The sequence below is a fragment of the Pseudorca crassidens genome, chromosome 9, assembly GCF_039906515.1.
Source record: "Pseudorca crassidens isolate mPseCra1 chromosome 9, mPseCra1.hap1, whole genome shotgun sequence".
NCBI lineage: Eukaryota > Metazoa > Chordata > Mammalia > Artiodactyla > Delphinidae > Pseudorca > Pseudorca crassidens.
The window spans coordinates 10113944-10220946 of NC_090304.1; the positions used below are offsets into that span (position 1 = coordinate 10113944).

Consider the following 107003-nt stretch of genomic DNA (forward strand, 5'->3'; position numbering starts at 1 on the left):
TCCAGCAGGAGAGAAGAGCCTTCAAATTCAAGAGAATGGTTCAAGGTTAGACATCTAGAAGAACTTCCCTGACAGGCGAAACATGGGAATGGGGCATGTCCCTGTTAAGGGTAAAGTAATGACAGTAAATGGCATTCAAAATCGATCAGGGATAAGTTCTGTGCTCCAAGTACAGAACTTGGTGGGGGGGGAGGGATGAACTAGCTGCTCTTCACTAGGGCAGGGAGAGAGGCAGCTGGGGGTACAAGCAAGAGCAAGGCGAGCCTGGGGACCCTGGAGTCCCAGCCTGTTGGCCTGGCTCTCTGGGGTTTGCCAAAAAGGGGTGTGTGGATAGTGCCTGAACTCTTGGCTACTCGTGGATGAGACTGGCTGCAGGGCGTGTGAAACATAATGGCCCTTGACCAGGGGATGAGGAGCTGAGATTTCTGGCCACTGAGGAATTATGGGCTAGAACCCACAGTTGACTTTTTCCCTTCCCTATTTAATTAGAACATTCAATCCAAGGAAATCTGTCCTCCACCGGAACAGTCTTCATGGAGGTTTGCTTGGGGGAATTTCCTTGTCTGTTTCTCAACCAGAAAAGCTGTGGGTGGAGGTGAATGTGTGTGTGTGTGCGTGTGTGTGTGTGTGTGTGTAAGAGGCTCCATGTGAGTTCAAGGTGATGGTTTGTGTATGTCAGTGTGTTGAGGGAGACTTGAGATGGAGGCTTGCCCCTGTGGAGGCTGTGGGAAGGTGGAGGTGTGGCTGGGTGTGAGCTGAGCAGTACAGAGTCTGCTTCTCGAGGTGACAGTAAGAACCCTTGACTCTGGAAAGCCTGGTTCACCTGTGAACTGCATTCTCAGTGGAGGGGAGGGGAGGATGCTGTGGCAGGCCCAGGGCTTTTGCCCCCCTGCTTATTCCCGTCAGTTCAGGGTAGGGGCATGCCCTGTATTGTGTGAGCCTTCAGCGTCCGTATCTCGTTGTGTAGGAGGTTTATTTGTGTACCTGTGTGTGTGTGTGTGTGTGAGGAGGGGGTGTACCTGAAACCACCAATGGTTCAGTTCCAGGCTTTTAAAAGCCCTGGGATACGGGCCCCTTCTCCTCCCTCCCCCAGAATCAAACAGTTCCAATTCTGTAGAGGAAGGAGAATTAGGGTTCACCTGATTTGGACTGTGCTGAGCTGACAGAGGGACAGAGAGGGCCAAGTGAGCCCCAGGGTTGGAAGGGGAAGGAGGCCTTTCTTTCTTACCCCCTGAAGTTCTGAGGTCAAGGAAAAGGAGGGGGGCACTGGAGGAGTGGAGCGCGAGAAGCAGGGGCAGAGGCTAAAAGGTCTGTTTTCTTCTATTGTGCGGCTGGGTTAAGTGGGGAGGGTCACTAGGCCTAGTCCCTCATAGAGGGTGGAGCTCCTAGACTCCAGCTGTGCGCAAGCTCTGGGGATGGCCAGAGTGGTGGACCCAGGCTCAGCGCTGGCAAAATTCCACTCCTGGTTTTTACACACGCCAGCTCCCCTTCCCGGGACGCCGCGCTGTCGAGTCCGGGGCTGACGCCCTGCAGCCGCCACCGAGCGGAAAACCCGGAGTGGATTTCCACGCCTTTTGGAACGGAGTCAAAGGGCACCTCGGAGGAGGTGGCCGGCTCCGCCGCCCTGCGGGGTTCGAAGCCGCTGCCATCAGGGGCGCACAGGCGGGGTGGGTCGATCAGTGCGGCGGGACCCGCAGGCCCAAAGAGCCTAGCCGGCGGGCTCCGTGCCCTCCCTGCGGGGGCTGCGGGCGGGGCGTGGGGCGGCGGTGGTGCCCTCGGGGCGGCGGCGGGCGCGGGCTGCAGTGCGGCGCGCGGCCAGCAGCGGGCAGCAGGCGGTGGCTGAGGCGCTCGACAGCGGGCGGGCGGCGCCGGCGGTGCCCAGGGCGCGCTCACACACGAGCTCACACACACATACACACGGCCTCGTACACACTCACACACGCTCCGGCGCGCACACGCGGCGCGCAGGCCGGAGGGAGGAGGCTCGGCGCGGCTCGGCGGCGGCTGCAGCGTGCTCGGCGGGCGGGCGGGAGGGCTGGCGGGCGGCCCCCGCTACCCGGCTCGGCGGCTCGGTGCAGCCCGCGCGGCCCCCGCCCTCGGACCCGCCCCCGGGGGTCGCCCGGCCCCATGTCCTGCAGCGGCGGCGGAGCAGCGCGCGGCCACGGGCGGCTCTGAAGAGCCCGGAGGGAGCCGGCGACGAGGGGACCATGTACCGGGACCCGGAGGCGGCCAGCCCAGGTAAGCGCGGCCCCGCGCGGGCTGGGGCGCCCCGAACCGGCGGGCAGGACGGCGGCAGCGCCGGGAGCCGTCTCGGAGCCCCAGCCCGGGGCTACTGTCCGCCGGAGCCGCACGGACTCCCCCCGCCCAGGGTCATCCCACACCGGGGGCGCGGGCTTGAGCGGCAGCAGCTCGGACCCCGGCCCCCCGCAGTTCGGGCACTGCCGAGCTTGATGCCGGGCGCCGGCTTTGCAGTGTCCCCACAAGGACCTCCCCCCCCACCCCCAGCAGCCCAAGGACAACGTGTGTGGCGGAGCGAGGAGCCGCTGCCCCCGCAGTGCCCTCAGAGGCACCCCCGGGTCCCCAGCCCCAGTGCCTCCCGGGTGCCAGTGCTAGGGGACCCCAGAACAAGGATCCCGGGCAGCTTTCAGCCAAGGTTGTGGGCACCGGGAAGCAGAGTGACATCGGCGGTGCCAACTGTGAATTGAGAGGGTGCCAGGGGGCAAGTGGGCATCTGGTGCAGCAGCAGGGGAGGGGGGCTTCTAGAGGGTGGTGAGCCACAGGAGCGTTGAGGAGGGAGGTGGGGGTACCTGAAGGGAAAGAGAGCACAGATTGATGAGAATAGGGGTACCAGGGGAATGTTCTCCTGGGCTTGGGGAGGGGGGAAGCAAAGAACCCCAAACTCACTCCCGTCCTGTCAGGGTTGGCAGGGGGAGGGGCCGTGCTCCCTTGCATTTCTCCTGAGCCCAAGCCAGGGAGTGGCCTGGGAGCCCACGTCTGCCTGGTATCCTGGAAGCCAGGCCAAGGAATCCTTCCACCTTCCCCGGGAAATTGCTCTGCCATTTCCTCCTTGGCTCCGGACGCCTCCTCACACAGCGCCCACCTGTAGGCAGGTCCCCTGCAGCTCCTGCCCAGTCTCAGGCTCAGCTCCCACCTGGGGTGCCCCACCCCTGACCCAACACCCGCAGTCTGCCAGTTCTGGTAGCAGGGTCTCCGCTTCTGGGTTTCTGTCTGATGCTGAAAGCACGACACCTCAGCCTGAGGACTTGCTCCCGGACGAAGAGCCTCTAGGCTTACTCCTGCTAACCTCTGGGGGTTGGCTGGGCGTCCTGGGGGAAGGGAGAGCTCTAAGGCCCTCCACAGAAGGGGCCTAGGGCCCCAAGGCTTTTGAGGGCAGTCCAGTGGGCGCCGGCTTTGTCCACTCTTGCCCCAGCCCCACATCTGCTCTTTCCCTCTAGGGGCAGCCTCAGCCTGTCCCTGCATCCATTCTTGCCCTCATCAAGCCATGGCAGCCCGAGCCCACTGAGGAGGACCTCCTGGGTGCTAGGCATTGCACTCATTCAGCGCTTGCGTATATGGGTGAAAGAGACTCAGTCTCCCTCTCTGGAACCTCATGCCCATCTATGAATGTCCTCTAGGTAATGGCAGAAGGGACATTGCCTTTGGAGACCCCTCCCTTCATCTCTCTGGACCCAGGTCACCTACCCTGGCATCTTTCCCCAAGACACTGCCAGCTTCCAGCACTTGGACCAAAGACAGAGGTGTTCTCTTGCTTGGATCACCCTCTCAGAATTAGTTCAGAGACCAGCTCCATGGTATGAAGATGGAAGGGGGGATGCAGTGAGGACACTCCCCTCCCCTGCCCTGCCAGGCTGGCAGCCTCCCCTTTCCTGTTGTCAGGCCAGTGGCCTGGGGCCCTGCCCTTGTCCCCTCTCCCTCCCTCCGTTTTCCTCCCACGCCTGGGCACCATGACATCACCACTCCTCCAAGCACCTCTGCCCTCTCCATGGAGGCCAACTTGATGTGCTTGGCATCTTCTGGGCAGAGGGCCTGGAACCCAGTGCTGCCACTGGTGTGCTGGCAGCCCCCAGACTTTGCCCTCTCCCCCTTGAATGGGCCTTGCTGTCTGGGCTGGAGACCTGTCTTGCCCACTCTGGTTGCAGGACCCACTAGTCCTGTGGCAGGGGCAATTCTGACCGGGAAGCAGACCAGCCTTACGTTTACTTCTCTCTTATGTGGACAGTGGGCTGGATGGGGTCAGACATAGGCTGGAGAGGGCAGAATTTGCTTTTAATCCTAGTCCCCTGGGGCTCTCTGAGGGGCCGGGGGGTTGGGGGCCTCAGTCTGGCCTCTGTGCCCTCTGACATCCCTGCCCACCTCCTATAATCCCTACAGCTTCAAGCCAGACTTCCCACCACCACCCCTCCACCCCAGCTCACCCCAGGCTCCCCAGACCCTGCTCCCCCAGGCAGGGTATGTGTCCCCCAAGGCAGGCACCAGGTGGGAGTAAGATATGCAAATTAATTCCCGTGTGATTCAGGCCCATCCATCTGGTCCCCCAAAGGCCAGTACCATTTACATCCTCATCCCCTCATCCCACTGCCTGGAACACCTGTGGCCCAGTCCTTTAAAAAAAATCTTAATCTCCTGTCCTCTTGTCCGAGGATGGTTCCAGAAGGTCCCTGTGTACCCCCTCCTTCAGCCCATGCACTCTGCAAGTCCCCATAGGGCTCAGTCTGCTGCTAAGACCCTTATCCTGACAGGGGACAGGAGCAGTTCCCTCCCCTTGTGGACCCCTAGCCTCCAGGCAATTCTCTTCCTGATCTTTTGTGGCTGAAGCAAGGGACTGTGGGGAAAAGCCACAGCCCAGTGAAGAACGAAGACCAGCCCCCCCCCCTCGCTTCTGCTCCAAACTCTGCCTCGCCTCCCCCCAGCCATGCCTGCAATCTCCCCTCTGTCCCCTCCAATAGACGTGCGGCCCTCTCCCGGCCCTCAGCCTCCATCCTCTGTCCATCCCAAAGCTGGCCTGGCCAGGCCTCCCTGTGTCCCTGTCCCCCGGCAGGGCAGGACCTCGGTAGGCCCGCAGGGGTCAGTGTTGCAGTGGGCAGGCAGGACGGCAGCAGGGAGAGAGGGAGGGAGAGGTGACCTTGCGGGTGAGCAAGGCCAGAGGGGCAAAGTCTGGGCTGGTGCAGCGGCTCTGGGAGAGGGTTCAGGTCCTGAGGACTGCCAGCCCTGCCCCCAGCCCTCTATGACCTTGTCCTTGGGGATAGCAGTGCTTGAAGTCTTCTCTGTCTGTCCCACCTGTTAGTGGGCTCTGCCCCCTACAGCAACTCTTCCAGGCAGGTCGTTCCTAGGGAGTGTGGGGGACCCTCTGCATGGGCCAGGGGGCCTTGGCACGTAGGGTCTTCTCTCTCAATGCAGGAGGATCCACACGATTGTCCAGGCCAACCCTCCACCCACTGGGCACAGGTTAGGGACAGAGGCTGTTGCGTGGCGTGTGGCGCAGGAATCGGGGCTGAAAGGGCAGACCAGCGGTGTACGCTGTGAGGGCCGTCAAGTTTAGGGACGGGACTGGGATGTGGGACTGTCCAAGGAGACCTGACTGACCATTTCACTGACAAACCCTGCCCCCACCCCCAGCTCCCCCACCTGCACGGGCCCAGACCTCCCTGGCCTGCCTCCTGGGCTTGGCTCACAGGCTGGGACTGAAGATCAAGTGACCTCCCAGCGGGCCATGGCTGTGAGGGGGACTTGGGAGAGAATAGGTCCAAACGCAGGGCTGGGCGTATGACTTCTGCCGGGTTTGGGTCAGGGTAGCCAGTGCCCCCAAGCTGTAGCGTTTCCAGGGAGACAGGACTTCCCCCTACCCCTTGGCCTCCGATCATGCTGTTCAGTGGCCTCGCGGGGACAACTTGACCGCTAGGCTGGGTGCTCAGGACTGGGGGATGGTGGAGAGGGAGAGAGCCTCAAAGCGCCTCCTGGTTGGGGAAGAGGGGCTAGAGCAGGCTGGACTGGGGTGGGAACCCACAGGCCAGCAGGTGACAGGTGAGGGACAGCTGGAAGGCAGAGGAACAGGTGGGTGTCAGGCGAACAAAGACAGGCCCCGGACAGCTGGGCCCTGCCCCTGGCTGACCCCAAGCTCAGGCCCAAGGGGCACTGCAGGTAACATCGAGTGACAGTGGAGGACTGTCCCCTTCTTACCCCCTCCAGCCCTGCCTGAGGGGCAGGCAGAGGAGGAGTGTGTGGGCCCCCCCTTCCCACTCCTCCGTTCCCCACCCGCACTCCCCGCCCACCCACCCCCATTCTCTCAGGGGCTTTGAATCTTTATTGAATCTGATGGACCGTTCTCAATAACTGCTTCCCGCAGGGGAGTGAGGCTGGGATCAGCAGGGAGAGGAGTGGTAAGGGGGGCCTCGTGGTGTGTGTGGGGGGGCTCGGGGTCGGGGGGGCGTGCGGGAGGCAGAATCCTGAGCAGAGGACTCTTGGCTGGACAGGCTCCGCGGAGGCACGGAGGCATCTCAGGTAGGTGCGGGCAGCCCTGCGTGGAGCCGGCGCCCTCTCCCCTGGGCAGTGCCGGGCAGGTGGTACATGCCGCCAGCAAGGTCAGTGCTCTCTGTTGGGGCTGTCACTGGTCTGGCCAGGTGCCAGAGCCAGCCTGTGCCAGGCCAGCCCGGGTGCCCACCTGCCTTGCCAGGGGACCCCAGCCAGTGGTGCCAGGTGGACCTTGCCAGTTCCACGGACGTGGATGTCCCTGACCTTCCGGGCAGCAGGGGCAGGCTTGCTGGGCCCTGTCCAACTTGTGTCTGGAGGGCAGGACTTCAGTCTCACCCAGCAGAATTCCCCAGGGGTTGGAATGGAGTTGGCAGGCAGCATGGGACCTGTGGAAGGGGCTGGACGGCGCCCAGAGCCTGTGCCTGGGACTCTGGGCCCGGTTGGTCAGAACGTGGGCTGGCATGTCGGGCCTGCCCTGGGGGGTTCTGCAGCTTCTGGTTGGAGGAGCCCCTTGGAAGAGGTGTGTCGCCTGTGAGGCTGGGCTGGGAGCCGACTACTATGGTGAGCTGGGACGTCTGGGGAGTTGACATGTCCGAGGGGTTGAGTGTGTGGGGCTGCAGCACCAGGGAGCGGGAGGGCGGGGCCGGTGCACAGAAGCGTTGCGCTGCGTGTGTACCTGTGCGTGTGCGCGGGTGGCAGCTGGACGGCCGTACTCGCTGTGCTCGTCTGAGCTCTGTGCCCGCTGTAAACAGCAGCTAATGAGTGGATTTGTAGCGAGGTGCGTCGAGGTGCCCAGGGAGCTGTGACGGAAAGCACTGGGGGAGGGCAGCTCCCCTGGCCCTGTACCCAGCCAGGCGGGGCCTGTGCCCTCCAGGGGCCCTGCCTGCCCCCTGCCACACCCTCCCACCTGCCAGCTTGGCCACCTCTGAGGGCTCCATCTGCTGGGAGCAGGGCCTCACCTGGCTGTGTGGCGTGCATGGGCATGGATGGGGGGTGGTGGTGGGGGGTGGAGCTTTGGCCTGTACAGATACAGGCATGTCCACAATAGCGTGTGGGTCTGTCCATGTGTGTGTGTGTGTGTGTGTGTGTGTGTGTGTGTGTGTGTGTGTGTGTACCCCTTCCCAGAGCCCTAAGAGAACTGCCCACCCAACCCCAATCTTGGTAGTGGCCCTGCTTCTTCGATGCCCTTCCTGGAGTGCAGGAAGTTGGAGTTCTCCAGCTGGCTCGGGGAGAAAAGGGGTGACCCTTTCTGCCCATCGGAGGAGGCAGGCGGGAGAGGTCTGAGCCCCAGCTGGGAGTTGCTGGTTGCATCAGAGAAAGGGGAGAACTTTGGGCCTAGAGAACCCCAAAACCCCAGCCCTGTGGTTCTAGGGCCCTCAGGAAGCCCCCAAAATGAGAGAGGTGGGGTGCCAGGGGGTCCGTCCTAGCAGGTCCGTCTCACAGTGCTAGCTGGCGAAGCGAGCACCCTGCTTCCAGCCAGGCGGGGTGGTGGGTGTGGGAGGCCCCGAGGGGTGGCTGCTTGAGTCCCTCCACGAGGGGAGCAGAGGACAGAGCTGTGTGGCTAATGTGTCCAATTAAATTACTTCAAACCCTGCCGTGGCAGATGCTCCCGGCGGGGCCCTGGGTACAAATTGGATCCGTCTCGTTACCACGGGGTGGTGTCAGTGGGGCCAGAGTGGTGTCCAGATCAACCAGTGGCGCGGCAGGCCCTCTCCTGCTCTGCCCAACCTGGGCCTGCCGTGAACCCCTCGCGCACTCACTCACTCCAGCCTCCCTCAGGTTCCTCAGGTCCGCCGGGTCCAGATATCGGGGCTCCCTGTACAAATCCTTGCCATCCCAACCCCAGTCCCTGGCAGCCCAAGGGTCCCTCTGAGCCCTCACTTTCTTTCTCCAGGAAAACGGGAGTCCCCTGCTTTATAGGGGGTTCAGCCTAAGGAAGCCCCTCTTAGGTCACCCAGCATACCCTGTTCCCTCCCCTGATAATAACGATAGGACAATAATAGCGCGTCCTTATTTGTGGAGCACGCAGTACGTGCTGCGCACTTTACCTCCGCGAAGCAGGGGCCGGCTTGCTTCAGCTAGGTCTCCGGGGTCAAAGAGCCTCTGGCAGAGACATTTGCGGCTGTGTCCCTGAAGCAAGTTACTCACCACCCTGGCCTCCGTTTCCTCCTCTGTTAAATGGGTATGAGGATGGTTCTTACCTCCCATGGGATTGGAGGATGAGATAAGGCAGAAAACATCTTTAGCAGAAAGCCCTGCACGTAGTAAACACTCAGCCAATGGCAGCTGTTATCAACATCGCCCTGCACCGAGCGATCGATGTGTGGGACGAGGGTTCCGGAAGCTCCGAGGAGGATAGGCCTGCCTCAGCCCTGGTGGAGGAGGCTTGGGGAGGGCTTCACCGAGGCAGGGTCTGTCAGTTACCATCAAAACCGCAAAGATGTGTGGCGCGTTCCACAGGTGCCACGACGTACGTTAGCTCGTCCATCCTCAGACCACCCTGGGATGGGGGCATTGGCGGGTAGAAGTTGATTTGGGATTCCAGCCACACCACCAGACCCAGGAGCGTGAGCGTTGGGTCCGGGGCTTTGGGTGTTGGAGGAAGAATAAGAGCTTGCCATGTGAGCAGGCCGGGAGGAGGCATTCTGCGTGGTGGGGACAGCACATGCAATGGCCCGGAGGTGTGACGGGTCTTGGCCAGTCGAGGCAGCAGTGAGTGTCTGAGCGTGGGGGGCTGGAAGGGAGTCCTTTGGGGGGCAATAGCAGGAGTTGAGGATTGGGAAAGGTGGGCTGGGCCAGATTATGAAGGTCCTGGCATTCTGAAATAGGAAGGCTGGGCTTTATTTATTTATTTTTTAAATTAGGGCAATGGTGGGCCGTGGATGGCTTTCAAGCATATCTCTATAAAGAACTTTAACTCGGTGGCGGTGTGGAGGGTGGAAGCCTGGAGACAGGCCCATATCTGGAGCTGGAGGCCCAGCCATTAACATATCTGTTCCCACCTCTGCCCAGACCCTCCTCAGTCCCTCACCTGCACAGGGCTGTGTCCCAAGCAACCATACCGGGTGGTCTGGGACCCTGGCCTTCGAAAGCTTGTGGTGGGTAATGGGCAGTCAAGGAGACAGCCTGGCGCAGGTGGGCACGGATTTCCCCTCCCCACCGGGGGCTTACCTAGGGGGCTGGGGTATCAGAGAAAGCCTCCCAGAGGTGGACAGGCCCAAGGCCCAGCGAACGCGGTTACGGTTCCAGAGAACCGCTCTGCACCCGCCGCCCCCACCGTGGGCATCAGGGTCCAGCCCTGGAGGAGCCGCACAGCTCAGGTTCCAGCTGCCAGGCCTGAGCTCCAGAGCCCCGCCAGAGCCAACCTGTCTCCACAGCAACTAGACAGGCCACCCCGCTCCCCGTGCCCACGGCCCCTGGCACAGGGGCCCATTCACAGCAGGGCCTGGGTACATCTTCCCACTTCCCTAGGGGGCCACCCCAGAGCAAACGCTCTCACACCCAGGCACTGGCAGCGTGCGAGCATGTTGGCGTTTGGGTCCGTGTGTACACGTGGTGTGTATGTGTGCCCCGCGGCAGGACGCGGCGGGGTGGGGATGGTCTACGTTTTCTAACCACCGTAGCTGGGGATTTATTCCCCTGCGGGAGAGGGTCCAGCAGGCGCCAAAGGGCCAGGCTGAACTGTGGGCTCCTGCCTCAGGGATCACGGCAAGGAGGCAGCCCGGAGAAGAGACAGTTAGGAGGATTTGCCGCTAAGGGAAAGCAGCGAAGGAGCCTCTCTTAGCAGTGCCTGGTGGGTCCACAGACCGTCTTGTTCTTTACCTACATCTTCCATTTAATCTTCACAGCAGTCCCTCGGGGAGATCTCATTACCACTGTTGTACAGATAAGGAAACTGAGGCCCGGAGAGGTGGAGTGTCTCACCACGTCACTCAGCAGAGCAGGGATGAGATTGCAAGTCAGCCTCACTCCCAAACCTAGGTCTTAACCACTGGGCGACACTGTCCAGTGCCTCCCTTATCCCACTAGGATCTGAGCCAGCCTGTCTCTCGGCCCATCCCTCGGAAGGGAGGGCTGGGAATCAGTATTGGCCCCAGCGCCTGCTTTAGCACTCCGTGTCCCCTAAAGCTTTGTTCTCAGGTCCCTGGAGTGGGGCGGAGCCTCCTTCCCATCCTGTCTCCTCTCCCTCTCTCCAGGCCCCATGGAAGGATCCTCTCACTCAAGGGGAGGCACCCCTTACTCCCTGCTTGGCACCTGCCAGCCCCGGAGGAGCCTGATGAATCGGCTGGGTGTGTACCCCCCGCACACAGAACCCCATTCCTCCCTCTCCAGCCCCCGCCTGGTTAGGGAGGTGTGAAGGGAGCGATTTCACAGCCTGTCAGCTGGGGCCTAAAAATACCCAGAGCTCTGAGATGCCTGGGCAGAGGGAGGAGAGAGCAGGGACCAGGATGGGGTTGCAGGGGTGCAGCGGCAACGTGGGCAGAGAAGCCCTCTCGGCACCACGGTCCTGCTCGGGAGCGATGGGCAGAGCCACCGTCCCCGGGTCCCCCGTCTGGCTCCGTGTCTGGCGATGCAGAGGGGAGCTGGCATCTCTAGGGTCTTGAGAGCTCAGCTCTGGCGCTCAGACCTAAGGGAGGGCTTAGTCTCAGACAGGAACCGTGAACCTCGGGCCCCCAGAGCCTCCGATCGATGCCTCTTTCTCCCTCTCCGCCCCCAGGTTGGCTGGCATCTTTGGGCTGTGGGAGCCAGGCTGGGCGTGTGCCTGCTTCCTTCCTGGAGAAGGTGCCCGCTTCTGTTAGGGGAGAGGTGTGAGGAAGGCATCGTGGATGGGGGTGCCGGCAGGTGCGGGATGTGACGTGCGAGCCACCCAGGCACCGGAGGGGGGCAGAGGAGAAGGGGCGTGGCGGCCCACATCGCGACCACGTGGCCATATGCTGCAGCCTGGCACACGGCTTCCACGAGTCAGCCCAGAAAAGGGGGCCGTCCGTGTGTATGCGTGCATGTGGGCCTGCCGGAGCTGGCCTGTTCTTGTGGACATGGATGGCCGTGTGTGGCTATTCCAGACAGAAACTGGGTGGAAGCACAGGAGCGGGCGTGGAAGCATGAGCAAACGCATGTCGTGTCATGCAGACACGTGATAGTGTGTGTGCTTCCCATGTGGAAATATGATGGCATGTGTGCCTGTGCAGAGGGACATAGGCAGATCTCTCTGGGGCACCAAGCAGGGGCTGAGAGAGTCCTTAGGGAAACAGTGCAGAGTAGCAGGCAGAGCAGGGGCTCTGTGTCAAAAGCAATGGGGTGCGAATCCCAGATCGGCCACGTATTGATTAGCTTTGTGGCCTCGGGCAAGTTACTTAACCTTTCGTTGCCTCATTTCCCCGTCTGTAAAATGGAGACAGTAATAGCTCCTGCTTCAGAGGGCTGCTGGGAGGTTCGCTGAGTTAATGTCCATACATTGCCTGGAACCGTGCCTGTCACAGAGTTAGCACAGTGCATACTAGCTCTTGTTATCTGGTCCTACCCTTTGATGATATAGGTGGGAGCACCAGGCCAGAGAGGGCAAATGACATGCCCAAGGTCACACAGTATGTTAGTGGCAGAGCCAGGACTAGAACCCAGACTCCAGCACCTTAAGACAGGGCTTGTTCAAGTCTGAGACCTCCTTTGGGCCACAAGAAGCCTCCACAACAGAGAACTGTAACCCCATTGGCATTTGGGGCCTAGATTCCGCCAGGGCTGGGCTGGGATCTTGGGAACTCTGGGATCTGAGCATCTTCAGATAGCGCTGGGGTAGAGAGGTCCTCAAAGCAGTGGCCAGCCGCCTGAGTTAGAACCAGGCCACTGGTTAGTCTGCGGACTTTGCCAATTACTCAACCCTGAGTCTCAGTTTCTTCCCTGTAATAGAATAATAGTAATACATACTCTATAGGGTTATCCTGGGGATTAAATGAGATCTGCATGTAATGTCTTAAGTGGGGGGAACACTGTACCTAGTAAGTGCAATAATGTTAGCTGCAGTTGTAACCCTTGCAGAACCCTCCCACCCAGTGCTCTATAAATGGTGACTTCCTTTGCTTCCCTTCCAGCCCCTGGCAACCCTCACTCCCTTCTGCCTGCCACCCCACACTCCACAGAGCTTAGACTGATCAGGGGCTGACTTGCTGGTGACCAAGACCTGTGTTGTCTCCTGTTATTGGCTTTGCCTAGGAGGGAACAGGACCCACCACTGCAGCTTAGCCCCTGATCCCTTTTCACCTGGCCTTACCACTCACTTGCTCTGTGACCTTGGACAAGCAGTCTTTCCTCTCTGGACCTTGATCCTGCCTCTGTAAAGGGGAGGGGCTAGACCACACGGCCCCAGAGCCCCTTGGCCATGCTGTTTTGTGACACCCAGGAGGGTCCTGGCTTAGCCTGCTGGAGGGGGTGGCAGGTTGGCAGGAAGGGAAGTCGGCTAGCTGCCTTGGGCGAGTGGAGCATCTGGGGCCTGAGCCGGCTGGTGGCCTGCCATCATGCCCGCCCACACCTGTGGCTGCGTAGGAGGGCGTGCAGGCCCGACTGGCTGGGCACTGACATTGGGGGAGGCTCAAGGACAATGATGTAGAGAGAGCCCTTCTTGGGGCCCTGGGAGCTGCCACTCCAGCTGTCCTCCCCCCCCCCCTTCTCCCCAGGGATTTCCTTTAGCAATTCCTCCTTCCTGTCTCCTTCCCCTTTCTGGAGTCTCCCAGTATCTCCCTGCCTCTACCTCTTCCACTTCTGTAATCTTGACCATTTTCCGGGGTGCCTTCTTTCCTCCCTCTGCAGAAGGGAGATCTCTCCCTCCTCTTCTGTCTTCCTGCTTCCTGAGATGCCTCCTTTTTCCTCCCTATGATGTGTCCCCATTTCTCTGGATCCTCCCGGCTCCCCCTGTTGCCCCTGAGCCTAGGTCTCTCTCTTACTCTGCATGGCACGTCCAGGCTCCTTCCAGCTTCTTGTCCCCTGGCTCTCTTCCACTTCAGAGTCCCTCCCCCCTCAGCATCCCCACCTCCCTTCTTCCCATTCCTTGGAGCCTCTTACTCCACCACCAGTCCCCCTGCCCTCAGAAGTTTCCTGGCCTCCTTCCAATGATGGGGCCGATGCAGGCAGTTCCTGTGGCTGCTGCTGCTACCCAGTCTCTCAAGAACCCCCCACCCCTGTGAGTTGAGTAAAGGGGTCAGCCCAGGGCCCAGGGACTGTCAATCTTGCCTCCTAATTAGCAGGAAGTAATTGCCTGGAAAAAAATTTCATTTAGAATGAGACTTGGAGACTCCAAGTTAGAGCTGAGCCAACTGATGCTCCCCTAGGGAGCAGGAGAAGGGAAGCGGCTCAGGTCAGGGCCTCAGGAAGCCTGACCGGAGACGAAAGCCCTTAAGACCCACTTCCGGCTTGCCTGCAGGACCTCAGCCTTGAAGAAGTGGCGAGAGAGAGCTCTGGGCTGGGAGTCCCACCATCTTCATCTGACTTGTGGCTCCACTGCTCATCGTGTGACTTGGGACAAAACTTACTCCTTTGAGCCTTAGTTTTTTCTCTCCTGTAAAATCAAAGGAGGGCCTCCGCGCCATGAGGGCTGATTTGGACGGTGGCTATGAAAGCAATTTGCAGGCTGCAAAGTGTTGTGGGAGTGTGAGGTGCTACTGTCTTCCTCCATGTGGCTCTCAGCTGAGACGTGAGGATCGTGGAGTGGTGGGGTAGCCCTGGAAACACGTAAGTGGCCCTGAGGTTTCCCGAAGAACATGGAGGGATGGTGAGGTAGACCCAGCTGAGCTGCAAGATTAAGGGCAGACGGATGTGGTTTCCCATGCCAGTCTCAATACTTGCACCACCCTGAGTGGTCACCTCACCTCTCTGAGCTCCACTTTCCTGATCTGTAGGATGCGGATCCTGATGCTTTCCTGGGAGAGGGAGGTTGGTAAGGCTAAATGTGATAATGTTCGCAGAGCTCTTAGCACAGTGCTTGGCCTACAGTACGTGCTCAGCATTTGATATTAGCTATATCTACTGTAATTAAAGGATATTATCTTTACTCCATGCCTGGATCCAGAGAAGCTGATTTGGGGTGTTGTCTTCAGGTGGTTTTGTTTTGCTGTTTGTTCTTGGAAGAGGGGAATTTCTACACCCAGTGAGGCTAACCAAGCAGATCTTCTCAAAGTGCCCCTACCCGTGGGGTGCGAGGAGAGGAGTGGGCTGCAGCTGTGGGCTTCTCCCCCAACGCACACTACTTCCTAGGCAAGAGCCGTGGGCAAGTTTCTTATGTGGGTGGGTGTGAGGTAGAGAGCCTCTGCCCTGGTGGAGGGGCATTACAGGTCTGTGTGTTCATCTCGTTAGGACTGGCCCAGCAGCGGGAGAAAAGGTTGTGTTTGTTTAAACAGGTCTACCCCACCCACCTTGGAGGAGGGAACAGGAAGTTCCACCTGGTAGGGTCCAGCAACGTGGGTTGAGTCTTTGCTGTGAATGAGGCAGCATGGCACCCCAGGGTGGCTGGAAAACAGTCAGACAGCCTGGAGCTTTTGGGTGTTGGGCAGCACTGCAAGCTCAGAGCTCCAGATTGCCCCGGGAGGGGTGAGGGGGCGGCGAGGGCCCGGCGGTCTGCCGCTCCTTCCCCACACGCCCAGCGCCACCGCTGGGGACCTTCTGTGTTCCTGATCTGAGCGCAGTACCCGCGCCAGCCGCCAGGAGGCAGTGCGGCGGGGTCCCCTGAGGGAATGGGATGCGGCATTTACATTAGAGGGGGAATTCTTTTTGTCTGGAGTAGGGCTGCTGACTGGAGTTCTTGGTATCTGCGGACCTCATCCAAGAAAGGGGGTTCTTGAGGTCGGGCTGCTCACTGCTGTGGCTTCAACTTCGGACTTATCACGGAGTGATTAGCAGAGTAAGGTAGGACCGCTACGCTGCAGTCCTGAAAAAGCTTCTGGTTTCCTGAATTCCGCTCGCCCGGGGCAATGCACGGGGTGGCCTGGAGGAGGGGGCAGTCTCGGGACTGAGTTTCTGTTTCAGAACCAAGGACAGAGGCCGTGGGCCGATCGTTGTTTCAGCACCGCGGACAGAGTTCAGAGCAGCGGGCTCTGTGGATCCATCCAAATATTTGCGGTGCAAACGATACCCCCAGAATATGGAAGAATGGCACCTCCAAGAGGGAGTCTCGGATACCTTATATTCCAACGAGGAGACTTGGGGCCAGGCAGTTGACTTAGTTGACTAAGGTCACACAGCCAGTGACAGTGGGTGGCAGAACTGGGTTCAGATCCACAGTGGTCTCTCTCCACCCACCTCTCCCACACCTGGATTCCCACTGGTTATATTCCTCCTTCCTGACCATCTCTGAGAGCAGCTTCACAGTATGTTGCGTCCCCGAGAGCCCTTGAGCTGGTGAAGATTAAGTGGACCCTCCCCCCCACCACCACCACCAAAAGCTCAAGAATCTGAATCCCAGGAGAGAAGATTCCTAGACCCTGTGGCTTTCATGGCTCCAAGCTGCAGGTGGGAGGGCGTCAGGGCAGGACAGGTGCCCCGTCCTGTAAGGAAGCCTGTGACTTGGGGAGGTAGTGTTGAGTCATCAGCATGAGGAACTCTTAAGTGCTCTGAGATCCTCAGATAAAATGCCGCACACCATTCCAACCCCGGCTTCTTTGCAGCCGTGTATTATTAATAACAGTAAGACGCTGATTTAGGCCAAGACACAACAATGCATTATTCATAAGAGTAACTAGTGGTCAAGGCCTGCGCTTAATCATCGCACGTCCCTGATCCTGCCGCCGCTCCACAATCCTGGTGGAGAGACCCTCCAGCTGAGCTCCTCCTTTTCCTGGGGTCCTGCTGCCCTGATGGACATGATCATTTTCATGGCGGCCCAGGCAGCTCATCAACTTTGGGATCAGGGTGGGTGGCATGTTCCGGGCTAACTTCTGGCTGGACACCCTTCAGTCTGGGCTCCCTGCTCAGAGCTGGCACCTGGCCCTGTCTGTCCTGAATGACTTTGACCCTGATGACTTCCATACTCAGCAGCTCTCTGGGGTCTACAGATGGCCTGTTACCCCGCACCCCCTCTTTTGAGGCTGAAGACTGAAGGCAGATGCACCAGGCTTTCCTAAGCCAGGAATTGTGGGAGTTTTTGGGGGGGTTGGCTGTGGTGAGAGGAGGGGCTCACCGGGTAGAAGATACCCCCACCACCTCCATTAAATATGACGATGGATTTAAAACCCTCGGTAGACTCTGGAGTACTTTGTAAACTGTTGTGCACTGAACAAGCCTGAGCCATTATTACCAAGGCCACACTCTCTGCTGGAAGAGAGAGCAGAGGTAGAGAAGGTGTGGGTGAGACCCTCGTAGCTCACCAGGCCCCGCTCCCTGGTGAGAAGTCGGAGTGCTTGTGGATCCTGACATGTCCCCGGCCAATGTCTTGCTGGAACGGCTCCTGGCCCCTCCGGATAATCCTTCATTCGCTGTTTACTCACTTGGCATCTCCTCTGAATTCTAAACCGTATGCATCCAGGCGGCCTCTGCGGCCCCTGCCAGCACACTCTCCCTAGCTCACTCACACATTATCTGTTTTTGTTACAGTCAAGGTTGAGGAGGCTTGCTCTCCCTAAGCCCCTATTTTCAGCTACTTGTAACTTTCCGAAACAGTTCCCCGCAGGCCTCCTCTTTTGCCAGCCTTGTTCCCGCCCCAGGTGAGGCCGACATTGCTTTCGAGGCCTGGAGCTTTGCCTAGCTGTCTGGGGTTCAGAGTTTAGCTCATTGGTTTTCTGTTGCTTTCTCCCACACGCTGCCTTTTTCTGGCTTTCTTGTGTGTGTCAGGTTGAGAAGAGGAAGGGAGGTGGGATAGGCACCAGAAATGTTCCCTTCCGGTGCCCAAATAGCCCTGGGGCTGGTAGGCTCTGCCCTTGCCCTCCCACCTTCCCCCATTTCCATCTGCTCTCCGTGCACGTGGAGGGGTGCTTCCTGTGGAAACCTGTGACTCCAGCTTTCGCTGTTTTCCACCTCGAACGTCATCCCGCAGCCACCGGAGGATGGTGGGGGGAGGCGCTGGGGCATGATGCACTGTCGTGCGGAATCAAGTGGGAGGAGGCAGGACAAGGATGGGAATGTGATCCGCAGCAACACTGCTTTATCTCTGGAGTAGTGGTTGCACCCTAGTCCGTACCAGAGACACGGCCCTGGGAAAGTCCTCAGGTACCCCACCAGCCTCTTCTTCCTGCTCCTGCCCGGCCCCAGGCACCCAACCCCCAACCCGTTCTGAGACTTTGAGAACATCTGAGCATCTGTCTAATGAGGCTGCTTTACTGAGGCCAAGGGCTGGGGCAGTGGAGGTGGGAAGGAGCCGTGGCAAAGGTGTGTGGGTAAGAGGGGTCGTTGAAGTGCTTGGGGGAGTTCGTGGGGAAGTGGAAGCCCTTTCCCCGGCTGCTCTTTGTTTTGTGTTCACTCCATTTCTTTCTTCCCTTCCGTCTATACTCGGGAGCAACTTGTTTTAAGGCTTAGTGCCCGTGGGGCACAGAGTTGAGGTCTTCCAGACTCCAGGCTCAATCCAGGCTTTGTCTCTCTTCTGCTGTGTGGGCAAGTGCTGACCCCTTCTGAGCCTCAGTTTCCTTCTTTGTAAAATGAGAATAAGAGGATTTACCTTCAGAGGGTGCTAAGGACTGTGAACATGATTCAGTTCTGAGCATACATTAGTTACTATGGCTAAAGGCACTTGGTGAGGAAAGCAAGGGCCTGGGATCTGAGGATGACTCCAGGACGTTAGGAGGGTGTGGGGGTGATGGGACAACTTTGGACTGGCTAGATGTGGGGAGTGTGTGTGTCACCATCTGAGAGTGCCAGAGCAAGTGAATTCTGGGGAAAAGAGCCTATGTGCTCAGATCTCCAGCATGTCCGATGGCTCCTCTATATCGTGTCCTGGACTATGGGCTGTCGGAGACACCGAGCAATGAGGAGAGCCTCTTAGCCCTGCTTGGAGGACAGGCCTACTCCCAAGAAAAGGAGGCTGGACAGAAGGCAGTTCATTCAAGTTTGGAGACTGCTGTGAACGCTTGTCATCAGGGAGGGCTTCCTGGAGGAGGAAGGCTCACATGGACCTTGAATAATTTCATGCATTTGTTTAGCACATATTTATCCAGCCTCTCCAGTGTACCAGACCTTGGGCTACAGAGATGAGTGATCTGGGGGGTCTCAGCCCTCCAAGTGTTCCCAGTGGGGGAAAGACATACAAAATGCTAATTATTAACCCACAGTGATGAATTGTCATAGTTACGGGGGCAACAGAAAGGAATGTGTGAGGGAATGAAGACCATCTTTGTCTAGGGATCTTGAGAATAGAAAGAAGAGAATAGAAGGGAGGGCATTCCAGGCAGAGGGAAGAGCTTATGTGAAGTCTCAAGTGTGAAAGAGGTTGGCCTTCTTGAAGGAAGGAGGGAAGTGGGGTGTGGCTGGGTCACGCAGTGTAGCATGTTACAGAGTGCTGTCACGTGCTTCACCTCAGAGGGGGACAGCCATAGCAGGGTCAAGGAAAAGTTCAAGTTGCCTTAATTCCCCACACCTGTTTTTTCCTCTGCGAAATGGGAATAATAATTTTAAAGGTTGCAGAGAGCACACGAGATGGTGCCTATAGACTTCCTGGCACGGTGTCTACCACAAAAGGCACGTGCTCAATGAATGGTAGCTATTATTTGATCCTGACAACACCCCAGCAGGGCAGGTCAGGGGTTCTTATCATCATTTGAAGGTAAAACACTGAGGCCCAGAATGGGACTCGCCCTGGGTCACTGGCTGGGAGCAGAGGTGGGACTTGAACCCAAGTCATTTGCAAGTCTACTGCCTGTCCCACTGCTCTGCTCCAGAGGACAGATATGCATGGGGGGAGAATTCCAGGCCAGAGGAAGTGCATGAACATTTAAACCTCGTGGACAGCAGAGTGGTCTAGGCATCTGTTCGTGACCGTGACCATGACCGTGACCGTGGGTGTGTGTGCGTGTTTGTGTGTGAGTGTGAGCATGGGTGTCCATTCAAGGAGTGAGTCAGCATGGCTTGTGTGTGTGTGTGTGCGCGCACACGCGTGTGTTTATACGCAGGAGGCGGGCACAGGCGTCTGTGCCGAGGGTGAGTCTCCGTGGCTCGTGTATGTGGGCCATGGGTGTCCACGGCTCTGGCCTGTAGGTGCGCACCTGCTCCCCCTCCCCTCCTGTTCCACCCTGGGCAGCTGGTGAGCTTGCCCTCAGAAGTCCGTTCCCTCTCTGGCAGCTCCTCAGGGCATCTCAGCAGCCAGCGGCCCTGTTTGATTCTGTTCATCTATAAGTCATGGCTTGCTGAGGAGATGAGAAGGAGTTGGGAGTGGGAGCAGAGCCCTGGCAAGGGACGGGGTCATTTCTGCAGTTCACACCTGAAGCCCAGCCTGGCTTCCAGCTGTTGCCCACCCTCACCCCCCAGCCCCATGCCTCAACCCTCCCCATTCCTTGCCATAGGTGTTCACTGATACTTGCTCTTGGTTAAGCCCTGGGCCAGGTCCTGGGGCAGGGATCAGGGGTGCACGAGATCGAATAAGACGTGACCCCTGGCTTCCACTGTCCTGTGGGGAAAACTGAATGTGTATTCAGTATTTCATACAACACACTGAGGGCCAACTCCCTGCCTCAGATGTCTCTAATGCAGGGTTCGACGTGGTAATGCTACGATAATAGCTAGCATTTACTGCCTACTTATTCCGTGTCAGGCACTGTGCTAAGTGCATTCTTTGTGCTAATTCCTTTAAACCTCACAGTAGTGCTACGGGACCTGTACTATCCCTGTTTACAGATGGGGAAACCAAGGCACACAGAGATGAGGTCACACAGCTTGGAAGAATAAGAATCCGAATTGCCTGACAGTCTGGCTCCAGAGCCCTGGCACTTAGTCACTGCACCTTAAAAGAAGGGTGCAGGCACAGTGTGATGGGAGCTCTGTGAAATTAATTCCCACTGGGGAGATTATGGAAGGCTTCCTGGAGGAGGTGCTTTTCATCTGGGTCTAGAAAAATCAGGACTTGTCAGTCAAAGATGGGCATGGGGGAAGACCAGAAGGGATCCTGGTGTGTGTGTGTGTGTGTGTGTGTGTGTGTGTGTGTGTGTGTGTGTGTGTGTTTAAAAGAGAGAGCCTCTCAAACTCTGTCACTGCAGCCCGTCCCATCTCTTCTATCCCGTCTTGTTTGGGTGACAAGTGAGATAACGTATGCAAGCACTGGACATGCAACAAATATTTACTGAGCACCTCCTGTGGGTTTGCCTGTCACAGAGGTTATCAGAATGAACAAAGCAGGTACAGCCCCTACCTTCATAGTCTGGTACACAGTAGGCACTTAATAAATGGTAGCCTCTATTACTATCATTCCTAGAGGCTTGGGATTCCTCCTCATTCATTCAACAAGCATTTATTGGACACCTACTATATGCCTGGCTCTGTCCTTGGTGCTGGGAAGACAGCAGTGAACACGAGATTGAGCCCTGCCCTCATGGAGTTGATGTTCTAGAAGGGAAGGCTGTGTGTGGGCATCTTGTCCACTTTCAAAATGGGTCCACCTCCTCAGGCACACAGGTTTTATTTACCCTGAGAGCTCCCGGTGGGGTGGCATGGTCAGAACCATGGGCTATGCCGACAGCACCTGGCAAAGCCTACAGGACTCTACTGGATTGTCATTAATCCTGGGCTCTAATTGGTTGGCATGGCCACCAAAGGCCTGGGCAGAGGGTCAGGGACATGCCTGAGTTTACATCTCACATCCTGGCACTCTTGGGACTGGATCCCAGAGGCCTAGCTCTCCTTGTTCCTGGCTCACCCAGCCTCCCAAGTCTCCCGATGTCATCTGTCTGCCCTTGTCTGTGTCTCGTCCCTGGGACCCAGATGTCTCCTCTGCCCACGGATAGGTCGTGGAACTCAGCTCTGTCAAAAGGCTGACTAGGGCTGCAATATTTTCTTTCCCCAAATGTTAATATGCTGACGCTAAGGGGACTTGAAACCATGTATGTCATCGGAGGAAGGGTTAGAAGGGCTGGGGCAGCTTTGCCTGGAGAAGACTGGAAGGGGACATGAGAGCTGTCAGCAGGGATTTGGGGGCCTGTCATGTGGCAGTGGGAGCTGGTTTGTTCCCGGCAGCTCCAGAGGACAAGCTTAGGACCTTGGGGGGAAGTTCCAGGGAGACAGATTGAGCTCAGCTCAAGGCACAGCAGCCCTAGCTACCAACGCCCATTTGTGGAGGGTCTGCATCCTGCAGAAGCAGCTTCCTGCCCCTGACAGGGCTGCCCAGGGCGTTCGTTCATTGATGAGGCCTGACTTCCAAGGTCCCTTGCAGCCCGAGACATAGTGACTCCGTGTTCTGGGAATGGTTTCGCCCTGGCTGGCAGGCAAGAACAGGCTTGCCCCCCTTGATGGCAATGTCGCGTGCAGGCCGAGGACATCGTGTCACTTTTGTTCACAGCATCGATGCAATTTGCACTGGCAAGGATTTGTTTTACCGTGGATTCAAGGGCTGTCCAAGGGTTGCTTGGGGTGGGGGGCAGGGAATCTTTGGGGGAGGGGTCAGCTGCCTGGAAGATGACAGCATCCGTTCATGCTGCAGGGGTTCCTAGGGTCACTGATCCAGGAGGGTTCAACTTTCCTTAGTAACACATCCCTTTCCTCAAATGGAACTTTCTGTGGAAGCCCAAGATGTGGAACAGGGAAACCATGCTGCTTTCGTTGAACAGGGCTTGAGGGGACACAGCCCCATCTACTCAGCATCCATCTCTGTGGCCCCTGAGAAATTCCTGGGAACCCTAAGTGTTCCAAAGAACACACCTGGAAAACCACTGGCCACTCGCCTCTGTAGTGGGTGTGATGTCGAGACAAAGAATGTAGACTGTGAGTCAGACTGCCTGGGTTCGAACCCTGGCTCCACCGCCTACTAGCTGAATGACCTTGGGCAAAGTACTTGGCCCCTCCGTACCTCAGTTTCCCCATCTGTAAGATGGGGACAGTCTTAATGCTCACCTCGGTTATTGCTGTGAAGACGAATTTGTTGCTGCATGTGGAACACCTAGAACCCCTGCTTCTCATCAGAGTGAGGAAGGATCAGCTCTCCACACGTGAAGGCACCGATTCCAAGAGGTCGCCTTGCTCGTGGCCACACAGCTGGTTAGTGGCCAGAATAAGGCCTCAGCCTCATTCTCCTAGACTCCAATTAGCCCAGTGCTAATTCTCCATGCCCACAGAATACTCATGGCTTAAGATGGGCATTCCCTGGGTCTCTGGGGACCACTGGCTTTTGGGATTGACAGCCTCTGTCCTCAGGGGCTCTCCAGCCTAGAGCAGGGCTTGAAGAGCAGTTTTTGATAAGGACCTTGTTTGGCAAAGAGAGGAAGAGGCTCCAGGGAGGTAATCCCTTGGAGAATTGCCCCATGGCCAGAGATATGTGGGGGAGGTGCATGCAGAAAGGGCACAGGGGCAGAGGAATCACCTGGACTCTGACCTCCTGCCACAGCTCCCAGCTTGTGAGCTCGCTGACTCGCCCTCTTACCCTGACCCTCCCCTGCTCAAAAACCTTCCATGGCTCCTACGGCCTACTAACACAGGAAGCCCCTCGGCCTGGAAGACAAAGCCCCTCGCCATCGGGCCCTACTCTCATTCCCAGCCTGGATCGCCACTTCACTCCCCATAACCTAGTCCAGCTCCTCAAGCAACACGCCTGACCCTTCTTCCCCTCTCATGCCTTTGCTCTCGCCGTTCCCTCTGCCCAGATTGTCCTACCCTCACCTCACATCCCTCTCCCAGACCACACCAAATACCGCCTCCTCAGGAAAGCCTTCCCAGATAGCTCCCTAGTCCAGCAACCACTTCTTCATCTGTGTTTCCAGAGCTCTCTGTACACCTGAGTGGGAACTAACCCAACAACCTTAATAATAATCCGTATCTACTGAGTACTACCACGGGGTGAGTGCCATTATTATCTTCACTTTGTTTCTTTTAATGTAGGGTTTGTTTGTTTTTTATAAATTTATGTATATTTTATTTATTTATTTTTGGCTGCGTTGAGTCTCTGTTGCTGCGTGGGGGCTTCCTCTAGCTGCGGTGAGTGGGGGGTCGGGGGTGGGGGGCTACTCTTTGTTGCGGTGCGCGGGCTTCTCACTGCGGTGGCTTCTCTTGTTGCGGAGCACAGGCTCTAGGCACGCGGGCTTCAGTAGTTGTGGCTCTCGGGCTCTAGAGCGCAGGCTCAGTAGTTGTGGCGCACGGGTTTAGGTGCTCCGTGGCATGTGGGATCTTCCCAGACCAGGGATCGATAGCGCTCTGCCCCCCAGACCCTCCCCGTGGGGCAGGGGCAGCTTCCATGAAGAGAGTTAGAAAAAGCGCCGGCCTCATTCTCGGAAGGTGTGTTCGCACACCTCTTTACCACAGGCCTGGGTCTGGGGGCCCTGGTGGTGTGCCCTGTGGTGTTATGCACCCCCCCACCCCCAGAAGCCTGGAGGTTAAAGATGGAGGCCTCCCATTTGGCCTGAGAACTGTGACAAATGTGGCCCCTTCAGCCTTGCAGAGCTGCGCTCCTCCACCCGAGGGAGGGAAAGGCAGGACCAGTTCCTCCGTGTCTGTGGACTGTCCGGATCAGAGCTTCCTGGTGCTGTGGGCCCTGAGGTTGACAGTGAACTGGTGCAGTGGCTTCCTGGGGACCGAGGCTGTGGACCTGGGATGGGAGGAAGCTTAGTTGGCCTGGCAGGTGGACAGGAGGCGCCCAGCAAGGGTGGCTTTTTCCCACAGCTCTGCGGCTCCGGAGGTTGGGGAGGGAGGGGTGGGGCCCAATCAGGATTCTGGGGAGAGCGGGCAGCAGACTGGCTGCCCAGGGCACTGGAGTGGTGGTGGGAGGTGGCCCGAGGGCCCTGAGAACAGGGAATGACCGCCTGGCCCTCCTTCATGAGGCCCCGCAGCAAAGCATGAGACACCGGACGCCAGAAGCTAAAACCGAAGGAACCGGGACCAGACAGATCTTGTCAACTCTTAATTACCACCATCGCTGAAACCGAAAGCCTAAGCAGGCTCCTCTGTAAATAAACAGCATCCCCTTGACTTTAAGACGCGTCCCCGCCGTACACGTATTTACAGAGCACGAGTGATCTGTGCCGGTCTCTGTCGACTCGCTCCCCCACAGGACGATTTCTGGTCAAGTTTCGCCTTCCTTACGTTTGCTTTGGGCTCGTGTTTACAGCCACCTGTGAGGAGGGAAGGAGGAGGTTTAATCCGCATTTACCGGGGGGGGGGGGGGGGGAGAAAACTGAGCTGTTAGGTGACTAAAGCCACACAGCTAGCAAGTGGTGGGATTTACACAGAAACCCGGGGTTTTGCTCCCAGGGCAAGTCCATCAGGGTTTCCACTCCGAAAGCATAGGACCCCTGAGCTGTTAGAATGGAAGCTGTGGGGCAGCCCCTGGGGAACATTCAGGACATTGCCAGCCAACAAAGGGGGGGCTGAGCCAATGGGGTGGGAGGACTGGAGGCGAGCTCAGGGGCTAGGGCATGGGAGGACAGGGTGTGCAGAGGCCAGCTGGGTAGACTTGCAGCCCAAAAAAAGCTGAGCCAAAGGGGATGAGGACGGGTCAGAGTGGTCCAGAGATTCCCTCTTTGACTATACATGTAGCTGTTGAGTCTTGGGCAACAATTAAGAGCGTCTGTCAGTGCCTGTGGGGCAGATGTTGTCAGAGGGACTACGGGAACTAACGCTTTGGGCAAATTGGGCTGGAGTTGTGGCTCCGGGTATGGGGGGGGGCGGGCGGGGATGGAATCATGCCACACAGAAGCGGTGGCTCTTTTAGAGGCATTTGAAAGCCCGGTGGGTGAGGCCTGGCCAGGCCAAGGGCACACTTGGCCTCTCCCTTCAAGGGTGCGAAGTTTGGGGGATGGTGCGGACCCCACGCAGGGCTCGTGCCGTGAGGGACTGGGAGAGACCTGCCCGGAGACTCCCATTTTACAGATGAGGAAAGTGAGATGCAGAGAGAGGAAGAGACTTCCCAAGGTCAGCCAGCAAGGCAGAGCTGGGAGTAGAACTTGGGGCACAGAGCTCCCAGTGGGGCTAGGGTGGTTGTTCCGGGGGGCTCTGGGCTGAGGGAGGGTAGCTGGCCCTGGCCGGTGAGGGTCTGACCTGTGTGTGTCCTCTGCAGGGGCGCCCACCCGCGATGTCCTGCTGGTCTCTGCCATCATCACCGTCAGCCTTAGCGTCACTGTCGTCCTCTGCGGCCTCTGCCACTGGTGTCAGCGCAAACTGGTGAGGCTCCCAAGGGCCCCGGGGACGGGGCCTGGCCCTGCCCCCACCCCCACTCAATTACAGGCTCGTGAACGCTCTCAAGGGCGCGTGCAGATGACCCACTTGCCCACATAGGCACACTTCCGTGGAAACTCACACCACACGCACGCACGCGCAGACTGAGAATCGAGGCCCCCTCCCACACAGCTCTGAGCGCCCCGTGCCCTCCGCCCACGGCCCCCAGCACAGGGCTGGGCGTGGCCGAGCTGGGCCTCCTGTCCAATGAGGAGGCTCCGCCTGACCCGGCCCGCCCCCCCGCCCCCCTGGGCGCCTGCACATCCATCCTGGTTCTGGGGGTTTGTACAAGCACAAACGGCTTCTTTTCATTTTTAACGAGGGCTGGGAAATTAACGAGCAGGATTAGGCCATCAGTAAGTAACGAGACCATCAGGAGGGACATTCATCACCGGAGGGCGCCGGGAGGAGGAGGAGCCGGGCTGAGCCGCCCTCCCTGCGCCGCGGCCGCTCCCAGAGTGGGGCTGAGCCTCGAGAACCCTACTCATCCCCCCGTCCTACTGCCCCAGCTTAGAAGTGCGATGGGGACTTTGGGGACTGCAGGGGCGACCCCCGAAGGTGGGCCCAGAGGTGTCCCAGGTGTGGGGCCTTTCCAGGCTTAGGTGAAGAAGGGTCCCTGGCAGGCACCTTCCATGCCCCAGATTGAGAACGGTGGGAGTGAGGGCAGGGTGCCGCATCTGGGAGCCCCATTCTCTCCCTGCCCGCCACAGAGGGGCGGGGGGCACGGTGGGGGGAAGGGCTGTGGCCACGGGTGCTGTGTGGGCGGGGGCTCAATGCCTTGGTCCTAAAGAAGAGAAGGGGCAGGTGCTCCTGGGGAGGGCCCAAGAGGCCCATAACCCAACGTGCTTCCTTCAGGAAAGGCGAACCCGGGAGATGGGAGTGTCATTCTTCATCCCGGGATGTTCAGCTTCAGGAAGCTCCTTTCCCTGGAGAGGAGCCAGGGAGAAGGCCAGCCCTGCCCCACGTGTGAGTGTGTGCGAGTGTGTGTGTGACTCGGGCCCACTCCTTGCAGGCAGGTGCCAGACTGGCTGCCCTGCATTGTTCCTGGATTTCCTGTCTCTCTGTCTGTCTCAGAATTTCAGGGGAGGTGGAGGAGGGGCTTGGCCACGTGCTCGTGTGTGCGAACGTCCTCAGAGGCTGGGGAGTGGCTCGCACGCACTGCAGCCCTGTGCGCCTCGCTGCAGGGCCCGTCCGGCTGTCTGTCTGTCTGTATTTGAAGGCAGGGCAGGGTTGTATGAACAGGCGCTGCTGGTGACCTTGAGCGGGGGTCTTTTGTGCTAAGGGTGTCGACTTTGAGGGCATTGGTACAGTGTGTGTGTGTGTTTGTGTGTGTGTGTGTGTGTGTGTGTGTGTGTGTATTTCTCTGTGTTCGTTGAGAGCCCTACCCCCACTCACCTGGAGACAGGAGTTCAGAGATGACAGCTTTTGTAGCAGGTGGGGGCCTGTCAGTGCAGTAAGTGCCTTGGGAAGCTGAGAGCTGTGGAACCTTCCCTGGCCCAGCCCCTCCTCCCAGCCTCCAGCCAGAGCTTCCTCAGGGGTCTCAGGGGTCCGGACCGCAGTGTGTCCCTCTTGACTTGTCCCTCTGAGCTGCTAATAGAACGTTCCTTCGCCTAGGACCCCCCAATCCTGCCACCCCCTTCGAACCCCTGGTCTCAGAAGCCAGGGAGCTTTTTGTCCAGGCTGTCTCCATGCTCCATGGAAGGGGCTTTAAAATGCTCCCCCTGCACAGTTGCTGGGCTCTCCTTGCCTGCCTGTCCCCTCAGCAGCAGTGACGTGATACCTGACAGCCCAGATCCCATTTCCAAACATTAATAACTTCCTTAATCTCCAACTGGCTTTTTCCGGATCAGCCTGGCCAACCCCCTCCCTGATAAGCAGGCTTGGGGGATTGGGCTTCTTTGGAGCTGTTTTATGTCTCCTGTACCCACCTGGGGTTCCTATCGTTGCCCCATTAACTTCCCCTGACTCCCAAGGCAAGTCCTGCCCTGGTTTCTGTCCCCCATGTGCGGCAGCTCCTCTGCAAAAGGGTCCTTGCAGCTGGAGGGGAAGCCTCTCTGAGCTGTGGAAGGAAGAGGGACAGGCAGAAGCTCCCAGAGTGCCTTGGGTGAACCAGGTGCCGGGCCTTGGGGAAGGGGCAACGGACCAGCCTTCGAAGAGGGTGCGGACCAGAGCAAGTTCCCTGAAGACTAGGAAGAAAGAGGAGAAGGGGTGAGGGGTGGGACAGGGGGGCTCTCGGCAGGGTGCTGCCTGCCCCACGATGCCGCAACTGCTGGAGAACGGGGGGCGGGGCTCCTGCCTGAGGGTCCTGCCCAAGAAGGGCCCTTGGCCACCAGGGCGGGGCTCCAGGCTCCTGATCTGCCCAGTTGGAACTAGGAATTGTTTGGGATTTGAACTTCTGGGTAATGATGGGAGGGACCAGAGTTGAGCTGAGAGAGGGCAGCTTTTGTGGACCCAGGGGATCCAGCAGCTCTGTTTTTTAACTCTTAAAGTTCTGGCTCAGAGGCAACGGCCTGAGGCTTGGACCCCTGGGGGGGTGGGGCTTCCAGTTAATGGATTTGGGGAACTGCCGGGTACCAGGTTCCACACCAAGTACCAGAGCCCATACAGTCCCTGCCACTGGGGACTACGTTCCCTGGGGTGGGAGCTGAAGTAGGTAAGCAGAGTAATAATAATAATAATAATAATAATATCTGTGATGAGAAGCTTGAAGGGTGAGGGACCCAGGGCTGATCCAGTGACATCACACCATTTCAGACAGGAGGGGAAAGGGGGGCTGGAGAGGGCACGGGACGTGAGCAGGGTGACATGGAGAATGTGGGGCACTGCTGGGACAGGACCCTGGCACCCCTGAGGCACAGGGGTACTGGAGGTGGCATGAGGGCCCTCCCCCCACCTCCACCCCCTTGCTGGGAGCTCCACTGTTGTTCTCCCGAAGCAGGCGGCTCCAGTCCCCGGAAGGGGCTGCAGCTGGTGGGAGCGTCGGGGAACGCGGCCGTGTGGCTTTTATTTTGCTTCAGGGAGGATGCAGTAATTGACTGATGTGGCTGTGGTCTTGGCTCACATGACGGGATGTTGGAGGAATGTGTGCCTGCGTGTGTGTGTGCGTGTGCGTGTGTGTGTGCATGTGAGTGTCCCCGACCCCACTCGGCTGGGCAGGGGCAGGCCAGTGCCCAGTGGGAGACAGCCCCGGCCCCTGCACAGCCCCCTCCCCCGCCCAGGCCCGTGGCCCCTGGGTGTGCGTGAGGACATTTGGTGGCAGCCAGGAATGTTAATGGTGCCAGGCTCTGTGTGAGCTAAATTTAGAAACGCAAACCAAAGAGGTGAACGGTGCTCACCTTCCTGGCAGCAGGCCCTGTCACCGCTGCAGCCCTTCCTCTAGCCAGGGGACCTGGCACGCCCACCCCGTCATCCTGCCCTGCCCCTCCCTCCACCCGTGCTGGCTGAGGAAGAGCCAGGCTGCCCCCGGCCCCAGCGTCAGTGGGCAGCCTCACTTCCCAAGGCTGCCTTCCTGTGAAGGAGGGTGCTCAGGCCCTGCCCTGCCTCACGGGCCCGGGGCAGGAGGGACCCCCAGGGAGCCCCCAGACAGTGACGGACATGGCCCCGGCAGGACTGGGCACGGGCCCTCTCCCTGCCCCTGCCACTCACGTCACTGGCCACTGCCAACCTTGCCCTGCAGGATGCCACCCCACCATCTGGGGGCAGTGACGTGGCCAGTGGGACGTGGCCAGGCGCCTGAGAGCCGTCTGTCCACGGCAGAGGGAGATATGCTTCTGGGAGCCAAGCCAGAGCCCCAGGAGACAGGCAGATGGGAGGGACCTCATCCCTAGGGGTCAGGGATGGGGTGCAGGTCAAGGGGGCGGGCCAAGTCCTAGAGCCCGATGGGGCCCAGGAGTTGCCCACCAGGGATCAGGGATTGGTAGAGCTGGCACCCCAAGGTGGTGACACCCTCACACGTTGGCCCCAGACCTTGTTGTCGAGGCTGGGCTCCAGTGTACTCCCCTCCCCCCAGGGCCCCGTTCTGGGGAGGCAGGGAGAGTCCAGCCCTGTCTCCCAGGAGTGACCCTGGTGCTGTCTCCACAGGGCAAACGCTACAAGAACTCCTTGGAGACGGTGGGCACGCCAGACTCAGGGCGTGGGCGCAGTGAGAAGAAGGCCATCAAGTAGGTGCCAGGCTTCGAGTTTGGGGTGGGGCACGCAGGCAGCCCAAGTGGGAGGACCACCCCCCCAGATCTGGCCACACACACATTCAGTTTCCCCCCTCACAACCTGGTGCCTTGCTCTCTCCCCAGCCCAGTCCCATACACCCACTCCCAGCACCTCAGGGTGGCCCGGGGCTCCGCCTTTCCTGCCTGTGCTTCCCAGACCCTCAGTGTTCCAGGGCCCCCAGCCCCGTGTTCTGGCTGGTCTCCCTCCCAGCACTGTCCGCCTCTTCCCTCGACCCCGGGCGCTGCTTCCTCCTTCCAACCCTCACGTCACACTCACGCTGTCCCCAAGCCCTGCCTAACTCCCCTGCACCTCCAAGCTCCTCCCCCAGCCCTGGGGCTGGGGAGCCCCTCTCTGGGGGTGGGTGGTGGCGGCTCAGACTCTTTCCTCAGACCCCACCAATGTTCTGAGGGTAACCTGGAAGAAGGACGGACAAAAACCCTGGGGACCCCAGCAGGACCCAGTGTTGGTCTGCTCAGGGAAAGCAGAGCGATGGGGAGAGACTCTCCCCTCCCCCATCACGCCCGGTCCCCACTGCACATCTTGCTGCCTCTGGCTCACCCCAGTTTCCGCATTTGGCTCTGAGATCAGTCTTCAAGTCGGCAGGTCTGCCGTGCACTGCAGACCCTCTGCAGACCCCTGCTGAGGGTCACTGGGAGACGCTGGGAGAAGGTTCTCACCTGGTTGGGGGCTCTGGGAACAGGGCAGTAGGGGTGGGGCTCTCCCTAGAGGGCTCTGTACCCTTTGGCCAGTGCCTGGCCCTTTCCTCTCTGCTTCTTGGCCTAGGCCTTCACGGGGAGGCTGCGGGACGCCCCTCCATCTTAGCCTGCCAGCCAAGGGCTCCGCCTGGAAGCGGGGCCTCCCCCAGCCCTTCCTGCCCCACCCTGCCTCCTTCAACTCAAGGCCCCAGCCGCGCCTGCCCATGCCTTCCCTCCTGCCCTTCCCCTGGTCTATCTTCCTGTCTTCCTACTTCCCTCCTTCCTCTCCCCTTCTCCTGAGGGCTCCCTCCCTGCCCCTCGTCGGCCCCCCTCCTCTTTTTGCATCTCTTGCTCTGACCCTGTTTGGGGCCTTCGCAGAAGCTGTGGGTGTGTGTCTGTTGGGGGGCGGGTAAGTGAAGGGGTGGGCCAGGCCGAGGCTGGGCTTGGGAGGAGGCCGCGGGGAGCCTTTGAAGCTGGGTTTGGTTGCATGCTCTCCAGTCTTCAAAGCCGAGAGCTGGCAGAGCCCAGGCCCCAGGCTTTCTGAAGAGGGGAGGGACCACATGGCGGGAGCACGGGGCCAGCCCGGCACCTGCCACCTCCAGGCCAGGCCTCTAACCGAGTTTGCAGCCACGGTCTGGGCCAGAGAGCTTGTCTCTGCCAGCTGACCATCAGCTTCCTGGGTAAGGCTGTGTGTGTACTAGATAGACCTAAAAAGGGCCCACAAGAGAAGCAGAGAGGGGGCAGTGGGGCGGGGAGCAGGCTCTGCGGGCTCTCTAAGGCAAAGTGAGCGCAACAGTGGGTCGTCCCCTGCCTCTCTGTGGCCCTGCAGACCCTGCCCCCTCCCACCCGGCTGAGCTTTCAGACCCTCTGCCCCAGGGGGAGGAAGCCACCTTTCTTGTCTACATGCCCCCAGGTTCCTAGGCCTTTGCCTCTTCCCTGGGCCCAAAGCCAGTCGAGTGGCAGGAAGCAGGGTTTACCTGCTGCACAATCTCCCCCTGGGCTTAGGACCTCCTCCAAAAGGATCGTGTTATCAAGGATTCTGGGAAGCTGCATTCTTTAATACTGTTTCTCAAACTGTGTTCCTCAGAGCGCTTGTGCCCCATAAAAGATTAATAGTGATCCCATGAATCAAGGGTTCCATGACCAACTAAGTTTGGGAAACAGTGATATTCATTGGCACATTAAAGGCTCTGAGAAGTCCTGCAGTACAGGAATCAGTGTTTCATAAACTTCTTTAATTAAAGATCCTCTTTTCTGGTACCACAGCGTACAACCCAAGGGGCCCTGGAGCTCCTTGGAGCACAACCAGCCTGGCAGTGATGACCCTGGGTGGATCTCTCTCCAGGACCTAGGGTTGGATGGCCCTCGATTTTGGAGATCTGGAGGGGGCAGGGGGAGAGAGGCCTTCCAACTGCTCCATCTCTCTGTTACACTAGGGGAGGGGCCCAAAGGATGTCTCTGGTGGGAATAGGGAATAGGCTCTTCTGTGGAGGGAGCCTCCCCAGGGAGACTCCCCCCCCCCCCCGCCGGTCGGGTTCCATCCCAGTGGACTGTTCTGCCTCTCCCACCTCTGGCACCCACTGCCCCTGTGAGCTGGCTCAGGACTTTGGCCTTGGACCCTGTGCACAGAGTCTCCTGTGGGATGTTTCCAAGGTGTTCTCTGGACTGGCAGAGACTGACCACACCAGGGAGGCCCAAGGGGGCCCTGCCCACCCTCAGCCCAGGGCCACTGTCTCCTCCTGGCCTGTGGGGACAGCTCAGCTTCTCTCCCTCTTTCTCTCCTTTGTTCCCGAGGCTAAGGTTGAGAACCAAGGTTGAGGTCAAACTCTGGGGGTGGTGTGGGGGAGAAACAGGTCCCCCAAGAACACGTCTCCTCCATCCTCAGGGGGTGTGCCTCCCGACAGTGCCCTCCCCGCAGCGGGGCTCTCACCTCGGCCTTGAGCAGTGGCGTGGCCTCAGCACACGCCAGGCCCACCCCTGACTCTCCTCCCCGAGCCCCTTCCCGTAGACACATTCCTGAGGGCTCAGGCGTGGCTCCTTTCCGGAATGTTCCTTTGGCCTGGGAGTTGCCCTCCTTTCCCTGTGCTCCCAGTTCTGCTCTTTGGGGTCCCAGGAGCCTGACGAGCTGGTGAAGCCCCTGGTCCTCCTGGGGTTTCCGGGCCATGCCTTCTGCTGAGGCTTCTGTTGCCCTCCTCCAGGGGAGGTCCCTGCCTTCTCTGTGCTTCTAGCATATCTGCTTCTTCGGTAGGACATGTCACAGCACAGGAGCGGGTGGGGAGACTGGGGTACACGTTCCTTCCAGACCCAGGAGCTCCAGTTTGGAAAAGGACAGGGGCAGGCCAGGTACATGCCAAGGGCTGGAGGCTGAGTCTGCCCATCTGTCCCCCCACAGAAGGGCAGGCTTCCTCCGCACAGGCCCAGGCCTCCACGTGAAGGGCCCCCCCGTGACCTGCAGACAACCACCATGTCAGAGGCCTGGAGACGCTTCCCTTTGCTGGGGTGACCCAGCCACCACTTTTGCAATGAGCAGAGAATGCCTCCCGTTCAGCTGAGATCTGGCCGGTCTCCTGTGAAGCCTGCATCCCAGGCTTTCCCGAGGCTGGGAGAGAACAGAGGAGGCCAGGGGGACCTCAGGCCAGTGGGAGGAGGAGAGACTGGCAGGGAGCTGGGCCTGTCCCAAGAGTGGCTCCGTTAGGTAGCTGGAAGGGGGGAGAACTTCCGGTCTTCCAGAACTGGGGCCTCAAGCCCGGCATGGGAGAGCGGATGGCTCAGCGGTTACAGCCAGCCTTAGGGTTCGACAGGCAGGGAGACTGAGGCCCAGCACGTGGGCAGCAGGGTTTGATCTGCCTTTCAGCAATCTCCAGCCAGAAGCCAGCACCCTGTCCTCCGCCCACTCCCCACGCCATCGCCATCCCAGCCCAGGCCGTGTGCCCGGCCCCCCCCCCCCCCTCCCCTTCCCCTCCCCCTCCCCTCCTCTCTCACCATCTTTCTCTCTCCCACCAGCTTCCCGGGTGTGAGGCTCCAGTCTGCCCGCCTGCGGCTCGCCTCCTTGCACGCGGCTTCTCCCGCCCTGGAGCGTATGCGGGTGTGTGTGTGCGCGTGCGCCCGTGCGTGTGCCACCCGCCTCTCTTCCCCTCACAGGAGCCGACCCCGGCCCGCCCCACCCTCCCCCTCTGCCCGCCGCACAGGACTTGCAGTTCTTGTTTCTTCTTGTATCTCCCTGTTTTCTCCCCTCTCTCTCTGCCCCTCCAGTGATCTAGACAGAGACTTTTGGAATAACAATGAGAGCACAGTGCAGCAGAAATGGAGCTCCTACCCTCCCAAGGAGTTTATTCTAAACATTTCACCCTACGCCCCTTATGGCGACCCACGACTGTCCCTCAAGTGAGTGACTTTACCTGGTTTGATCATATGTACCGAGTATCCGAGTATCCGCGCACGCCCTCCTTCCCCCCGTCCCCCCCGGCCCCTCACTTCTGCTCCTGCCCCCTCCCCACCCGCGCACCCCATGGGCAGGCTGACCATGGAGACGAGCAACCCCTCCTGACCCCCCGGCCTGCCTGCCCCTCCCCGTCCCCTCCCCCAGGGCTAGCCCCCAGCTGGTCCCCGCGGCCCCGGCCCCCTCTGTGCAGTCAGGATGGGGTTGCCCGTTTTTGGTCCCTCCCTCTCGGTGTGGCTGCTTCCTCCTCCCTGCTGTGTGCCGCTGCCCTGGCTGCTCTGGCGGTGGTCGGTGGTCGGTGGTCGTGGCGGTGGTGGCGGTGATGGTGGTGGTGCTGATGAACTCTGACTAACACGGCTTTCTCTCTCTCCCTGCCTTGGGGCCTCCTGGCCTGGACAGCCCGCTCTTCCTCCGTCGTTAACCCTTCGTTGTCCTGTGGGATAGACTTGGAGGTGGCTGTCCTCCCCCCACCCCCGCCGCCCCAGCCCCAGGCGGTGGGGAGGGGCCCCCCTCCACTGTCGTGGTGCGTTGTTCTCCGACCCAGCCCGCCCGGTCCCCTCTCTCCTCTCTGCAGGCTCCGCTGGTGACCCATCTGCAGTGCTGATGTCTCTCTCTCTCTCTCTCCCTCTCTCTCTCTCTCTGTCGTCTCTTGTCCGTCTGTCTCTCTCCTCCTCCTCTCTCACTGTCTCTTTCTTCCTTTTATCTGTCGTTGTTTTTCCCCCTCTTACCACCCCATCCCCACCCCCACGTGTGGCCTGCCCTCTGTCCCCCCACCGCCACCCCCGGTGCCCCTCTGGACCGGCTGCCTCCTGGTGCCTCCAGTGGCACCCTCCTGGCTGGCGCCAAAGTGGCCGCCGCTGCGGGGCTGGCAGTGGAGCGGGAAGGCCGGCTGGGGGAGAAGCCGGCGCCGGTGCCGCCACCCGGAGAGGACGCCTTGAGAAGCGGCGGCGCTGCCCCCAGCGAGCCGGGCAGCGGCGGCAAGGCGGGGAGAGGCCGCTGGCGGACGGTGCAGAGCCACCTGGCCGCCGGGAAGCTCAACTTGTCCAAGTGAGTGATGGCCCCACGGCCGCCGGAGCCGTGAGCTCAGGCCTGCCCCCGCCAGTGTGGACAGCAGGACCCCTGGCATGCCCGCTGCTGCCCCCAGAGGTGCCGTCCTCGGCCCCTGGCTCATCCCATCCCTTCACGAGACCCCCATCATCCTTGCCATCGGGCACGACTAACTCAGCCATGCACTGTGCATCTCAGCCTCCGGCTGCTGCCCCATCAGTTTCTTTCTTTGCCGGTGACCAGGTCATTCCATTTTCTGCCCCCGGGGCAGCTTCATTTCAGTCCTTGGGTCATCCCATCCTCTTTGATTGGCCGCTCCATCTCAGCCTCCATGGGCATCAGGCTGCAGCTGTTAGCCATTGGACCATCCATCCCTGGGGAGCTGGCCCGCTCTCAGCCTGTTTCCTGCCACTCATCTGCCACCGGGCTTTCCCTCTTGCAGCCAGCAGGTGGCTCTAGACCCGGGGGTTAAGCCATTTCATTCTGACTCTCAGGCGACTCCATTGGCTTGTCCCAGTCTTGCTTGCACTGTGACACCATCTGTTTCACAGGCCAGCCCTGAGCAGCCGGGACGCCCCCACTGGCTCATCCTCATCTCGGCCATCCCCATCGGCTGTCCCAGTCTTGGTCAGTGCGCGGTCCCACTCTCAGCTGTTGGGATTGTGTGTTCTTGGAGGTTGGGTTGTTGAGCCCTAGCTAACTTCTCTTTTCTGACGAAGGTGGTCTGGACATCAGACAGAAGAGCTGTTTCCTTTTTAATAACTGTCTGAGCCGGCCAGTCAGTCCCTCCCTGGGAGCAGCAGACATAGGGCTAGCTCCTGTTCTCAGCAGACAGTATGTTCTCCCCTCCCACCATGGGGCAACCTTATTCTCATCTTGGCTCTTAGAACCTTCCATTTCCCCATAGCTGAGCCTTCCGGGCTCTAAATCCTTTGAACTACGACCGTTCTCACCCATTGGGATATAGGTTCCATTTTCAGCTTTTAGAACTGCCTCGTTGCCAGCTAATGGAGCAGCCTCTCACTTAGAAGGCCAACAGCCCTGACCCCTTCTTAGCGGCTGGGCTGGTTCTCTTAGAAAGCCTGTGGTTCCCGCCATTGGGACCACGGAGGGCCACCACGCTGAGACCCCATTTGCTCGTTGGCCTGAGGGAGCACGAGCGGATTTCTCCCCGACACTGAGCCTCCGGAGAACCCCAGAGGGAAGCCCCACACCCCCTCAGAGAGCCAGGCCCAGTGCCCCACCCACGCCAGGACACCCCCTCAGAGAGCCAGGCCCAGTGCCCCACCCACGCCAGGACACCCCCTCAGAGAGCCAGGCCCAGTGCCCCACCCATGCCAGGTTGCTTTGGCCACAGACTCCAGGCTGGCTGAGGCCTCTGAGCCATCCACTGGCTCCAGGCCTGGAGGAACCGATTTTACTTTCCTGTGACTGAGAGGTTGTAAGTTGGACTAATTTGGGCTGTGACAGAAAACCAAAATGAGGTCAAACACGGAGGAGGAGGCGGCTGCCCGGGTGCCGTCCACCCGCTTCCTCGGCCTGCCCCCCGGGAGCTGTGGGCCTCCCTGGCCAGCCAGGCCTGCACCTGCCTCTGGTGGTCACCCTGATTCCAGGCCTGAGCCAGGCAAGGCTGCCGCTCCTTCCAAGACCCCAGCTAAAGCCCTGTTTTGCTTTTCTCTCTTTCTTCCTTCCTTCCTTCTTTCCTTTTCTTTTCTTTCCTTCTTTCTTTCTTTCCTTCTTTCTTCCTTCCTTCCTTCCTGTCTTTCTCTCTCTCTCTCTCTCTCTTTCTTTCTCTCTCTCTCTTTCTTTCTGTCTTTCTTTCTTTCTTTTTCTCTTTACTATTCTCTGACTTTCTCTCCCTCTTTTGCTCTCACTCTTCTTGTCTCTTTCTCTCTCTCAGCGCACAGGGGCAGCCTAACTGTTGTCCTTTTGATTCCCAGGATAGGCTCAGGGGGTGAGCCAGGCTGAGGTCTGGTTGCAGTGGTGAAAGTGGCTCCAAGGGCCCTGGGGCCTCCCTCGGGCAGCTCGGGGGTACCACGGCTACCCTGTGGCTCTAGTCCAGGAGGTGGCAAGCTATCTCTATAAGAGGCCTGATAGGGAAGAGGCTTTGCGAGTCACATACTCTCTTTTATGACTACACAACCCCCAGCCTTGTAGCCCCAAAGCGGCCACAGACAGGATGTAAATTAATGACAATGGCTGTATTCCAGTAAAACTTTATTTACAAAAACAAGTGGCGGGCCAGATTTGGCCCACAGGCCATAGCTTGCCAACCCCTGCCCTAGACAACTGGAATGGAAGATGGAGGGAAGGAACAGAAGAAGTGGAGGTTGGGCCCTCTGAGGCTGTGGCCCTGCATGCGCTGAAATCTCTGGCCAGGAGACAAAGCAGACAGGTTGCCTGGGGAGGCCAGGGGTCTCTGACTCCTGTCTCCACCTCCTAAGACATCTGCAGCTTCCACTGTCAAGGGAGCATGCTTCCCTGGGCCTGACCTCATTGGTCCCCATGGCAACCGCGTGACGGAGGCAACTCAGGAATTTTTACCCCGTTTTACAGAAGAGGAAAGAAACTGAGAGGTGGACTCCCTTTTCCAAAGTCCCACAGTTAAGAAGCGGCAGAGATGGGCTTTGAACGCTGGGTCTCTCTGACCCCAGACCACCTCTGATGAGCCGTGTCCTGTCTCCTGTCTGTCCTTGCCCTGTTCCCAGCGTGTTTCAGAGATGCTGGTGGCCCATGAGGCAGGTACCATCTTACAGGTGCACAGAGGACAGGATAATTACCCTGTTCTTCGTCAGAACTGTGGTAAAGTGGCCAGCCAAGTGGTTTCCTGCGTCCCGTCCTCTGACTGGGCGTCATTCCCAAGATCCCGGGAATTGACCCTGAGCCTCAGAAACAAGGAACCCCAGAAGGGGGGCAAAGATCTGCGCCAGAGCCTGAACCTGAGTCAGCGCCAGCCACAGGGCAGAGGTCCGGGAGCCCGAGGACGCGGCCCAGCGTCCGAGGACAACGCACGAGAACCCTTGGCTTCCGCTGACTCACCACGCATTACTTCCTCGCGTCTCCAAACGCCAGTAGTACTTAGAATGCAGAGGCAGACTTTCCCGGGGTCCCCCAGTGAGACGACGGGAGGGGGTGGCCCAGCTCCCTCCACCCTGTCCCAGGCCAACATGACAGGCAGCCACAGGGCCCTGGGACCTGCCTTCACCACGCAGCCTCCGCAGCTCCCGCGGCCCCACCCAGACCATCAGACAGGAGGTATCGGGCACTAGCTGAGCCAGGGCCAGGGCGGGGGGGCTGCTGGGCGGGGCCGGCCTGGGGGCCTCAGGGTGGGCGCGGGGCTCAGCGGCCGCCTGGCTGAGGGGGTGGCAGCGACGACGGCAGTGGCGACAACTCCGATGGAGGCCCGGCGAGGGCCGGCAGAGCGCGCCCCTTACTGGGGCCTCCTCGTCCTGGCCCTAGGCTTCTTTCTCCTCCACTGTGATCCCTTCACCTGCTTCTCCTTTCTCTCCTCTCCTCCACCCGCCCCAAGTTTCGAGGACTCCACCCTGTCCACGACCACTACCCTTGAGTCTATCCCCAGCTCCACGGGAGAGCCGAAATGCCAGCGACCCTGCACTCTGATGCGGCAGCAGAGCCTGCAGCAGCCGCTGAGCCAGCACCAGCGGGGCCGGCAGACCAGCCAGCCCACCACCAGCCAGAGCCTGGGCCAGCTGCAGGCCCACGCGGCCTCCGTGCCGGGCCCCAACTCTCGGGCCTACGGCCGGGGCCAGGCTCGGCAGGGCTCCTCGGCCGGCTCCAAGTACCGGCCTGCCGGCGGCCGCAGCCGCTCCAACCCAGGCAGCTGGGACCACGTGGTGGGGCAGATTCGAAACCGAGGCTTGGACATGAAATCCTTCCTGTAAGTCCCCCCCTTGAGTGGCCCGGCCCGCCCCCCTCCCCGACCCAGCCTCTTTCCTCCCTGTCTCCTTGGGAGTGGCTGGCCCAGAATGATCTTAGCCCTCCATCTACGAGGCAGGGGGCCCAGCAGACTCCGCTGCCCCCTCCCCAGCCTCCTGTGGCTTGCGGCTCGTGCCTAAAGCCCCCCGTGGAAGGACTCGTATCTGAGCCACCCCTCTGAGGACTCCAGCCCCGCTCGGTGCCCCCAGGGCTTGGAGAAGTTCCTCCCTGAAAGTCAGTGGAGACACTAGGGGATGTTGCTGGGGTCCCCGCATCTGTCTCTCCCCTTCCCAGCCAGTCCCAGGCTCTCCTGGCCTCCCTCCCCTCCCTGCTCTCCTGTGACCTCTCTCCTCCCCTCCCAAACCTGGCCTCCCTCACTCCATGGGTCAGGCCTCGCCTCCTCCCCTCCAGTTTCCTTCTCCCTGTAACCCAACTCTGCTCACCTTCCTGCTGCCACTTCCTCCCTCCCTCCCACTTCCCCTGTCCCTGCTCTGCCTCTCTGACCTTCTGTAGCCACCTGCCCTCCAGCTCTCTCCCTGGCTCCCGCCACGACCCATTCCCTGAGGACAAACCTCCGATGTTCCCTCTTTCACGTGTACAGGTCAGAGAAGTAACAAGACACCATCGGTGTCCGGCCTTAGCCGTTCCCCTCTGCTGTGTGTGTCCCCCCAGCCCCCCACCGTGTGCCCCCCTGGCCCCGCCCTCACTGGTAGAGCCCTGCCCGGGGTGCCCTCTGCCTCGTGTCCCTCTGAGCATCTATACTCACTCTCAGAGCCCAGGGCAGGCCTGGGCTTCAGTCCCTGACGTCACCTCCTTCCTCTGGCCTAACGTGACCTTCCTTCCAGGCTCTGGGGATTATTCTCATCACCCAGGTCTTTCCTGGGAGCACTTTTCATGGAGCAGGAGACCAGCGCACTAAGCCTGGGAGAGGAGAAAGGGAGGAGGAAGGGGAAGGCCAAGGTGAAGGCCCAGCTCATTGGCACGATGTGGGGATTCTGAAGGCGAACAAGTCCTCAGAGCATCCTGCCTCTCTGGCTGAGACCCCAGCCCGAAAGGGCGGTCGGGAGTGCTGCCCCTGGAAGGAGCACCCCCATGGAAGACACCCCACCACGCCAGCTTCCCATACCCATGCAAGTGGCCTGTGGCCCTGGCCAGGCAGGACACGCTGCCTGTGACGCTACTTGGCAAGACCGGGCGGCGCATCTGTTGGGGCTTCCCCCCACCCAAGGACCCTTGGGAATCCAGCTGGATGCCTGCGTGAGACAAGATGCCCAGCAGAGCCTCCTGGCCTCCAGGAGGCGGTGTGTCCTGGGACGGACGCCGTGGCCCCAGTGGATTAGGAAAGTGGTGGGAATTGAACAGCGCCGAGAACCAGCCAGAAGCCGGCAGCCCTCTGCCCCTCCTGACCGCAGGCTGCTCTCTGCACAGCCCTCTGCCCCTCCTGACTGCAGGCTGCTCTCTGCACAGCCACCCCCTGCCTTGCATTCTAGCGGCCATCACAGGGGGACACGGGCTACGCCTGGGCTCTGGGAAGAAAACCCGCGGCAGAAAGCCCCCAGGGTGCCCGCTCTTCCCCGCCTCTGTAGCTGGCGAAGATTTGATGAGCATCACTCAGCACCTTTGTCTGCGCTGCTTCTGCCCACCGCAGCTTTCGTGCCCCTCACCTGCCGGCCACCCCCAGAGCCCTCCTCATCCCCCCGCCTCTTCCACTTGTCGTCCCTCACAGCAGGGGTCAGCAGACTTTTTCTGTAAAGGACCAGATTATAAACCATTTAGGCTCTGAGGGACACGTGTGGTCTCGATCACATTTTTTTTTTAAACAATCCTTTAAAAATGTACAAACCATTCTTAGCCTGTGGGCTGTATAAAAACAGGCCACCAGCTGTAGTTTGCCGGCCCCCGACCCCTGCCTTACAGCTTCGCTGGCGTGCTTCTGACGCCCTTCTCTTGCCCCAAATGCTGGTGGCCCAGGTAGAGTCGGGGCGAGAAGGCTAACCGGGCGCCCCCGGCATCCCACCCCCCTTTGCAGGGAGAAGGCATTCCTCCTGCTTCGTGGATGTGGCGCCTCCCAACCCCACTAGCTTCTCCCCCAAATCTCCAACTCTCGCCCTTCATTCTCGCCCCTGCGCCCCGTGATGCCACGGAGAACGACAGATCGGGGACTTACGCAGAGGAGCCGTTTTGTCTTTAAAAAGAGCACAAGGAATATCCGGAAAATGAATTAACCAGGGGAAAACCTGCTGCTTCCGTCGGGTTTGCCTTCCCCCAGCACAACCAGCTCCCGAGGAGCCAGATGGAATTTTACCAAATCTGAAACAGTACCGGTGGGCAGGGAACAAAGAAAATGAGGATTCGTCCTGAGGGAAGGGGGGAGTTGTTTCCCGAAAGTTAGATGCGGCTGCAAGTGTCAGCCTGGAGCAACCGTGCCCAGGAGAAAGATGCAAAGACGGGGCAGCGTCCACCTAGCTTCGGCCCCTCCTCGGCCCCCACGGCCATCTCCCATTTTCCAAGACCCCCGGACCTCCGCCCCTCCCCTCGCTTGTCACTTCTCAAGGTAGAGTTCCCTTTTTGACAACTTCTCTGGAAAACAGCCGTAGCCAGCGGTTCCTCTCTGAACCTCGCCCTCTTGGATGGTGGTTGAAGTCGTAGACTTCCTAACCCAGGATCTCCCACCTTCCAGAACCTTCCATCAGGCTTACCATCTCTCCCTTGGCCCTTCCTGAGACATGCTTTCATGTCTGCCCCATCCAAGAATCCCCTCTCCCCTTATTCAGATGAGAGCTCAACACTGGAGGAGCTCAGCAAAGCACCCAGAAAACACCCACCAACTCAGATGGTTTTGAGAGGCAGAGGGTCACTTTTCACCCCCGGAAAGTGCAGGCAGCCCTGCAGTTGCCCAGCGGTTCTCCGACAGAGCCTCACACTAGAGACGTCTCACCTTGACCTCCGGCCGCACACTGCTGCCCACATGGCGACTCCACGTCCACCTGGACTGAGCCTCCCTCAGAGCAGGATCCCTCCAGCCTCCTCCAGACTGTCCTCACCGCAGACACAGGCTACCTCGAGTCCTCCCGGGACGTCTCCAGACCTTGCCAGCCTTCTGCACTTTCTCTCTCTCCGCCTTTGCCTTTTTTTTTTTGGCGGTACGCGGGCCTCTCACTGTTGCAGCCTCTCCCGTTGTGGAGCACAGGCTCCGGACGCGCAGGTTCAGCGGCCATGGCTCACGGGCCCAGCCGCTCCACGGCATGTGGGATCTTCCCGGACCGGGGCACGAACCCGCGTCCCCTGCATCGGCAGGCGGACTCTCAACCACTGCGCCACCAGGGAAGCCCCCACCTTTGCCTTTTGATGACTTCTCTAAGGAGAGGCCCCTGAACTGGCCCCAAAAGCCTCGGTGGTTACTCCCCGGATCTCCAGGAAGGGGGACGCAGGAGACCCGCGACGGCCAGCACGCCATACGCCGGAAGAGACTCGCATTCTCCTCCAACGGGCCATGTGTCCAGGGACCTGGGGGAGGGAGCTCCTGAGACCCCCCTCCTGGCATCAAGCACGCTGGCTGACCAAAGGACCCAGAGATGTCTTTATGAGGGGCTTAACTGGGTGCAGTGCCCATTGGATTTCCAAACCTTCTGAGAACCTCCCGCCTGGGAGCCCAAACCTCCCGCCTGGGAGCCCAAACCTTCCCGCGCGGTCCCCAAGCAAGATGGCAGCACAGCCCTCCCTCTTCTCCCAGGGGCCCAGATGGTCTGAGCGAGTAGCCCCTGGCCTTTGTTCAGCCAGAGGTGAACCAACCTTGGAAAGGGACCATGTCCCAGGGCCTGGGCCCCACTCCCCGCAGCCTTCCCCGTGTGTTTCCTGGGGACGTCCCGGTCGCGGGCCACCTCGCAGGCCTCTGCCCAGCCCCTTCCCCGCGGCTAGCTGGGTCTCAGGCCGTGGACACCTCCCCTCACCCCTGCTGCCTCCTGCTCTGCTCTACAACTGTTGACAGTGCTGAAGTTTGGTTTCTCTTCTGCAGGGCCAGTTTCTTACACTTGTTTCTTCTCTCTCTTTGTCTCTGTCTCTGTCTCTGTCTCTCTCTCCTTCCCCTCCCCGCCTCCGCCCCTGGGGCCTCCTCCTTTCACCCTGGCTGGTGGGCTGCCCACCCCTGGCAGGGAAGGCCGGATGGTGGTGCTATCCTTGGTCTTAGGGCTTTCGGAACAGGATGACTTTGCCAATATCCCTGACCTGCAAAACCCAGGAACCCAGCAGAACCAGAACGCTCAGGGGGACAAGAGGTACGAGCACAGGCGAGGGCCTGCGGCGGCGGCAGCAGAGAAGGAGGCGTGGAGAGGCCACCAGCCTCGACCGCCGGTTGCTGGACGAGGCGGCGGCGCCTTCAGCGGATGCTGGAGCAGGACAGCCCCCTCCCCAGCCGGTGCCCTCACACAGGCCACCCTGGTGGTGTCCCTCAGGTCTGAGGCCCGTGTGGCTGTCCTGGGGCCATTCTGGATCAAGCCTGCTCCCCGGGCATGCCTGCCCTCGCCCGGAGCAAGCCAGCCTTTCTGCCCCATCTTCCCGCTTGGCTCCCCTCTGCTGCACCCTCATCTTTCATCTCTGCCCCACCCCGACCCAGAAATCCCAGTTTCTCCGGTGGTTGGTGGGCGGCGGGGATGTTAGGGAAGGGGCGCCAGCCTGTTCTCCCTCATCCCCGCCACCTCAACCTCCCTCTTGCCTGGAGGTCCCGCTGGGGTGATGGTCACACACACACACACACACACACACACACACACGCACACACCTGCAGAGATGTGATACGGCTGCTCTCGGCTGATGGAAGAGGAGCCCCTGGTGGGAAGGGTCTGGGGCCTGGGAGAGGCCTGGTGACCAGAAAGGCAGCCCCTGAGCCCAAGGTACCAGGAGGAGGAAATGGGATAGGGGGTGGGGGGGTGAGAGCAGCCGGCAGGTGCTGGTCAGGCCCTCTGTCACCGGGAACCCTGCTGCTGGCCCTCAGGGGTAGCCTGTGTGACCACAGCACAGGCTGAGCCGAGGCCTGGGCATCCAACCATCATGGCCCCGGCCACCAGGAATGCAGGGCGGCATCTTCGGAGGCCCCCGTTAGAAGCGCTCTCACGGAGAAGGGGACGGGGAAAGATCAGAGGTCCCAGGGTTCAGGCAGCATCACTAAGGTGGGATGATCCTGCACCTGGTCTGGCCGCTTTCTCCCACCTGGCCTTGGGCTGGGCCAGCCACACACCTGTGATCGTGGGAGGAGGCCTCATCACCTTGGCCAGGTGTGCTTTTCATCAGAAAAGGCCCACAGGAGAGTGTGGCCTGGCAGCCAGGTTGCCTCCTCGTTGCTCTGCTACCAGAGCCTCGTTCTGCAACTTTGGGCAAGTCACAGCCCTTCTCTGGGCCTCTGTTTCCTCACCTGTCCAATGAAGGATTGGACAGGGTGACCCCTTCGAGCTTGGACATGCTAAGCCTCTAATGAGGGAGCAGACCCTCGGACTGGGGCGCTTGTCAGAGCCTGTCAGCCAGGCAGAGACCCTGACGCCTGCTTATTAAGAGTCCTGAAGGTGCAGGAAGGGACTGTCCCGGGCTGCTGCCAGGGGCCTGTGTGTTAGGGGAGGACAGGCCAAGTTAGCTGACTTGCCTGTCCGTCTGGTGGCTTCTGGAAGCCAACTCTCTTATTTTCTTCCCATCCCGAGTTCCCAGTTGCATGTCTATGGTGGACAAAGCCAGAAGTCCCCAGAGAGTGGGAGGGGAGAGTGGGACCAGCTCTTTCACTCGGTGGTACAGATGGTGTCACACCCTGAGCCCAAGTCCTGGGGTGCGGGAGGAACGGAGTCTGTCACCTCCAACCCCCTGGAGCCACCGGGGTCCTGGCTTCCTGAGCTCAGGGCTCAGAGCTGGGCTGCAGGCGGGCCAGAGGGCCAGGGGCCATGGGCCAGAGGCTGCAGGAGCAGGGCTGCAGCCCTCTGAAAACCTGCTAAGGACCCCCTTGTCGAGAAGGGTGTGAAGCGTGAGGGAGCAGATGCAGGCTGGAAACGAGATTTCATGTCACCCATGTGTTAACCCATGAACTGGCTCCATTTTCACCCACAGCCTGTTTTTACCTCCTCGCCACTTAGGTCTCACTCCATGTAGCACACTCACCCCTTCTGATCATTACATCAGTCGTCCCCTGCCTCCCTGGGAAAGGTGGGTGTGGAGCTGGAGGCCCTGGGCCCACGCCCCAACCCAGCCCGACTTTCCCAGTGGACACAGGCCATTCCCACCCAGTCACGCCCTCCCCATCCTGGAAGCTCATTTCTCGAGGCTCTTGGGGGGTTTCCCAGGTGATTGGCCACTGCAAGGGTGCTTCCTGCCCGGCACTCTCCCATCCCCAAGCTTGGTGTTAGCACCACCCACAAGGCGCTTTAGGGCTCCACCCCTCTGGGTTCCTGGCTGCATGAATCTTGGAATGGTGGGCCTGGGCCAGCTGTCCCTTCCTCCTCAGCTTCTGCCTCCAGACCCAGGGTCTGCCCTTCGGCCCCAGTGCCCCCTTCTCCACCCAGCTGACCCCTTGGCCGGATGTCACCGGGGTAACGGGTGGGTGGCCCTTGGCTGTTGTGTTGGGGAGGACATTCTGCCCCCGAGGTCTGTTAGCAGCAGGCTCCTGGGAGACAGGAGGGCCCTGGGAGGAGGAGTGGCCACTCCAGGTCCCAAGCAAGGTGGGGTGCATCTAGCAAGTCGCTGCCCCCCCACTCCCAGGGTCCTTGGTGGCCCTGAAGCCCCGCATCCAGGATCCCCCAAGCCCCTGGGCCTCAGCGCCGGGGCCCCAATAACTTCGGAATGCTGCTGGGCCCAGGAGGGAGGGAAGGAGGCCAAGGCCGCCCCTGGCTCCCACGCCCTGCTGTGCCCGCTCCACCTCGCCTATGCTGTCCTGCACCCATGCGCACCTCATGCTCTCAGCCACCCGCTCACCCTTGCTTCTTGGGATCCGAATGATTTCCCCCGTGGCCCCACCCCCACCGGAGTCGGGGGCGGGGCCGGGCGGGACCTGGCCACCCCCACGCTGCCCTCGCTCCGAAGCCACCATGTTTCTTCTGTCCTGGTGTGTGTCCCCCGCCTCCTCTCTGCCTCTACTCTCCTCCTTGTCCCCTCGTCGCCCCGCAGCCTCTTCACTCGCCTCCGACTAACCTTTCTCGGCCTCTTTCTCTCCCCCTCCCTCCCGGTCTCCTTCCTCCCATCTGCTCCTCACAGGGATGTCCCTGGGCCAGTGACGGGCCCTCCGCCTCTCCCTCTGCCTCTGTGCTCCTGTCTCTCTGTCCCTTTCTGTCCTGTGACCTCCGATAGCTTCAGTGGCGCTGACCATCTCTTCCCAGGCTGCTTTGCAGCTGTGCTGACGCTGTGGTGTGGCCAAAATAACTCCGACTTTCTCATACCTTCAGCAGTCAATCTCGGCTCTCTCCTCCTCTCCCACTCTATTTTTAACCTGACTTTACCTCTCCAGCTATTTCAGTCTCCTCCTCCCCGTGCCTGTCTGTGTGAGCACGTGTCCGTGTGTGTATATGTGCGTGTGCTCTGCTCTGGCCGCACCTCTGGGAGGGCGCCCCGCGCCTCCCGGGTGGGGTGGGGCGTTTCCGTGTCGTCCGGGCAAGGCCAGGCCCTCACAGCAGGTGCGCCGTGCCTCTGATTCTCAGAGCGTCTGTCCCCGAAACCGCTCCCTGCTTTTTTGTTTCAGCGTTTCCCAATTCACATGCGCACCTTGGCATGCTGGGGCCTCCCTGAATGTGTGTCCTCTCAGGATCTAAGTGTGCACATCGCTGTATGTCTGTCATCTTGCTGCTCTGGTTGACCTGCCTGGTTGCCCCTGCCATTCTCTCCGTGTTGCCCTGGGTGTCTGTCAGGCTTGTGTGCGCTCGTGTGTGTGTGTGTGTGTGTGTGTGTGTGTGTGTGTGTGTGTGTGTGAGCGTGTGCACACCCTGCTGTTGGGTCCTGGTGTCTCTCCTCCAGGGCCTGGCATATCCTGTGCATGTCTGTCTGCCTGTCGTAGTCAACCGTGTGCTGGCGGCTGGTCCATTCCGAGGGCCACGGCTTGTGTCCAGCCTGTGTGTGTGTCTGAGTCTGTGGCTCTGGTACTCTCGAAGCTGTTCTATTGTAGCCCATCTCGAGCCCTGTGCTCCCATCACCCCGTCTTCCTCGCTGCCTGCCCCCATCTCTCCTCCTCATGGGGTGTTCCAGCCTGGTCCCTGGGCAGGCTTTTAATGCCCCCTTCCTGAACCCCAGCTAGACGGAGACTGGGCTCACCACCCAGCCTCTGGACCAGAGAGCCCAGCTTGCCGGGGGCAGTGTGGAGCCGGGGTGCACACAAGGCCTGGAGTGGAGCCGTCAGATCTGGGGTTTTTCGGTGGGACCCTGTCTTTCTCTGACCCTGGGCGAGAGCCTTATCAAACGTGTAGCCCTCGGAGTGGGAGAAGGGTCGGGTTTGGGCAAGGGGGTGTAGATTTGCCCTGTCCAATAGGTGACTATTTAAATCTAAATTAGTTTAAGTTAAACAATCGTGAAAATTCAGTTCTCAGTCATACTGGCCACATTTCAAATGCTCAATAACCATGGGTGGACATAGAAAGTTCTATTGGACAGAGCTGTGCGGACAGTGGTCCTGAGCTCACCTGGTCAGTCTCGTGTCTAAAGGGCACCTGTGTTCCCGCTGAGCCTGAGCAAACAGGTGGGGCCTCCAGGAGACAGGTGCTCTGGGCGTGTTTGCCTAGGGTAATGACACGGAGAGAGGACACGCCGTCTTGGGAACCTCCCAGGCTGGGGCAAGCAGGGATGGATGGAGCCTCTGGGGAGGGAGGATGCTCAGAGACCGCCATGCAAGCAGGGGCTGAAGGGTAGGGGATTTTCTGGGAAACAGCAGGAGTGGGAACACTGGCCGAAAAGGCACCTGCCGGGGAAGTCAAAGCCGGATCGCGCTGGGGCAGAGGCGAGGGGGACGGCCCTGCCCCCATGGACAAAAGCGTAGCTCCTGCTGGCCCGCAGGAGGTGGCAGCGACTTGGGTCTCAGGAGGGTCTGCTGCCACCCAGACCCGTGGCGCCCAGCCCAGCCCCCCTCTAGGTCCATGCTCATTCGGATTCCTCCCACCCCCAGGTTGCCTACCGGAGGGAAGGCAGTGAACACAGCCCCAGTGCCGGGCCAGACGCCCCACGATGAGTCTGACCGCCGGACCGAGCCTCACTCCTCCGTCTCAGATCTCGTCAACTCCCTCACCAGTGAGATGCTCATGGTGAGACGGGCAGGAGGCCCAGGGCCGGGGGAGGGGCAGGCGTGGAGATCGGTGACAGTGTGGGAGTCACGCAGGGGAACCAGCATGGTCCTCTGTCAAGAGAGACTAAGAATCCCCACCCTCCTCCAGTCTCTGGATTGAGCTGGGGCCCAAGAAACCTGCTATGTGATCCTAGAAGGAGAGGCTAGTGGAGCGAGGGCTTGGAGGCGGAAGGTGTCCCCTCTCTTGGGGTGGCATCCCACTGAGTAGCGGTCTCTGGTGGCGCTCCCCGTGGAGCGGGTCTCATATCCCCATCCCAGGGACCATCCCCAATCCCCATGGCTGGGGAGCCAGCTGAGGCCCAAAGAGAACAGGAGAGCAGAACCCCTCTGGTCCTAGTTCCTATGAGGGAACAGCTGTGCTGGGGTTCTCCTGTCCACACCCCAGCCTCCCGGGATCCCTGTCTTATGGATCTGGGGTGTTTTCACCACGGGAGAGGTTGTGGCTTCACATGGCGCCCCCTGGTGGCAGCAGTGAGTCACAGCCGTTTGCCTCATCTGTACTTTCCAAAGAGCTCCTGGAGGGACCAAGGCCCCAGGGCGATAGAGCACACTGTGATCTGGCAGCTGGAGATTTCAGGCGGGAGTCAGTCACAGGCCTGGCAGCCCAGAGTTTCCAGGAAGGCTGGGCGAGGACGTGAGGGTGGGAACCCGGTGCCTGCTAGGTTCCTACTGGGACCTGGGCCCCGCTTCCTCTTCCCCCTTCCCTCCTCCCTGTCTCCCCCCTTCCTCCCAAAGAGGGAGGGAAGGGGGCTCGGTGGGCTCTCAGGCCCTCGCCAGACCTGACGTCATTCAGTTCAGAGGCCCCTTGCCCACTGCTCTGACACCGCAGCCCCCAGCCTCCCCGGGGCCCCCGGAGCCCCCAGGCCCCACCCTCCTGCCATTCAGGGCTCGGCGGGCTCTAACCATCCATCCACACTCTTCTTTTCTAGCCCAGCGCCTCTCAAATTGTGATAGGCACACGAATCACTGGGGGATCTGTTAAAATTCAGATTCCCAGTCAGCAAGCCTGCTACGGGCCCCCAAATCTGCGTTTCTCTCCGATGCAGATTAGAGCATCAGATTTTCCACGTTCCAGATCTGGTCTCCCTTGGGCCTCCCCACCTCTCCCCTCTCCCTGCCCCCTGGGCCCTGAGTGCCTGGTCCTGCACCGCCTCCTCTCTGTCTTCCCCCATCCATGTAGATCAGCCCAGCCATCCTCTCCTCTGGACGGGCCATCGCCACAGTCCATCCTGCCTCTCTGTGCAGCCTCTTAATTGGCTACAGCTTCCCGGTAGCCAGGTTCCCAGAAGGGACGGCCCTTTCCCAGCCAGCTTGCCTACCCCTTGCTGCCCCCGGTTGGGGGCGGGGGGGGGGGGAAGAGCCGCAGGCAGAAGGAGGAAGTGCAGGCCCCAGCGCCCTCTCACGTGCTCAGCAGATGCTCAGAGGTGGGCAGGCAGGGTCTAATTGCCTAGCCCTAGGCCAAAGCCGGGTCACTGGCATTAATAGTGATGATGAAGATGAACAGGGCAGAAGTAAACCATTGGCTGAACTCCCTGCCCCAGGCATGGAGAAACAGGAGTCGGGCACCCGCAGCCTTACAGACAAAGGGACCAAGGGGACAGGGTCAGAGAGGAGTCTGGGCCGCATCCCCATCTGAGTTACTCCTGCCCTGCTTACTTCTGCCAGAGCTGGGGCTCAGGCAGCACCTCCTCCAGCCCTTGGTGGGGGGGGTGGGGGTGGCTAGCCTGGTTGCCATGGAAACAGATCGAGGCCCCGCCCCAGCTGGTTAATTAAGACTCAGGGCTGTGGTTTGGGAAGGCTGGGCGTGGGCACAGAGCCACTGCCCACTTCTGAGGTGAAGTCCACTGGCCCAGCTTGGGCCTCTCATCCAAGACTACCTTGTTTGGGAACCAAGATCCAAGTGACCAGCCTCAGGTGAGGCTGGGGCCACCTGGGCTCCAGTCACCAGGGTCTCCACCCCAACTTTAGAAGGAATGTGGAGGGGCAAGTGGTCGTGGCAGGGGCTGCATGCCCAGGCTCTCAGTCCATGGCCAGCAGTGGCAGGCGCCGGGCCACAGAACAGGACCACGAAAGTGATGTAAACCCCCCCTTAACCTTCCCTGGAACCCCGTAACATAGGTGTGTCTCATGGTCCCATTCTACAGATGCAAAAACTGAGGTTCAAAGGGAGTGGGACTGGTAGGAGGAGAAGGAAGGAGCGCCAGGGGAAAACTGGATCTGGGTCGGGAAGCCAGATTCTCAGCGGGCCTGGGTGGAGCTTGCAGGGCTGCCTGGATCCCGCCAAGGGGCAGGGCTTGAGGGACCCGCTTCCACTGTGAGAACAGCAAGGGAGGCAGCTCGGCCCCCCTTCCACCTCCAGGCAGGACCCGGGGTGTGGCTAATGAAGCCTCAGATCTGAGTGTGAGAGTGAGGGCAGCTGGAAGGGCACTCATGGTGGCTGGGCGCTGACTTGGGTTCGAACTCCGGGCTCATCTCTTAGTCACAGGCGACTTGAGGCAGTAATCTCTCTGTGCCCCCAACCAAGTTGGAGCATGGTAGTGCCTGCCTCATCAGGATGCTGTAGGGAGTAGAGGAGGGCAAAGCATACAGTACAAGGAGCAGGGTAGTTACTATCGTTAGTGTGATTTGCGTACTCCTCGCCTAGGGCAGTTGAGTCCTCACTGGCTTGCAGGAGGAAGTCTCAGAATGTCTTGGGATGTGGGCCTGTTTTGGTGGAAAGAGTGGACTTTCAAGTCAGAGAGAGTCCATATTGCTGTGCAATCTTGGACGTGTGACTTAACCTCTCTGAGCCAGTCTCCTCAGCTAGAGAGCGGTGATAGCTGCCTCTCCCGGCTGTTGTCAGGATTCAGTAAGAAGAGGTGATGTAAGAGTCTTCCGCAACGGTTGGTGGGCACTATACACATTCTTATCATCTGTATTAATTAGTATTTCAGAGCCTGGGGTCACCTCTCCACGATGAAGGGGGAGGGCACAGAGAAGTCTCCTGCAGGGGAAGGAGAGAAAGCAAACCGGTACCAGCAGTTTTGTCATAAACGTGGTACCCTGAGTCCTACCCTGGCTCTTACCCAATCACCTCAGGAGCGTTTTTTGTTTTTTTACTGGAGTATAGTTGAGTTACAGTGTTGTGTTAGTTTCAGGTGTACAGCAAAGTGAATCAGTTGTACGTATACATATCTCCACTCTTTTTTAGCTTCTTTTCCCATATAGGTCATTACAGAGTACTGAGTAGAGTTCCCTGTGCTATACGGTAGGTCCTTATTAGGTATCTATTAACCACCAGGTGGCTGGGGGATGGGCAAGATTCTAAAACCTAACCAGGTGTCCCCAACGAGCAACCACAACTGGAAACACTTGGCTGGGAGACCCTCCCCCCAATTACTTCCTAGTTTTTCAACATCCTCCTGGGAATGGGACACCATGCCACCCCCCACATGTCTGTCGGTTGCTGGGTCGGCTCCAGTGCCACCCCTGGGGGATGAGGGCTGAATGCAGGTGTAGCCTCCGTTCCAGTGGTCCTCAGCCTTGGTTTGCAGTACTGTCGTCTGAGGCTCCTATTACACAATTCTGCCGCCCAGGGCCACCCCAGCCCCATCAAATGAGGCTCCCCAGGGATGGGGCCTGGGAATCTGTACTTTTAGTGTCCCTGCCTTACACAAACAGACGTTGCTTCTGAAAACTCGCCTCTCTCATTTTGTAAATCACATCATCCTCAGAACCCCAGAGTCGCTTTCTAAAGAAATACCGTGGTAAACTCTTTCGAGATGAGAACAATCTCCCTCGTCTGTTTTGTAGCCCAGGTTTTTGTGTCGGTGTATTTCGCAGGGGACCCTGCAGGGCTGTTGGAAGAGTGGAAAGATGGAGGAGGGGGCTGGGTGGGGGGCGGGTCCCAGGGTGCACCAGGGGAGGCGAAGCAGACCCGGGGCTCTGAGAGGCTGGGAAGTGGGGTGCACGCTGCTCTGGGGTTCAGGGGCTGTCCCGGCTCTGCCCCTCCCTCCCTGTGTGACCCTGGTCAGGGCACCTGCCCTCCACCTCAGCATCCTCACCCAGATCTGAATGTGGGCTGTACCACCACCAGCCCCGCGTGGTGACCAGGGGGAGGAGGCGGCTGGACCGGCCTTGGGCACAGCGAGGCCTCCCAACCCTGCTGGGCTGCAGAGGGGGCTTCAGGGAAGCAGAATCCTCCCCAGCGCTGCCTGCCTCTCCCCCGCCCCCAGCTCTCCCCAGGCTCTGAGGAGGATGAGGTCCACGAGGGCTGCAGCCGAGAGAACCTGGGCCGGATCCAGTTCAGTGTCGGCTACAACTTCCAGGAGTCCACGCTCACCGTGAAGATCATGAAGGCCCAGGAGCTGCCGGCCAAGGACTTCAGCGGCACCAGCGACCCCTTCGTCAAGATCTACCTGCTGCCAGACAAGAAGCACAAGCTGGAGACCAAGGTGAAGCGGAAGAACCTGAATCCCCACTGGAACGAGACCTTCCTCTTTGAAGGTGAGGCTGCACTGCCCCTGCCCCCAGAGTCCCCCTCTTCCCCTCCTCCACCCCCCGCCCAACCCTCCCCCCTCCACGTGACCACATGCACAAACGCACACGCACCGGTGAGCGCACACGCGCGTCCCGACACACACGGGCAAGTAACTCGGCCCGGTTAACCTGCTGCGTACCGTGTCCAGCTGGGATGAGGTTACAGGGCTGAGTGGAACCAGCATCACAGCCAGAGGCCGAGGAGGAAAGCTGGGCCCCTGCCCGGACACAGGACCCATCCTCAGGCGTGCAGGGAGGAAAGAAGGCAGCCGCAGGGTCCAGAGGTGGGGCACCTGCAGTGACCGTAGTGTAGTGGGTAAGAGCCCAGGCTCTTACCATGGCCCAGGCTGCCTGAGTTTGAATCTCAGCTCTGCCACTTGCTAGCTGTGTGACCAGAGGCAAGTTCCTGAACCTCTCTGTGCCATGGTTTCCCCATCTGTAAAATAAAGATACTAGTGAGGGTTAAACAACTCAGTGCATTGTAAAAGCACTTACAACACCCAGAAAACACTTTATACCAGTTTGTTAAACACACTCCATCGGCTCCCCTTCTCTGACCCCTCCCCCTATTCGGGACAGGCTCCCCCCAGATGCACAGGAACAAGAGCTCTGAACCATGCCCCAGGGTCCTAGAGGCAAATATCCTTCCTCTCTCCTGCAGGCCCACCTTTATCTCTTGTCTCTGAGGAGTCAAGGTAACCAGGAAACTGGGTGCGTGATCAGGGAGTGATTTCTGTCCCAGGCCCTTTGGGTGCCTGGACCCCACTTAGAGAAACCATTACCCTTTCTTGACAGCTGTGTTCAACCAGTGAGAATAAATCCCTACAACACCAACTGCCGACTGCCTGGTGCCCTGGCTCTTCAGAACCTACAGTGTGTGCCCCAGGGAATCAGGAATCTTCCCCATCTGGTGTACCAGCCACTTGATATCTCACCCCTTCAGCTGGCACAGTGACAGCCAGCTCACCCACTAAATAAATCATTGAGGGTGAGCTAGTGAGTGCTTGCTCGTTTCTTCCCTCCTCAGTCCTGCATGGGAACAGGTTTAGAGATGGCACGACCAGTGAGAGGCTTGGCTGTCTGTCTGCAGGTGTATGTAGCCAGCTGGTGGGGTGAAATTTATGGGCAGAGCCCCAATCCACTGATCCCTTCTGCAGACATTTACCCAGCATCTAGTATGGGCTGGGCACTGTCCTGGGTACTTGGGGTACAGAAAAGAATGAGACACCATTGTGACCCTCAAGGCATTCCTTGGAGGACACAGATGTGTAGATAATTAAGCCATACATTGCATGACAGATGCTGCGAGAACCCAATATAAACTCCCCTTGGTGGCGCTGAAAAACGTTTCCCAGAAGAGAGGCCATTCATGATGGGTTCTGATGGATGAATAGGAGTTTGCCAGATAGGAGACTGCCTCCTCTGGTGTTGAAGAGAGCTGACTCAGGCGCAGGGACCTCTTGAAGCCTTCAACCTTTCCAGAACACTTGTCCTCATGCATTTTACCTGAATGGATGCCAAAGGACCCGGGTTCAATCCCTGGTCAGGGAACTAAGATCCCACAAGCCATGCAGCGTGGCAAAAAAAAAAAAAAGTCACCTGGACAGGTCCCTGGGGTACTCCAAGGTGAGCAAGACACGGCCCATAGCCCCCCTCAATATAAGGAAGAGGCCCTGAAGGAATTCAGAGTCTGGGGGCTGAAGGAACATAGGATTTCCTCTTCCAGTGCACCTGCCCTGGTGAGAGGTAACTCTGTGCTTCTAGCGTCTTTGGCAAAAGGTGCGAGAATCCTCCAGAACCCTTCCTCCCCCTTCATCTTCTCCACCAGTTGAGCTAAGGTAGTAAGGATCCTCTCTTCTTCCTGCACACACCCTGGTTCAGGATCTCAGCACCTCAGGCCTCTAGGCTGGCCTGCACCCACTGCCCGCCCCAGGCCGGCCTCTCCTCTGACTAAGCCTCCCAAGGCTGTGACTCCAGCTTCAGACCTGCCCTGGCTCCCTTGTACCTACCGTCCCATCCAAGCTCCTTCCCCTGGCTCTCCGCTCTGGCCTCATCTCCTGCTCCAGCCCAGCACACTCCATGCCCTTTCGTGGGCATTTATTCATTTGTTCAATTATTGATTCACTTAACAAATATTTAATCGAGTGCCTACTGTGTGCCAGAAACAGTGTTAGATGCTGGGATCCGGTGGCTGAGGACAGAGATGCCTTCCTGGAAATGCTGGCCCAGTGGGAGAGTCAGACTCATGGAAACATAAACCTCTAGTACAGCCTGAGATAAGTGCTGCGAAAGGAAAGTGCTAGTGTATAAAACAGGGGATCTGACCCCATCTGGCACGTCAGGAAAGAAAGCTGAGACCTGATGGAAGAGGATAGGCCAGGACAGGGCATGGTGGGGCTGGGGCAGGAAAAGCCAGGGTGGCTGGAGCTCCGTCATTGAGTGAAGAGCGGTCACAAGATGAGCAAGGAGAGGACAGTGGGCCAAGTTGTGGAAGGCCCTGAAGCCAGGGCAAGGCGCACGGCTTTTATTCTAAGTGCACTGGGAGCCTCTGAAAGGCTTTCGGCGGGAGAGCATCATAATGTGATTTCTATTTTTAAAAGATCACTCTGGCTGCCGTGTTGCAAAGGAGCTGTAAGAGAAAGTACACAAGCGGGGAGGGCTGTTTGGAAACTCTTGCAACTATCTAGGCAAGAGGTGCCGGCGGCTTGGATGGGGAGGTGGCCGTGGAGACGGGGGCAGCTGCCGGTCTGATGAGGAAGGACAGGAGGACTGGCTGGTGCATCGGCAGGAGGAGGAAGGGGAAGCGCAGAGTCCTAGGACAGGCGTCTACTGCTTTTTCTTTGCCTTTGCCATTTCCCTCTGCCCTGAGTCCTCCTGGGGCTTGCTTTCTGCCAGCTGTGGCCATCTCAGGCAGGGCCACTTGCCTAGGCTTGTCTCAGGATGATTGGCAGTGGCAGGGCTACCCAGAGAGCAAGGTGGCCACTGCCCAGTCGCCGAGATGGACCCGTGATGAACCAGTGAATGAATTGTCCCAGTCTGCTCTTGATTAGCTGTGGGACTTTTTTGGGCAGGTAAGTTAAGCCATCGGAGCGTCAGTCTCCTCCTCCGTAAAATGGACAAGACACCGTCCACCTCGCAGAACTGTCAAGGGAGACAGATGAGACCACGACAGTCCTTGCTAACATTTCAGGAGGGTCTGAATGTGGGTGTTGCCGGCTGCACCCAGGTGGGGTGGCAGCAGGAAGACACAGGGCCAGCCCTCCCCTTCCTCCCGGGGCCTTCCTGCCCAGGAGCGTTGCCCTGCCCCGGCCCCGTGTGGCCACTCTGTCCTGCTCTTCCCCTGTGCTGTCTGTCTCCCAGGTTTCCCCTACGAGAAGGTGGTGCAGAGGATCCTCTACCTCCAGGTCCTGGACTACGACCGCTTCAGCCGCAATGACCCCATCGGGGAGGTGTCCATCCCCCTCAACAAGGTGGACCTGACCCAGATGCAGACCTTCTGGAAGGATCTGAAGCCATGCAGCGATGGGAGTGTAAGGCCCCACCTGCGGGTCCTGGCTGGGAGGCTGGCAGATCCTGGCCCGGTCCTAGTCCCCTCACAAGCTCAGGGAATTGGGAAGGTTATGGGTGGGGCAGGGCAGGTGGGCGGGCCTGACAGAGCAGTTCCCACCCACAATCTCAGGGGAGGCTGGGCTGTGATAAAGAACCTGGGGAGCAGGGCCCAGACCTGCCAGATGAGGGGAGACCAGGTGTGCATCCGTGACAGACAGAGGGGGCGGGTAAGCACCCAGGTCCAAGTGGAGGGGTCCTGGGGCGGGGAGGGGGGCGGGGGGGGCGGGCTCCCCTTGTCCCCACAGCCCTCTTGTTCTCCCTCCCAGGGGAGCTGAGAGGAGTGGCCCAGCCTCACCCCTCCACTTGTCCCTCCCAGGGGAGCCGAGGGGAGCTGCTCCTGTCTCTCTGCTACAACCCCTCTGCCAACTCCATCATCGTGAACATCATCAAAGCCCGGAACCTCAAAGCCATGGACATCGGGGGCACGTCAGGTGCTGGCGGTTCTCGCAGCAGAGGGCAGACGGGCCGGGGAGCTTCTGGCGCACGGGAGTCTCACTGCATGTGGACATCAGGGTCCTGGCTGTGGCCCTCACCCTTGTCCCCCGTGCCCCACCTCCAGTCCCAGCTCCGTTGCCCTAGAGCCCTGGCGCTGTCTCCGGAGCACCCTCAGAGTCAGCGCCATCTTGGATACTGTCCTTCCCAGAATCAGGAGGAAAGCGAACATGACGGTGGGGAGGCCTGGGTTCTAGTCCCAGCTCCGACACCACTTGTCCGTGACCTCGGGTGAGACCTGGCCTCTCAGTCTTCTCCTTCGCGTTCACGGAAGGGCGCTAGGTGATGGCTGAGGCCCCTTGCGGCCCCTCCATCTGCTGACCCCCCCGATCCCCCCTCCTCCTTCCTTAGGGCGTTCCTCACCCTCTGGGGAAATCACGCAGCCCCAGCTTCCCCCCGCTGCTCCTCTGACCCTTCCCCCACCTGTCCCCCAGACCCTTACGTGAAGGTGTGGCTGATGTACAAGGACAAGCGGGTGGAGAAGAAGAAGACGGTGACGATGAAGAGGAACCTGAACCCCATCTTCAACGAGTCCTTTGCCTTCGACATCCCTACGGAGAAGCTGAGGGAGACAACCATCGTCATCACCGTCATGGACAAGGACAAGCTCAGCCGCAACGACGTCATTGGCAAGGTAGGGGGCCCCCGGCAAGGGTCTGTTCTCCAGAGAAGCAGCCGGGGTAGTGGACGAGCACAGGGCTGGACAGCAGGAGAGAGAGCGTCAGTCCCTGCCCCTGTCAGGGCCTCCGTTTCATCTCAAAATGAGAGGATTGGACGAGATGCTCCCTAAGTGTCCTACTGTGGGTCCACCGCTTCAGGACAGACCGCTGGAAGAGCAGGGAAAGAAGGAGGTGGTAGGAAAAAGTGCCCTGGATCCCCAGAAGAGGGTTTTCTGGACAGGACCCTCTGACAGGGTAAGGACATCGGAGCAACGTCATCCAGCGTCCCGTCTGTAGAGGGTGAGCTGCGTGAGGCAAGTATTGAGAGCTGTAGTCAGGCTCCAAAGACCTGGCTTTGGTTCCCACCTCATCTTGGTTCCCCAAGGTCAGTTGCCCAAGCGACCTTGGGCCAGTCACTTGCCTCTGTGGGCTCCAGCGTTCTCATTTGTAAATGGAGCTGCTAATACCAACCCTACAGCACCTCACAGGGTGGCGTAAGAATTGCCTGAGATACGTGGACATTCTCCTTGTGGAAAGTGACCTCTCCTCCTCCTATTTTAACCCCAAATCCATGCCTGGCCTTGAGTTTCTGCAGGATGCGATTCTGTGACATGAGCGCATCCACGTCTGTTCCTGTGTTTGTTTGTGGCTTAGTGTTGAGAGTACGCTCCTGATAGTCATCCTACCTGGATCCAGGTGCCAGGTCCACCTCTTAACAGCCATAACCTTTATGAGTCTCATTTCCTCCTCTTGAAATGAGAGCAAGACGATCCTAACCTCACAGTGTGCTGGGAGGATTAGATAACACAGGCGAGAGGCTTAGCACAGAACTTGGGATGTATATGTTAGCTACTATCATAATGAAAGTTGTTTTTGAAGAGTTCTTAGTAAGGGCATGTGTGTCCATTTAGGCTTGGAAGTTTGACCAGGAACAGTGCAGGAAGCCAGTGATCAGGGCAGGAGGAGGGGAGGGGTAGATGCCAGGAGCAAGTGAGGGGAGACCGTGGATCACCCAGGGCACAGCCCTGTATGAGGGAAGTGGGAAGGGGCGACCTGGGCGCCCACAGGGAAGGGGGCCGAGGTGGAGACACCTCTCAGACAGATAGGAATGGAGAACCTAGCTGCTGGGGGTGGAAGAGAAGCAGCTGGCCCCAAAGAGGAGAGCTGGCCCTGCCTGCCATCTAGCAAGGCCCAGGGAGTATGACTTGCCGACCTGTGGTCACAAGTGGGACAGGACTCCAGGACAGCATCACCTCCACCCCAGCGGGACTATGTGTTCTTAGCAGGACCTGCTGAGCCCTTCCTTGGCGAGCTCAGGCCAAGTAACCATACCTATTTCTAAGCGCTTCTGAAGCTCAGCCTTTTGGAGTTGGGTATTCTCTGGATACCACTTATAGCTCCCTTTGAAACAGTGCTACCTTCTGTTGTCTGAACCAAGGTGGAGGTGGGTTTGTTCTCACTTTGGTCTGGGTGGCTTAGAGAGCCCTATGCTGTTAGCTAATCGTCAGTCACAAGGCTGGTGTCAGCCCGGGGATCATGCACACAGCCCTCCGAGGCTGTGAGGCCCCTAACACAGAGGCAGGTGGGCTTGGGCCGATAGGATAGAGCCCAAAAGACCTAGATTCAAATCCCTCTGCACCACTCATAAATCCTGTGACTATGGGTCAGTCTCTCTGTACCTTAGTTTCTCCATCTGTAAAATGGGGATAATAACATACCTGCCTCACAGGTAAGGATTTGATGATCTATGTATATAAAGTCCCTAGCTCAGTGTCTGGTGTGTAGTAAGTGCCCAGGACGTGGGAGTGATTGTCAGTAAGGAGAGATAGGCCGTGCCCAACAGGTGGGGAAGGGAAGGATGTGGGAGAGAACTGCCTCCATCCCCATCAATCCCAAACCACAGAAGAGTCTGGGAGTCCAATTCGGAAGGGCCAGGCATGCCCAGGCTCCCGAGGGGAGGCACAACAAGGAAAAGAGGGGGGCCTCTGTGGGGTAGGTTGTCACTGCAGGCAGAAGCCCCTTGGTCCCCATGATCACAGGCCATTGTGGAAACGGAGTGTCACCACCATTGACACTCCGTTTCCACAATGACACAGGGGTGACGCCCCAGAGAGTGCCACTAATGTCGTCCTCTTCCCTTTCTCCCCAGATCTACCTGTCCTGGAAGAGTGGGCCCGGGGAGGTGAAACACTGGAAGGACATGATTGCGCGTCCCCGGCAGCCTGTGGCTCAGTGGCACCAGCTGAAGGCCTGAATGGGGCCACGGGAGGCCCAGGGGGCCAAGGGCCTGGGTCCCCATCATGCCCTCACCACTTTATGCACAATGCCTGGCCTGGCCCCCCTGCCATGGGTGAGGGAAGGATCCTGAGGGCTGGGCCAGGGAGGGGTCCCAGGAATCCAGCCCCATTTCTCGGGAGAACCAGCCCCATTCCCCACCGGTCCAGCTCTGGTGGAGGGGCTCTGGGGGCCATTTTCCTGCTTTGCCCCTTTCTTTCCTGACTTGCCGATACTAAAGAAGTGGGGGGCGGAGCACAAGAGCCAGACGGGCAGACGAGCAGATCCCTCCAGAGGCCCGCCAGGTGGGCACGGTCCCCCGTTTTCTTTAAGGCAGTGCCTGGAGTGGAGAAAGGCCACCCCCTCTCCAGGCCGCAACGTGGGCCCAGGAGAGGGGAGGTCGAGGCGTTTGGCTCCGGCCCGACCAAGAGAGGCGTGTTCCAGGGCAGTTTCAGGTGCCGGCTGGGCCCTGATTACCGAGGATCGTATATAGCCCGCTCCGGGGTCCTGGAGCCGCAGCCCTGTGTACTTGTGTTGTGTCCACCGTGTGTGTGTACGTGTGCGTGCGTGCGTGCGTGTGTGCGGGTGGGGGAACTCGCTCCCTGTTCCCCTGGGGCCCGCAGTGCTGAAGACGATGCAGAGAGGGTTTCGTGAAGTGAGGTAGGGCTGGACGCTGAGAAGTCAATGCGCAGAGCCGGGGGCGGGGGGAGGGGAGGCAGGGATGGAGGAAGCGGGGGTGGGGAAGAGGGGGCAGACAGGAGCTGGGCTGAGAGCTGGGCTGCCTCCTCCTCCCCGACCCCGCCTCCCCAAAACTCCACTAGCTCCTTCCCCAGCAATTTCGCCTCTTGAACATTAGGCACCCCCTGTGTGTATCACATTCCACCAGGACTCCCCTGCTCCCTTCTGTCTCAGGGGTCCCAAGCCCCCACTAGCTCTCTTCCCTGACACCCTCATCCAAAGGCACCCTCAGCCTTCCCAGATGTTGTATCCCAGCCGCGCTGGCAACGTTTGCCACGCCTTCCAGCTTCCTTCCCTTTCCTCGTCTCTGTGCAGACCTCCCCAGCCACGCGCCTCCACCCCTCCATCCCCTGTGCCCATAGACCTTCCCTTTCATTCCGTCGTGGTCTCTGATCTGCCATCACCTGACCTTCCCCAGGGCTTTCCTTTCACCTTCCCCACCGATCCTGGTCCCTCAGAGCAGCTCCTTCTGCCCCTCTCAGTTCCGGCAGAGGAAGCAGGGAACATTCCAGGCTTCTGTGAGTTCTGGGGTTGCCCCCACACAAAGAAGCTGTGGTTCCTCTGCCTCAGCTCCTGCAGAGACGAGAACTGGCATCCCCTTGGAGACAGCAGATTTCGGGATGATCCCTGCTTAAGCCCACTCACCCCCACGCCGGTCCCGGTATTGATGCAAGACAGCCGGTGACAGCCTCAAATCCAGGGGTCCGCGAGCCTGGGCCTGACATTCCTGGCACACACCGCGAGGTGGCGCCCTGACACTACAGTCTGTGGACGAGGTCTGGGAGCACAGTTCAACCCCAGATGGGTCTGACACCCCAGGAAGGAGACTCTGGAAAGGGTCTCCCACTTAGCACGGCAAAAGCATAGGCAGTCGGGAACCATCTTCCTTAAGTAGACTTCCCTTTGAGATGAGCGTTCTGCTCTGTGCGGTAGACGCTCACAGCTCTGCCCGTATCAAAAGTTTCTTACCTAGAATCTCACTCCCCCCACCCCGCCCCTACTCTCTAACCTCACGAATCTAGAGGAATATCATACGAAGTAGGTGAATCATTTCGTAGAGTGAAGAGTGCTAACGTAAAGCAAATAGTCACCCACATTCCTTGTAAATCCCAATTTTTCCATATTGTAGCTTTGCTTAAAATGGGGGTCTGCCCCAACGGCACGGTCCTTATCGGACAGGCTGGGGAACCAGCCCCCAGCGGGGACGGGAGGGCAGCGACCCCGGAGACAGTGGAAGCGAAGAAAGGGTGTTGTTGGAAGCTTTGAGAAGCGGAGGGGATCTGCCATCCTCCATCCCTCGCTGGAATCCTGTGCCCCTCCGCGCCGGAGGCCGGTGGGAGAGCGAGCCTAGTCCCAGGCCCCGGTGTCTGCTACAGAGCGCTCGGGGACTGAACCAACTTGCATTGAGTGGGCGGGGCAACTGCATCCCCGTTTTCCGAGCCCGGTCCCGAAGCTCTTAGCCAATCACACACAGAGAGCGTCTCCAGGCCGTGCCTGTTCCAAATCTGACCCCACCCAGGCACGTCGATGAACCGGGCCTGGGGTTCTCCAACCGCGACGGGCACCCTGAGCTCTGGGACGCGGGGGAGGGGTGGCAAGTGGTGGGCCAAGGGCAGGGTGGGCTAGCAAGGGAAGCAGCGGGTGGTATGGGGTGAGGGCGGGGGCGGTCTAAGGCTATAGAAGAATAAGGAAAGGGGGAACTTGAGGGTGGGGGGAGGGCCCTCGTGCCCTGTCACCATCCTAGGACCTTGGACAAATCACCCACACTTCCGGGGCCTCAGTTTCCCCATCTGTAAAATGATGGTAATAATACTTCACCTACCTCATAGGGGAGGTTGTAAGGCCGCTGTCACCTGACCTGGGGGTGGAGGCAGGAGGATTCTGAAGGTGCTACCCGCGAGTAAAGTATTATTACCGTAGCCTGAAGGCAAGGCCCGCCTTCCCCTCCCCCCACAGAGCCTCCAGGGATAGCTGAGGCCTGCCTGGGCCCATCTATCCCTTCTCCACTGTGTCCCCGGTCCCTTCCTGAGCGGTCATCTGCCATCTTTGTGGGCGCCCTAGACTTAGTCGTTATCTTATTCAGGTATCCTTTCTTGTGACCATCTCCCCACATAACTGCTGTACAAATTCCACCTACTCCAGGGCCCCGCACCTGCCCACCGGCGCCAGACACCAGGGAAGGGACAAGGAAAACAGCCACAAAAAAAGCCAGGGGGAGCCCCAGAGTCCCCAGCCCCTCTGGGGTCCCAAGGGTGGGGATTGGTGGTCGCTGTTTGTACTGTGTTTGAGTCCTTGAGTGCAAGCGTTTTATAAAAACAACAACAACAACAAAAACCCACTATCACAAAAAAATGTGCAGCGAAGAGAAATGAAGGAAAACTGAAGAAAAAAAAAGGAAAAAAAGAATCATACAAAATTTTTCCACCACACGCACCCTCTAAGCCAGCAAGATTTCCTCTTTGCAAAATCATATTTTTGTGGGAATGGGCCCTGCTTTTTGTGGCAAGGCCTGTTCTGATTAATAAAGGATCGTGAAAAAGTAGGGCCTTGGCTGTTTCCTCCGTGGGTCTAGCTCTCCCTCTCCTTCCAGGGGAAGAAGCAGTGGGGTGAGGGGATGGGGAGCCTGGGGCTGCATCTCCCCTCACCTGTCACCTTTGAGATTTGGCTTCACGGGTGACGAGACCCTTCCAGCCCCTCCTCAGGTTGAGCGTATGAGCCCACCAGCTACCCAGAAATCAGAGGAGCAGCCGTACCCCCTGGATCAGGCCTAAAGCAACGCTTATTGGGAGTGGAGTCTCCTCGGGGCCTGAGGGGGGCCCCTCTAGCTCACCCAGCCCGACATCCCCTTCCTCAGTTCCCAGGGGAACCACCCTCCAAGGCAGGTCAGACAAATCAAAGGGAGACCCTCCACCTTCCCCACCACCACCTGAACTCTGGCTGGGCCACTGTGGTTTCAGGCCAGCTCGTCCTCCTCCTTCTGTTCCCTGCGAAGCTCTGGGTCTGTTGGCTGGACCCGTGGCTTCTCTCCATCCTTTTCTGGTTTCATCCTTTAGGATTGCAAAAGTCCCTCCAACTCGAAAACGCCCAAGGCCGGTCCTAACCTGAGGACCTGGGAAGCTGGACCCCAGTGTCTTCCTTCTCCAGACACAGTGGCCCCGGGCAAGCTAGTTCCTTCCTCCTGGTGTCAGTTCACTCCGTCCACAGAAGAGCAATAATCATCCCAGCCCTTTCCCCTTCCCTCCCACACATAGCCCAGGAGAAGCCGAGGCCTGGCAGCTCTCGGGGTGCTTCAGAAGGAAGGTGCTACATCTGTTGCAGGCACACCGGAAATGAGTGCCCTCTGTTGTCGTGTGTCCCCTGCCCACTCCGAGTGAAGGGGCCACGGTGCCTCCTGCACTAAGTACCCCCACCTGAAGCTGCCCGCCCTCTCCCCTTCTGCCCCATGAACTTCCGACAGCCTGGTTTAACTGTCCCGTTAAAAGGTTCTGATCTCTGGCTCAGAGATTGGAGGGAGCCCTAGGGTCTGGGAGGCAGCCTCACGATCACTCCTTGCCAGGACTTCTGTTCAGCCTCGCTCTGGAAAATCTAGGTTTGAAAGCAGGACAGCTCGGCCTGGCAGAGGCGGTAGCCCCATGCCACGGGCTCCAGGCCTCCTCCTGGCCTTTTTTAATCTCCTCCTGCCTTCACTTCGTGGGGTCTCTCTTCATCCATGCCTGCAGAGACTCCCCATCCCTCCCTGTGCCTGGGGCCAGGGGCCTCTGGTGTTCTTTCTCCTGCAAGTCCCTCCCGGATTCCGCTGCTTTCTGGAAGGCCCTCTCAGGCCGCGTCCTGCTCTCCTCTCCCTCCCCGACAAAGACAACAAGAAGGACAACGCTTGAACACGCCCCATATGCCCCAGCCCGCGTCTCCCCAACCATCTGTGTCCCTTGCCCCGCTCTCTGTGTCTGTGTCCCGTGTGTCTGTGTGGTGTCACCTTTAGATTGTGAGCCCCCCTGGGCAGGGACCCCTGTCTGAATACATGTTCTGTGCAGCACACTCGGGTGTGCTAATAAACGTCCATCCTCAGAACGGGAGTGCCCAGGTGACTTAAGGAAGCTCTGGGGCGACGGCTGAGCAAGCCGATGTGGTGGCATTGGATGCGACGGAGGGGCTTCTGGGCAGGGCCCCCAGGTCCCGAGCACCTTGTCCTCCTGCTTTCCGAAGGCCCTGAGTGTGGGTGGGAAGAGGGGGATGGCGGTAATGAAGCCAGGAGAGGATCCAATCTCTGCTGCTCCGCCGGCCAGCAGAGGGCTGTTGGGAGGCCCCGGGAGGAAGACAGGCTACGATTCCCACTTATTCCACACCCAGACCTGACCACCAGCCATGGAGGTCCAGAGAGGATCTCCCGTGGCGCGGATCGAGCATTGGGTTAGGAGCCCTAACACCCATTTATGGGCAAGTCACTTAGCTCCCCAGGCCTGTCCCCTGCCCCATCGCTGCCTCTGCTCTGGTCTCATCACAGTCCTCGCAGCCTGCCTTCCTGGTCTGATCTGCCACCTCCCCTGGCCTCTGTCCTGCTCCCCCATGGCCCACCCACCCCTGACTGTCCCCCCAACAACGTGCGGAACTGTCGATGCGGCCACTGTTAACAAGTGCCCCTAGGAAAGTCATCTCCCTTTCTCCCTGCTGCCCCCAGGCCAAGTGAGAACTCCCCAACAGGCCCTGCTCTCTCCATCACCAAGGAGAGCTGCGACGCCCAGCTTCCCTGGCAACAGCTCCTTTCCTATCCTAGTCTCCCCCATTTCTACATAGACACAGAGACCCTCAAGAGCGCTCTCGAACCAGGCATCAGCGCCCACTTTAACCCAACCCTCTAACTTCCCGAGAGAAAGCGGCTCCTGATGTGAAGAGCAAGCAGGCAGCAGAGCTGGTTCCCGGCCCGTAACACACTTCCCTCCTCTTTCCCTGCGGAGAAACTCAGCCTCAGCAGCCCTGCTTGGCTGGCGAGCGGCTGTGGCTAAGGGTGCCGTCCTTGACGATGCAAAAAGGCACAGCCCTGTGTGCCTCAGGAGGGCCCAGGGGGACTTATCACAGGGCCTTTGCCCGGACCTAGAGTCCTCGGGGGAGTGCAACGGGGGAAGAGGCACAGGGAAACAGACCAGAGAGAGGAAGGGAATCTGGGCTGGCAGTGATTTCAGGATAACTGTGGCTCCCCTGCACCCCCTCCCCTACCTCTAGGATTTGCATAAAGGGAAGGCGGAAAAGCACCAGTTTGCATGGAGTGCCGAGCTGCAGCATCAGCTCTGAATAAACGCAGCTCCTTGTGTGCAGATGGATAAACTGAGGCCTGGGGGGCAGGGAGGGGCATGACTTGCTTAAGATCTCTCGGTCAATAGTAGAACTAGGACTGAAATCCATGCTTTCTTTTTTTTTTTTAATTAATTTTTATTTATTTATTTTTGGCTGTGTTGGGTCTTCGTTTCTGCGCACAGACTTTCTCTAGTTGCGGAAAGCAAGGGCTTCTCATTGCGGTGGTTTCTCTTATTGCGCAGCACGGGATCTAGGTGCGCGGGCTTCAGTAGTTGTGGCACGCAGGCTCAGTAGTTGTGGCTCTTGTGGCGCACGGGCTTAGTTACTCCGCGGCATGTGGGATCTTCCCGGACCAGAAATCAAACCCATGTCCCCTGCACTGGCAGGAAGATTCCTAACCACTGTGCCACCAGGGAAGTCCCAGGACTGAAATCCATGCCTTCTGATTCTAGGCCCAGGGGAATATGCCATCATAGGAATCACGGGGCAAGAGGACAGTCTGGATGGCTGACACTCCTACCCCACCTGAGTGACTGAGAACTCAAGTTCCTTCCTGCAAGTTCCAAGACCACAGGAGGGACCACTGGCCCTGATGGAACCTCAACAGGGGGAGCATGGGCACCTGAGGAGCCCTGGGAGGGACAAGGTCTGCAGCCAACCCCCGCACTCCTCTTCCTCCTTGCGAAGGAGGCAGCCTCCAATCTTTCCCACCCTAAGAGCACTTTCTGTCCATTGGAGGCCTTCACTCTCCCAAGCTGCCTCCTTCAGATCTATCCCCAGCCTCCTCCTAACCCCCAGGTCCAGCCCAGTGGCCAGCAGAGCTGCTGGGCCAGGCCTGACCTTTGGGCCTTGAATGACATCATCCCTGTTGCCATGGTGATGGTGGCCTGGCAGCATCTTCTCAAGGGAGATGGGCCTCTAGGCTTGAGGTATTACAATTTTCTCTCTTTCTTTAAATATTTATACTTTCTTTTTTTTCTGAACAGTGAGGGGAGAAAGTAATGACTGAGTTAAAAAAAAAAAAAAAGACTAAGAGGGAGAGACAGAGAGAGGAAAATGGAGCCAGGGAGATGGAAGGAGGGAAGAATAGACTCAGACAGGGAGGATGGGGGTCAGTGCCAGTGAAAGAATAGAGAAAGGTCAGCCAAGCTTGAGATTCAGAAACATATTAAGAGTCAGGAACTTGAGGATTAAGCTGGAGAAGACCAAGGAAGGGGGACTGGGGGTGAGGGGCGGTGGCCAGGTGGCAGAGAGTAAGATACAGCCAGATGAGAGCACAGCCAAAGCCATTTGTGACTGAAGACAAGCTCTTGTTCCCCAGACAGGATACAACAGTTGGCCAGGGCCACTGTGACACAGAGCTGGAGCACATGGACAGAGGGCAGTGCCAGAGGGAGCCCACGGTCCCCACAGCAACGGGACCCAGTGCTCCCAGGGCTTATAAATAAACAGGCATGTGGGAAACGCACATTCTTTCTCCGAGAAATATAATTTATGTTTACAGCCAGTTTTTTTTTTTCTTCCTAAAGAAAACGCTACCATGGAGGGGGCCCTGCCCCCGACAGTGTCCCTGAGCGGCCCTGGCCCTGGGCCCTCCTCCCATTATTGCTTGGATGGGAAAGGTCTGGCCCTGGGAATTGCAGAGCGAGGCCTCACTCCTCACCCCCGGAGGCTGTCCTGGTGATGGAGTGGAGGCACACAGTGCTCGTCCCATGCCCCACGCCATGCCAGCCACCCCGATGGTGCCCATTTAAGGGAATGGAGAGTACAGGCAGTGGCTACACTGGAGCAGCCGCCCAGAGTAGAGAGCCTCTCTCTCCAGTGCAGGAGGCCCTAGAGGCACAGTGGCTTCTTTTCAAACTTGACAGCTGGAAGGCTCAGGCTGTGGGGAAGGGAGGGAATGTTCTCTTTCCCAGCAAGATTCCAGGCACAGGCTGGAAGAACAGAACAGAGTAAAAGGCAAGGGCAGAGACCTTGCCTTCTGAGTCCCCCCTTCCCCACACAAAATTTAGGGGACCTGGGGAGGGAGGTATGTACCATGATCCCCGGTGGAGGAACAAGGGCAGCTATGGTTAGGGCCCCAATCCCGGTTTCCCACACCTGTCTGTCCCGGGCACCAGCCCCAACTCCAAGCCCCTGCCCCTGGGCCAGGCCTTCTTCTGGGGGCAGTTCTTCCTCAAGCAGGCTTGTGGTCCACACCAGAGGTAGCGGCTCCTGCGCCAGAAAGGGTGGACCTAGAAGACCCAGACTCCAGGAGGAGGGAGGTTGCTGGGTGCCCTGAGCCTCCAGACTCTGCCAAGGGGATGATTCCATGGTCAGTGTGACCCTGGTTCCAGGAAGAAGCTGGTGCCTTTACTACTGTGTTGTCAGTGACTCTATCAGGGACCAGAAGGAGCTATAAGAACTGGACGGAACCGGGACTTGTTGGCCTGAAGACCGCCCAGAGACCAGCCAGTAGGCAGTCTTTTCACTACCCTGGAATGTCTGAAGATGACCCCCAGGCCTGCCTGTCCCCGGCAGCTTGCCCAAAGAGACCCCTTCCCTGCCTCAAGTAGGGACCCACCGTTCCCACAAACCTTCCCAGAGGCCCTCCTCTCAGAGTGGCCGAGGCCCAAACACCTAGAGCACAGGCTCAGGTGCCCAGTCCTGGAGCTGCTTCCAGGGCGCAGAGGCTGTCCACGGGGGGCCCCAGAGCCCGGGAGCTCCCACCCCCTATGAGCAGGTCTTCTTCCTCCTCATCCTCAAAGACCCGCGCTGGGCGCCTGGGCGGCGGCCGGGGCGTGGGTTCGTCGCGCTCGGCCATGCGCTCGACGGCGCCCTCGCCCACAAGGAAGACCGTGTCGGCGACGCGGGGGGGCCCAGTGACCGGGTTGTGGTCGTAGGAGAAGACGCGCAGGGCGCGTAGCGGGTGCAGGTCGGGGAAGCCGCCCAGGCGGTTGCGGTCTAGGTCGAGGATGTGCAGGCGGCCCATGCGCAGCAATGCGGGCGGGAACTCCTCGAAACGGTTGCCGTAGAGCCAGAGGCCGCGCAGGCCCGTCATGCGCGGCAGCTCCGCGGGCAGCGCACGCAACCGGTTGTCGCCCATCTGCAGCGACTGCAGCGCCACCAAGCGCAGAAGCGGCCGCGGGAAACGCCGCAGGAAGTTGCCCTCGATCCAGAGGCAGCGCAGGCTCTGCAGCTGCGCGAAGTCGTTGGGCAGTGCCGGCAGCCGGTTGCTGCCCAGGTAGAGGCGCGTGAGGCGCGGCAGGCGACACAGACCGTCGGGCAGGCGCTCGAGTTTGTTGAAGTCGAGAGCCAGGATGCGCAGCTCGCGCAGCTCCTCGATCTCCTCGGGCAGCTCGCGCAGCCCCGTGCCGCTCACGTACAGCTTCTGCAGGCGGCTCAGAGCGCACACGGCGCTGGGCAGCCGCCGCAGCCGCCTCCCGCTCAGCTCCAACTGCTCCTCGCCATTGCGCAGTTGCTCCTCCGCGTCCGATGGCAGCTCGTCCGGCATGGACTCGGCTATGCCCATGGTCACGGGCCCCGGCCGGGGCCGCCGCCGCCGCCCGGCATCGCCCCGCCCTCGCGAACCTCCGGTCTCCTCGACGGGGCCAAGGCCGCGCCGGCTCCGGGGCCCCCCGCCCCGGCCTGCCCCTGCGCCGGGAGGGGGGCCGTGCCTGGCCGGGAGGAGGCGCCCTCCTGGGGCCCAGCCGCCGCGCGCCACGGGCCGCGCTCCGCCGTCCGCCGTCCGGCCTCCCCTGCTCCCTCCGCCGGAGGCCGACTGGCTCAGGTTAGCACTGACTCGCAACTCTGAGACCTGTTGCCCTGGCAACCCCCGACGCGCGTGCGGCTGCCAATCAGGCGGAGGGAGGGAGGGGCGGGGCCAAGGTGCCACCAGAGCGGGGTCCCGGCGCCGGGGCTCGCGCCCCGCGTTCCCCCCCGACCAGCCCCGGAGCCAGCGCTCGCCGAGGGAACCCAAGATCCGCTGTCCGCAAGCCTGGCACCGTGCCAGCACAGACCCGACGACAGACGCTGTCTACGCTTCCAGCCACAGCGAGCCGTTCGGTGTGCGGTTGTGTGCGTCCAGAGCTGCAAGTCCAAGAAGAAGGAACCAAGGACCGAGGAAACGCCGGCGCGCGACCCAGGACTCTGGACAAGTGGCTCTCGAGGAGGGACTGAGGGGCGCGGTCATTGCCGGCCGTTCATGTACAGCGGCGTGCGCCCAGTCTTCCCGCTGGGGTCACTTTAAGATAGTAACTCAGACCATTGTTCCTTTCTGGGCTTTTTCAGACTGGGTCACAGCTGAGGATCTGCGGGGACCCAAGCTTGGCTCCGCCCCCCTCCCCGCCCAGTGCACCCGCAGTGCACAGCAGGTTCCTGGTTCGTGCACTCACACCCCCCTCTCCTGCCGAGTCCCTCCAGCTATGCTCAAGTTCGGTGTGTGGCTGCGGTGGACGGAGGACTGGCGCACTCAAGCGCCTTTGAGCACCACCAGTGATGACCACGCTCGTTCTGGAACTGTTCCTCTTGCACACGCTCCCACCAACAGCTTTTTGCCCATGACTTCTCCCCTCCTGCTCCGATCCCTCCTGCCAGAGCTGCCAGCAGAAACACTCCCTCTGGTTTATTGCCAGCCTGCCATGTGCCCAGCACTATGCTAAAAGCATTGCGCTGAGTCCTTGCCACAGTCTATGAGGTAGGTACCCTCGTTGCCCCAATTTTAAAGATGGAGAAACTGAGGCTCTGAGAGGTTTGATGTGAGGTGGGTGACTTGCCCAAGGTCACCCTGCTGGCTGGTGGCTGGGATATGAAACCAGGCAGTCTGACTCTCCAACTTTTGCTCCTAACCAAGTACCACTGCAATAAATGGAAACAATGACTCCACCTCTGTCCACGAATATTCTCACAGCAGAGCCTCAGTCTAACTCCTATGACAAAGGCATTATTAATCCCATAAGAAAGATGAGGCAAGTGGCCCCAGAGGGATTAGGCAGGCAACTTGCTGAAGATCACACAGTGAGTAGAGTGTACAGCCAGGAAGTCAAGTCTGCAGGCTCCAGGCCTCCTCCATCCTGCCTTCCCACCTTGGTGGGTGTGACCATGTAACTGACTGCAGGGACAGACCTCTAGACAGCATCTTGCCCTCTGACCCACCCCCACTCCCATCTCCACTACAATCTGGGAAGGAGGCCAGCCCAAGGGCAGACAGCAGGGGCCAGTGCAAGGAGAGGATGAAAACTACAACTGCTGAAATGTAAGCTGCCTGGGGCAGGTAAGCTTGTCTCCTTCCCTGCTGGCACAGGGTCTGGCCCAGAGTAGTCGTTCCATGAAAATTATCAACATTTTAAAAGATGGAGGCAAACTTTACATCGAGTGAAATGCATAGATCGTAAGTATACAGTCTGGTGAGTTTTTGTTTGTTTTGTTTTTTCAGTCTGGTGAGTTTTGACTAATGTAAACACCCGTGTAATATTTCCGTCACTCAGAGTTCCCTCACACCTGCCTCTTCCAGTCAGTCCCAGAGGCAACCATAACCTTGACCTCTATCATCACGGATCAGCTTTGCCTGCTCTCGGATTTCATATAAATGGAATTATTCAGTGTGTACCTTTTTATGCTCCTGGCAGCTTTTTCTCAGATACTCGCTATCTATGTGTTGGATAAATAAACGAAAGAGCAGAGCCGTAGTAGTTGTAATCAGGCAAGAGGTGTCATGGGGTGAACACAGAGACGGGTACTGCTCTGAGCCAGGAACTAGCCTTGGACCCCTGTCCTGGAACGAAGACTGATGAGGTGCAAGCTGAGGTAGAAGCCCCCGGGCAGAGAATAAGTGCGGCCCAGACACCAGATCTGGGATGTAGGAGAATCCTGAGCCCCAGCCAGAGGGACTTCAAGCTCCTTCCAGACCCCACCTAAGCCCCAATCCAACCTTCTCCCTTCTACTCATTCGGGAGAACTGGGAAAAGGTGTCACCTCAGACACCAGAAAGCTGAGGAAAACCCAGCCAGGCAGCCGGGATAAGGATGAGCACCTCCCCCCACCCTCCTGCCCACCTTCCCCCCAGCAGTTTCCCCAAGGGAACATTTGCTGTGGAGGAGGAAGCCCAGCCAGCCCCCCTCACCACGTGCTCGGAGCTGGCGCTCCAGCACCAGGCAGCCCTCTTGGGCTCTGCCAGCACGGGCAGGAGCTGCATGAGCCCCTGCAACGCCAGCACCAGGCTTGACGGCGCTTCCTGGGTTCAAGGGTACAGGGTACCAGCTCTCTTCTTTCTCCGAGTCTTTTTCTTGCTCCGGGTAGATGCTGTACCTTCGCCTCCCACCAGGCCCTGCTCAGTGAGTAAAGGTAACGTGTACTGCCGTTCCGGGCCCACGCAGGCTGGCAGCGGGGCAATCGTGTCGGTGAATCACGCTGTCACCGCGGGCGCCCAGTCCTTGACAAGGCGTCACTAATGAATTAGCTTCACCCCCAGCACGGGGCCTCTCAGCCTTTCCCCACTCCCCAGCAAGGCAGGAAACTGAAACCCGGGAGCAGGGAGGGGCGCTGACAGCTCCAGGAACGGGCCCAGATCCTGGCCAGCCCCTCTGCCCACATGCACTGGAAAAAATGTCCAAAGAACAGGCCCCTCGGCCCCCCAAAACGGCCTCTCCGTTCCTAATCATGAGCTATAACTGTCCTGCCCACCTCCAAATCTGTATTTTTAAAATAAATTTTTGAAATATAGAAAAAGTACAAAGCTCTCTGTGATAAACACCCCTGTGCCCAGAAGCCAGCGCTGACAATTGCTCACATTTTGTCATACTTGCTTTAAATCTATTTTCTTCTAAATAAAAGGAAGAAAACAGCACGTGTAATGTAGAAGTCTCCTTTGTCGCCCCTCCCGTGCCCCCACAGGCACCCCAGCCGCCTGACCCACTGACCCTGCCGAGGCCCCTCTGGTTCCCCACCCCCGCCCACGCCCCCCTACTGATCTTTGGAGCCACTGTGGCAGCTGAGACTTGAATAAGATCACGGAATGCTGGCCTCGTAGGTTCTTAGAAAGCAAGGATTTGCAAGTATTAGAGCCAACAAGGAAATGTCAGAGCTGGGAGGGTGCTTAGCTCCTCTGGGAGATCACAGGCTCTGTTAAATGTCTGTAAGAAGCCGGTGACCCTAATCCCAGAAAAGCGCATGGAGGCTGGAACTCGCTCAGTGATGCGCACAATTCCCATGGTTCGTGATCTCCTGAGGGTCTAGTCCAACTCCCTCATTTGGCCAAAAAGGAAAGGGACAATATCCTTCGTGCCATGGCCCACTCCCCTTACCTGCACCAGCCAGAACTTGAGTCCTCACCATCATTCAGGTATTCATTCAACAAACGTTAAGCCCCTACTTGTATGCCCAGGCACTGGGGATGGCTATGAATGTGAACATCATAGACAACCCTGCCTTTGTGCAACTTGCATTCCTGTGAGTGGAGGTAATCAAGAAAACACATTTCGGTGTGTCAGGCGATGATCAGGCTATGGAGGAGATAAAGCAAGGAAGAGACGAGGAGGAATGAGGACCCCGTTTAAAACAGAGCGGCCAGGGAGACCTCACCAACAGGATGGCATCTGAGCAAAGACGGGAAGAAGAGGGAACAAACCAAGCAGGCGGACATCTGGGGAAGATGCATTCCAGGCAGAGGGGGTGGCGACACCGAGACCCCAGGGCAGGGGTGTGCCTGGGCGTTCTGGCGCCACAGAAAGCCCGGGAGAAAGGGGAGCTTGGCAGCAGACAAGGCCAGAGAGAGAAAGGAGGGGGCAGAGCACGGAAGGCCTGTGGCCTCTGTGAAGGCTTTGGCTTTGACTTTGGGTGAGAGATCACTGGGGGACTGAGCAAAGGAGTGACATGATTTGACACACATTTTAATAGGATCCCTTTGGCTGCAGCTGCAAGAACGATGTGTGCGCGTGTGTGTGTGTGCGTGTGTGTCTGTCTGTCTGTGTCTCGGGGTTTGTGCGGCTCCCACCCCTCCCATCTTGGTTCTCTTCCAAGAGGTGATGATGTTTATCATTTACTGAGCACCTACTGGTTATCTAATTTACCTTTCTCCACAGCTTTGCCAGGCAGGTACTAAATCCCCCTGCTCTACAGGTGAGGAAACAGATTCAGAGAAGTTAAGTAACTTTATCAAGGTCACACAGCTGGTCAGGGGCAAAGGCAGGATTCCAACCCAGTCCATCTTATTGAAGAGCCAGGCCTCTTCCTACTATGTCTCCTTGCCTCTCAGCTAGGGAAAATCAGAGAAACCACCTAGGATGCCGAAATGCTTGCCCGCATCCTGCAAACAGCACAAAGATTTCCAGGATGGCCCTACTTGGAGATCTTGATCCCAGGCCCTGGGGTTCAGCGTTTGCCCAACTGGGGGTGTCCTAGAACCCACAAGGCAAGCCTAGGAACCCCAAAACAGGCTGGGGAGGACAGAGCAAAGAGGTCCCCTAGGGGCTGTGATCTGGGCTCAGGGGTTTCCTATTAGCAAATCCCAGGCAGTCTCTGGCCCCCCGTTGGCCCAGAGCCCTTCATTAGACAGCCAGACTCACAAGGCTAACCCAGCCTCTGCGCATCTGCTCCCCAGACTCCCTAGAAACTGGAGCCTAGACGTACCTTGGGGATCACTGTCCCCTGAAACCAGAGCTCTGAGACTGACCTGCTTGGTCTGTTGAAAGCTGAGAGTGTCATTTTCCATTCAGTCCCCCCCACCCCCCGCCAACCCCCTTCATCTCTTCCAAGGACACTGGAGCTGGAGCAACAAGGCCAAGGGAGTGAGGCTGACTCGATGATCTGGGCCACGCCTCCACGCTGTGCATGGGAACCTGACCATCTTAATGGTTCTGGTAGGTTCCACGTTCCAGAATGGCTTCTGAGCGTGATGGCTCCTTCCTTCTGGAAGAGGCCATGGTGGTCACGGCTGGCAGCTGCCCATATGTTAATACCTTCCCAGATCTGTGGCCGAGTGCAAGTCCAGTCTTGCTCCAAGACTACAGACACAGGTCCCAATCGTGACCACCAAGGACTTGCCTGGCCTCCTCCCCCTCCCTGTGGCAGGGGCTGCTAAGGGTCACCAGCATCTGTCCCCCCACCCACCACTTCTTCCTGAGCTCTCAGGCTGATGGGGTGGGGCCCTGGAATGAGCACTGGGCCAATGGATGTGAGCAGAAGTGACGCATGCCACATCCCACACAATCCTCCACTCTCTTTTATTTTCTGCAGTGTTAAAGGTGGAAAGGAACTGGATCCCTGAGTCACCACTTGGAGATGAGCTATCTGACCCACATTAGACTGTGAAGCAAATGAGAAATAAATTTTTAATATGTTTAACCACTTAGACTTAAGGGCTGTTTGTTACAGAATTGGCCTGGTCTAACACACTTTCTCTCAGTTTCTCAAATGCACCAGCTTCTTTCTACCCCAGGACCTTTGCATATGCTAGTCCCTCTTTTTCCCATTCTACTTGGCTCACAACCTACCTCTCTCGGAGAATCCTTCCAGATCCCCCAGAGCACATGGGAGTCAAGCCCCTGTGTTACAGATTCTTGAATTCCCACATTTCTTCTTCAAATCACTTATTCCGATTATAATTAAATAAATAATTAACCATGAATTAGTTGAAGTCTGTTTCCTCTGTACCAAGATATAATCTCCATGAGAACAAGGAAAATAAAGGGAACAGTGAACAGGCTAGAGAAAAAACATAACCTGGCCTGAAAGAGTGAGTCAATCCTAGTTTTATTTTAATTGTTACTAATCTGTAGTGTCTTGTAACTAGATTTGTACTTCACAAAGCGAACCTATCACTCTTTAACACTATGTGAATTACATCCTGCACTCCCTTGTAGCAAATCACCCCTTGTTGTATTTGCATGTCACATAGAAGGTCGCAGACGATAACCCAGAGACAGACGGACCCAATTACCAGGCTGCCTGACGCCAGATGTGACTGTTTTGAAATAATGCAGGAGGAAGAAGAATGCAAGACCTTCACTACTTTGATCTTTATCATATACCCCAGACTGCAAGCCCCACATATAAAATCTCTGATTCCCTGAGGAGGGGGGGGCACAGTTCTTGAGAGGCTAGCCTGCTGTGTCTTCCCTTCTGCCTGGCAGAAAAATAAAGCCATCTCTCTCTTCCTCCAAAATCTCTGTTTCCATATTTCTGTTTGGCATCGGTACACAGAGAAGCCAAGATTTCGGCAACAGCAGGGACCTTGTTCACTGATGTTCCGTGGTTCTCAGCCCTGTGCTTGCTGCACTGTACCTACTCAAGGAATATGTGTTGAATGAATGAATGGGAAGTCTCTCTCCCACAGGTTCCCTGGGGCCATCTGTCCCGCTTGAGCTACTCACTCTCTCAGAACCTCAATTCTCAAATCTGGAAAAAGTCCCAAATAGTGGTGAAGTGGGGCTGGGGTGAGGGGGGAAGCGGGGGTGGGGGGTGCGGAGGGCGGCTAGGGTGAGGTGAGTGAGGCACTTGCCCCGGGCACAAAATTTAAGGAGGGACCAAAAAGCTCCGTAGTAATCAAGAGAAATAACAGGTGAATGCAATATAGGCAGGATTGGTACCAGTGCTGTGATCCATTTGGAGCCTGCAGCAAAAGGAAAGGTCAGTAGTACGAATCCTGTCTTTATTCTAAATTTTGATATTTTGTTCATCATGAGTTTTTTGCATTAATTTTGATTTTTTTAATTATTGCATTCAGGACTTCCCTGGTGGTCCAGTGGTTCAGACTCCTCTTTCCACTGCAGGGGGCACGGGTTCCATCCCTGGTCGGGGAACTAAGATCCCACAGGCTGCACAGTGCGGCCAAAACAAAAAAAGTAAAAAACAAAACAAACAAACAAAAACCCACCGATGCCTGCATGGAACTACTACTGATCTACATCCCTCAGCTGGGGAGCGCTTCCTTACAGTTTGTGCCCAGGGAAACGCCTCACTCACCTCATGCTAGTCCCAGCCCTGGAATGGTTTGCGATCACCCTCTCCTCGAAGGATTATCGTGTCAGTGAGATAACACGGGAGCTGGGTATTATCATTTTGAGATATTAACTGCTGCTCCTCGGGAGGCAGTTTCCTTATATCCCTTCCCCTCCATTCAGACGCTAAATTAGCCTTTCATATTCCGCTCTCCAAAGGAAACTCAGAACAGAGACTCAATTCCTCGGCTTTGAGTTGCAAAAGAGGTTTTGAAACACAGAGCCCGTTTTAAGAGAGAAATATTTTTTGGAAGTCAAAAAACTTGGCTTTGAACTTGGAGAGCAGGGAACTGATGCTGTAAGCCCTGGAGTGGGGAAGCACGTGCCGCCACAGAAGCCAAGATTCCACCCGAAAGGAGATAAAGTTTCAACAGGCAGGTGGGAGAGAAGGGGCAGAGCAGTACTCCTAAACCTGGATGCTGGCCCTCAAAGGGGTCCCTGGCCACCTGCTCTGGGCTGAGTTTGAGGGTGCCATGAAAAGGTCCCAAGTACATTTGGGGGACACCGGGGCAGAGGGGACCTACACTTCCTTTACCAGGTATGTCCTGAGGAGGCAACAGTCTTCCCACAATGCCCTGCCCCCCTCCACGGTATGGAGAAGCCTCAGTAGAAATGGAGGAGAACTGGCCCCTCCCCAGAATCCTCTATACACCCCTGTATCATGAGGGGGAGTATCCAGAAGTTTATGCACCTCCAGTGCGGACCTGGTGTGTCTGAGAGCAAGCCGACGGACCTGGAGGAGATGCGTGTGTGGTCCAGGTAAGGCAGCTGAGGGATTGATTGCGTGACCCTGGCAACCAGAGATCAGAGTGTCACAGTTGCTTCTGGGCTGGTACGAAACCGCTAGGTGGAGTTTTGGGGGGCTCTGAGGAGCTCCGGTTCTTTACGTCTCGGTGCAGAAAGAACTCAGCGAGAGGCAAAGTGATAGCTAAGAAGTGATTTATTAGAATGGGACGCTTGTGAGGCTCACAAGTGGGCAGGCGAGACGATGCCTCGCCCCGAGGACTTAGTGGGCTACAGTTTTATAATCAAAGGAAAAGTGGCGAGGGGGAAAAGACCACCTTCTTCCTCACTCTTGAGTAGACGTCATGCTTCCATCATCAGCTCCTCTTCCATGTCAGGTGGGGGAGTTTTCTTATCCCTACATGGTCAAGCCAGGAATGTCATGGCACAATGGAAATGAGCAAAAAGGTGGTAACATATGCTAAAAATGGCATTTCAGGTTTCCTTATATATATATTTTTTTATTTTTGTTTTTAATGCGCCCAGAGGAGCATGTCCTAGGAATCATTAACTTACTGAGCTCACTGGGCAGGAAGTGGGTCTCATGCCATAACTGTTTTAGTGTTTGGGGGAGTGTCTCATGCTTCTGTTGCATGGTTTTGTTGCTAAGCAAGCCTGCTTGGTTTTGTGGTTAAGCAAACCTGCTTTCTCGAGTGATCATTAACTTACAGGGGTCTCCCATACTTTTTTCTTTATTTACAATCCCCTAGTAGGATTAACTATTTAATTACCTACTTTGTCCCTTTACTCTGTCCCTATCAGGTATGGGGAGGACAGGTGTGGATGACCAAAGCCCACTGAGTTCCCACATCTCAGGGGGAGTCAACATGGATGGGTGCTTCTCCCCCGCAGCGAGCTCCGTGTATACACCCTCCTGGAGAAGGAGATGAAGGGGAGGGGGCGGATCCTGACCTGATTGGATTTGAGTCCTGAATGGACAGTTTTGTCAGCTACCAATTGGCACTTGCCATCTACCTCCACAAGGATGAAATCATGAGTCACTGCAGCTGCTGACTTTCAACACCCCCTGAAAGAGTTTGGGGTGGAGATCAGGAATAAGGCGCTCTGTGCTCTGGGAGAAACTGGCAGAACAGGTGTTCACATAGTTAGATATTTTCAGAAGATTTTATGAGCCCACTTCTTGCATCTCCTTGTGTCTAGAAAAGCACTAAAATCCTTCATGGTGACGTCTGCTCCTCGGGACAAGCAGTAACCTTCACAAGACTCGCAGCAACGTTCTGCAAAAAATATGCATGTACTCCCCCTTCACCAAAATCACATATATACTGACTCCCCCCCGACCTCTTCGGAGCAGTTGCTCAGAGCTATCCGAAATGCTGCCTCTTGGGCTGTAGTCCTCATTTAGCCCCAAATAAAACTTAACTCGTAACTCTCACGCTGTGCATTTTTTTTCAGTCGACAGTTTCAATTCGAAGAGGACTAAGTTGAACTGGAAGCAAAGAGATGGATGCCAGTTACAGAGAGACCAAGGTACGTTTCTGAGCTCCTGAGTATATGCCTGTGAAATCCACACCTGCCGTGCACAGAGCTGAACAGGGGGTGCCCCGCACGCGGGAACCAGGTCCAAGGGGCTCCGTTTGCATCAGGAACCTCATAGATTGGTATACCATTAGGGCAAGAGAGGAAGGGTCTGTTTTCCCATGTCTCACGATAAGTCCTTAAGGGCCAGCAGCATCCCGGCCAGGTGTGTAAGGCATCCGGCTCACAGGAGGCGCTCCGCAAATTCTTATTTCCTTCTTCTTGACGGTAACCCACATGTGAAGGACATCTGAACTCTTCGGGCCTCCCAGCGTTCTCCTAGGTTGCAGAACCCCAACTGCTTTACAAGGCGGAACCCACACGTCCTATTACGGAAGCTGAAAACTCTGGGAATTCCCAGCTTCCTTTGCAGGTTGGAAGCAGGCGTGTGACCTGGGAGCCACCCAGCAGAAGCACCCACCCCAGGTTTTGAATTGGAAATGAGAGCAGAGCAGAAGGGACTGTGTAGCATCCCCTCTGAGGACAGGTGGGGACGGCGGCTGCGGGAGGACCAGCATCTCGTGCCCCTGCAGCAAGATTGTCCTACCACAGGGACTCGAGGGGACCAGAGGGGCCACACGTCACTGGGCCCAGAGCCTCCCAAAGTCTTTCCTGAGCACAGCTTCTTCAGGATCTCGCCCAATCTCTCTCTTAGGATGCCTTTCTTAGATACCTTTCCGGCCTGTCTCTTTAACTGGGGACCTCTGACACACACACACACACACACACACACACACCCCTCTCCTTCAGCAAATGAAAATAAAGCCCCATGCTTTTCACCAGCTGCACACTTGAGACCCCCGTGCAGTGATGTGATGGGAAAGGCCCTGCGTTCCTAACAGAGACCCAAGCGTGCTCTCACTAAGCCGCGAGCCTTGGGGAACCGGCCGCCTCTCTCTGGCTCAGGCTGACCTGGTTTTTACAAAGGTCCTTCCAGGGGTGAAGTTTTATGACTCAAAGATCTTTCTTGGCAAACCCTGTCTGTAGCAGCATCTTGAGAAGCAAGGAGTGTCAGGGCGCCTGGAAGACCCCAGCAGGCCCTCCTCTGACCTTGAATAGAGGCCCCAGGTAGGGATTTCCTGCGTCTGTCTTCTAAAATACTTGCCGTTCAGGGAACATTTCCGTGGGCATGGGTGGCCCTCCAGATGGTCAGAGAGGAAATTGGGGATGGGGTTCCGACTTTCAGGCCCTCCATCTGTCTGTGGGTAACAGACCCACTGTCCTGCAGCCTCCCCACTCAGGGCCTCCCTCCACCCCCCAGGCCTCCCGTTCCCATGAACAGATGCCTTTTCCCAGCGGACCAGTTGTCAAGCCCATGAGCTGGTGGAGCTTCAGGTCGCCACGTGACTCAGGCCAGATGGTGCCCGTCAGCATCAGCTGTCACAGCGCCACGACGGGCCTCAGCCTCACACACGTCCGCGTGCGTCACAAGTGGGCACCCAGCATCTGTCCCCATCCTGCCATCCCATCAGCCCTCTGGGCTCCGCACCCCACCCCAATGCCGTCAGCGCAGCACCCACCTGTGTCCCCAGACTTCCCCCAGAGGGAGGCCCTCCTGCGTTCCTGCTGAAACGATGGATGCCCACGGAATGTTCCCAGCCCCCGGCAGGCTGTGAGGGCTTAATAAAGGGTAATCATCATCACTGTACACCTCAGAGCTGTTTCTAAAATATCGGGGGGCGGGGCAGGCAGGAAGCTTTTGGGAACAGATTCAATAGGCACCCGCTGAAAGGAGAGACTCGCTGGTTACAGCTGAGCGGAGCAGCTTCCTGGAGGGCCTGGAAGAATTGGCCTCAGAGACAGGGCCCCCGCGGGACTTCCCTGGTGGTCCAGCGGTTAGGACTCTGCGCTCCCAACGCAGGGGGCCCAGGTTCAATCCCTGGTCAGGGAACTGGATCCCACATGCCGCAACTAAAGAGGCGGCGCAGCCAAATAAATAAATATTAAAAAAAAAAAAAAAGGAGAGAGAGACAGGGCCCCCTCACGGGGCTTCCAGGTTAGGCGGTAAGGCTGTACAGGTGGATCGCCCACCCAAACTCTCCCAGAGAAGTGGAGGCCTGCTCCCAGAGAAGGGTCCTCAGGGGCCTGTCCAGGGCCAAGCAGGAGTGACAACGTCAAGTCCCCACTCCTATCTGGGACTCGGGTTTCCTCTGCTCCAGCATCACTGCAGCAGCTCTTCTAGCCCACAGGGCGGGCACGGCTCCTAGCTGTAGCTCAGAGGGTCAGCTGGAGGCAGGAGGCAGCCGCAGGGTGTGGGGAGCCGGAATTTGGACTCAAGCAGTCTGACTCCGGAGCTCAGGCCTGGACAGCTACCCGCTGCAGACAGCCTGGGCCCAGGCGAGGAAAGGGGGCCAGACTGATGCTGGTCGGGGCCAGACTGGAAGCTCAAATCTCAGGCGTGAGCGGACGGACCCCTGAAAATGAAGCCACATGTCCCGCTCTCCACCTGACAGCACAAAGGAGAGGGATGTGGCAAAGGCCAGTCCCTCCCACAGGGTTTCAGTAACACAAGTGGCCACAGGGTGAGACGTGCCCACCGCTCCTGCCCTGGTGACGCACAGAGGACTGCTTGGCACTGATCCGGCCGTGGTCGTGGGACCTGCTGGGGGTCAGGGTTGGAATGCAGGGCCCTCAGGCCACTGTGGGGAAGCGTGGTTGGGCTTGGTCAGAGGCTGGGCCAGAGGGGAGAGCAACAGCGCACACGCAGAGGGAGAAGGGACGGCCTGGAGGGCAAAGCACAGGGGTCCCGGGGGCCACAGCCACGGCATCCGGGCGAGGGGTCGGGGCCACAACAGAGTCTCAGCCGCTGGGCTGCACTGATGCAGGGAGCCTGGGTGACTGACATCCTGGCACAGCGCAGGTGGCACCTAGAACCCACATCTGGTGCCCCCACTGGCAGGCAGAGTTCATTCGTTCATGTGTTCGTTCATTCATTCCATTATTTAATATTTACTGAGCACCTGCAAAGGTGCCAGCCACCACCCTGGGCTTTAGAAGTCCAGTGTGAACAAGACAGACACGTCTGTGCCCTTTCGGAGCCTCATAACGGAGGAGGGGGACAGAGAAGGGCCCCGTAATAAGGTCAGCGACACCCCTGGAACCTGCCCAACCTGCCTCCTCCACGGGGATGCCCGCCTCTCAGCCTCACTTGCTCCCACCCCCGTGGCAGAGCCTTGGGCTGGGCCCCTCCACGGGGTCCTTGCCCCCAGCCTTGCCTCCTTCGGTGCCCACTACTGGCCACTCTGCCCATTTAAGTTGAGTTCCCTCACCGAGGGGTCCTGCCCTGAGTGACTCGGTGGGAAGAGCAAAAGTCAGGAAGCCCGGAATGACTTGGAGTCCACTCACGGCCCCACCAGGAGACTTCCTTACTGGCTGTGTGACCGGTGGCGAGTCGCTCTACCTGTGTCAGCCTCCTCTCCTAGAGACAAGGAAATCTGTGTCCTGCACCAGGCAGGGGCTCTAGAACCACCTAGGTTTGATCTGGGTCCCTCCTGTACCCCCTTCCTGCCACCCCACGCCCTGGGTCACCCCGTCTTCAAATGACCCCTTGGGCTGGAGCCCAGGACCCAGACAGGGAGGCCAGGATGGTCTGCCTGGGAGAGAAGCTGCAGGGGGAGAAGGCAGGGGCTAAGGGGAGCTCAGGGGTGGGGTCCACAGCTCCAGCTCAGGAAACATCCCGGGGTGGCCCCAGGTCACCTGGCCTGGAAATTGGGTGCAGGACGATGGGGGAGGGCGGGGGAGAGATGGTGTCATCTGGCACCAGTGTCCCTGACACCATATCCCTCGTTGAGCTGGTAGAGGTAGGGTGAGCAGGAAACACGAGCTGCAGCAAGACACTGGTGGGGAAGGACATGGAGAGGTGAAACGGAGTGGGCTGCGGCGCGTTTGTGTGTGCACGCTCACGTCCGTCCTGGAGGTCTCTATACATCTGTTTTTGTGTGTCTGCATGCCTGGGTCTATGAAGCGTCTGTAGGTCTGCCTGTGTGTGTTCATGGGTCTGCATGCACAAGCATCTTGGGTGTTTATGTGAAGGTTGTTTGTGTACGTGTCTGTTTTGTGTTTCCATATGTTTCTATGTGTGATTGTGTTAGTGAATCTACGTGTAGTTGCCTGTTGGCGTTTATGCGTCTGTATGTGTTTGTGTGTGCGTGTCTTCAGAGGTCTGGGTGCGTCTTGTGTTTGAGTGTGCTCTTGTGTGTGTGAGCCTGTGGGCAGGAGCCGCTGGTGGACCCCCTCCCTCTCCCCCAACTTCACTATGGCCAGACCACTACTGTGGCCCAGCCCTTTTGGCAAGTCCCTGGTTTGGTCACTTACCCTTGATGTTGGGGCCATGGACCAGCGGGCTGCACCCGCAGTCTGTGGGGCTGTCGGTGGGTCCTGAGTCTGGCTGGGTACGTAGTCGAGATACTCTGTGTCCCCTCCGCCCCTCCTCCAATGCTGGAGCCACCCACATCCCACATGGAGCCCCAGCCAGGCCCTGGACAGCCCCCAGACCTGCTGCTCAAGACTGCTGGGTACAGCTAGGCCCCAGGGCCAGCAGAGCTGTTCCACAGACTCCCACTAAGGGGCAGGGGTAGAGGTGGAGGGTGGGGACCAGCTGCTGGACGACTGAGTCTGCCCTCCTGCATGCGGGGCTGGGCTGCAAGGTGCAGGGGACATCCCCGGCCAGGGGCGGCTGCTGCCTTTCTGTCCTGTGAGACTTTAAGCAGCTCATGCACCCTCCTTTCTGGGTCCAGGTTCTTCATTTATAAAATAAGGGGCTGGTGCTAGCAGGGCCACGGCGTACAGTTGTACGGTTGTGTACTGCACAAAAGCACCTGGCAGAGGTGACGGAAGGCTCTGAGAGGCAGCCCAGATTCCGCCTTGCATGCTGAGGGCCCCTGTCTCAGGCTGCAACACCTGGAGAAAGAGAGGCTTTTCTCTTCCCGTTAAGACTTTAACTCTTTAGGTCCTGTGCTCACATGGGGGCGTCTGCCTAGAGGTAGCCTTGTTCTAATTCTCACAAAGGCACTGGGGCACCAGCCTTTGGGACCAGCCGCCACCCCTCCCAGTGTCGGTGTCCGGGGACTCCATCCACTGCAGACCCTCCTCCATCCATCTCTGGAGAGAGATCTCTGCGACTCTTCCTGCCCGGCTGTCCTCACCTCTCCTTTATTTACGTGTATATGAGTGTATGAATGTATGTGTATGTGTGTGTGTGTGTGTGTGTGTGTATGCGTGGGTGCGTGTGTATGTATGTGTATGTGTATATATGCGTGTGTGTATATGTATGCGTGTGTGTATGTATGCGTGTGTGTATATGTATGTGTGTGTATGTATGTGTGTGTGTGTGTGTATGCATGTGTGGGTGTATATGTATGTATGTATTTATTTAACTTCTTGGCTGTGCCGCGTGGCATGTGGGATCCTAGTTCCCCAACCAGGGATCAAACCGCGCCCCCCTGCGTTGGAAGATGGGCAGCGCGGAGACCTAACCGCCAGACGGCCAGGGGAGTCTTCCCCCCCCTCCTTTAAACCCAGATGGGCCCCCGGCTGTCCTGCTTTGATCCCCTGCCCCATGCTGTAGACCTACCTCCCGCCCGCCTCCACCTCCCCCTCTCTGGCCCGCCTGTCCCTCCCTGGGACTTCCTCCCTTCCACACTTGATGGACCGCTTAGCACAGGTCCTCGGAGACCCCTACATGGGAGAGGAAATTGAGTCTCAAGAGCAAGGTGCCTTGTCCAGAGCATGAGAGTGAGTCCCACCAGGCCTCCCTGACTCCAGACCTGGCCCCTCCAGCCCTGCACCCACTCCCCACCCTCACCCCTCCTTTCCCAGCCCGCTCTGACCGCGCTGACACTGCTCTGCTGCACTGCTCTTTATTTCATTAGCAAAGTAGCCGGGGAGCCCCCCGGGGAATGTGGGAATAGGGACAGTAGCCAGCTCCTGTCCCCTGGGGTCGGCAAACCTGTGCAGACAGAGATGAGGCCTGAGGGGCTCCGGTGGTCTGTGCACTCTCCCCACCTCGAGATGCCCCTGATCTCCCACCCCCCGCTCTGGGGCTGGGGTCCCCGGGCAGGATTGGCCTGACCCAGGGCTTAGGATGGGGGGCTGGTCCACGATGGCCACCCCTGCCCGGGGAGCAGCTGTGGGTGGAGGTCCCCCGGCCCCTTACCCAGGCCTCAGGCTCAGAGGGGCACCGCGAAGCCGCTGCCGTGGCTGCCGGGAGGTGTGGCTCGGTAGAAGGGGTCAGCCGAGACCAGGGTCCTGCAGGAAGGAGGGGATGCAGGGGAGGGAGGGGTGGGGCAGCGAGCCCAGACCTTCTCTTTCCCCCCCACCTCCACACGGCGCCAGGGCTCAGCCGGGATGGCCAAGCCACAGAGAGTCTTTGCCGGCCAGCTCTGGGCCATTATTGGTACAAACGGGATTTCTGAGGAATTGGATTGAGCAGAAAGGAGTCAGAGAGAGGCAGAGCCACAGTCATTCCGCTTTGTCCCCACACACCCCACCCCACAGCTGGCAGGGAGCAGGTGGGAGCTGGCCAAATGCGGGAAACACGAGCGCCCCGGGGACTGGGGCGGGGGGCGGGGGGGGCCGCCGTGCAGAGGGAGGGGTCGCTGGGCAGAGGAGGGCAGCAGCCCCGCTGGGCAGGAGAGGCAATGAACAAACCAGAGAGAGGAAATGGGCCTCTCAGATGGAAGACAGACGAAGGAGGGAGGAGAGGCCGGGGAAAGGCCTAGATGCAGCAAAGGACAGAGCAGGAGGGGGGCGTGCTACCTGCCCACATGGGGATTCAGGCGCCGCAGGCTCTCTGTGGGGTTGGAGGTGGCCTGTAGGCGGGTGACCGGCTGGTTGAGGGCATAGCCTCCGGGCTTCTGGGGCTGGAAGCCACCTCGAGTCCAGCCTTCACTGTCTAGACCCTTGGGGATGGTCTCGAAGTACCTTCAACACAGAAGAGTAGCTGGCGGGAAGCTGGTCTCTGTCCTCCGCAGCCTCTCTGCGCTTCTCCAGCAGGAATCTTGGCTCCAGCGGAGCACAGACTGCTGCAGGTCCTCCAACCTCCCGAAGGCCCTGTCCACTCACTCACCTCTTACCCTGGAAGCCTGCCCTCACGCTACCCCTGAGCTGGGCGCCCCTCCTCGGAGCTGCCCCTGAGGCTGAGACAGCACTCTGGAGTGTAAAAGACTTTTAAGAGATGCCATGCCTCCCTCCCTGGCCTGTGAACGTCTCGGGGATGGGAGAGGATGGGGGTTGGGGACCCCGTCGCCTCCATTTCTCTCTAGGTGTTTGACTTTTTCTTCCATTTTACCAATTTTCACTGAGCACTGGGCCGGGTTCTGAAGGTGCCAAAATGAGCAAGATGTGGGCCCAGCCCTTGAGTTTACAAAGGGGGTGCGGAGAGATACATGAGAAAATCAGTGACTACAACCCCTGGGGCTCTGGGCCCATGAGGAAGGAGTGGTGTGCCTGACACCTGCTGAGCGCTCAGAAAACCAGACAGGCAGGCGGGGGGAAGGAGAGATGGCTGGGCCTGAGGGTCTGCGGGAGCCTGGGGAGGGGCAGGAGAACAGCTGTCCCCCAACTCCCAGAGTGAGGCCCCGCCCCTCCCCCTTGCCCTCCCCGGGAACTGGAGCTGCCACGTGCATCGCGGATCTGCTGTGAGGTTCAGGCACCGCTTCCACCCTCTGAGCCTCAGCGTCCCCATTCAAAAGAGGGAGCATTTCGCTCCAATCCTCCTGGGAGATGGAGGAGCTGGGGGAGCAGTGTGGACGCGGATGACACAGGCTGACACACAGATGACAGAGGCCAGGAGGGGATGCTTTTGCCTAAGAATTACACCTCCATTATCCCACCCCTGTGATGCCCTCCCCACCCAGTCCTGGCCTGGGTAGCCTCCCCCATGAGTCTAGGGCCACTTCCTCCTGGAAGCCTTCCCTGATGCCCAGGACACTCACTCCTTGCCCAGGGCTCACACAGCACAGAGCTTACCTTCTGAGAGTGCATGGAGCCCACCTGCCATGGACTGGTTGTGGTCTCTTAGCAGATGCCCTGTTGCTCCACATAGACCCCATTGTACTCCCTCATTCCTCCCCTGCCCACCAGGGGCCTGCACTGCATCTCTGGGAAAGCTGCCCTTGGGTTACTGGAGCAAGGAGGTACCTGGGCTTTAATATCACCCCTGGGGACAGCCCTTAACCAAGGATCAATGGGTGTGGGGTATGAATACCCCAGCTCTCTCGTTCCTTGGCTGGGATGATTCTGAGTTGTGTGTTTTGCACTGTTTTCTAGCGTCTCCCCATGGGATACCTGGTTTAATAACACACTGTTCTTGGCGGCCATCCCTTCCCCACCCCATTACCCCCATCCCTGACACCCTTAATAAAGGGTTCACACCCAACTCCTTGGCTCGGGGTCTGCTTCTGGGGGAACCCACATTAATCAAGTGTTGGCCTTCTTCACTCATTACTGTGAGCTCATTACTTTTCGCAGTCTCAGTCTCCCTGTCTGTAAAATGGGTCAGCTTCACAGACCCAGATGTGGGTAGGGAAGAGGGGCTCACCCTTGGTTGTAGGTGGTCAGGTAGCGATTATCCAGGTCAGGGTCATAGGGGCTCCGGACATAGCTGGGGTTGTTAAGGCTGAACCCTGTGGGCTCCTGCACCAGAGGGATAGAGAGGGGACTTCTCAGGTCAGGAGGGGGTGGGGATTTGGGGTAGGGGCTGGGTACCCCAGGCCTTACCTTTTTCCACACGGTCTCCTGGCCAAGCAGGGCAACATTTGTCTGTTGCATCCTCTGTGGGGGCTGGAATTGCCAGTGGTTCATGCTGCTGGGTTCTGGGCCGGAAGGGGGCACCTGCAAGGGACAGAATCACAAGAAGGGTGGCCGGGTGGCCAGGGTGAGGCAGCAGGATGGAGGGAAGGCAGGCAGAGGCCCATGCAGCCTCAACCGCCCCAGCCCCAGGATGCGTCCCCCTCCAGCCCCACTGAAGTCACGGCTTTGAACACACCCCTCACTTTCCAGCCCCTGGGCCTTTCCCCCTCCACCCAGAGGTCCTTCCTCCCTCCACCCAGGGGTCCTTCCTCTGCATCTCCAAATATCCTGATTCTTCCCATATTGCACTGCCCGGATCGAATGCCACCGGGTCCAAGAAACCTCCCTGTCTCCTCCTCTCTGAGTGTTCCCTTCTCAGAACACACAGGGGAGCCCCCCGAGGCCACTCACTCTGGGGTTCAGAGTCCTCTCCTTCACTCGGCTGAAGCCGGTCTCCCGCTCGGAGCCTCTGGCCAGCACCGGCAGGAACTCATCCCCCTAAGGCAGCAAAGCAGCCCCTGGCATGGCTTCCGGCACCATCCCAACTGCCCCACAGGAGGACCTCAGGCTGTGGCACAGACATTCCCCTCCAGCCCTGGCTCAGCTTACATGAGGATGGGTCATGGGGAGAAAGTCTGACTTGGTGACACTCCGGCTGGGGAGGAGGACCTGGAAAGAGGCCACAGAGGAGCATTAGGCTGCTCAACTGCTCCTTTGTCCTGAGCACAGAGAAGGGCTCAGCACAAATGGGTATAATTGGACGTACAAAGGAAAGGGGAGAGTTTGGGAAGAAGGGAGGGGAGGGCATGATGCTGAACGGGAACCAGCAGTCCAGGGTTCTTGTCTGAACTCTCAGTGACCTTGGCTATGCTGCTTTTCCTCTTTGGACCTCAGTCTTCTCATCCAGAAAATGGGGGAGTTGGACCAAAGTAGTGGTTTTCGCCCAAGCTCTTTCATCTTGTGTTTCGGCAAAGGCTTCTGCAGCTCATATATATACATTTTTAAAGCTAGAAACCCCCAGACTGGAAAGCTTCAATCACCATGAAATTCTAGTGGGGCCCAGCCTGACTTACCGGGTCCCCAGGGAGGACCTGGGAGGGCGGCTGGAAGATGATGGGGCTCTTGTTGGAAGCTTCGGTTAAGCCAGTCTCCTCCTTGGCCCCAGCTGATTTTTTCTGCAAGAGATCTGCAAAAGACAGCCCCTCTGTGCTGGCCTGGGACAAGCAGGCCCCACCAACGTGACCACCAGTGGCTCGGTGTCCCAGTAGGTGTGGGGGGAGCTGGAGGCCGGAGCAGCCAGGATCATGGGAAACAGGGGGACTCCAGAGTCCAGGGCAGAGAGCAAGAGAGGAGAGCAAAAGGAAGGGCAAACCTCAAACAGCCCTCCTAAGGAAGAGAGTCGTCCTTTGGAGATCAGCAGACCTAAAGCACAGAGGTCAGCCCAGGGAAGATGGTTTCCCCAAGCTGCCGATATGTCCTTCTGTCTTCCGCTGGTGCCTCCTCAGCCCTGTGCCAGCTCTGGGGTCCCCGGGGGTCTCTCCCAAGGGTCGGGAATAGGGAGGTGTAGTGGGAGGCCTGAGCTTAGACTCACTCCTGCCTACCTGGCTGGTTTGAAGGCTCCTTGAGATACTGGGGATCATACTCGGAAGTCATGAAGCGGGGGCCCTGGAGCACAAAGAGTGGAGTGATGGGGGACGCAAGGTAGACCAGGGCCCAGAGGCAGTGGGGGCAGTGCTGGCTCTCCGGTTCTCTGTGCTTTGAGTAGACCTGCATGCTCCCACACACATCTCTCTCTCATCAGGCATCACAGCGCCAGAAATTCCACCAGGAGAGCACAGTTCCTCCGTGACAATGAAAACTAAGTCATATCCCACGCTGGACTCCAGTAATGAACAACGGGACCCAGAGCCCCTGCGACCCAGAGCAGGAGGGGCCCAAAGAGAGGAGAGAGGCGGATGGAAGGGAATGGGTGCTCACAGTACACTGGGGCCCAGGATGGGATCGGGAGAGAAGGGAGCTCAGGTATTAAGTCCCAAGATACATGTAAGGAAGCCCGTGAGGACCACTTTGCTGCTGCCTTAGAAATACCAAATCTCAAATCCTTGCCTCGCCCCAGTCTCTCTGAGTGTGTGCGCCCTGAGCCCACACTGAGCTGGCTGCTCGGGTGAGTCAGCACAGAACCTGTCTCGAGGAAGCCGGAGGAGGTGCGTCCGGCCCCTCTGCCCGGCCCAAGGCCCTCTTCGGGGCCACCCACTCACGTGTCGGGCATCCTCCCACTCCAGCGAGCCCTTGTTCTGCTGTCGGTGGAGCAAGGGCACTTCCTTAGGCTCCAGCCCCTTGATGGCCTGGGGCCCACAGTCCTGGGTGTCAAAATGGACCTTCCTGACCTGGGAGGACGGAGCAGCCAATTACGCTCCAGGTGAGGGGATGGCAATCACGTCTTGACTCTGATTCTGCCCTTGACCCCTACAGAGTATCTGCACAGCAGCCTGGGGGGGTCCCTTTACGATGAAGCTGGGCCATATCCCTCCTCTGCTCAAAGCCCTGCAGTATTCCCATTGCACTCCGGGTAGGATCCCACGTCCTGACGGCGGCCCACAAGGACCTAAGCTCCTCACTCCGCTCCAGCCACCTGCCTCCTTGCTGTCCCTCCTCCCATCAGGTGCTCCCACCTCAGGGCCTTTGCACTTGCTGTCTGCATTGCCTGGAATGCTCTTCCCTTACTTTGCTGCATCTGGAGGAATACTGACGTCCCTCAAGTTTTTGTCTAATGTCTCCATAGTAAGCTCTTTTCTGACCCTCCTGACTTGCAGGTCCAGTTCCTTCACTTCTGCTTCAGTCCTTGCCTCTTCCCTGGTATATTTTTCCCCAGCACTTATCACCTTCAGAAATTGAAGAGGTGTTTAGAACGTATTGGTTGCCTGAATGGCAGTATCCATTCTGGCGGTGGTGGTGATGTGGTGGTGATAAGGATGATGGTCACACAGTGATAGAGATGAAGACGACGGGGATGATAATGACAAAAGTGAAAGTGACAGCCACAGTGGGGATGGTGATGTGGGCGTGGACATGTGGATGAGATGGGGGAGATCATGGGGAAGTGGATGGGCTTGGGGTGCGGAGGGAACAGGACTGGAGGTGGGGATGGTAGAGATGATGATGGTGACAGGAATGGGGATGGATATGGAGGGGGAGGGGATGGGGGGATGGGGGCGAGGTCAAAGGTGATGAAGGTGAGGGGACCCCAGCCCACACTGTGGCTCCCCCAGGCCCAGTCATCTCAGCCTTGACCAACACTTGGCAGTGCAGCCCCACCCTCTGGAGGGATCCCCACCCTGTCCACTCTCTAGCCCTTCCTCCGCCCCAGGCTAGGGTCCCCCTCCGTCCTGGTCCTGGCCCAGCACTGACCTCCCTGGTGGGGGTGGCTTCCCAGGCCTTCTCCCGAGAGGAGCCAGGGTGGGTCTGGTGCATGTTCCAGGGCAGTGGGTATTTGCCATCAGGCACCTCCAGGGGACGGGAGCTCTGACTGGTCACTGTCTGGAAATTGTTGCAGACTTGTTCCCTGAGGGCGGGGCAGGAGCGGGGGAGCTATTACCACCAGGGCCACCTCCCCTTGTCCCCTGGAGGCTTCCACCTCCCTCAGACCTCCCACAGCAGCCTCGGGAGTCTGCTTGCCTTTTGGGCCCAGGCTGAGGACCAGGCCCTGAGTCCCCCAGGATCCCGGACCCCAAGCGCGGAGCCTGGAGTTGGTCTGATGAGGTCCGATGGCCCTGAGGGCTAAGGCCCAGGTGGGCAGGGGGTGAGCAGGGGTTGGACCGACTGTACCCCACGGCCGGGTTGTCCAGGGCACTGAGATTGGGTTGACATGAGACCACGGGCCGGTAATTTGATCTGTAGCCTGTGCCGTGGTGAATGCCCATGCGGGGCTTGAAATCCTCCCGGCCTGCCAGAGGGGAAGCAGGCAGACAGGACTCAGGGTCAGCAGAGCGGCAGAGCAGTGACCAGGGCTCCCCAGGCAGGACCAGCATCCGCCCGCACCAGGGGTCTAGGAGGGCGTCCCCACTCCTGCCCCGTGCCCTGGGCGTGCCTCCTACACAAAGGTGCCCTCACCGTAGGCTATGCAGTAGCTGGTGGCGTAGAATTTCAGGGGGTCTGTGCAGCCCCCCGAACTCATCTTCACATAAGGGGATACAACCCCCAGGGGGAGTTTCCCCATCATAATGCTGTGGGGCAGGGCCCCCGGGGGTCCTAGGAAGGAAGAACAAGGAGCCCCAGAGGTCTGGCAGCCCAAGGGCCCCGAGCCTGCCCCAGGCCCAGGCTGCGGAGACCACAGAGGAGGTGATGGAAGCCCACACAGCGGCCCTTCCCCCAGGTCTGTGCCTTTCCACCGACATCCACACCCCAAACTGAAGAAAGGACTAGTACTCATCAACACTTGTGTACCCTGTGTCTCATCTCACCTTCCTCACACCTTATCACCAACCCCCTCCCCCATTTTACAGCAGGGAAACTGAGGTTCCAAGTGGTGAAGGATGAGCTCATCATAGGTAGTAGAACCGGGATTCAGACCCAGGGTATCCGACCCCTCAGCCCCTGATCTTTGCCCCCACGTGCCCTCTTCTGGGAACGGAATAGCCCGACAATCGCCCACCCTGAGCACTCTTGGCCACCCCAGCTGGGAAGCTCACTCCCAGCCCCAGGCTCCTTGTCTCTCCCTAGGGTCCCTCGGCCTTGCCCACCTCCCACTAGAAGTTGGCTCAGCTCTCATGGGGCCCAACCACCCAGCTGGCCCCACCCTTACCTGCCCTCTGCAGGGGCTCTGAGGTAGGGCAAGAGGCTGCAGGAGGCAGGCACTGCTCCACAGAAGCCTGAGCCCTCGGGCAAGTGGCCAGGCCAGAAGAAACAGTGCGTTGCCTAGCAACAGGTGCCTAGCAACAGTGTCCCCACGCTTTGGAAGCCCTTCTGAAGCCAGGGCCCACTGAGGGGCTGACCTGGCCAGGAGGGGAGGCCAGGAGCTGCCCAGGCAAGGTACTGCCTCCGTGGCTCCAGCCCCGATGGTGGTGTCCCTCACCACAGCCGGGCAGAACTGCCGTCTGAGTGACATGAAATAAAAGATAATCCTGAGCAATCACTCCAGTTTATTGAGCACCCACTTCATCAGACACTTTACATCCTTTATCTCCAGTCTTCTGAATAGCTCTTCCAGGTAGCTATTATTATCCCTCTTTTCACACAGGGAAAAGAAGGGTTGGACAAGCAAAGTGACTTGGCTGGCCGGAGATCTCACCATCAGAAAATAGCAAAGTTGAGATTCAAATGTGGGTGGGTCCAGATCCCACTCTTAAGCCTCTGGGTAAATTAATGTTGACTCTGTTCTGCTAGAGCCAAATCTGTACCGAGCTCTTTCACACACATTACCTCACATAATCCCCCAAACCACCCTGCGAACTGGCTACTCTTATTCTAGGTCCAATAAACCACAGCAGTGAAGAGCGTGGTTCAAACCTGATCTGTCGCCCCCATTTCCTCATCTTCATCGAGGGTGGTCACTGGACCTGTCTCCTGGGGCTGTTGGAAGATTTGATGAAAGAGTGGATTCAGCACCTGGCATGTGGTTGATGCTCGGTTTTTAAAAGCTCTTCTTAGCTTTATTTTGCGATGGGAAAGGTGGGGCCCAGGCCTCACAGCTGGCGGAAGAAGAGTCTGGATTAAACTGGCGTGAGCCGGATCCACAGGCCATGCTCCTTCTGTATCAGCTCTAAGGCTTGTGAATGTCTAACAGTTGGATCTCTGGGGACTGATTGGTTGTGGGTGTGTTGGGGGGGGGGGCGAGTGTCCTGATTTGCAGCATTTGTCGATTTCTATGGTGTAAACACACCCTGCTTTCACGGCTGCTTTCAAGCTACCAACGCGATGTTACTGAAAAGGGAATTGGGTATACAAGGTCAGCAGCCCACCACGATTACAGTACTTCCACCATAGGGATTCAGTAGTTGGAAGTAACCCCAAGAGCATAAATGACAGGAAAATATGGGAATGTAATGAGGAGGTGATGACTTTGAAGTATTTATTAGCTTCTTTTTAAATATAATTTAGTAATATGTAAGTTTATATCATTGAAGTGTTAACAGCGGCTGCGTTCAACGATCAGCTGGCAGATTTCCTGGAAGTTTCACCGTCAGCTCTCAGGAGCCAGTGCGCCCCTGCTCTTCGGGAAGAATGAGGTGTGAATGAAGGGGAGGCCGAGGGAAAGGGGGCTGCCCTCGCCCAGGAGACGCCCTTGCCACACTCACCTGGAGGTGACCGGCCTGCTCGTGAGGGAGCTTGTGTCTGCCCCTGAGCCCCACAGAGAGGCCCTGGACTCAGAGGTGACCAGGACCCAGCAGAGGTGTGGCAGGCACCCACCCTCCAGAGGAACGAATCTGTTCGGGGGTCAGAAGCTGCAGGGACAGAATTGAAGAGACACAGCCCGGCCCTCCAGCCAAGAGCTCCAAGTGTAATGACGGAGGTTCCCATGAGCTCCACTCAAGAAACACAAGATAGGGAAGAATGGGTGGGGCTCACCAAGGCGGAGGGAGAGAGAGGCCCTCCTTGAAGTGTCTGCATCGCAGGGAAGGGTTACAAGCAAGGACTCAGACTCTGAAGCCAAATGGCACGGCCCCGCCTCTGACACTTAATAGTAAAAGACTTGGTGCGTGTTACATGCGCCTCGGTTTCCCCCTTCTGGAAAGTGGGGGTGATAATGGTACCTACCAGTGGGGCTGTAGCTGGCACACTGAGGTGGTAGGCGCCCTCTAAGAATTAGGGAAAGGTCTTGGCAAAGGATGGGGCTCAAGGGTTAACAACAGGAGTTCCACATGGCCCTGCCCTCAGGGAGCCCACAGTCTACAGGGGGTCTCAGTCACTGCCACTGTGATGTAGCCAGCGAGAGCTCAATTCAGGACCCTGAGAGTACTGAGGTCAGAACTCGCTTCTGCCGCTCGCTGGCTGTGCAACTCCCGGCTTCCGGGATTCACCTCCAACCCCTATGTTGCAGGGCTGCTGGTGGATTTGAAATACACTTTGCACCGTGTCTAGCAGGCAGTAGGCCTGCACCAGGCGGAGATGAGGGAGGGCACTCCACGTGGAAGGCCCGGCGAGAACAAAGGTGAGACTACTTGGTCCCTTGCGGCTGGAGCAGTGGGTGAAGGGGATGGGCTAGCTCAGCTGCGGGAGGCAGCTTCGAGGGAGGCTGTGGCCAGGCTTTCCTTTTCGCAGTTGATGAGGGGCAAACGGGACTGTGAAAGGCTTGAAACTGTCCCATAACGTTGTGACGGGAGCTCTTGCGTTGCTGGGGACCCCTGGGTCGGAGCCCACGAAAGACGGGGAGGAATTCTGGGAGGCGGCGGTGATCCTCCTGGTGGCCTGTGGTTTTTTGCTGTGTGGCGACACCCAGCGGCCATCACTCAGAACTTCAGGTGATAGACTGGTGCTGCCCTCATAAAGCTGGGGGGCTCCTGGAGGGAAGCGAGGAGAAGGCGCAGCTACTAGATCGCCCGGCCACCGGCCACCAGGTTCTCCAGAACAGAGGGGCCCGGCCTGGGCAAGGAGTGTTCGGGAGACCAAGGGCCCGGAGCTCGCAAGAAGCAGGAGCCTAGGGGCTGCTCACCTGGTGCTGGACCCAGTGCTGACCCCATCGCTGTGTGACTTTTGGACCTCTCACCTCTGGGCCTCAGTTTCTCTAACTCCCCATTCCCCCCTCCCCCCAGCCCTTGGCAACCCACAGGTGACTTTCTATCTCTATGAATTTAACTGCTCTAGGCACCTCATATAAGAGGAATCGTACAATATTTGTCCTTTTGTGTCTGGTTTATTTCACTTAGCATAATGTCCTTAAGCTTCATCCATACTGTAGCAGGTGTTGGAATTTCCTTCTGTTTTAAAACTGACTAATAGTCCCTCATATGTATATGCCACACGCTGTTTATCCTCTCATCTGTAGATGGACACTTGAGTTGTGTCTATCTTTTGGTTATTGTGAGTAATACTGCTAACATGGGTGTATAAGTATCTTGTTGAGTCCCTGCTTTCAATTTTTGAGGGGTGCACAACAAGAAGTGGAATTGCTAGAACTTACTACACTCATACTTCTGAAGTCTGTGTGCTGGAGGCTGGGGAAGGCACAAAGGGTAATGTTCCCTGGCTTCAGGTGGGCCCCGAGGCAAGGGGGTTGCTCGGGGAGGAGAATGGAATCAGGTGTTGCCCCCAGGAAAGGCCTGGTCTGAGTCCATTTAGGTGAAAGAGGAAGAGGCAGGGATGCCAATGTCTTGGGTGAGCCGAGGTCACATCTCTACTCCTTTCTGAGCCGCTTCTGGAACTTGAGTTTGAGGTCTGCCTCTGGCACAAATAGTGCTGTGTGAGTTTCCTTAATTAACCACACTCTCTGGTCCTGCTGCCTGTGAAAGAGGGAACTAGGCCAGAACTGGAGGTTTGGCTTTCTTGTTTTTAGTTTGAGATGTGTTGTTTATTTGACCTCAAGGTCTTGGAACTCTTTCTTCAAACAGACATTAAAATGATGACTGGCTCTGTGTCTCCCTCACCCCCCTCATCTGTGAGACAGCAGGACCCCAGCCCACCCTCTTTCCAGGTCCCTCCCCTTGTTACAGGAGAGTGTGGAGGGGAGTCTGCCTCACCCTAGCCCACACTCAGCCTCACCCTCTGGGGCCGGCTGGGCCAGCACTGGCAGTGTCTCCAGCCCAGACCCTGAGGTGTGTCTATGGAGGGCACAGAGTTTGAGGAACAGAGCTCATCGAACCCTACATTCGGCCCACAGGAACACTGTTTCTGAACCCAGATTCTTCTAAGCCCACCTGACAGTCCTCATCCAGGCCAGGTGCCCCCACTCTGTGATCCAGGACGGAGCAACCTGAAACTGGAACGTGGCGTCAAGGGGGTCATGACAGGAAGGGCTGGTTGGAGCAACGCCAAGCCCACGGGCCCCTCTTGTCCGTGGCATGGGGGTAGCAGGGTGGCCTGGATTCGCACAGCCACCTCTTGGTTCAGCCCTGGGTGGTGGCGCTGCCCCGCTGAAGGGCTCAGCGGTTCTGAGGCTGAGGTGACTGGTTTGGGAGAAGTGGATCCAGAGGCTCCTGGGTCTGAATGGCGTGGTGTTAGGACAGGAGCCCTGGCTTTGGGGCCTCACCGACCTGCGTTTAGATCCTGGCTCCATCTAGGACAGTGTCCCAGGCCTCGCTTTCCTCCCTGTGACAGCAGGATGCCACCTGCTCCCTGGGCTGTTGTGAGAATGAAATGAGAACTGTAAGATAGGGGCTCAGTGTGACACCTGCACAGTGGGACCGGTGAGTGATGGGGGCTGTGATTATTAGGGGTGTAAACGTTGGGTCCAGGGAGCAGGCCAGCAGCCGGGCCAGGATGACTTCAGTTTTCACTATCGATTTTGCCCATTTGCAGCATCTCTGCACTGTGACTCGGGCCTCTAGGACGGCTGCTGCCTTAATGAGGCAGGAGAGGTGCCCGGGACTGGGGTCCTAAAACCCCCACCTTTAAAATGTGCCCTGGAGGCTCTGCTCACTGATCTGTTGCCACCAGGAACTGAAATAGCCCGAGTCTAACAGCCTAAGTCCAATCCCTCTCCGTCTCTGTCTTTCCTAAAGGGAAATGATTCCCTTGCTGGTTTGAGCGCTCTCTCCCCCACCTCCCACCAAGCTAGCATAACTTCCTGTAGTTCATTTCCACTCCCATCTGTAGATGTTTCTGGAAGAACTCTGCCGAGCATATTTGTTGGCTGTTCTGTTTCTGCCTGTTCTGTTCTTTTACTGTCTCCTCTGGGTGAACTGGTTGATCTCGCACAAGGTTTAAAAATTCATGACTCCCGGGGAAGATGGAATGAGATGGAGCAGAAAATAAGAACACAATCTCAGTTTTCCAGTGGGATAGAGATATTCTCATCAGTGAACAGCAAGAAACCGAGGACAGGGGTCAAGAGGGTGGCTTCTGGATACACAGAGATCTGGGTTTGACTCTCCAGCCCTGTTTTTCTGGGATCTGTGCTCTGGGACTCAACTCTACTAAGCCTGTTTCCTTACCTATATGATGAGGTCACGGTAGAACTCACACAGGCTGAGGACTCCAGAAAGATAATATTTAAGGGCTTAGCACATAGCCTGGCATAGAGAAGGCACTCAATAAGTGCTTATGGTTATGTTACATTTCCCAGCCTCCCTTGCAGTTAGATAAGGACCATGTGGCCAGTTCTGGCCAATGTGCTGCATGAGGAATTGAGGAATGCCACTCTCAGTCTGAGGCAGTTATCAGTGGCTGTGAGTTTTCTACTCTCTGTGGGTGGAGACAGGAATGTCAGGATGGAAGAACCAACGGATGGAGGCAGCCTGGATCACTGAGTCACCTCCTGGAGGTCAGCTGCCCCAGAGAGCGGGCTTTCCCTCAGCAGACGGGGATGTGATAGAGAGAGCTTCAAGCCCCGGAGGTCTGGGATTTTGTTTGCTACTGCAGCATAAGCAAAGAACTGAAGATCTGAGGACTTTTGGGAAATAAGTTCAGATGTGATTCTGTGTATTAGTCAGGGTTCTCCAGGAAAACAGAGCCAATAGGATGTACAAATGTTCCTAAGTGTGTATATATAGTGGAATATTATTCAGCCATAAAAAAGAAGGAAGTCCTGCCATTTGCAAGAACATGCATGGACATTGAGGGCATGATGCTAAGCAAAATAAGGTGGACAGAGAAAGGCAAATACTGTATGGTCTCACTTATATGCAATCTAAGAAAAACAAACTCGAGAATTCCCTGGCGGTCCAGTGGTTAGGACTCCAAGTTTTCACTTCCAAGGGCCCGGGTTCAATCCCTGGTCAGGGAACTAGGATCCCACATGCCACACAGCGCAGCCAAAAAAAAAAAAAAAGAAAGAAAAAAGAAAAGAAAAGAAAAACTCATAGAAAGAGAGAGTAAATTGGTGGTTGCCAGAGGCAGGGCGTGGGGGCGGGGGGTGGGGAGGAAGTGAGTGAAGATGGTCCAAGGGCACAAACTTCCTGTTATAAGATGAGTAACAGGGCTTCCCTGGTGGCGCAGTGGTTGGGAATCCGCCTGCCAATGCAGAGGACACAGGTTTGAGCCCTGGTCCGGGAAGATCCCACAATGCTGCGGAGCAACTAAGCCCGTGCGCCACAACTACTGAGCCTGCACTCTAGAGCCCACGAGCCACAGCTACTGAGCCCGAGTGCCACAACTACTGAAGCCCGTGTGCCTAGAGCCCGTGCTCCGCAACAAGAGAAGCCACCGCAATGAGAAGCCTGGGCAACGCAACGAAGAGTACCCCCCGCTTGCTGCAACTAGAGGAAGCCCACGCACATCAACAAAGACCCAATGCAGCCAAAAAATAAATAAATTTTTAAAAAGTTATGGGCTTCCCTGGTGGCGCAGTGGTTGAAAGTCTGCCTGCCGATGCAGGGGACACGGGTTCGTGCCCCAGTCCGGGAGGATCCCACATGCCGCGGAGCGGCTGGGCCCGTGAGCCATGGCCGCTGAGCCTGTGCGTCCGGAGCCTGTGTTCCGCAATGGGAGAGGCCACAGCAGTGAGAGGCCTGTGTACCGCAAAAAAAAATAAAAATAAAATAAAAAATTTTAAAAAATTAAAAAAAAAATTTTAAAAAGATGAATAGCTTCTGGGGATCTAATGTACAGCATGATGACTACAGTTAACAGTACTGTTTTGTGCACTTGAAAGTGGCTAAGAAAGTAGATCTTCAAAGTTCTCGCCATGTACACACAAAAGGTGACTGTAAGATGATGGATGTATTAATTAACCTTACCGTGGTACTCATTTTACAATATATGCATAGATGGAGCATGAGGGAACTTTCTGGGGTGATGGGAATTTCTGTATCTTGACAGGAGGTTGATGCAAGCATTTGTCAAAACTCAGCAAACGTAGAGTTAAGATTTGTGCATTTCACTGTATGTACATTTTACAGCAAAAGAGAAAAAACTTTAAATACAAAATATTAAAGTCGAGTTAACGATACGCATTCTGAAGTATTTAGGGGAAGTGTTCTGATGTCTGTAATTTTCTTTGAAATGCATCCAAAAGTAGATGGATGAGTGGGTGGAAAGAGGGATGGAAAGATGGAAAGATATACAGCGAATCAAGTAGAGTGAAAAGTTAATGGTTATCTAAGTGCTGGATATATGGGTGCTTACCGTAAAACTCGTTCGACATTGCTGTATGTTTGAAATTTTTTATAATTTAGAAAAATTCAATAACATTTTACGTACTTATTTTTATAGTTACCTTTTTAATTTTGGCAAGTGACACTACTGATATGACTTTTTCCATTTACAGTGATGATGTAAGGTTTCCTTTTAAAATTAATTTGTCTAGGGAATTCCCTGGTGGTCCAGTGATTAGGACTTGGCGATTTCACAGCCAGGGCCCAGGTTCAATCGCTAGTCGGGGAACTAAGATCCCACAAGCTGCGTGGCGTGGCCAAAAGAAAAAAAAAAAAAAGAGTTAAGAAAGATGAAATAAAATTAATTTGTTTAAATAAAAAGGGGCTCAACTTAAGAAAGATAGCAAGTGAATATTAGTATAGATGGTGCATGGTTACGGCAGAGCTCACGATGGCAATGAGTGGACAGGTTAAGTCTGGGACAAGTGCGGTGCTGGGAAGTACACAAGTTCTGGAGCAACCTTGATTTACATCCTGTTTTGCTGCTTGCCAGCCGTGTGGCCGACGGCAAGCCTCTCTGAGTTTCAGTTTCCTCGTGTAGAAATGGGATAATGTGATCTCCTCTGAAAGGAGGCTTGTTGTGAGACGACCCAGGGAAAGCCTGGCTTGGGAGGCCACAGTAGAGGATGGACCCCAGCAGCCCTGGCTCCAGGGCCCTCTGGTGCATCTATTTCCTGAAGCATGCTTGGCTTTGAGAGTTCGCTTCTTTTAGCATCTCAGGTCCTCCAGACACCTGGGCAGAGAACCAAGAACTCTCTCCACTTTCCACGGTGAGAAAGACAGATCTTATTCTTTAAAACCCTTCTCCCCAGTCCGAGGGCATCCAGCCACCTGGAAAGAAGGGGACCAATCCTTCAAGCACACTGAACCACTGGAACTAGGGAAGGGGAAAAAAAATCTCAGGACAGCAGGAGACCCAAGAGGCCTCTGACCCCTGCAGACCCACAGCTCTTGCTGTTGGGAAGGTTTGCTTTGAGCTCTGCAGTCAGATTGACACATCAATTTTTTTTTTACTCATTTCTTAAATAATTGGGAGCGCCTTCTACATGCCAAGTGATGTGCCAGGTACTACGGATCTCAGGTGAACAAAAATAGATCTAGTCCTGTCCTCATGGAACTTGAAGTCCGATGGGGAGACAGGCATTGATCAGAAAGCGATGGATTTAAAATTGAGATGTTAGGGAGGTCTTCTCTGAGGAAGTGGCACCTAAGCAGAGATCTGAAAGGGGATAGGAGTAAGAAGGAAAGGGAGGAAAGAGCACTCTGGGCGGAGGGAACCGTGCAAAGGTCCTGTGCTGGGAGAGGTCGTGGAGAGGATGAGAGGCTGAAGGAGCCTAGGAGGAGCTGGAGCACAGAAACTGAGAGTGGGACCAAGATGACGTTTAAGATGTGGGCATCCCTTGAGCTTCCCTGGTGGCGCAGTGGTTGGGAGTCCGCCTGCCGATGCAGGGGACGCGGGTTCGTGCCCCGGTCCGGGAGGATCCCACATGCTGCGGAGTGGCTGGGCCCATGAGCCACGGCCGCTCACCCTGAGCGTCCGGAGCCTGTGCTCCGCGATGGGAGCGGGGCACAGCAGCGGCAGGCCCGCGTAACGCAAGAAAAAAAGAAGGGAAGAGATAAAAGAAGAAGAAAAAAAAGATGTGGGCATCCCAGGCAGGAACCTTAAAGGTAATGTTAAGGGTGTTCATTTTTTTTTTTTTCACTGCCATGGGCCCGGGGTCAATCCCTGGTCGGGGAACTAAGATCCTGCAAGGTGTGCGGCACCCAAAAAAAAAAAAAAAAAAAAGTGTCCATACCCTGGTGTGGGTGAGATCAGTGGAGGGTGTACAGAGAGAAAAAAGGAGGGCTCCTAGGACAGCATCATGAGGAACTTCAAATTTAATGACGGGGGCTGGGGGTGAGATGCCTCCAAAGAGGTAGAGGTGTGGCTGAAAAGGCAGAAGGAAACGGAAGGAAATGCTGAATCATGAAAACCAAGGGACGGGGAGGTTTCTATCGTTGGTCAGAGGGAAAAGTAAAGCTTTGAATAATGTCCGCTGGATTTAGTAATGTGGAGGTCCTGGTGACCTTAGTGAGAGATGCTTTCATTCAAATAATGAGGTGGAAAGCTAGAGAGGTGAAGATGCGATAAGGAAAGGAGACAAGGAAGTGGTGATGAGTGTAGTCAACCCCTCGGAGAAGCTGACTTGTGAAGAGCAGGAAAGGAAAAGGCTTCATGTGCCAGTGGTCACGCTCACCCAGTCTTTCCCTAGACCTAATTCTTGAGCCTAACTTGTTTTGCTGGTTCCCCTCCTCAGTGTCTATCTTGAGGCACATTTAGAACAATAAATAGGAGGCAGGCCTTTAATCTGATCCTGTCCTGAGACACTTCATCTAAGGCAAAAGTCTTACTGGGCCTTTGTTGCCCAAAGCATTGCTTATATCTCATCTTTTTCTATTTAGCGTATAGGTTTTTAACCCTGCAAGGCCCAAGACTTCTGGATTCTATTTCCTTTCATTCCTACTTGAACACCAGGTAATTCTTTGCTGAGCTCATCTCGTCCTTCTATATCCTCACCAAATGCAGCCAGTAGTAGCCAACAGGGATGACTGGTTTTCTGCTTTCCGGCCTCTACCTTGTGGGCTGCCAGCTTGGAAAACACATAGGGTACCTCCCCCGTCAGAGCAGGCATTAGTTGACCCAGTGTCTTGCTAGTGCAGAACACAGAACTCCTGCTTTTCAAGGGTCCTACATCACTTTGATCACTTCTGCCCAAGTGCTAAGCCAATGTCACCACGGGCGAGTAACTCAATTCCTCTGGGCCTGTTTCTTCATTGGCAAAATGAAGATAACAGTACAACTTACTTCATAGGGCTGTCATAGGAACTGAGTGAGTCAATGCAGGTATTGTGTTAGCCCAATGTGTGGTCTAGAAAAAGCACTCGGTACATGTTGGCTGTTCAAATAGTCGAGGAGGAATTACATGTGTTTGTATGAGACTGATACTAAGTTCACAAGAGTCTGATATACTAAGCAGCCTCCTTTTAAAAAGTATTATAGTGAAAAGTTCACCTGCCCAGGGGACAGGATACTCACTCATGCTGGTCAGTTGGTGATTTTTTTTTTTCTCTATAAGCAAATCTACACTGGAAGCCCAGTTACCATCTGTTATCAGTTACCAACAGCTATAATACTGTTGGTGACTGTATGCAGCTATAATGCTGCATAACAAATCACCCCCAAACTTGGTGGCTTAAAATAAGAAGAATTTGTTTAGCTTAAGGGTCTTTGGGTTTGCAGTTTGCACTGGGCTTGGCTGGGTAATTCTTCTGGTCTTGACTCGTCTCACTTACCTACCAGCTGACTTTGGCTAAGGGGAAAGGGATGACTTGGACACATGACTCTCATCCTCCAGAAAGCTAAGCTGGGCAGGCTTTCAGGTGGTGGCAGAAGAGGCACACGAGCTCCAGCAAGCCCAATTGTGCCAGTGCTTTTCAAGGCCCTGCTTACTTCATGATAACCGACATCCCGTTGGCCAAGCAAGACCCTGGCTGACCCCAGGGTCAGAGGGGAGGGCCCTGCAAAATCACAGCAAAGGGAGTGGCTACAAGGGCTAAGAGTCTGCCAGACCCTCATAAAATTGATCGGTGAGAGTGAATTCAGAACAAGGGAAGCTATTTCTAGGATATTAAAAGTAGGTGTCTCAGCTCCACGGCCTGGTGTGGAGGTGCGCCTGTCACAGGAGGCTGGATGTCCCACGGCCCGTGCCCAGTTGAGTCAGTGCCTGAGACACACGGACCAATCATCACTTCTCTTCTGTTCGCTTACCCCTCCTTCAAAGGTCCTCCAGAGCATGCTCTGTCTCCTGGGCCTGGCACTAGGCCTAGCACATGGTGCTAGGGCTGACCACCTCTGCTTGTGAATCAGTGAAATAAAGAGTGAAATTATAGGGACTTCCCTGGCAGTCCGGTGGTTAAGTCCGTGCTTCCACTGCAGGGGACGTGGGCTCGATCCCTGGTCAGGGAACTAAGATCCTGCACGCTTTATAGCGTGGCCAAAAAAAAAAAAATCCTTCTCTGATCCCAGCATCTAGTGAAGACCGTTATAGCGTAACTTTCTAATTAGATTTCTGAGCGTCACTCTTCCTGTTTGGACCAAGCCCACTGCTGTTTCTATTTGCGCAGGAGACACAGCATCTAGTATAACTCTACTAAAACCTTCTCACTGTGCATGACTCTGCTTAGGGGTGGGAGCAAAGAGAGACAGGGGAGCAGGGGAGAGCCTGTGCTCTTAGGAGCAACCAGCAGTGGCTTGTCAGCAAAAGTGCTGGAGCCAGTGGGCGCAATAGAGGTTGGACAACTCAGCTGGGGGCCCTGGAATGGGGTCCACATAGTCTTTCCGACCAGCCACATCCAGGTCTGAGACAGCCTGTGGCTTGGAAGGAAAAGACGGATAGTGACAGCAAGACCCCGAAAGCTTCCATCCTCATCTCTGCTGCTCAAGGTAAGGATGAAAGCCTTGAAGCAGGGCAGAGATCGAGCCCTGCCCCTGGCCCCCCGAAAATCCAAAGGCAGTCTCTCTGAACTCCAGACCATCACTTGGAGAGCTAGGTTGCACCTGTCCTGCTTGGAGGGCTCAGGTGTTCGGGCTGGAACTGCTAAGGCTGTGATACCATCTCTACAAGAGTCAGGGCCCGAGGGGGAGGGGGGAGCCTATAGGGAACCGAGAGGGGGTCTCCTCGAAGGACTCTGCACAGCAGTCCTCCATGGACCAAGGCAAGATGCAGGTGACGAGTCAGGAGCAGAGGAGTAATGACGACAGTTCCGTGTTTCAAGGTAGCAGACGGGGCCTCGGTGCACAGGCCCTGGAGGCCCACTGCCTGGCTTCCAATTCCAGCTCCCACGCTTCCCGCCTGCGGCTTCCAGCAAGCAGCTTCATCTCACCGGGCCTCACTTTCCTCACCTGGCCGAGGGAATGATAGTTGTGCCTGTCTCATATCCCTGTTGTGAGGCCTGAGTGACGTCATTCGAGGCATGCTCTTAGCGGTGCTGGGCGTGCCTTCGGCCAACACCACCACTAGCCGTGATTACGAGTGTCGCTCAGGTGCCAGATGCTGTGATGAGCACTTCACACAGGTGACTTATTTAGTCCTTACACCCACACGTGAGGTGGTTCTTTGACTTTCCTTTCTACAGATGAGAGACACAGAAGCGTGGAGGTACAACGTGACCAACCCAACTGACCAATGGGAGAGCCAGGACTCTACCTTAGGCCTGACCCCCAAGCAGCTGCCCTGAACTGCTCTGCTCTATTTCTCCAACACATGTCCCAGGGCATCACCAAATGTGAACATTTCACCACATACTAACTGAAATCCACTGCGAAACGAAATGTACATCTGAACGTCATAATTTGCTTTTTTAACTACATGCTGTGATGTGTAGTTACGTAAAATGTGTTCACATTGTCCTTTTAAAGAGAACGTTCTCCTCCTTGGCGGGAATATCTGAATTCAGGCGAGACCTGGGACCTAGCAAAGGACTACCTCTCAGGTTACGAGGAGGTAGATTTCTCCTCTGCACGTCTTCTCCTTGGACGCCTGATGGTATCTTGGATAGCTTCAACTTTTCCACCATCTGCCCTGAAATGTCCGACTGCTGACAGACATTTGTTTCTTAAAGGCAAAGGAGCGCTCCAATCCTTGCCTCAGGTCACCTGACTAGGGAAGAGCCTAACGCCGGTCCTCAGTGCCAGAGGGTTCACTGGGAAACCGAACAAGGTGGCTTGACTGGGAGCTGAGCAGCACCCTCAGCTTGTCAGCTGCAGGATGTCAAGTCCTCCATCCTCAGATACGACGGGCTGTACCAATAAGATGCTGTCAGTGCAGGTCTCCCAGCCCTGCTTGCCATTTAAGGCTGCGTGAACTTCCCCATCATGGAAACTTCCTGTCTAGCCACGATAGCAGATGGATGGAAAGATAAAAGTAAGACTCTCTACTCCCCCAGTGGAATCTTTCCCTGGGGATGTTTAAAAATATGAACAAGGTTTGGGTCAGTGCCACCCTCACTGAGCTGAAGAGACAGAGCAGATGACCTCCAGATGACGGCCAACACCAGTCAGAGGTGCCTCTGCAATGACCCCGACAGATATGCCCATCTAAGGCTCAGGGTCGGGCAAAAGGGATTTGGCTTATGGATTCTGAAGACTTAAAATGATTAAGAGAGGAAATGATGGGGAGAGGACAGCTTTTACTGCCCCAGTTTGACGTCTGATGTGGGAGCTTGTGCGACAGGTCTCGTGAGACCACTTCAGATGGGACAGGGCAGGGCCAGACGCCTGGGTGCCCCACAGAGGCTCTGAATGAGGTCAGTGAGCAGTGATGTGTCACAGGGAGAGGAATAAGTCCAGCTTTGTTCATCACAGATCTTGCGGGGCCGCTGGCCCTTGCAATATGTTTATTAATTTTTAAAAAATGTCCTGTGGCTGGCCTAGTTTTACTTAATGCCTAATAAAGGGAAAAACTGTTTACATAGCACCCCTGGTCTGACACTGAGCAGCTGAAGTTAAGCAAGATCCTTCACTTTCAGAGATGACACAAGACAGCAGCCTGGGAAGAAAACATCTCCTTTAGAAGCATGCCATTCCCAGGTCAAAGTGGCAGCAGCTGAACGTTATGTTAAAAAAGACAAAATCAGGGTG

At 57.6% G+C, this 107003-nt stretch overlaps 3 protein-coding genes and 1 non-coding gene across 14 annotated transcripts; 2 read left to right on the plus strand and 2 right to left on the minus strand.

The window, feature by feature from the left end:
• The first annotated feature begins 1859 nt into the window (after nucleotides 1–1859).
• On the plus strand, nucleotides 1860–60943 carry SYT7 (synaptotagmin 7). Of its 11 annotated transcripts, none has more exons than XM_067748803.1 (13): nucleotides 1860–2238; nucleotides 25643–25746; nucleotides 29881–29960; nucleotides 33954–34085; nucleotides 34963–35187; nucleotides 38717–39085; nucleotides 43275–43397; nucleotides 48239–48374; nucleotides 52630–52900; nucleotides 56294–56463; nucleotides 56859–56973; nucleotides 57469–57668; nucleotides 59843–60943. In XM_067748803.1, exons 1-13 carry the CDS (start codon nucleotides 2208–2210, stop codon nucleotides 59945–59947), a joined length of 2061 nt encoding a protein of 686 aa, XP_067604904.1. In that variant the 5' UTR covers nucleotides 1860–2207; the 3' UTR covers nucleotides 59948–60943. The 11 variants fall into 11 exon arrangements, with proteins under 11 accessions (XP_067604904.1, XP_067604903.1, XP_067604906.1 ...); XM_067748802.1 differs by lacking the exon at nucleotides 1860–2238 and adding an exon at nucleotides 10688–10778; XM_067748805.1 differs by lacking the exons at nucleotides 1860–2238; nucleotides 34963–35187 and adding an exon at nucleotides 10688–10778.
• Nucleotides 60944–67004: 6061 nt separating this feature from the next.
• Nucleotides 67005–69729, minus strand: LRRC10B (leucine rich repeat containing 10B). Its single transcript, XM_067748814.1, has one exon. The coding sequence runs from the start codon at nucleotides 69503–69505 to the stop codon at nucleotides 68627–68629; it is 879 nt and encodes a 292-aa protein (XP_067604915.1). The 5' UTR covers nucleotides 69506–69729; the 3' UTR covers nucleotides 67005–68626.
• An 11378-nt stretch (nucleotides 69730–81107) lies between these two features.
• On the plus strand, nucleotides 81108–81180 carry TRNAG-CCC (transfer RNA glycine (anticodon CCC)). The gene has a single exon. It is a non-coding gene; the product is annotated as a tRNA-Gly (tRNA).
• A 4276-nt stretch (nucleotides 81181–85456) lies between these two features.
• SAXO4 (stabilizer of axonemal microtubules 4) lies at nucleotides 85457–92298 on the minus strand. Its single transcript, XM_067751649.1, has 12 exons — nucleotides 92190–92298; nucleotides 91905–92022; nucleotides 91488–91641; nucleotides 90338–90466; nucleotides 89681–89744; nucleotides 89153–89265; nucleotides 88689–88748; nucleotides 88491–88577; nucleotides 88008–88121; nucleotides 87829–87923; nucleotides 86046–86210; nucleotides 85457–85535 (listed from the first exon to the last, which is right to left on the minus strand). Exons 1-12 carry the CDS (start codon nucleotides 92296–92298, stop codon nucleotides 85457–85459), a joined length of 1287 nt encoding a protein of 428 aa, XP_067607750.1.
• Between the last annotated feature and the right edge of the window lie 14705 nt (nucleotides 92299–107003).

Bases quoted from the DNA above. Each gene is read 5' to 3' on its own strand.
- SYT7 (XM_067748802.1), top strand. From the start codon at position 10,691: ATGGAAGGATCCTCTCACTCAAGGGGAGGCACCCCTTACTCCCTGCTT. The intron at 29,961-33,953 runs GTAGGTGCCAGG...CTGCCCCTCCAG, and splicing joins AGTGAGAAGAAGGCCATCAA to TGATCTAGACAGAGACTTTT. The intron at 57,669-59,842 runs GTAGGGGGCCCC...CTTTCTCCCCAG, and splicing joins GCAACGACGTCATTGGCAAG to ATCTACCTGTCCTGGAAGAG.
- LRRC10B (XM_067748814.1), bottom strand. From the start codon at position 69,505: ATGGGCATAGCCGAGTCCATGCCGGACGAGCTGCCATCGGACGCGGAG.
- SAXO4 (XM_067751649.1), bottom strand. From the start codon at position 92,298: ATGATGGGGAAACTCCCCCTGGGGGTTGTATCCCCTTATGTGAAGATG. The intron at 89,266-89,680 runs GTAGGCAGGAGT...TGTCTTTTGCAG, and splicing joins GGAGCCTTCAAACCAGCCAG to ATCTCTTGCAGAAAAAATCA. The intron at 87,924-88,007 runs GTAAGGCCTGGG...CCTCTGGTGCAG, and splicing joins AGGAGACCGTGTGGAAAAAG to GAGCCCACAGGGTTCAGCCT.